Consider the following 133,518-nt stretch of genomic DNA (forward strand, 5'->3'; position numbering starts at 1 on the left):
ACATTAATTCTCAATGCTAACCTAGCAATCAACCGAATCGAACCAACTTACACCTAATCTAACTCAACTTAACTAACCAATCCAATTTAATTCAACCCAACCTAATCTAAATCAACCAATCTAACTTAACCTAACCAATCTAACTTAACCTAACCCAATCTAATTAACCCAACCTAACTAAACCAATCTAATCTTAACCTAATCTAACCTAATTTCCCAAGCAGTGTTAGGGTTTTTAATCATCAGATGAAATAAACTGAGAGGACTAATCTTGTGACCGGATGCAACAAGAACTGACTGTCTTAACTAAGTCAACTCAACATCCTTAAGAGTTGTCTTCAATTGACGTCTTAAAGCTGCGTCTTTTTGGTGTTGTATGATGATCGCTCCACTAGGATTTAATAATTTATATTATAATTGCAAAGTCATGGTTAGAAGGATACATACATACATACACACACACACACTCACACACACACACCTATATATATATATATATACATACATACATACATACATACACATACATACATACATACATACATACATATACATACATACATACATACATACATACATACATACACACACACACACACACACATACATACATACATACATACATACATACATACATACTCCCCACCAAATATCAACAAGTTCTCGCCAGAAGTTACAATTTCATTTAGGAAAGGAACGGAACCAGTGTTAAACAGAGGTGAACAGTGGTGAACAGTGCTTAAGTCAGTGAGAACAACTCAACAGTAACAGTCGTACCCAAGATAACCTTCACACAGTGAGGTCCCAGGTACCCAGTGATAACGGCCCGTGAGACCCAACAACAACCAGTGAGTGTTAATCCGTCTACGATAGGAAGGCCTAAGACCACACCCCACTCATATAACACCATCTGTGAGGGAATTACTACACCACATGTCCCTCATAACACCATCTGTGAGGGAATTACACACACCATGTCCCCATAACACCATCTGTGAGGGAATTACTACACCACGTGATGCCCCTCATAACACCATTCTGAGGGAATTCACACACCACGTGATGCCCCTCATAACACCATCTGTGAGAATTACTACACCACGTGATGCCCTCATAACACCATCTGTGAGGGAATTACTACACCACGTGAGGCCCCTCATAACACCATCTGTGAGGGAATTACTACACCACGAGGCCCTCATAACACCATCTGTGAGGGAATTACTACACCACGTGATGCCCCCATAACACCATCTGTGAGGGAATTACTACACACGTGATGCCCTCATAACACCATCTGTGAAGGAATTACTACACCACGTGAGGTCCCTCATAACACCATCTGTGAGGAATTACTACACCACGTCAGGCCCCCCATAACACCATCTGTGAGGTAATTACACCACGTGAAGTCCCCCATAACACCACCTGTGAGGGAATTACTACACCACGTGGTCCTCATAACATCATCTGCGAGGGAATTACTACACCACGTGAGGCCCCCTCATAACACCATCTGTAATTACACCACGTGAGGTCCCCATAACACCACCTGTGAGGAATTACTACACCACGTGGTCCTCATAACACCACCTGTGAGGGAACACATACCACGTGGTCCTCATAACATCATCTGCGAGGGAATTACTACTCCACGTCAGGTCCCTCATAACACTATCTGAGGAACTACTACACCACGTGAGGTCCCTCCTAGCACCATCTGAGGGAGTACTTACACTACGTGTTTGCTGTTCAACACGTACAATCCTACATTAATCTGTATGTTCACTGTATGTTCCTTTACCTTCTAATGAAGGCTTTTGTTAAACCACCAATGTATGTAATAAGTCATTTATGTCCAATGTATATTTTCAGCCTTCGGGCTGCAGAACTTTTCAATAAACCGTTTATTATTATTATTATTATTATTATTATTATTATTATTATTATTATTATTATTACATACATACATACATACATACATACATACATACATATGAAGATAAATAGTTAGAAAGATTTTTTGGGGTAGTTTGTTTGGTATCTCACTATAGGTCGATACCCTGAGTGTGTGAGTGAGTGAGGGAGGAAATGAACGAGAGAGAGAGAGAGAGAGAGTGGGGAGTGTGTGTAGGGGGTATGGAGAGAGAGAGAGAGAGAGAGAGAGAGAGTTGTTTATGAGGAGGAAATGAATGAGAGAGTGAGCGTGAGGGAGAGGGGGAGAGAGAGAGGAGAGAGAGAGAGAGAGAGGGAGGGAGGGAGGAGGTGTGCCCGTATAGTAAGTGTGGCTAACTGGGTATATGAGTCTGTTGGTGCTCTCACAAATGGTCGCAATCACCCGCCCAGCCACGCCCGCACCCACCCACTCCCACCCACCGAACCCCCACCCACTCACCCACCGAACCTTCACCCACTCACCCACCGAACCTTCACCCACTCACCACCGAACCTTCACCCACTCACCCACCGAACCTCACCCACTCACCACCGAACCTTCACCCATCACCCACCGAACCTTCCCACTCACCCCTACCCACCCCACTCACCCCACCCACCCACTCAACCCCTACCCACCACCCCCACCCACCCACTCACCTCACCCACCCACCCACTCACCTCCTACCTACCCACTCACCCGCCCAATGATGATGTTTCCATTACTATTTGTTATGTAAGTATTAGTAACTTATTAAGAAGTAAATTTCAATAGACACTTGCTGGGAATTAAAGTTTTAAAAAGAGTGCCTTCGAAATTTCAGTAGTTAGCCAGAAAAATCCGTTTTCTATGAGCGTGAAGAAACGGACGGAAATGTGTCGCGTAATATTTCAGAGTTGACAAACGGCTTCCTACGCCTGCCTCTTACCTTTCCCGACTCGCTCACTTGCATAATGACTTTATATCTGACCACGAGATTAACTTTTGCGATCTGTTAGTCGGTCAAGAAGAAAGAGAAATCCTCCACAACAGAGAGGGAGAGTATAGGCACCGTTAGAATAATCTCTCTTACGTTAATTTAATTTAATTTATTATGAAGCGTTGGAGTGTCTGTTTATTTATTTACATTCCGTTTGTTCATCTGTCTTTGTTTGCTCTCATGCCTTCCGCGCTCCTGGTTCTGCCGCCGCCTTCATGCTCTCCCGGGAGGTGTTAAGGGGAGGATAATTTATGAGAGGTTAAAAAAAAAAGGTGTCATACGCTCGCCATTGTTTAGGTGAGCGAGTAAACATCCCTGACGACTGACGTATAAATAATAAGAATAATAATACAAGTTGTGATGATAATAATAATAATATCTTAATGAATTAGTAATAGCTTCTCATAAGTCCGTCGTTCGTGAGTTAGTGAGTGAGCCGTCCGCGTCTTGGCCAACACTACGATGATGATTCTTCAGACGAGAGAAAGAAACAAGTTGAGATAGTTAGCCGCGTTCTCCCTCAACCAACAGGAACTCTCTGACGAAATTCATGACGCAGAGAGAGAAAGAGAGAGTGAGTGTCACCCCGTTTGCCAGACTGCCGAGTTTAATAAGCTCATTTGGGCAGAGAAGCTAAGATGAGATGTAGTGCACATCCGCCAGGGCAGCCAGAGAGCTTACTGTAGACGCGACACTTAGCTCAGGGAAGGCATCAGGAGGGAGGGGCCATTTCATATTATACTGAGTCATCGATCATTATACAGTTCTTCTCTTTTGTTATTGTATTTTCGTACCGGTTTATTAGTATTACTCCCCAGCTTATTTTACTTGACGATTAAGCACGCTAACCTAATCTAACTTAACCTAACTTAATCTAACCTAACCTAACTTAATCTAACCTAACCTAACCTAACCTAACCTAACCTAACCTAACCTACCCCCTCAGGTAACATTAGAGGTGTTTAATCATCAGGTGAAATAAGCTAGGGGGCTAATCTTCAGGTGGTACAGTTTTTTGGGGGTATTATTTTAATTTCTGGTTTATTCATTATCAATTCAGGTAAAAATCTGACTAAAACTGTGTATAGATAACCTTACCCATCCATCCATCCATCCATCCCTCCCCGACTCACTCACCTACCTACCCATCCATCCATCCCCCTACCCACTCACCTACCCATCCATCCCCCTACCCACTCACCTACCCATCCATCCCCCTACCCACTCACCTACCCATCCATCCCCCCTACCCACTCACCTACCCATCCATCCTCCTACCCACTCACCTACCCATCCATCCCCCTACCCCCATCCATCCCCCTACCCACTCACCAACCCATCCATCCATCCATCCATCCATCCCCCTACCCACTCACCTACCCACTGCCTAACCTAACCCACACTGCCTGCTTGCTTGACCTTTCGTGTTTTGTCGACGTATTTGTGGTTCAGTCACTCAGTCTCCCGGGTACAATGTCTTCACTACAACCACAATTACAACCACCAACCACAATTACAACCACCAACCACAATTACAACCACCAACCACAATTACAACCCCCAACCACAATTACAACCACCAACCACAATTACAACCCCCCAACCACAATTACAACCCCTCAACCACAACCACCCTTCACCACCATAAGTACCACCACCACCACCACAACAACAACAACAACTACCACCAACACAATTACACTCCACCACTATCACAACCACCCTTAACTGCCAGTACCACCACCATCAGGAGGAGGAATAGCGTCACTGAGTCGCCTGGCCAATTGACCTCACTTGACACTCAGAGATGACGTCACCACCACTGTATACATGAGTGTGTGGTGGATCTGGACCGCCCACTGGGAGCTTAACATGTGCTCCATCAACTGTATTAGTCACCCCCTTTCACCCATCCCCCTCTTAGTTTCCCTCCCCCCTCTTTATCCCTCTTCCTCCCCTCTTCCTTCTTTCCCTCATTTTCCTCTCTTTATCCTTCTTTCCTCCCCTCTTCCTTCCCTCTTCCTTTCTCTCATTTTCCTCTCTCTTATCCTCTCCGTCCTCCTTCCCTTCCCTCTTCCTTCACCCCCCCTATACACCTGGTGGGGTCCCCGGATAATTTTGTGGTCTTCTGAGTATTGCCTTGTGACTCAACCTATTATTATTATTATTATTATTAGTATCAGTCTTATTTCATTATTATTAGCAGTGGTATTATTGTTGTAGTTGTTATTATTGTTATTATTGTTGTTGTTGTTATTATTATATTCGTAGTTGTTGTTTATGAGTCGGCAGAAAAACAATGTCGGCTGTACGTGATGGAGTTAATATCAATGAATGCCGTCCATAGTCTTGAGAGTGAGACGTGTGTGTGTGATAATAATACTAGTAATAATAATAATAATAATAATAATAAACGGTCTATTAATAGAGTTGCAGCCGGTGTGTGTGTGTGTGTGTGTGAGAAAGTGACTCCAGGGCGTTTAATGAGTGTTCAGTGCTTTCAGGGACATGTTAGTGAGATAAGTGAAAGTAGCAAGTGGTGGAGAGGAGGGCAAGTGGTGGAGAGGAGAGCAAGTGGTGGAGAGGAGAGCAAGTGGTGGAGAGGAGGGCAAGTGGTGGAGAGGAGGGCAAGTGGTGGAGAGGAGGGCAGGAGTGTGGTGGAGGAGGGCAAGTGTGGTGGAAGGGAGGGCAAGTGGTGGAGAGGAGAGCAAGTGGTGGAGAGGAGGGCAAGTGGTGGAGAGGAGGGCAAGTGGTGGAGAGAGGAGTGGTGGAGAGGAGGGCAAGTGGTGGAGAGGAGGGCAAGTGGTGGAGAGAGAGCAAGTGGTGGAGAGAGAGCAAGTGGTGGAGAGAGAGCAAGTTGTAGAGGGCAAGTGGTGGAGAGAGAGCAAGTTGTAGAGGGCAAGTGGTGGAGAGGAGGGCAAGTGTGATGGATAGGTTGTAAGCAGGGTGGGACAGGGCAAGCAGTTATGTCAGTCAGTCAGTCGGTGAGTGAGTGAGTCCCTTAGCTTGTGTGTGTACCGTACTGTGTAAATAAGTTAGTGATAGTCTTGTGACATTATTTTCAGCTTAGTCACTTCTCTTAACCGTGAAGCTCAAACCAAATGAGGTAGCTCTCTTTATTGTTGATGACTTATATATTTACTAACTTAAAATACGTGTGTGTAAAGAGCTTAGTTGTTGGAGTGCAGTAATACAATGATGCTCTTTTGTTCTTGTTTTCATTCCTTGCCGTATTACAAGTCTTATTGTGTGGGGGTTACAGACACGTCCTAACGACAACAAATTAATATTCTACTGTTACGAGGAGCTAGGCCAGCTGTGCTTGAGTGTAGAGCACAGTGTCGGCTCAGTCTTAATGTGTCTGTTGTCATGGACATTTTTTCCCCGCTGGTTTCATGTACGTCTCCAATTGTTGTCTTTTAACACGAGGGAAAAAAAATGGTGATAGAGCGTATTATTTCATTTAAACCTTCGTCCACGCTGTATCTTGTGGGAGAACTTAAGACGTGATTCCCAAAAGTTAAGAAGAAAGTGTTTTTAGTATGTGATGTTATTTTCGTCCCCCAGCACGTGAGCGCCTGAACCTCCTCAATCCAGGATTTATCAACGAAAACACGAAAATTGCCGAGTGTCTGATAAAGACGCGTCACATGCCTGCGAGGCTGTACAAGCGTGTCAAGGAGCCTCGATCAAGTGCTAGATAAGGACGCCACGCATAAAAGACACAGCATAAAAATAAACCTCCCGACAGCATAATTTTGTAATCCCGCTCAGCCGTGCCAGCGGTCGGAGGGTAGCTCTCTTAACTCGCCTTCCACGCAATCTTCACCGCAAAATCTCTTTAAACCAAGGCCGCTGCGTCCTTTTGTTGCCTCCTTAAAGGATGAAATTATAATGTCCATGCATGAGTGCAATAATTTGCTCCCAACTGCACTCTTTTTTTTCTGGAGGGTGAGCGTGTGAGTGGGAGGTCACTCATGTCGCGTGAGGCAAGGTACACTAGGCCAGATTTTGTTTACCTTACCCAGTAGACGAAGGTACATGTCGCGTGAGGCAAGGTACACTAGGCCAGATTTTGTTTACCTTACCCAGTAGACGAAGGTACATGTCACGTGAGGCAAGGTACACTAGGCCAGATTTTGTTTACCTTACCCAGTAGACTAAGGTACATGTCGCGTGAGGCAAGGTACACTAGGCCAGATTTTGTTTACCTTACCCAGTAGACTAAGGTACATGTCGCGTCTTTCATTATATTTAGTTAAGATAAAGTGTTAGGTGAGGCAGTAACGTGTATTAGGTTAGGTTAGGTTAGGTTAGGTTAGGTTTGGTTTGGCTAGGTTAGGTTAGGTTAGGTTTGGCTAGGTTAGGTTAGGTTTAGTTAGGTTAGGTTATTAAACGAGGCAATAGGATAGAATATTAGTAATCTTTTAGGTGTTAATTATTGCGATAGATTAGGTACTGTTAAGTGTCAGGTGCTTGGATACATTAAAGAAAGCTAGGGTTAGGTTAGGTTAGATCCTGGATTAAGTTAAGTTAGGTTGTGAGTTTAAATTAGTTTTTGTGTGGTGAGGGTCAACCACAAGCCCATTTTACATACTATGGATTCAGTCAACCAATCACAGTATTTCAACCAATCCCAAATCATTTACCAACCCACCTAAAATAAATAATCCAAACACAGCAACCAGCAACCAACATCTCGACGAAACCCCAAAACCACCAATCAACCAGTTCCAACAGCCTCAACTAAACTCCACAACCAATTCCAACACAGCAACCAAACTCTACCCCAACTCTCCAACTCAACCAATCCCAATAGCCCTTCCCCCCTAACCCGTCTCAACCAAATTCCCCTTGTCAACCAATCCCAACAACCCTTCCCCCCCTAACCCGTCTAAACCAAATTCCCCTTGTCAACCAATCCCAACAGCCCCCTCCCCCCCTATACCCTGCCTCAACCAACCTCACCACAACACACACCAGCCTCAATCCCACCTCATCAAGCTATCCCCGCGGCGACAAGCAGGCCAACAGACAGAGGCCCCCATCACTCCTCATGTGTGGGCAGGGTTCCGTCAGCTGAGAGGCAACCTTGTGTACATCTTGATAACGAAACCCATTACACCTTATTAGCCTCAAGTGTAGCTAGACCGTCTACCCCGGAGGATTTTCTCGGCGTTGTTCACTCACTCACTCACTCGCTTGGCTCTGGCTTTTGGCTTGGCTCTCTTTTGTTGGTATTGTCTTTGCGTGTTGGTCTTTGGTTGGTATTGTCTTTGCGTGTGTTAGTCTCTTGTTGGAATTGTCTTGACGTGTTGCTCTTTTCATTTTATTCATAAACTTGAGATTTTTGTTTTATTTTGTAGTTAATGTCAGGATTTCATAACAATTTGGAGTGAATGGATGAAGAAGACGAGTGGGAGGGTGGGCGAGGAGGGTTCTGGGTTCCCGCCATTTTAGCAGCTTAGCGGGGATATGCTTCAGCGATGTGTAGACAAGACTGTATGGTTGATCTGTAGTGATGTGGCTGTTGGCAGTGTGTTTGGTTTATGCAGTTTTAGTTAGTTGGTGGTGTTTACATTTTGTGGCTTATACACGAAGCGGTCTTGTAAAACTTCTTCTTTATTCTTCTTCTTCTTCTTCTTCTTCTTCTTCTTCTTCTTCTTACTCCTCCTCCTGTTCTTCATTCTCCTCGTCATCCTCCTCCTTTTCCATTTCATTCGCCTCTTTCATCATCTTCTTTGCTTTCGTTTCTATAGGTTGAGAAACTTCTGATTATCTTTCTCCCCCCTTCTTTTCCCCCTCTCTTTCCCCCTCTCTTCTCCCCCCTATTTTCCCCTCTCTTCTCCCCCCTCTTCTCTCTGGCTGTTCCATCTGTAAAACTATTCGTACAGGACAAAAATATAATAAGTGTGAATATTAGTGACACGCAATAAGACCGTGGCTCAATTTCTTACATTCTCAGACCACAGAGAATTGAAATGTTCTTTTTTGTGTGTTTTGTTGTGTTGTTTTAAAGTTTTACATCTTTATTAATAATGGCTCAAATATTATTACTGTGTGTGTGTGTGTGTGTGTACAGGATAATGTTAACTCAGTTGGATCTCCTGACAATAATTTTCCTTGGTGCTCGGTGGTGTTTAGTGCGTAAGTAAAGGCCTTGTGACCACACGTTCCTTGGCGTCAGGTGGTGTTTTGGAGCGAGAGAGAGAGAGAGAGAGAGAGAGAGAGTAGGTCAGCTAGGGGAGATGACTTGGGTAGTGGGGCGGGTCAACAAACAATTGTTTCTGACGTGTTGAATCATGTTTTCTTAAGTTATGCTGTCCTAACCCCCGCCACCGTCCGTGTGTGGGGGTGGTGGTGGCCTCACGCCGTTGTAGCTGAAGGTTGACCGTGTTTGTTCAGTGATATAGCTTATTACACGATTTTTCTAGTTTTCAGCAGTTGGGTTTTATTATGTTTGCACAGTGGTGGTGGTAATGTTGGTTTATTTCCTGTGTTTGTAGATACTGTAATGGATGTTATTATGTGGCACTACAACAGGGAGTTATTGTGTTAAATGTGGAGGTAGAACACGTAGGTTAGGTTAGGTTATCGGGGTGCTTAACTAAATGTGATGCAGTCCTAATTTTGTAGCCAACCCAGCAACCCATTGACCAACCCGGTCAACCGACCCAACCCAACTCGACCCAACCCAACTCGACCCGAACCGAACCGGAGCCCAACCCGACAGGACCCAACCCAACTCGACCCGAACCGAACCCGACCCGACCCGAACCCAACCCAACCCGACAGGACCCAACCCAACCCATCACTGTGCCTTAGATTTGTCCCAGGAACACACCCATAGAATTATGAGACGTATTTCTGAAACACCCTATACTGTATATGTGGGTGGCTGGGGATGTCAAGCGATACTCTAACCTATTCCCTGTCCTTCGTTCGTATTGACGCTGTCCTTCGTTCGTACTGGCACTGTTGTTAGTGTACAGAACAATATACTAACTAACACAAGTGGAGAACATAAACCAGAACACGGGAGAAGAACTTATGATGACACACTGTATTGCTGAGGAGACCCATCATCTATGACCGGTCAAGTGGGCACACACACACACACACACACACACAGACACAGACACACACACTCACACACACACACACACACAGACACACACACTCACACACGCACACACTCATACCTTTGTGTTGGTGTAGATATACTTTTGTTTGTGTAGATTCCATATTTGCTACTGTGCTTTCACGTGTTATATTCCTCAGCGTCTTGTTCCGTAAGTACGCCATCATCTTCAAGACGTGTATTCAACATAACCATCTCGGTGTGGTATAATTAATGACCCCGTTATGTCAATAGAAATTCCTCTAAACCGGTTATGATAAATGTTGTAAAAAAAATTCTCACTCAATTGCTCTCCACGTTGTTGACATTATGCGCCTGACAGATGAAGTTGACGAAGTGTTTTTCTCATTGGTCAGTTTTATCTCACAAAAAATATTAAAATCAGAATATAATTAAAAAAATATCTTTATTATATGATTAGGATGGTTTTTTTTTTCGATTTCCCGGTAAAATAAAAAGAAAATAAATAAATATATACACCTCACATGGCATCCAGGCACTGTAATCCATCAACAATCCAGCACAAAGCAAACCCGTTCTTGGGTCCGCCGGTGACGTCACAGTAAATCTGGTGCGAAATTGGAAGGACTCCAGCTTTAACCGCCCTGTTACCCCACACAATGGCTCGACCAAATCCTTAGCTCTTTGAATCTTTTACTTTTTTATTGGCCGTAAAAATGTTGAGTAAAGTGAATAGCAACACACGCAGGAGGGTCAAGTCTTAGCGCGGTGTTGTGTGTGGTGGGGGGAGGAGGAGGCCGGGTGGAGGGAGAGGTCGTACAGCTCCTCAAGTTATTCTCGTCTCGGCTACAACAGAGGTTTTATGATCACTGATTGGTGAATCTTTGTGTTTTGTGTTGCGAAAGTGAGTGTTGGTGAAGGTGTTGCAACTATATTATGTGCGTTTTTAGGTTCACTGATTTAGAGAATTTACGGGTTTTGTGGTTGGTATTGTGAGTGCTGGGGGACGTTGTAAACAGGAGTGGAGTAATTAGCTTTTAAGTCAGTCTTTAGAGTAAATAAGTTTGGTAGAGGTGTTGTGAGGATGAAAGGTTGATTTATGTCCTCAGCCAATCATAAAGTTTGTCTTGTAGGTTCGTATCGTGATTGGCTTGTTAATAAGGAAGTTGTGACTGCATTTGATTTTTAACATTTGATTAGTGAATTTTCTGGGGGAGGGGTTGGCGTTACACCACACATGATGCCACACCACACTCCCACACACACTGCCACACACACACACACTACACACCACACATGATACCACACCACACTCCACACACACTGCACTACACACCACACCACACCACACCACACACCACACCACACACTACACACTACACCACACATCACACACTACACCACACACCACACTCCACACACACTGCACTACACACTACACTACACACTACACCACACACCACACACTACACCACACACCACACACACTACACCACACACTACACACCACACCACACCCCACCACTACACACCACACCACGAACGGGACTTAGAAATATTGGAACGAAACTTACATCACCATCCTACTAAAGCGTGGAGACAACACTATGATCACTATCTCGTCACCATATACTGGAGGGTGTCGTAGATGCCGAGTAATTAAATTTATAACATCGATTTACTCTTATCTATCTTCCCAGTATAAAGTGTTTGTGGCATCTCTCACGTGTAGTGCATAGTAGTGTTCCCCGACTGTAAGCTAATCACATATGAACCAAGATTAAGTGTGAGATATTGTAAAAAATGTCCGGGGAATTTTGTCATTAATTGTACACTCACTCGCCTGCATTTATACTTGATACATTGGCAGCAGTGTGTATGTATGTATGTATGTATGTATGTATGTATGTATGTATGTATTTATGTATGTATGTAAGGGGGGTGAAACAGACAAATACAGACAGAAACAAGAACAGACAATCAGAAACAGAGAGACATGCGTACAGACAAAGACACGAACAGACATACTGAAACACGGACAAACAGACACACATACGTACAGAGAGAGACACGGACAGAGTGAAACACGGACAGACAGACAGACAGACAGGCAGAGTTCTATAAAGCTATGAACAAGAGCATCTTAATAAACGCCCTCCACTCACTCCTTCCGCCAACACTAGACGGTTTTCTTCAGCACACACACACACACACACCACACACACACACACACACACACACACACACACACACACACACACACACACACACACACACACACACACACACACACACCACACACACACACACACACACACACACACCACACACACACACACACCACACACACACACACACACACACACACCCCACACACACACACACACACACACACCTACACCGTCTGGCTCTGTCACACGTACCGTATATGTCCGTACCCTACCCTTACCCTTACCCTCACCCCTGCCCCACCCCCCTGCACCCACACCCTCCTTACACCCTACCCCACACCCCTGCCCCACCCCCTGCACCTCTACCCTTACACCCCTACTCCCCTGCCCACCCCTACTCTACCCCTTACACCCGTACCCCAACACCCCTCTACACCTATACAGCCCCACCCTACACCCCTACCCAACACCCCCACCATACACACCTAGCCATACACCTCTACACCACTAGCCTGACACCCCTACCATACACCTTTTATTCTACACCCTACCTTACACCACTCTACCCTATCACCCTACTATACATTGCCATACCCTACCTCCTACCACCCACCCTGCTACCATACACCCTGCCATATACACCCCTACCCTACCCCTATACACCCCTGCCATACACCCCTACCATACACACTCACATACACCCCTTGGCCTCTAATTCCTGCCCATACTCACACACCTCCATACACCCTGCTATACACTCCCTGCTACCCCCCTGCTACCACACCCCTACCATACCCTACCCTACCATACACACCTGCCATACACCCCTACCATACACCCCTACCATACACCCCTTACCATACACCCTACTACACCCCACATACCCCTACCATACACCCTACCATACCACCTGCCATACACCCCTACCATACACCTCACCACCATACACCCCATACACCTGCCATACACCCTACTATACATTACCTGCTACCCTTGGGCTACACCCTACTACACACCCTCACCATACACCATATACCCCACCATACACCCTGCCTATACCCCCTACCATACACCCCTACACCCCTCACCATACACCATACACTAACATGCCATACCCTACCATACACACCTCTTTACCATACACCCTCTACATACACCCTACCACATACACCTCTACCATACACCCCTACTATACACCCCCTACACCCCACCATACACCCTACCATATACACCCCCTACACACACCTGCCCTATACACCCCCTACCATACACCCCTACCACCCTACACCCTACCATACACTCCTATACACACCCTGCCATACACCCTACCATACTATACCCCTGCCACACCCCTGCCATACACCCCTACCATACACACCTGCTTACACCCCTACCATCTCCATACACCTATACACCCTGTCCTACATACACCCTATACCCCACCTCCCCGGTACTATACACATACACATGCAGCTGCCACACCAGTGGCATGGGGGCTACCTATACACCTGCCATGCAAGTGAGCTGCCAGTTACTATACCAAGGCATACACTTGTCTCTACACACACTTGGCTCTATAACCTCTGGTGGTGAAAGGTAAGTGGTGGAGGAAGGTTAGTAGGAGGAAGGTTAGTGGTGGAGGAAGGTTAGTGGTGGAGGAAAGGTTGGAGGTGGAGGAAGGTTGGTGGAGGAAGTTAGTGGTGGAGGAAGGTTACAGGGAGGGGAAGGAAGGTTAGTGGTGGAGGAAGGTTAGTGGTGGAGGAAGGTTAGTGGGGGAGGAGGTTAGTGGTGGAGGTTCGTGGTGGAGGAAGGTTATGGTGGAGGAAGGTTCGTGGTGGAGGAAGGTTCGTGGTGGAGGAAGGTAGTTGTTAGTGGTGGAGGAAGGTTAGTGGTGGAGGAAGGTTCGTGGGAGGAAGGCTTAGTGGAGGAAGCTGCCCGTGGAGGAAGGTCTGTGGAGAAGCTCTGTGAGGAAGGTTAGTGGTGGAAGAGCCAGGTCATCCACACTCACACCCTTTCATCCACATCACCAATCCACTGTCATCCACACTACCACCCTGTCATCCACACCATACCAGTCATCCACACCTCAGCCACGTCATCTGACAACCAGCCTCGTCATCCACAATACCAGCCTCGTCATCCACACTACCACCCATCCACAATACCGTTTCTGTCATCCACACTCACTCACCCCACATCCACACACACCCCACGTCATCCACACTACTCATGTCATCCTCCACACTATCATGCACCTCATCCACGCCATATCATCCACCTCATCCTATTAAAAGGACAGCATAAAACAATGAAGAAAAAAATAATAACTAAGGACTTTGTGTGTTTCAGATTCAGAGACAAGTGGAAGTTAGAGGGTGAGGTTAAGTGGAGGGTAGGTGGGGTGTAGGGAGAAAGGTGGGGGAAGGAGGATGGTGTTGATAGGAAGGAGGGAGGAGGAGGGATGGGCATATAGAAGGGAGGGAGGAAGGAGAGAGGGAGGGTATAGTGGATATGAAAAGGGAGTTGAAGGAGGGAGGAAGGAGGAGAAGAAGAGGAGTGGAGGTGGAAGGGTTTAGTTGTCTCCTGGGTCTTGAGGGAAGGAGGGAGGGAGAGGAGGGGAAGTGGGTGCCATGGTGACCTTCAAACGACCCCATCAGAAGCGAGAGGCAGAAGGTCGTGGGGTGGTGATGACAGCGACCAGGGCACCAACACCACCAGCAGCAGGAGAGTCGGGCCCGGGTAGTAGGTCCTGACGCTCTCCCCGTGACCAGGATCAAAACAAATGGGGGCGAGTAATCTGATAGAACAATCTACATCCATTACTGGGGTGGTGTTGACGCTCCTGCTACTGCTCCTCCTCCTGCTGGTGCTGTTACTGTTTCTGTTACTTCTGCTGCTCCTGCTTGCTGTTGTTGTTGTTGTTCTTGCTTTTGTTGTTCCTGGCCCCTTATATTTACTGCTTCTGTTGCTGTTGTTGTTCGTGTTTCTGCTCTCCCCTGCTGCTGTTACTATTTCTGCTGTTCTCTGCTGCTATTACCGTTTCTGTCGTGTTGCTATTGTTTCATCTGTTGTTTTTGTTGCTCCTGTTGCTACCGTTATCTCACCTTCTGTTGGTGGTAGAAGCCCCGACAAGAATCTTGATGAAGGTGAGGGGCCGTTCTCTCTCTCTCTCTCTCTCTCTCTCTCTCTCTCTCTCTCTCTCTCTCTCTCTCTGCTGACACCTTTTAGTAGGATCAAGTAGGACGCATTATCCCTATGGTGTCTGTAAGGATGGGGGCGGATCACATGAAGATTAGCCCCCCCTAGCTTAATTAACTGCACATAACCTGACATCATTTAACCTAACCTAACTTAAGCCAACCAAATTTAATCTAACACTAACCAAAACTAACCTAACCTATCCTAACCCTTCCCTCAGATAGCAATAGGGTGTTTAATCATGAGGTGAGATAATCTAGGGTTAACTAATCATAAGGTAATCCAGGAGGGCTAATGAAAATAATTACCTGAGAGACGAGTCATGAGGCCGGTTACCAAAACATTTTCCCGTGATGGCTTGAGATTCTGTTTGGAGCGCCTAGATTGTATGTTTGTTTGTGTAAATATACTCGTTTCTCTGTTTGTTCTTTGTATTTTCATGTATGAGTGTTAATGTACAGTATATATAAAGCGGTGATATAGGTTGTATATATTGATTTGTTGAGGATAATAGTGTGAATTATCTGGTTATTGTTGTTATTGTTTTCCCTTTTGCTACTGTTAATTCATGTTTATGTTCCTGTTGTTATTGATGCTGCTAATCAGGTCTTATATTCGTGTTCCTGTTATTGTTGTTGTTATTACTGTTGTTTTTTGCTGTTGTTCCTACTGTTGAGTGTTGTTTGTGTTTCTGTTCTTCTAATTGTTGTTGTTGTTGTAGCCCCTATAGCCGTTGTTGGTCCTTCTAGTGTTGCTGTTATTACTGTTGACTGTTGCTGTTCATGTTATTCTTCTTGCCTCTGTTGTTCTTGTTGTGGCTAGTGTTTTTGTTTCGGATTTTCTCGTAGCTGTTGGTTTTTGTTGATGCTGTTATTGTTATTATGGTAGTAGCTTTGTTGTTGTTGATACTACTACTATTACTGTTATTATATTAATGTGTTAATATTACTGTGTGTATGGTAATACTGTTATTATAGTATTTACTGCTATTGTACTATTAGTCCTATTTTGTGTCTGCACAAGTATTTCAGTACCCCAACCTGAAACATGACTTGTGTGTGTGGTGAAAAGCCGTGAAACGTATTAAGTGTATAGCTGTATTACCCCAACACAGTATAATGGTATTGATGTCTTTATCAGTGTGTTGGTTAGGACCTTACCAACACTCACACATGATTAGGTACAGTCACTCAAAACTATCTGTACCGGGAGGGGCGATGAACTCCTGTTGTCTCGGTAGGGTTGTCAAAAGCCTTCGTCTGTTGTGTTATATTTTCTCAGGATAATTTGGTATAGATGTTTGTGAAAAGTGCGTAAATGAATATCTCGATTCCTTACCGCCTAACTGGCTAATAAGTGCCTGTGTTATTTTATTTTTATCTTATTACCTATTTTATCTACTGGCCACCCAAACTATAGGTGGCCATGCCGAGGGAAGGAGGCCATTGTAGGATCATCCCTCCATTGATCTTGAGAGTCTCGTCAGGGGATGGATATATTGAAGCCCGGTACTGATCTTGCTTGTAGTCTACCATAGGTCTACCGGCCTCCGTGTGAAGAAGTGTTACCTTATATTAGTCTTGGCGAGCTTGAGGTTGTGTCCCCTCGTGTTGGTGGCGCTCGACAAAACAAAAATTAGACCAGAGTTCATATTTTCCATTCCTTTGAAGATTCTGAATGGCTCCATGAAATCTGCCTTATTGTGTGTTGTCTGAAGGGTTGTTAGTCTTCAGGTCCTCAGTCTACTTGAATAGCTGAGATGATATAGTTAACCTCCACCTCACCCTGACTCTCACCCCTCACCTCCATCACACCTCTCACCCTGACCCACACCACCACCACCACACCCACTCACCACCACCACACCCCCTCACAACCACGCCCTCACCTCCACCACACCCCAACCACACCCCCACCCTCCACTGCACCCCCACCCCTCTTCACCACACCCCCACCCTGCGCCACACCCTTCACCCACCACACCCCCCCACCACACCCCTCACCCTCCACCACACCCCACCCCACCCCTCACCCTCCACCCCACACCCCTCACCCTCCACCACACCCTCACCCTCCACCACACCCCCACCTCCACCACACCTCCCCACCCCACCCCCTCACCTCCACCACACCCCCACCTCCACCACACCCCCCTCACCTCCACCACACCCCTCACCCCTCCACCACACCCCACACCCCCCACCCCTCACCCTCCACACCCCACCCTCCACCACACCCCCCACCCCCTCCACCACACCCCACCCCCACCACACCTCACACCTCCACCACACCCTCACCTCCACCACACCCCCACCTCACCCCACCCTCACCTCCACCACACTCCTCACCTCCACCACACCTCACCTCCACCACACCCCCACCCCACCTCACACACCTCCCTCACCTCCACCACACCTCACCCTCCTCCTGAGCACTTGTTGACGGCAGGATAGTTTAGTTAGTATTTTGCAGTGAGTGTTGTGAGGCTGCTGGTGGCGGCGGCGGGAGGTGATAATGTTTTTTACGGAGGTGAAAGGTGTTCAGAAAGTCTCTCTCTCTCTCTCTCCATATATATTTAGCTTTATACAACAGAGAGGCCATATATTCTCCATATATATTTAGCTTTTATACAATAACACAGGAGAGGCCATATTCTCTCTCTCTCTCTCGGTAACATAAGCTGTCGTGCCCCCTGCCTGGGGAACAATTATATTTAAAGTCCTTCTCTCCCCATGTTTGTTTTTTATAATCTTTTAATTTTAATTTCTACATGCCATTTCTGCTGTGTGTGTGTGTGTGTGTGTGTGTGTGTGTGTGTGGGTGGGGGACGGGTGTTTGGGTGTGTGTGTTTGAGTATAGGTGTGTGTGTTTGTGTGTGTGTGTCACAATGTGATGAGGGCGTGGAGCGGTGAGGGTGAGGAGCGGTGAGGGTGATGTGTGGTGAGGGTGGTCAGTACACAAGTGGTAATAACAGTGTTGTCTTGATGGTCATTGTGTGGATAATGTGTCCCCGACCCTTCCCTGGCTACCGTCCTGCCTGCTCTTGCTAGTCATCCTCTAACCCTTCACACACACACACACACACACCTGGTTGGCTCACTTTGGCAAGGACTCGAACATGGCTGCCAAAGTGGTTCGAAATCCACGAGTTGAACCCATGTCATCGGTTCACTCTTGCAGTTGACTAAATATATCGTCGTTGAAGAATACATTGAGACTGTGAAGTATAACTAATGATTTATTCTCACAGTTTATGAAGAAATTTACTGGCCATGTCATAGGGAATCTGGAGATATAAAACCGTCTTTAACTCACGGCTCACAGAAGGCGGCCGTGTTTGTGTGGTATAGCTGACCTGACCTGAGGAAGTATCGAACCACTCAGATAACTACACTGACCTTTATCAACATCATCCAAATGTGTTTTTTATTGTGTCTGTAATTTATTGACTTATCGACGTAGCTATGCCGTCAGTCCATAGCAACCGGTGACAGCTCAGACACATGCGGTTGCTAGGGTGGTTATGTGATGTAAAAAAAAAAAGACACTTATTTCCGTCACCTTATTGTTTGTGTGTGTGTAAGTGGGTTCTCTTAGCGGGTACAACACACTAGAATATTAAGCCTTCGGTAGTGTGGTGGGCAATACACTCGTTCGCCTTCATTTTTCAGACTGTAAGGCTTAGGTGCTCACCACAGGATGTTGACTGTGTGGGTGGTGTGGTGGGTGGTGGTGTGGTGGTGGGGTGGTGGTGTGGTGGTGTGGTGTGGTGTGTGTCTTCGTCTCTTGTTGTTTGTGCTGAACGGCGCCTCTACTGCCTCACTCACCTACTTTCCTCAATGTCTGCCTGCCACTTCCTCCCCTGCCCAATAGTCCTACTTCCTTAACTGCCAGCCTGTCACTTTCTGCCGTGTCAATAGTTCTTCCTACTTAACTATACTTACCTCCCTATCTACCTACTCAACGAGGTCACCCCTACAGCACCTGTCTCTTCTTGTTGACTCTGATTACTGAGTGTGAGTGTGTGTGTCACCATAATTTACCCATCCATCAACACCATAACATCATCACCAAATTTATCAATAATCCACCACAACAGCCATTGCTTATCCACCACCATCTAATCCTCACTCACCACCACCTCCTCACCACCACCACCACACCTCACCACCACCACCATCTCCCTCACCACCACCACCACCTCTTCCTCACCACCACCACCTCCTCACCACCACCACCACCTCACCACTACTCACCTCCCTCACCACCACCACCTGTCTTCCTGGCCTCACCCTCCCTGTAGTGAAACATCCTGTCGTGTCATCTGTCAACAACTTAATACAGAGGCGGTAAGTGAGGGAGGAGAGGGGGACGCCTTGTCAACCAGACCTTCACAGCTTAAAGATTATGTACCTTATGTCACCCCTTCAGTCCCTGCACATTATACACACACACCAGTTTATTTCACTTTAACCTAACCTCACCTAACTCATTCTATTCTAACCTAACCCTTACAGGTAGCGTTAGTGTGTTTAATCACCAGGTGAAATACGCTGAGGGTGTCTAAGCTTCACGTGATCCCTCATTCCGACTCCTGATTGGTTATACAAGGGTGGGGGCGGGGGTTAAGGTCGAGTCTCAGTGCAGTTCAGACGCCTTGTGTGTGTGTTGTGAGATAGGGTAATTGTTGGTTTGGTTTGATGTGGCGTGTGGTATATAGTTTATGGTGTGGTGTGGTGGTATGCAGGTCATGATGTGTTAGTGGTATGTAGGTTATGGTGTGGTAGTATACAGGGCATGGTGTGGGAGAGATACAGGCCTGGTGGTGTGTGGTAGTGTGTGTGTGGTAGTATACCCAGCCATGGTGTGTGGTAGTGTGTGTGTGTGTGTGTGTGTGTGTGTGTGTGTGTGTGTGTGTGTGTGTGGTAGTATAAGCAGGCTGTGGTGTGGTGCGTGGTTGTATGCAGGCTGCGGTGTAGTAGTGTGTGTGTGTGTGTGGTAGTGTGTGTGTAGTGTGTGTGTGTGTGTGGTAGTATACAGGTCATGGTGTGGTGCGTGGTTGTATGCTTGTTATGGTGTGGTAGTGTGTGTGTGGTTGTATGCAGGTCATGGTGTGGTAGTGTGTGTGTGGTTGTATGCAGGTCATGGTGTGGTAGTGTGTGTGTGGTTGTATGCAGGTCATGGTGTGGCACGCCAGTGTCTCGTGCCTACCATCATTCACCACACACTCGCCCCTACACTCACCCCATCTCTCACAAAATCCCAACATCACGCCAAGTGGTCCGTCCCTCCGCCACACATTATATAATCCACCCTCCTCATGTAGATCCCGCGTCATTAGAGTGTTTTATTCTGCCTGTGGTCAGTCGGGGGCCCCTTACTGCCCGCCCTGGATTGTGTGACGAGCGAGAGTCAGGAAGTAAAGGAGGGAGAATGAACAAGTGGTGGCGTCTCTCCCTCTGTGGTGACTCCCGCCAGTACCTCCTCGTCTGCCCGCCCACAATTTTGTCATCACGGGCGGCAATTATCTCATCTATGACGCCAGATTAGTGTTTCTCTTGCTGCTGCTGCTCAACTGTCAGCCTCACCACACGTGCTCTCCGCTGTGTGTAGTTTAACTCCGCCGCCGATGACGGTACGGAACAAAAAACATCACTTCATTTACTTTAAAATTTAAGTCTGGATCTGGGAGGTTCATTCATTAACTTATATTTTAACATAAACGTAGATTATTATTTTATGTCTGTGTCTGTCTGTCTGTCTGTCTGTCTGTCTGTCTGTGTCTGTCTGTTTGTGTCTGTCTATCTGTCTGTCCCCAAAATATTTTGAGAAGGCATTTATAATTTTTACTATGGTCGTGGATAGATGTAGTTGTGATGGTGGTGGTAGTACTGATGGTGGTGGTAGTACTGATGATGGTGGTGGTAGTACTGATGGTGGTGGTGGTGGTAGTATTGGTGGTGATGGTGGTGGTAGTGGTGGTGGTGTATGGTGGTAGTAGTGATGGTGATAGTAGTGGTGGTGAAGGTGGTAATACTGGTGGTGTATGGTGGTAATAGTGATGGTGATAGTAGTGGTGGTGAAGGTGGTAGTAGTGGTGGTAATGGTGGTAGTAGTGGTGGTGGCTGCAGGGTAACAACCAGTCATGTCATTTTTGCTAAGTTAAGGGAAATCTGACCCACTTGATAGCGTTAGAGAGACTTCCGGGCGGCCAGGGTGGTGTGGGCGTGTGAGGGGGAGGGGAACTAGGGTGGGTAGGGGACATCAGGGGGAAGGGAGAGAACAAGTGAGGGAGGGACACTGGTAATGTGACACCCCTTCTACATAGAGGGTGGTGGGCGGTCTTCAACACTGAGGGTGGTGGGCGGTCTTCAACACTGAGGGTGGTGGGCGGTCCTCAACACTGAGGGTGGTGGGGCGGCCCTCCAACTTTGAGGTGGTGGGAGGCCCTCAGCATTGAGGGTAGTGGGCGTCCTCAGCACTGAGGGCGGTGGGCGGCCCTCAGCACTGAGGGTGAGGTGGGCGGCCCTCAACACTGAGGGTGGTGGGCGGCCCTCAGCACTGAGGGTGGTGGGCGGCCCTCAACACTGAGGGTGGTGGTGACCCTCAGCACAGAAAGGTGGGCGGCCTCAACATAGGGTGGTGGGCGGCCCTCAATATAGAAAGGTGGTGGGCGGCCCACCAGCACAGAGAGGGCAGTGGGCGGCCCTCAACATAGAGGTGGGCGGCCCTCAGCACAGAGGTGGTGGGCGGCCCTCAACATAGGGTGGTGAGCGGCCCTCAACATGGGTGGTGAGCCTCAACATAGGAGTGGTGGGCGGCCCACTCAATATAGAGAGGTGGTGGGCGGCCCTCAGCACAGAGGCGGTGGGCGGCCCTCAACATAGGAGTGGGCGGCCCTCAACATAGGGTGGTGGGCGGCCCTCAACATAGGGTGGTGGGCGGCCCTCAACATAGGGTGGTGGGCGGCCCTCAACATAGGGTGGTGGGCGGCCGTAAGAATGGTGTAGGTCGGATATTCAGTTGACTGTGACTTATGTTGAGGAGCGTCTGGCCGAGATGCTCTCAAGTCGGATTTATTGCCGCGAACTACACCAATGATGATCCCTTCCTCGCCCCCCCTCCTTGTCTCCTCCCTCCTTACCTCATTCTCCCATCTACCTATGCTCCCTACCTCATCCTCCTTCCCTCCTTCTCCCTCCCTATCTTATTTACCTCCAACCTATACTCCCTACCTTCCACCCTCTAAATTTCTCTTTATCTATTCACACCCTCCTTCACCACTCTTCCTTCCTTCCTACCCCCTTCTTCCCTCCCCCCCTCCCTCCTTCTTTCTGTTTTCTCTTCCTCCTTCCTCTTATTCATACTCCCTCACTACTTCACTTCTTCCTCCTCTTCTCAATTCTTCACCCACCTAGCATTACTCCCTCATCTCTCCTTCCTCTTTGCCAATTCTCTCCTCTTGCCCTCCCTTCCTCTTGCTCTTCCCTCCTTCATCTTACCCTTCCTCCCTCCCTTCCTCCTCCTTCTTACCCCTCTTTCCCTCCTCTTACCCTTCCCTTTCCTTTTCTCTCCCTCTCTCCCTCTCCCTCCTCAGTTTCTCCTCCCTGCCCCCAGTTCCTCCCTGCCCCCTCCCCCCTTGTTGACATTATATATTTTATTACGTTACGTCTAGTATTTATTTTTAAAGCTCAGCTGTTTTTTGTGTTTTTATTTACCTTTTGTTGTGCTGTTTTGTTTTTAGCGTTTATCGTTTGTTTTGTGTTTCTTCTGGTTTTTTTCTCTGTCCTTCGTTTTTCCTTCTCTTGTTTTTGTCCTTTTTATTCTTCTTTGTTTCTGTTCTTTCTTTTCCCTTTTTACTTCGTTTTTCTCTTCTTTTTCTTCTTTTTCTCCTCTTCAATTTTTTCTTTTCAACCCTTTTTCCTTTAACTCTTTTTTAATTCTTTTTCTTTTAATTTTTCCTTTTTTCTTCCTTTTAATTGTTTACCCTTTTCACCTATTTTGATTGGTCTCCCTATTGATGACGTCTGTACTGAGGCTCTGATTGGTCTCCCTATTGATGACTTCTGTACTGAGGCTCTGATTGGTCTCTCTATTGATGACGTCTGTACTGAGGCTCTGATTGGTCTCCCTATTGATGACTTCTGTACTGAGGCTCTGATTGGTCTCTCTATTGATGACGTCTGTACTGAGGCTCTGATTGGTCTCGTTTATTAATAACGTCTGACCTGAGGCTGTGATTGGTCACTGTTGATGACATCTGTACTAATGCTGTGATTGGCTGACAGCTTGCAACATTCTGCTTGTAATAGATTGACTGATAATTTGCAACATCTACTTAGATTAGTTAATAACACGCAATAGTCAACCTAGATTCGTTTATAAATTACAATATTCATAGACCAATTAGTACTTTGCAACATTATGCTTTCATTGAACGATTGGAAATTTGCATTATTGTTTTTTTTCGCTGATTGATTGTGTGTGTGTGTGTGTGTGTGTGCGCGCGCGCGCGCTTTATACTTAAATTAATGGGTGTTTAATTCTAATAAATGTACTCTCTCTCTCTCTCTCTCTCTCTCTCTCTCTCTCTCTCTCTCTCTCAGGGGCGGGAGAGGCTGGTGTTAACGAGGGCTGACGGGGACAATAGTATAATGAAGGGTTTTTGCTGGGATTGAGTCACTCTGTTGGTTAAGACAGGCTGAGGTTAGGAGGCCGCCCTCACTAACCTTAACTAGGGTGTGTGAGGTTAGGTGGTCGTCTTCGCTAACCTTAACTAGGGTGTGTGAGGTTAGGAGGCCGCCCTCGCTAACCTTAACTAGGGTGTGTGAGGTTAGGAGGCCGCCCTCGCTAACCTTAACTAGGGTGTGTGAGGTTAGGTGGTCGTCCTCACTAACCTTAACTAGGGTGTGTGAGGTTAGGTGGTCGTCCTCGCTAACCTTAACTAGGGTGTGTGAGGTTAGGAGGCCGCCCTCACTAACCTTAACTAGGGTGTGTGAGGTTAGGTGGTCGTCCTCATAGGTTGTGTGTGAGGTTAGGTGGTCGTCTCCCGGTGTGTGAGGTTAGGTGGTCTCTCACTAACCTTAACTAGGTGTGTGAGAGGTGGTGTCGTGACCTTAACTAGGTGTGTGAGGTTAGGTGGCTTCACTAACCTTAACTAGGGTGTGTGAGGTTAGGTGGTCGTCCTCACTGACCTAACTAGGGTGTGTGAGGTTAGGTGGTCGTCCTCACTAACCTTAACTAGGGTGTGTGAGGTTAGGAGGCCGCCCTCACTAACCTTAACTAGGGTGTGTGAGGTTAGGTGGTCGTCCATGACCTTAACTAGGGTGTGGAGGTTAGGTGGTCGTCCTACTCACCTCTCAGGGTGTGTGGTTGGTGGTCGTCCTCGCTAACCTAACAGGTGTGTGAGGTTAGGTGGTCGTCCTCACTAACCTTAACTAGGGTGTGTGAGGTTAGGAGGCCGTCCTCACTAGGGGGTGTGAGGTTAGGAGGCCGTCTCGCTAACCTTAACTTGGGTGTGTGAGGTTAGGTGGTCAGTCCTCACTAACCTTAACTAGGGTGTGTGAGGTTGGGTGGTCGTCTCCTAACCTTAACTTGGGTGTGTGAGGTTAGGTGGTCGTCCGCTAACCTTAACTAGGGTGGGAGGTTAGGTGATCGTCCTCACCGCCGTAACTAGGGGTGAGGTGGGGTCGTCCTCGCTAACCTTAACTAGGGTGTGTGAGGTTAGGTGGTCGTCTCACTAACCTAACTTAGGGTGTGTGAGGTTAGGAGGCCGTCCTCACTAGCCTTAACTAGGGTGTGTGAGGTTAGGAGGCCGTCCTCACTAACCTTAACTAGGTGTGAGGTTAGGTGGAGGTTAGTGGTCGTCCTCACTAACCTTAACTAGGGGTGTGTGAGGTTAGGTGGTCGTCCTCGCTAACCTTAACTAGGGTGTGTGAGGGTTAGGTGATCGTCCTCACTAACCGTAACTAGGGTGTGAGGTTAGGTGGTCGTCCCGCTAACCTTAACTAGGGTGTGTGAGGTTAGGTGGTCGTCCTCGCTAACCTTAACTAGGGTGTGTGAGGTTAGGTGGTCGTCCTCACTAACCTTTCCTCCTAACTTAACTAGGGTGTGTGAGGTTAGGTGGTCGTCCTCACTAACCTTAACTAGGGTGTGTGAGGTTAGGTGGTCGTCCTCCTGACCTTAACTAGGGTGTGTGAGGTTGGTGGTCGTCCTCGCTGACCTTAACTAGGGTGTGAGGTTAGGTGGTCCGTCCTCCTAACCTTAACTAGGGTGTGTGAGGTTAGGTGGTCGTCCTCACTAACCTTACTAGTGTGTGAGGTTAGGAGGCCACCCTCACTAACCTTAACTAGGGTGTGTGAGGTTAGGTGGTCGTCCTCGCTAACCTTAACTAGGGTGTGTGAGGTTGGGTGGCCGTCCTCACTAACCCAACTTAGGGTGTGTGAGGTTAGGTGGGTCGTCCTCGCTAACCTTAATCTAGGGTGTGAGGTTAGGTGGTCGTCCTCACTAACCTTAACTAGGGTGTGTGAGGTTGGTGGTCGTCCTCGTGACCTTAACTAGGGTGTGTGAGGTTAGGTGGTCGTCCTCATGACATGTGTGGAGCTAGGTGGTGGTTAACTAGGGTGTGTGAGGTTAGGGTGGTCGTCCTCACTGACCTAACTAGGGTGTGTGAGGTTAGGTGGTCGTCCTCCTGACCTTAACTAGGGTGTGTGAGGTTAGGTGGTCGTCCTCGCTGACCTTAATCTTAGGGTGTGTGAGGTTAGGTGGTCGTCCTCACTAACCTTAACTAGGTGTGAGGTTAGGTGGTCGTCCTCGCTACCTTAACTAGGGTGTGTGAGGTTAGGTGGTCGTCTCGCTACCTTAACTAGGGTGTGTGAGGTTAGGTGGTCGTCCTCGCTGACCTTAACTAGGTGTGTGAGGTTAGGGTGGTCGTCCTCAAGTCCTTAACTAGGGTGTGTGAGGTTAGTGAGGGTGTGTGAGGTTAGGTGGCGTCCTCGCTGACCTTAACTAGGGTGTGTGGAGGTTAGGTGGTCGTCCTCACCTTAACTAGGTGTGTGAGGTTAGGTGGTCGCTCACTAACCTTAACTAGGGTGTATGAGGTTAGGTGGGTCGTCCTCGCTAACCTTAACTAGGTGTGTGAGGTTAGGTGGTCGTCCTCGCTAACCTTAACTAGGGTGTGTGAGGTTAGGTGGTCGTCCTCGCTAACCTTAACTAGGGTGTGTGAGGTTAGGTGGTCGTCCTCGCTAACCTTAACTAGGGTGTGTGAGGTTAGGTGGTCGTCCTCGCTAACCTTAACTAGGGTGTGTGAGGTTAGGTGGCTCCCCTCCTTCCCTCCCTCCCTCTCTGCCTCCTTCCTTTCCTCCCTTCCTTCTTTCCTCTTTTCCTCTCTTCATCTGTCCTTCCTTCCTTCTTCTTCCATCTCTTCCTCATTCATCACCACCTCCGTTATCCCCTTCGTTTATCTGGCAGAGGTGACTGCTGGAGGTGGTGGTGATGGCTATTATTTAAAAGGTGATTCTCCTAGTCAGGGCCAAACACCTCATGATGGCCGCCAGGGAGCGACATCACCTCAAAACAATCCAAAATATCCCATGACGAAGTTCCACAGATTTGAGTCGAATTTGAAGTATGTTGGTTATCCTGGGCTAAATAGCCTTACTGTTTACCTGCATTGTTGAACTACAGTGGACATTGTGTATCTACACCGTCTATGTACTGTACACTCACTCCAAAAAAAAGTATTTGACGATTTTGTATGAGACAACCGAGACAACAGGAGCCGCGGTGTTTATTTTGAAATTCATCCATCACTCTGTAAAGATACTTTTTGGAGCGAGTGGTTGCACTGTCTACCTGGGGTGTCTATACCTCTGTTGTGTATAATGAAATGCTAAACCGATTGTAAACTTGTACGTTAATATTACTGAATATCTATCTATCTATCTATCTCACTCAAGGACGACGTTTTATTAATCTTTCATATATAAAGGAATCTTAGACTTTCTTCATGTCAACCATCTGTCGTCCACTTGAGACTGATGGTATTGATATAGTGAACAGTATACCGTGACCTCCTCCCTCTAGTGTGATGTACGCGACGCCCTCAACAAGAGCGTCGTAAAGTTAGCGGGAGGCGCGGGGCGGCAGGGTGAGGCGCCCCTCTTGTTTATGAGCTCAATTTCCCGGAATCCTCGCTGCCTGCCACCTCCGTTTTCTATACTACCACTATATACTATTAATCCAGGGGTTAGAATCCAGCTTTTTTATTACGAGAGTCGCGTGGACATAAAGTAGTGGTGGTGGGGAGAGAACAAAGATGCTACATCGCCCTCCACCTCAACTGTCGACTATAGCTTCCTTTTTCATTGTATAAGTAACACGAGCTTCAGGCAGCCCACCGCCCACTCAAACACTCCTGAAAATTTGGTCCGTGATGCAAGACGTAATAAACATCCCTCGCTGGTAACCTGCCATGATAAACTGTTATATATTAATAAGGTTATAATTTACTATACTCTTCACTGGGTAAACCCTGTCATGTTCGGTCACCTCAATGCAACACCACTCTCACTTCAGATCCTAAATGGTATCGACCTCGTGGAACAGTAAAGTTATTTTAGTCGATTTTTTTAATGAAAGTCATCCAAATTCTTATAGCAATTGAGTTCAAGGTTTACTGATGTTTTTCTAGTGTGTGTGTGTGTGTGTGTGTGTGTGTTTATATCTTATCGGTAGAACTTAATAAAAACTGATAAACTAACTACCCACCCCCCCCTCCAAAACTGACTGTGTATTCCAGCAACAGGCCAGAACAGGGAGTGACCAAACAAGTGTTATTATCAAATATACTCACCGAGGTCTTCCCCTTGTCAGAGAGTTGAGATATTTGAAGTAGGAAGTTTTGAGCTGCTGGGTGTTATATGAGAGGGGCGGACACTGTGGCAGGGTGTACTACGGTGTTGCTCTGGGGTGTAGATGAATTTTGTTAGCCAGAGGTTCAGCTAAAAGACGGACACTGACAGGTAAAGGGGACTCATGGACCCCTCCAGACACCCTCGTAGGTCGGTGTTAGCTACGAGGTGATGACTACTGTACTGTATGGATGTAGCTCGATAAAATAGTGACTGTGGAAGGTTATAGGTTAGTTTGGGTTGGGTTGGGTTAGGTTGGGTTGGCTTGGGTTAGGTTGGGTTGGTTTTGGGTTGGTTTGGTTGGGTTGGGTTAGGTTGGGTTGGCTTGGGTTGGCTTGGGTTAGGTTGGGTTGGTTTGGGTTGGTTTGGGTTAGGTTGGGTTGGTTTGGGTTAGGTTGGGTTGGTTTGGGTTGGGTTAGGTTGGCTTGGGTAAAGTTTTAGTAAATTTCTGAGGTAATAGTGATGCTTATAGTGACGGTGGGATGATGGTAGTGTCACCTCTTGTGTTACAGTGAGCACGGACTGGCTTGTTACTGGGTGTTTTGTTACTGGTGGAGAAGGAAGCTGGTGGTGGTGGAGGTAGCTGATGGTGTAGATGGCTGGTGGAGGTGGTTGGTGGCGGAGGTGTTAGTGGTTATGGTGGAGGTGGGTGGCAGTGGTGGAGGAGACTGGTAGTGATGGTGGAGGTGGCTGGCAGTGGTGGAGGAGACTGGTAGTGATGGTGGAGGTGGCTGGCAGTGGTGGAGGAGACTGGTAGTGATGGTGGAAGTGGCTGGCGGAAGTGGCTGGTGGTGGTGGTGGTGGTAATGGTGGAGGTGGAGGTGGCTGGCAGTGGTGGAGGAGACTGGTAGTGATGGTGGAAGTGGCTGGCGGAAGTGGCTGGTGGTGGTGGTGGTGGTAATGGTGGAGGTGGCTGGCGGAAGTCGCTGGTAGTGGTGGAGGTGGCTGGTAGTGGTGGAGGTTATTGCGGGAGGTGAGGAGGAGATATCTTGGCCGTGAGGTTTATGTGACGGCGACCCCTGGCATAACTCTCTCTTCCTCCACCACATATTGCTGGACACTCGCCCCTTCCTCTCCCACCTCTACCTCTCACCTCTACCTCCTCACCTCCACCATATTGCTGGACACTCGCCCTTCTCTCCCACCTCTACCTCTCACCTCCTACCTCACCTCTACCTCACCTCACCTCCACCACATATTGTTGGACACTCGCCCCTTCCTCTCCCACCTCTACCTCACCTCACCTCCACCACATATTGCTGGACACTCGCCCCCCTTCCTCTCCCATCTCTACCTCTCACCTCTACCTCACCTGACCTCCTCACCTCCACCACATATTGCTGGACACTCGCCCCCTACCTAACCCCACCTCACCTCACCTCAGCTAGAATCTAACCATCAGCACCATGTTTGACTACAAGGTTTGAGTAGTATTTCATCTAACTCTCATACAGAACCACTCTTGGTATCCCAGTGTGTATGAGTGCAGACAACTATGCAAATTATCTTTTTGTTAAGTGTACAGTATATGATTTATTTATTACTATATATATTTTATGTGTTTGTTATTTATTTATTTTATTAATTTATAGATGTGGAATTTTGGTAAGTATTGATAAACTCAGGCTGTGTTTATTCGGTGTTAATTGTATTTTCTCTTCTTTGACAGGTACAGTGCCCTGGTCTCGTTGTTCTTACAGTTACAGTACCCAGGTCTCGTTGTTCTTACAGGTACAGTGACCTGGTCTCGTTGTTCTTACAGGTACAGTACCCAGGTCCTGTTGTTCTTACAGGTACAATGCCTAGGTCTCGTTTTTCTTACAGGTACAGTGCCCATGTCTCGTTGTTCTTACAGGTACAGTGCTCTGGTCTCGTTTTTCTTACAGGTACAGTGCCCTGGTCTCGTTGTTCTTACAGGTACAGTACCCAGGTCCTGTTGTTCTTACAGGTACAATGCCCATGTCTCGTTGTTCTTAAAGGTACAGTGCCCTGGTCTCGTTGTTCGTACAATTCGAAATCACCCCGAGGAACTTAAATTGCTCAATGATTCCCAACATGGCTTCACAAGTGGGCGTTCATGTCTGACTAATCTATTAACATTCTTTTCAACTGTGTTCGAACTAGTGGTTTACATCGACTTTAGCAAAACCTTCGACTGAGTCCCCCGCGAAAGGCTAATACGGAAAGTTGAGGCTCATGGAATTGGAGGAGATATTCTAAATTGGATTACGGCGTGGTTACAGGACAGGAAACAAGAGTCCGCATTAATAGCACTAAATCCGATTAGGGTAACGTCACTAGTGGAGTACCCCAAAGGCTCGTTACTTGGACCTTTACTATTTATTATATACATTAACGACATAGATATAGGTTTAAACATAAGTAAATTTGCTGATGACACTAAAATAGGGCGTGTAATTAAATCTGACGAAAACTCCGCGAAACTACAGAAAGATCTAAACTTTTTTTTTTTTTTTGCATGGAATGAAAAATGGCAGATGAAATTTAATGTGGAAAAATATGAAGTACTTAACCTAGGAGATGTAAACAGAGAAACCAGATATCCGATGAACAACGTTGTTATAGAGAAATCCGACTGTGGGAAAGATTTGTAGGGAATGATAAGTAGGAATCTTAAACCAAGACAACAATGCGTATTTGCTCGAAACAGTGCTAACAAAGTACTTGGGTTCATACAAAGGAATGCTAGTTGCAAGACTAGCGAGGTTATCCTAAAACTATATCTTGCACTTGTGAGACCTCACTTGGATTACTCAAATCAATTCTGGTCTCTGTATTACAGAATGGATATAGAATCCTTGGAAAGAATTCAGAGGAGGATGACAAGACTAATCCCGGGCATTAGGAACCTTTAGTACAGAGATAAGTTAAAGCATCTTAATTTGCACTCCCTCGAGAGACGTAGAGTGAGGGGCGATATGATAGAGGTGTATAAATGGAAGACAGGGCTAAACAAAGGTGATATAACAAAGGTACTCAAACTATCCAACCAGGGGCGAACTCGTAGCAATGGCTTTGAATTAGACAAATTTAGATTTATGCGCGAGATTGGTAAACACTGGTTTGGAAATAGAGTAGTGGACGACTGGAACAAGTTACCAAACATCATCATTAACTCGAATACGCTGGATAGCTTCAAACATAGGTTGAATGGATATATGAGTTTAGGTTTAGGAGGGAGATAGGAAGGAACTGGTTCACAAATAGGGTGGTGGACGAGTGGAACAAGCTTAGCAACTATGTAGTAAGTGCTGGAACGCTGGAAAGTTTCAAAAGGAGACTGGATAGATTCATGGATGATAGAGAGTGGTAGTAACTCTCGACAGGAGCTGCCATGCACAGGCCAACCGGCCTATTGCAGACTCCTTATGTTCTTATGAGCAATAGGGGCTGGGTGTAAATGGGACTGCCCAGTATGGGCCAATAGGCTCGCTGCAGTTTCCTCCATTCTTAAGTTCACTGTGTTCGAGTCTTCTTGTTTTTATTCGTTGTGTTATTTATTGATGGTCATGAGTTGAATTATTGGTCATGTTAGGTCAGATTAAGTCACTTGTTTCATCTTCAGAGAAATGTTAGATTAGGTTTAGTGAGGTAGGGTTGGGTTTACACCTGCATCGCATTACCCCCCAAAAAATTACTGTAATGATTAAACACCCAATTATTCCACTCAACCTAACCAAAACCTAATCTAACTCAACCTAACCTAACCTGACCTAATCTTCAGGTGATATGATTTTTTTTAATACCATGATTATTGAATTGAAATTTAGGGCAAATAATTTTCTGAAAACATAATTTCTAAGATAAACAAAAGTCAGAAATCACGTTATTGTACAGTATTCAGTGTTTGTGTTGCGTGTGTGAGAGTCTCCCCTCCTCTCTTACCTGTTTCTTCATGGGAGACTGAAGAAGAGAATCTGTAGTGTTTGGTACTCTCAGTATGTACAGTATGACCCATCTCTTCAATTACATTTTTTTCACTTTACCTTTGTGATTTTCTCCATTTATTTATTTGTTATTTTATTTATTTATTTATTTATATATATATTTTATTTGTTTATTTATTGTTACCCATTATTATAAATGGTTAGGTTTAAACCTCCTTGACAGCTGAGGATGACAGGACTCACCCTACATAATCGTCTCATTGGTCCTCTTTTGAGAACTGATGGTGTTGTCATACCCAAAAGTAGCTGAGTGTTGGGGATTTTAATTATGTGAGACATTTAGCCAAGTTAACGGATATTTATTTCGTTAGTATACTGTATTGTAAACACCACAGTTGTACACTTAATGTTTCGTAACAACTTGGGGACTCTCTCTAATGCTTTCAGTAGTTTCCGTCGTGGTAATAATTTCACGTTTGCTCGTTTTTTTGATGGTCTTGATTTATTAACTTATTTTCTCGCTATTTAAGCAGTGTTTTAGGCAACGCTTCTTGTACCAGAGTTTATAAATGAAAGGTAAAAAAAAATATTGTTACTTTATTTTTCTCTCCTTGATAATGACGTCAGGACGTGATGACGAGCGTGTGGTGTTTCCCTCCCCTTGTGTACCGCCGCAACAGGTGACTGAGTTACGGCGGTATACAGATAGTGACGGGGAACAACGATACGTGCAGGAATATAGATTTATAGCAGTGCCATAAACGCCCAGATAGAAAATCCCTCATAAAGTATCAATGTTGTGGTCGGCACTCGCACACACGACACATAAACATATGTCTCGCTGTCATGTATGATTTCAGTGTTCAATATTCATGTGTGTCGCATCGAATGGAAATCCTCGTAGTGAGAATCCCGACCTGTACATGTTTTTACTTTTGAGTTCATACAGTTTTGATCTTGAGATGGGCAGCGTCTATTGTTTGCCATAATTTTTAGTGTAATAAATATGTAGTCCTGTAGTTATTACATGATATTAACGGTGCTAAAGGTGAAGGAAGGGCGAGACAAGAGTAAGTGTGTCCTCTTTATGCACAGTAACATATGAGGGCCATTACTTGTGACACCCGGACCTCATTATATCATAGTTAGGTATCAGTCTCAGGTAACTATACACTGTTAACGGGGACGCATCACGGCTAGCAGCCCTGTTATGGGAGGTGCTCAGCCTCGCACAGCCCCATGTGCTATCATGCCATAGGGGATAGTTTTACGTAGTCGTCTAGTGGGCAAAACAAACTTACAGTCGGTGGAGGGGAAGCACCCTCGTGCCCCGAGACTTTTATATGCACCAGGACCATTATGTCACAATATTTCAACGCGATTTGGCCAATGGTCTGTGAAAAGTGCAATACTGACCACTTGTGAACGATAAAACTGGTCTCAGGAGAGAGGGCAATTGGATGGAAGGGTTTCCGAGAGTAAATAGGTGACCATTATTGATATTGTGGGTGATGCAGGGAGGTGAGGGCGGCGAGGGAAGGGGAGGATGGTGTATTCCCACACACCCCACGTCTTACCCGGGTAAACCCTGGAGTATGGACACTAAACACACTGTATTACGGATTTTTCTTTATCTCACGGAAGTTTAGGCACGGATTCTCAAACATTTATACGTCGTTTATGTCCGGACTTGAAGATGGGATAGCACGCGTAGTTCGGGTTATTACGCGTAGTTAGAGCTCATTACAGTACCGACGCCATTTTAACTTTACTATGGTATCTTTGCTTCTCTCGACCAATTAGATACACTTTTGCTCACACACTTCTCGTGAAAAATATTACGTGAAAGTATCTGAACATTCTCATCAAAGTTAGAAGAAAAATGGCATAAGATAAATACAATTGTCTGCCTTTTAGTACACCACCTACTACACACGCCCACACCCACCTGCACACGCCCACACCCACCTGCATACGCCCACACCCACCTGCATACCCCCACACCCACCCCAACACTTCTTATATATTATTAACTTAAAGAGAACACTATCCTTCGAGGCTTCAAGAACCCACCACTAGGTCTTAACTTACGTCAGTCTCAAATATCTTCACACTCGTATGAAGGAATTTAATTATGTTAGAAAAATCCTTCATCCAGCTTTGTGTCGAAGTCCGAGTCAGGCCACACGGTAATAACGGGTGCGGCCACAGGAGTAACATGTGCGGCCACAGGAGTGGCCACACGGTAATAACGGGTGCGGCCACAGGAGTAACAGGAGTGGCCACACGGTAATAACGGGTGCAGCCACAGGAGTAACAGGTGCAGCCACAGGAGTAACAGGTGCGGCCACAGGAGTAGCATGTTGCGGCCACAGGAGTGACAGGAGTGGCCACAGGGATAACAGGTGCGGCCACAGGAGTAACATGTTGCGGCCACAGGGATAACAGGTGCAGCCACAGGAGTAACATGTTGCGGCCACAGGAGTAACATGTTGCGGCCACAGGAGTAACAGGTGCAGCCACAGGGAGTAACATGTTGCGGCCACAGGAGTAACAGGGGTGGCCACAGGGATAACAGGTGCGCCACAGGAGTAACATGTTGCGGCCACAGGAGTAACAGGTGCAGCCACAGGAGTAACATGTTGCGCCACAGGAGTAACAGGAGTGGCCACAGGGATAACAGGTGCGGCCACAGGAGTAACATGTTGCGGCCACAGGAGTAACAGGTGCGGCCCCAGGAGTAACATGTTGCGGCCACAGGAGTAACAGGAGTGGCCACAGGGATAACAGGTGCGGCCACAGGGGTAACAGGTGTGGCCACAGGGTAACAGGTGTGGCCACAGGGGTAACATGTGCGGCCACAAGGGTAACCGGTGCAGTCATAGGGGTAACATGTGGCGGCCATAGGAGTTACAGGTGCGGCCACAGAGTAACAGGTGCGGCCACACGAGTAAAATGTTGCGGCCACAGGAGTAAACTGTTACGGCCACAGGTGCGGCCACAGGGGTAGCAAGTACGGCCACAGTGGTGGCAGGGGCAGCCACAGCATTGGCAGGTGCGGCCACAGGGGTGGAAGGTGCGGCCACAGTGGTGGCAGGGGCAGCCATAGCGGTGGCAGGTGCGGCCACATGGGTGGCAGGGGCGGCCACAGGGGTGGCAGGTGCAGCCACAGTGGTGGCAGATGCGGCCACAGGGGTGGCAGGGGCGGCCACAGGGTTGACAGGGGCTACAAGAGTATCGATGACCGCCAGTGATCCAGCTTGAAAGATTTACTTGGCGTCAGGCGGTCTCTCTCTCAGGTTACCACACTGTAATAGTGTACTACTGTCCCCTTCACTAGTGCGTTTACAGGAGCTCGTCCGGTTTTGTGCAGTGTGGCAGCCCAGTGTTTGTTTACATTCGACAGAAGGAAACTAACAATAGTAAACATACTATAGAATCAAATTAAAACAAGTATTGAAACAAATATCTTAATGTAATGATTTAGGGAACGAAGGGGACTGTACCTCACCTCGCATGTGTACCTTACCTCTCATGTGTACCTCGCTGCCCATGTGTGTACCTTACCTTCCATGTGTGTACCTTACCCCCTGTGTACCTCACCTCCCATGTGTACCTCACCTCCCATGTGTACCTCACCTCCCATGTGTACCTCACCTCTCATGTGTACCTCACCGCCCATGTGTAACTCACCTCCCATGTGCACCTCACCTCCCATGTGTAACCTCACCCCCCATGTATACATGTGTATCTCACTTTACACATGCACATGTGCACCTTGACTTATATATGCACATGTGCACCTGTGCTCCCATATGTACCTCAACTCCCATGTGCACCTGTACACCTCAACTACTATATGCACATGTGCACCTCAACTCCTATAGGCACATGTGCACCTCAACTACTATATGTACATGTGCACCTCAACTCCTGTAGGCACATGTGCACCTCAACTACTATATGCGCATGTGCACCTCGACTCCTATAGGCACATGTGCACCTCAACTACTATACGTATATGTGCACCTCTGTTCCCATGTGCACATCAACTCCTATATGCACGTGCACCTCAACTACTATATGTATATGTGCACCTCTTAACTCCTAAATGCACATGTGCACACCAGCTCCCATTTGCACCTCTGTTCACATATGCACCTCAACTCCTATATGCACATGTGCACCTCTACTCCCATGTGCACCTCTGCTCCCACAAGTGCAGGCACATACTCTTGGTATTCCAGCTACATGTATACCTTATATCCTAAATATCATTGTACACTTTGTGTCTATATTAGAATGTTTCTCCCTATGTGTACACTATATGTACATACTATTGTGTGCCTCGGCTCTCATGTGTGCAGGTGGTGCACCATGACCAACCATATGTCTGTGGTTTAAGCTTGTTAACACTCGTGTCTTCATATTGTTTAATGTATACAGTGTACATAATGCAGAATCATTTGGTGTGTTTTGTACACATAAATCATGAGCAACAGGACCTGTTAAGATGGTGGTCCCTTAGAGCTGGGGTTCATTTGACTAGTCATCCTATAATGTTGGATATGGACAGTGACCAAACTTTGTGAAATGTATTAAAGAAATATTGTATGTAAGTGCAGGAGATTCCTAAATTCAGTCCAGTATTACAACTGGGTCTACTGTAATTTGACAGTACTGTAGCATAATATAACTACAGTATTGCATAAGTGTAATACAGTAATCATTCCTTCCTTTACATTTTTTAAATAAAGTTTTGTCACTTTTTTGTCACTCCTCCCACTGTGATACTGTACTGTACGGGGTAACAAACATATTAATAGATTACGTTGGAGTGTACTGTACACTGGTGTCTAGTTCAAATGGGACCCATTAATAATGGGCACCATTTGTACTGAGTTCCAATCCTCATGATATAAGGTTAGCTTTGGGTTTTTTGGATTGATACACATTTGAGCCACAACTAATGTGGACATGGTCAAGAGCTGACACCTGTAGACATATATACAGTGTGTGTGTGCATTTGGTGTAATGTTTGTACTATATATTCATTATATGTTTGTACGGTATTGTATAAAAGCATATTGCCAGCTAAAAAGTCTGTTTCAGCAGAGTGCAGTTTAATTTCCTCAAAAGTTTTGTCTTTAATTAGGAAATCTGATAATTAGTATTTAAAGCCACACTTGTGTACCAAACTTTAATCAACAATAATAGTACAACAAAGTATCCCATATTCCACAAGTCACATGCATCATATACCGGGTACAGGCATTCTTTAGTTTCAAATGGTTCAACATTTTAGGCAAAGATTTATATATTCTGCATATTTCTCAATTAAGATCTGACAGTGGAGATAGATTGACACAGTAATTGACAAAGGTTAAAGAAAGTGTTAAAAAGACCATAATGAGGTAAAGTAGAAAATATGAGAGTGAGGAGGAGCAGCTCTAGGGTAGGGAGATATGTGCTATGATACATACAGTACAGGTCAGCCCTGATTTATGAAAAAAAAAGACATTCTTTCAATTTACCAACAAAAAAATTATTTTTTTTTTCACAGCATCATAATATACTAAGGTTGTGACACAGGTATCTTGGGCTTCCTGTGCTGAACCTGGTCACTTTGTAAAGATAAACTAAAAAAAAAACATATACTGTACTGTAGTACTGTTTTGTATTAAGCATACCCCAGTACAGTATTATCATGTAAAATTTGAGAAAACAAAATACTTTAATTTTTTTTTTACTTCCACATATAGTATACATGAGAGCGCATGATAAGAAATTGGTAAACACGCAATTAGCTGAGTGACAATGGTGGTGGAGAAAAATTTACAGTACTGTACCTGTACTCATCTTTAGTTAGTTTGAGGAGAAAGTTAGTACAGTATATGATAATTGTACGACAGTGATGACACATTGAAAGCTTAGTTGTGAACTTAATAACATTGTTTGTGAGTGTTAAAGAATAGTAACATAAATTAACAAAATATTTGTGAGTGTTAAAGAATACCCGTAGTAACATAATTAACAAAATAAATAGATATACTTTACTTAGGAAAAATATGAAAACACCCTCAAAAAATCATAATCTTGGGGTTTTCATTCATAAATCAAAGCATAGCACCAAAATAAATAAATTCTAATTTTTGTAAACCAAATTAAGAAACAAGTCTTGTAAAAATTGTGTTTAGTACAGGTGTTTAGTGGTTTAAAGTTCAATATGGGAGCTCAAGGAGGGTGTAGATTTGGAAGCCTGTTTGTTTTATTTTTCTTGAATTCTGTACCACACACACTGCTGGTCCTATGCATTCACCGACCAGCAAGGCAGCATCTAGCTCCTAGAATTAAAGGATGACAATTAAGCACTTGGTGTAGATGAGTTAAATATAATTCATTGTCATCTTTCCTAAAACTAAATCCATTAACTGATCAATTTTGAGTTATAAGATATGTAAGCTACAGTATATGTAATTTCATTATTTAACATTAAATTATTAAAGTTATAGACAAATGAAAAGTTTGTCTGTACTCACCTCTTGTTGATTAGAGGAAAATACACTCTGTAGTAGCTTTTCAATGGTTCTTTGGTAAAGCTGTAGGATTAACAAAATGCTTTAGTAAATGAATAAAGACCGTTATAAGCAGGACCGGATTTAGACATGGTGAGGCCCCAAGCTATGGGAAGCTGTAGAGGCCCTATTTGGCAAGTGTTAACAGAGAATAAGACTATGTAACAACTGAACTTGGCAAGAATGCCGCCAAGATGCATAACTATGTTTTAGGCCCGTAACTAGGGGGCCCAGTCTTCAAAAGGGCCTGCAATTTTTTATTAAACAGGGGGGTGGGGGACTGACAATTCTTCTCAGTCTGCCTATAGATGTATAGCATAATTAGCTGCATGTTAATTAGGTTAAATCATTACTTAAATATAAATTATGATAAAACTGTAACAAATGAAAAAAATTGAAATTTTGAGAGGCCCCTTCAGACTGTGAGGCCCTAAGCTGTAGCTTGTTTAACTTATGCCTAAATCCAGCCCTGGTTATAAGAGTCAAGAAGAAAATTTTAATTTGAAATAACTACAATATATTGGGGAGGAACTTCTGTAATTGGAAGAAACATAGATGAAGATTATTAACAAAAAGTGTTTTTTCATCATGTGTTTTACCCTTGATCAGTACTGTACAACTCAGAGCCTCTTGATGCAAGTACACTCGCACCAAAAAGTATCGGTGCAGGGTGAGATCGACAAGTTCCGAAACGATACGTATACACTGTGATATGTCGGGAAGGTTGGAAAGTGTATCCTCATAAACCCCCCCCCCCCCTCCACTAGGTGTTGCCATATGGCTGACAATCAGGGCTGCCAACATACGGCTGGAACAACTCGCCTTTCCCAATACCTATCGTCCCTGGTCTCAAATTGTTCACACTACAGTATGCACCGATATTTTTTGTTGCGAGTGTACATATACTGTACAATATAGAGCAATAAACCAGATATATTATCAATTAGTAGTGACCCTGGCCCTGTAACCCTCTAGGGCCTTCTAATACATGTACAGTCCTCCCAAAAAATTGTATCATTAGCCATAGGGTTGATGTGAGTTGAGGCTTTCCGAGCAATGTTACTCGACTGTTTCTGTCGGTTGGTACTTCTACATCCACGAGCTTTAAGGATGAATGAGTATACTGTGAGGCTTCAGATCATATACTACATAACTTGGAGTGGATGTCATAAATGAATACCAATGTCATGCCAGAAATTAATGAGATCTCATGTCAAATGGGGAGACATCGCGAGAGGTGCTATCATTACCCTTCACAACGAGGGTATAATATATGTAACACTGAGATAGCACGGGAAACCGGGGTGAGCGAACCCACAGTATCACGATAGGTTAGGCACCATGAAACAACTGGTGCCACACTGAAACTTACAATAGGTGGATGGGGGTTCTATTGCCTGCAATTCTTTTGATTTGAAACCTTATTTCAGCGTTAAATCAATGCAATTTACATATGAGTAACATGGCAGATACCATGTTGATAGATATATTGTATATTGCTGTAGCTGTTCACTGTAATATCAAGTACTATTTGCTAGTCACTCTCCATTAATCAGACATATTGTGAACAACATGAGAAGGCAGATTGTGAAACTCAGTATGAATGAAACTCCATTAGTACAATGATGTAATGGTGAAAAGTCCATTTTGAGGTCTGTCTCAAATATAATTTATGATGTTCCAAAACATTCTATTTAATGTATATTTCAGTGTTATTGTAATCATCAGTCAGTGACCTGTTTATATATGCCTTGCTTCTACCTAGCACAATACATACATTAATATTACTTAATGAATTTCTTGTTACATTAAAGTGTCTATAGTACTGTATGCCAACTTATGATGATGCACTGGGAATCATTTCAAAGTATTTTGTCTAGCATTTCAAATTGTAGCGATGGAAAATCTAATGATACTTTTTGGGGGGCCTGTACAGTCTCGTTCAAGATTCTTCGAACACTGCTGGAGACGGCTAGCAACTCAAGGCCGTTTGTTTACTATAATACATAGTGTAATATAATACGAAACAACAAAGCCCAACCATTAATTAAGCAACGGGGAACTAAGTAACCAATCACCGATAACCTTTTATATTCATTCATATTTTTTTACAACATACTATAGTAAACTAACGGCCTTAAGTAGCCAGCGGTCTCCAGCAGTGTTCGAAGAATCTTGAACGAGACTGTACATACCAACATAAATACTATGGTATACAGTACATACCTGAATCTTCACTTCTATAAATCGAAGTTTTAAGCCATACATGAGCCACACTTCTAGGTTGTATCCTGTTCCAGGAACAGTGGATTTTTGTCCACATGCTGAACAGTCTACTGAACCATCTTGAATCTCCACAACTTTATCACTCTTGCAACTGCTACAGGTTGGCCAGTGATGGGCACTTTCTTCTTCTACTCTCATTATAGTACCTAGAAATTAATATATATAACTTGTAAGTTGTGTGAACAATGTTATTACAAATATTTCAGTCATCATACAGCTATGACTTAAGAATATATGATCCAACGGCAAACCTTATATAGTACAGTACTGTACAATATTCCTTGTATATCATAGAATATATAATCCAATGGCAAACCTTATATAGTACAGTACTGTACAATATTCCTTGAATATCATAAGATATAACTAAGAGGATATGAAGATGGTCCCTTCCCAGGTTAGTTGGTGTTGATTGTATGTAGAAGTTTGCGTGCTTTATTGGGCTAATGAAATATATATATAATATTATTATTATTATTATTTTTTTTTTATTATTATTATTATTTTTTTTTATGATATGAAGATATGCATTATAGTTTTCAACACAAACAACTTGTATGTTTTTACCCAACAAAAAACCAAGTAAACAAAATAAATGTTATAAAACAATGTTTATTTTATTTTTAAGCTCTACTTAATGAAATCAGAAACTGAACGAGTAATGAAAAAGCTGATAAATTGAAAAAAACAGACGAGTATATTGGAAATTAAAAAAAAAATTCACTTTCTTTTTAATTTGTCATTACTGTAATTTTATTTAAATTTATTTAATTAATTTATTTATTATATTATTCCATTGGTTAGTTAGTAGGTAGTGTCTACTGTAGGTTTGTTATGGTGGTTTTAGAAAGTTGCCAGCATATATGGTTTGGCTGCAAGTGATTTTAAAATAAAAAATCCATATCCAGCAGTTCACACACAAACAACAGTAACAAGTTTAAATAAGAGAAATATTGAAAACTAAACAAATAAACAATTTGTAAGAACTAACAAATACTTTATAAACAATTTTACAGATGAACACTACAGTATATTGCAGATTGTAGGACAGGAGTGTGTGAGAGGGACAACAGGAGAAAACTTAAAGGGAAAGTGCACAGTACATTCTGGGGTGACTGTTGGGAGACTAACACTGAAGTGCACTCAAGCCTCATGTTGGGAAAGCTTGCCATATACAGTATCTAATCAGTGATGGATTACCATGCGAGAGATTGATTCAAGGAGTGACTTACCAAATCTCTGGCATCAATTGGAATTACAGTACTGTACTGTACTCGAGTTTTGGTTATTTTTTTTCTCTTAAGTGACGCAAATATGTAACAGTGCCAATTGGGGAAGATTATGATCGAATCATGATTTCATCAGGGTGCACAAGAGTGTTAAGGGTGGGAGCAGAGTGAACTTGACAGCCTGATAGATAGAAGATGACTGATAGTGGGTGTAGAGTTACTAGCAAACTTAAAGAGGAAAAGTAAGAGCAGAGAAACATGGTACAGTAATACAGAGTAATTAGAAATAGCATTAAATGTAGGATTAGTGTGGAGTTTGATTTTGTGTGGTAGATCAATAGGTGGGAAAGTTGTACAGGTTGGACCCCGCTAATCCGGGACCCAATAGTCCGGTAGCTATGGTGGTTCAGGATAGTGTCATGGCTCATTTTTAGTGGCTGTTGCCACTATTTTACCTTTACATACTTATAATTTACCACTAAATATGCCTCCTAAGAGACCAGCAAGCAGTGGAAGTGGTTGTAATGCCGTGAAACATAAGCATGTGACATTAACTATTTTAGAAAAGATTATCTGTACTGAAGAAATTAGACAGTAATGGTACATTTTATGCATAATTTTGCCTTTTTTAACTTCGGCTTCGATGGTTTGGAATTTTTGCTGATCCGTAACCGGTCTGATCCCAAGCTTCCCGAATTAGCGAAGGCCAACCTGTACTATTTTCAAATTTGCATACAGAAAGGGATCCTTCACTAGAAGGAGGTTATAGAAACACCTTTGTGACACCATTATAGTACTGTACTGACCTCGTGGCTGAAGCCAGGTGGTTTGTTTAGATTTGCTAAACATAAAATGAAGGTTACAACGGACGGTACTGACCTGAGACAACAGCGAGATCATCACATTGGGTGTTAGATGACAGTGGGTTAACGATTTTGAGTAAGGTAGCCAGAGTAATACTCATCTTACTCTCCTGGTGCTGTATCAAGCTGTACTCGTCCACAATTACATTTCCTGTACATCAATTTTTATTTTTTAAATGAATGAAAAATTTTACTTCCAATGAAACACACTTTATACTCATAGAATCATTCATTTAACCACCGCATTCTTTTACTCTAATCATACTAATGACAACATACTATTTCTCACTCTTAAAACAAGATGGCTCAAGTTGAATCTTTTCTTAATTCTTGGTCACTGTATACTGTACTGTATATATATCTACATTCTTGAATCTAAAAACCAACATATATGTCTACAACAAAATAACAATGTTAGTTTATCACAATGCAGAGTTTTATTCATGTACTTTTCCTGCCTTCCAAAGGTCAGGTAACCTAGGCAACAAGAGTTATCAGTAATCTAGGTAATAACTTTCTTACATGAATGACAGTGCCAGTCCAGTGAAAAATTTTGTCCATGGAGTAATGTGGAAAAACTTAAAAGGTAAAAGATTGACATTTTCCAATACCCCAGTACTGTACTCTATATTCTGTTGAGTTCTCTTGATGTATTTTTTCTTTTTCAAAGGAGGATATTACATAAGCAGAGAACATAGTTATTTTTATGTATACTGTACAGGATCCTTATATTTACTCTACTATAATTCTAAAGAAATCAGTGCAGTAAAGTATACAGTAAACCATTCATTAATATCGTTCCTATTTTCACAGATTTTACATAACATGTCACACACCTCTACACCTAAATTTTTTTAAATAAATCATGTCTGCTCGAGTTATTGCTAGGCATTAGCATATCTAGGTAAAAGCTAGGCGTCGCATTCTGGATTTAACAAAAATAGCCAATTAAAAATAAGATATATATATATATTTTTTTTTCAGAACCAGTATCTATTAAGTTCTGATAAAGGTTTGTAAACTGTCCACCCACATTGTGCTGCAATTGAAATTTATCTCGGCACCCCTGAGTTGCTGTGTACTTGTATTGTTAGTCTCAATTACTTAAAACAATGGTTTCAAACCTGACCAGCCAATTACATCCAAGTCTAGATTAAGAGGAAGCAATCTACCTATACCAGTGATAAAAATGTCTAAATTCTTTGAGTTAAAAAGGCAGGACCAATGAATCATCGATTTACACGACACTTGACGAAGCATCCAGCTGTGTTTTTTATCTATGATGTAACCGAGTTTAATATGTACAGCACAACAGTGAGTGAGGCTGAGTTATGTTCATCCATCATTCTAGACCTTTGTGTAATTTATTTAAAAAGTGCCATATTAGGAGGCTCTGAGACTAAAGGAACACATCCAACAATTTTTCATAATAGGTTAAGTTCAATTTGTGTGAATGTGACATATCTACACAGGTTCTCTAAGACTCCAACCCTCACATAAATAAGAGGGTTTGGTATAAAAAAGTGTTTATAAAATGAGCAAAGAGAGGGAAATAATATAGATTCCTCTGAAATTATATTAAATGATCCCGTCATCACACAAGTAAGAGTGTGATTAGCAGCAAGTGGAGAGTCTCAATATGCTCCTGACTGAACCTACCAACATCATGAAAGGACTTACAAAAAAGAAAGAAAAAACTTTGACCTCATATCCAGTTAAAGACAAAGACTCACCATTCCATATTAGAGCATCCCTCACAAGAGCACTCTGCATCACAGTGCCACTCTCTGATATGCCCTGTGGAAGAGCAGTGTCGTCCCCCACTATTACCTTCCCCACCACAGTTTCTTCTTTATCAGTATTATCTTCAGCAACTTCTTTCTTCTCGTGCTCCGACTTTTCCCCCTTTTCTTTCTTGCTTTCGTGGGTTTGGAAATGTGGTATCACTTCAGTTTTTATGGACTGGTCAATAACATAAAGAAAAGAATCGACTTTGTAAAGGATGTGAAGACTCAAGTTGCCACGTTGGCCATCACAAGGAACCTGTAAAAATTCCATTATTCTTACTATAAATTGCTGACAATTCTTAACCACCAAAAATTATGATAACTCCCAGTTTGAAATTATTTATTATTCCAGGGTACATAAAATATCAGTTACTAACTTGGATATGCACCATATCTAATTGGAGTACAGTACTAGACAATACTGTACTGTACAGTATGTACAAGAACTTTGGTTCAATGCATACCCTGCCTACAATAAACCACCATTAACTTGGATTTCTATAATTTTAAATCTCCAGTCTCTACCTAACCTATTTATACACCAAAGAAGAAAACAAAATCCAGTCTTCTTTGTCAGTTCATACCAACACAAAATGGTCTATTAGGACCCAATTAAAAAAAAATGGAAAATGACAAGATAAAATAAAACTGGACTGGGGTCATATTTTCACAAGTTTGTATGATGAATGTCCATCATAAGTGAAAATGTAACAGTGCACCTGATTGGCTGATATAAAAAAGATAAAGTATACCATAGTATTAAAATTATATTGATCCTCTACCTTAATTAAATAGGAATGTTAGAAGATGAAATTACGATAATTATCATTTTTTTCTCGGAGAAACTCTATACGGTACAGTATGTATATCTCCCAACAGCTACAATCTGAATATATCTATTTAAGCTAGAATTTGAGTATAATTTCTATGTGTTTTGGACATTATAATATATTTCAGTTTAAATCAACCAGTTACCTGTCATTCTTACATCCTCAGTTATGAAGAATATTCATCATACAGTAACCTCCCCATTAGCTGCAACAATTAATGCAGAGCGTTTCTGCGTTTGAGAGATTTCAGGGCATTGACAAAATTTTCTTATCCCCTTAAAAAATTGCACATCTACAAAATTTTCCAAGGCACTGGTGAATGTTTGTGTGTTGGACTGCAGTCAGATAGAAACAGAACTGTATTTATTTATAAAAACACTACTGTACTGTATGTGTAAACTATAGTGAAAATAAACAAAATATAAGTAATAATAATAATAATAATAATAATAATAATAATAATAATAATAATAATAATAATAATAATGGTTGCCCCTCATGTACAAGGATGGCTGGACCTAGGGGTGAATTTGTTCAAAATGTAGAAGCTGTCGCCAACACAACAACCACACCTGAGTTAACGAGCTGCATGACCCAGTGTCAAGGAATAATCCGAGAAGACCGGACAACTCGCCAACTGCACTGGCTAACCATTACCCCGGAACATGATCCACAAATCGATTAACATCCAGGTTCCCAATTACTGCTGAGTGATATGATGATACAGGATGGCCACCTTTGTCCTATACCATCTCCTGTAGCAGATGTTCCTGACTGCACATGCACTGAATACTGTACATACACCCTCTACACACTAGGTTACAGTGGAAATACATGGTCTACTCTGCTATGTACAGTACTGTACATTATATGTAACTGTTATCACTTTTTATGCCTTAGCACTGCTTTAACAGTAATCTTGGCTGATTATATGCTGGTACAATACTGTACCCTTTACAACTTAGATGGTATGTGAAAATAGCAATAAGCAAGTGAACAAGCTTGTACAATGGCAGCAGACAATGAACTAAGAGTGAAGAGATAGGCTGTGAGATACATCAGGCAATCATAGGCATCCCATGCAGTCACATAACAGCAGTGTTCAATTGTAGACATATTGGTGCATAATGCAATCCCTCGGAAATTTGTTCAAATGCCCAGAATGGAGATATTTTCCCAAAATTTCTCACCAACCCCACCCCCCCAAAAAATAAGGTATTGAAAAGTTCCAGTTTAACAGGAAGATTACTAATGTTCGAGACTCCAGACCTCAGTTTACTCAGCAACCAACACAACCACAAGCCACAACATCACATGCTCACTGATAACACCACCATGACCCAAGTGCCACTGTGATTTGTCAACAGCTGTTCTGGTCATATGACAGTCCAGGCATGAATATTATAAGCATACTTTAGCTTACTTCTTTTTTTTTTCATACCACTTCAGTGTGCCTTATTTTTTCTGTTCTGCTCCAAACTCACTCCTTCAAGCACCTGTATCCAGTATAACCCCATTATATCTCTTTTCATTCTATATATGGAAAACTGTTACCCACATCAATGGCATAGCGTGGTCTTATTACAAAGTGGAGGGGGGGGGGGCAATGGAGGGGTTATAAACTGGACTGGACAGGACAGTGGTTTACATCATGAAATACTCAAAATATAAAAATATAAATTTGTAATAAAAAGGAATACAGTATTGATTTAGTTATTTACTATTAGGTTAGGCAGAAGCAAAATACAGTATAGGGATCATAGAAATTAGACTACAATACTGTACTGTATTATGTAAGTTTATTTAAAACAATAACCATGCACTGCTGTTTCATAATTCAGCGTGCATATTCCTGTTCAATGCTCAGAATAGCCAAGTTTGAGAGACATTCTTCTGACATGGAAGGCTGGAGATAAGATTTGATTAGTTTCATCCAACAAAATGATCTTTCACCACCAATACAGTATTTGAAGCAAGAATAGTCAGAAAAAGTCGTATAAGTATCACTTTATTGAGAAATGCATGGAACAAAAGCCTTGCATGTAAAATTTTTAGTAATTCTTCCTCTGTTTTAGGGGTTTCCTTGTCAGTTAACTCACTGCTCTAATTTGTATAAAGTGATGTCATTATTTTGTATTCTTGAATACAGGCTTCCTGATAACAAATGTCATCTTTGTATATTTCACACAACCTTTGTAATTGTGTGAGTGCATTTTGTCTAACTTATAATATGATGGTAAAATACAACTATAATTTACCGCTGTATCATGGAAGCTGTTAAAGCACTCCGAGACCTGTGTACATACAGCGTCAGGTACCTTGTAAAAGACGTTCACTTTGAAATCATACTTTCCATCTATGATAGGACCATCTGCTGCTGACTTGTCAGGTATTCGTTATTATTTTTTATTCATTTCTTCTGATAGTCATGAGTTTTTATTTCCCATTCCCTACCTTCTATTTTCCACATCGCACTTATGTGTCAAAAAATTTATCAACCCTTAATTTTGAAACATTTACAAATGTTGTTTTTACAAGTTGAGATGCACTGAGTTCTCTTGAAAGTTATTTCTGACAAGCCAAGGTCTTTACATATGTCTGAATATGCATGAAGCTGGAATATGCTTACTGTGAAGAAATAATATAGGTATACCTTCTAATGTGCCAAAGAAAGTAACTGCTTCAGTACATTTAGTACACGAGTCATTTAGGCAGATACTTAAATTGTCAGCACAATTATGTACAAAAAATTCAAGTGGACTCTACTCTAGTTTTCCAACTGAACCAGATATTTTTCCAGATCAGTGGTGGCTGTCACCCCCCCCCCTTGCCCAAGCTATGCCTTTGATCCCCATCTGCTATTCAAAGTTTATTCATAAATGTTGCTAAAGAAATAGGATACGGAGTGTATTCAGTATTTTCTGTATAAATACAGATATGTATACTGTACTCATCAAAACAAACTCACCTGCAGTGCCTCCTGTAATGACCAATAGGGTAGTGTAATTGGGATAACCACTTCATACCCACTATGCAACAGTTCAGTGAATCCTAAAGAGACAGTAAATGCATAGCAATACGTTTGAGTAGGGCAAGAAGCTTTGTCTTGCAGAAGCGGGTAGATGAGCTTATTACTGCGTACTTCTGCCTGGTAGGCTGTGTGTAGTGATGATATCAGAGAGAACAAACCAGGATTTCTGAAAGTAATGAGGTATGGGAGGAGTCATCATACAAACCTAATACAGGAATACCTCACTATTCACAACCCTGATATCCACAAATGATATTTTAACATCCTTATTTGATATTTACAAAGCATACCCCACTTATTTGTAAATGAAAAATTACAATAACCTACAGTAATATTTCAAACCGGGAGGGTTAGCCGCAGCTCTCACATTCCGACATACAGCCTGTTTCACACACGAGTGGTTTTAATCTGCACAGTTAGCAATTAATAAAGTTCAATGGGACAGAGAACGTGCTCGATACGATCACCCCATGCCTTTCACCTGTACTTCCAAACCACGGTGTGAAAAAATGCTTTGTATGACAAGTATGTTTTTCCCGCGTATCAGTTGTGGTGCATCTATGGAAGGGGCTGGAAGTGCTTGTGATTATTTTTGTCAGATGCAGGTGAACTGAAGCGTGAAAAACATGCCCGTGTGAACACATGCCTTCTCCCATGCAGGGCAAAAACGCTTGTGTGAAGTTAGGCCTAACTAAGTAAAGCCCAACATAATGAACATTTATGTGTGAACTAGGCAGATCGCAAACCACCATCGCTACATCACCTTACCCCTCCCCTACTGGGCCAACCTTTGAGTTGCTTTTGTTATTTTTTAACTTCTAATTTTGAGTAGATATATGTACTTTTATTCAATTTCTATTACTCTGTTACATGCGCACACAATTGTTCATACAGAATGTGCCAAAAAAATACAAAATAAATAAATAAAAAAATAATCATAAGGTTAAAAACATAAAGATAACCATTTCTTATGTCTAAAGTAGTTAGGGCGCAATCGTTGGAGGATGCAGCATGAGGGTGATGGTGGCCACAGGAGTAGAGTGAGGGGGTGCAGCAAGAGGTTGGTGTGACTTAGTGGTGACTAGTGGTCACAAGAGTGTGGTGGTGGTGGGTAGTGTGAGGTAATGGTGGCTGGTTGTCACGTGAGTGTGGTGGTGGGTTGTTGGTGGTGAGTGTAATTGGTGTTGTTGGTGGTGGTGGTTGTTATTGTTATTTTTAACTTAAATTTTAGGGTAGATATACTTTTTGTTTTTTTTTACTATTATATGTACACACAATTTTCATACAGAATGTGCAAAAAAAGAAAAAGAAGAAAGAAACGATTATCATAAGGTCATAAAGATAATGAACATTTCTTGCAACTGTTGGCTGGAGTCGCCTGGAATGTGTGAGGGGGGAGCGGTGGTGGAGATCTCCACCACTCCAGTCTCCCGTGTGTAGTGAAACTATTGCCAACTGGCAATGTGGTATTTTTTATTTATTAGTATAATATTTATTTATTTCTCACATTTACTGGTACTACAGTATACATGCAACCCTTGTTCCTAATAACCTTGGATAATGAGGAGTATGTATAAAAAAATATGTTGTGAAAGTTGTCGGCTGGGAGTGCATCCCCCTATTTACATTAATTCTTATGGGGAAAATTGCCCAACATTTGCAGTTTCATTAAATGCAATGACTATTTGGAATGCATCCCTTGTGATAACCAGGGTATTCCTGTATTGGTTACTGTTAAGTTCAAGACATTAACATAAGACCTACAACATAGCTTTCCATCAATCTTCCTGTATCTATAAATACATTACCTTTTGATTATTGACTCAGAGAGCATTTACCAATCAATATAAAGGGTCAGCCAAATTGGTCTAGCATGACTTAGTGAGATACTTCTATACTATATGGCTCCATTAACAATAATACTGTACTACCAAGCACACTAGGAGCAGAAGGAAGGTAGATAGAGGTGCTTAATAAAGAAAAGCTTCTAATCAAAGGCCAATTTATTGTTTACTCAAAGTGTTACGTCACTACCACTACAGATCAACTTACTGAGTATTGGTAAGGCGCTGATGTACTGAAACGTGTGTCAATGTATGTGTGTCACCTTCTCCTTCCAGTAAACCAGTCAACTTATTGGCCAGGGGACGGTTGGGGATCTTTACTGTGCAGAACATTCCAGCAGCATCTTGACCCACTAACTCCCAATCTGTTATTTCACCTTCAGTTCCTCTAAGTTAATAGAAAAGGAAAAGTTAAGGTAAATATGAGTCTGAAACAAATGGGTACAGTTCATGCACATACACAGCTACTTAAGTGATATTCATAATTGTAATTATTGTTTTTCATTAATTTATCACAAGATGAACAAAACCATATTAGTTTCCTTTTAATGTATCATTTTCTGGAACACAGCTACTGTACCATGGTTTAATTCTGCTTTACTGCAAATCTGTACATATACTGCCATGTCACTTTAAAGATGATGATGCCTCATTAGTTCACTTACCTGTTTTATTAATTTCAACTGAGATGAAGAACAGAAACTATGAATGAGTATTTCTGTTCAGGAGTGACATTAGGATATACTGTAGATAGATTAATAAACACAGAAGGATATTGGAATAAACAAAGATAGTTTCAGTATTGAGAATAAATTTTGCATGAGATCACAAGCAGAAACAACTCTTAGATTACTGTATATTGTAAAGTGATATCTTAGATATTGGCTTTCTTTGGAATACCCTGTATTTGGTTTCAGATAAGAAACAAGAATTCTGGAATTTATGGAAGAATAAGAAAGATGTAAATTACCTGTGACTTACGATGCGGTGAACTCGTATAGTAATGGTGACGGGCACATCTGAAATCCCGGCACATATTTCGATAGCCTCCAAAATTGTCCAGGTAGGATGAACTCTAGTCTTCAAAAATAATAAAAAATCAGTGTAAGTACCTCTTATTCTGTATTCACAATATATACAGTATCTGTATATTCAACATTTAGTATATCTTCAGTTTTAAACAAGACATAGTATTTCTAGCATTCAGAAAATGTTGGGTGTGCAGAGCAGCAACACACGACGGACGAAGAGAGAGAGGGGACTTACCTTCACCACCTTGGCCAGCCATACTCCACACCACACCTGTCAACATCACCTTCAACTTCCTTAATCACTTGCTCTTTATCCCCCCCCCTCTCTGTTTCACTACATCTCTACTTTATTTAGCTTGATCAGCACCGAGTTCTTGATGCTGCCATATACATGTACAGTACTGTAGTCACATTTATTTCAGTAATAAATAATACATGCAGGTGCTCCTCTACTTATGAATGGGTTACATTCCTGAAGCTTGTTCGTAAGCCCAACTTTACTCGTGTAAATACCTGTACTGAACATATTGTAAAAAAAATAGAAAATAAATAAAAATAAAGGGTGTATAGTACAGTGCACTTATACCCCAATAATAAATACTGTACAGCACACTGATATAGGAAATGTAATGGTATACAGGGTATTAGTTTTTTCCTTATGACTGCTTTATTTGTGGTCTTATTTTATATACATTATACAGCCTTTTTTCCTTTCACAGCTGCTCAGTAACTGATCTATATTTGTGTTTTACAATACTGTACTGTGCTGTACTGTATGTGCACTGATGCTCTTTTCTAATACAGGCATTCCCTGATGTCCTGAAAACCCTTTGTAAATTAATTTTTTGTAAACTGGATCACACTTTTCCATCGGCTGACATTATAAAAGTTGAGATACAGGTACGTGCCTATGAAAATAAGTACACTGCCCAAAATGGCTTAAAATGCTAAAAAAAAACATGTTTTTAATGAAAATTTTGGGTGAACACATTTATTATGAGCCAATAATAATAATTACCGGTAAGTGATGTGCATGTTGTGGAGCACATGTAAGTTACAGTACAGGTATGGGATCATTTATCCAGCATGCTTGGAAACTGGGGGTAGCCAGATAGGTTTTTTTTATAGAATTTGAAGTGCTAGGCCTAAAATTTACAGTAAACCCTCTGTAACTGGCTGTGGAGCCAATGTTCAGATCACTAGAGTCACCCCTAAAAATAGCTTTAACTGTACACTGTAACATTAACTTTATACCCCGAGTTTTTTTTTTTTTTCATTTTCTGTATGTAAGATGGAGTGTGTATGTACAGTAACTGTAAAAAAGAAAATGAAGAAAATTACATATATGGTATCTACCCTAATTACAAGTTGAAAAATAACCATAACATAACAAAGAGCTCATACGTGGGGGAAAGGCTGGAAATAGCCCCGCTCGGAATGGGAATTACTTTTGGGGCTCATTTTAAATAATTTGTTCCAGAACAGAACATAGCCAGGTTTTGGAGTGTTCTGGAATGCGGATAAACTGTCCCATACCTGTACTGTACTGAGAAACTGCTCGATGCAGCTGGACCTTTGTAAATAGGGGACTGCCTGTAATTGTACAAATTACACATACATATTGCCCATTGGGGAATTATTATTCTAATTTCTAATTCTTTTCAAATGTAGAATCAGGGGTAATGGCAACAACAGTGCACTACTCTTCCAAATGAATAGCTGTAGCAGTAGCACCACTACACTTTGGCCCAAACAGCAGTAGCACTGCTATTTTTAAGAAGTTGCACTCATAACACTGTATATAAGTGATATACTGTACACTTAATATTGTTTGAGTACTATACTGTACTGGCATACTGTTGAACCAACTACAAGAAGAACTAGAAAGGTCCTAGAGTATAAACTCAAATACAATAAACCATTGTTATTTGCGGGGGTTAGGTTCCAAGGAATGGCACAAATAGGCAAAACTGCGAAAAGAAACTTATGCTACCTTAGTGCACTACTGTATACCTGTACCAAACAACTGACCAGCTGCAGCAGCACTCATCCCCTCTTTTAACTTATCTGATAATTCAACTTTCTTTGTCAGGGTCATCACTGACTTCTGCCTTTTACATTTCACTCCACAAGTGTCACTTGCATTGATACCAGGCAGTCATTTAGGGGCCATTTCACAAAGAAACATTAAAGTTTTGAGAGCACAACATGAGATGCTACGTCACAGGCAATGGTTGACTGCAAACAGAGGAAGGGGAGACGCTGCGGGTGCGTGGGGTGACTTGTTGCGCTGCAGGAAAAGGCTCACAAGCTAGCCACCATCTGCTTACCACGAATCGTCGAACTAGAGAATCATAAACCCGTAAATGGCAAGGGTCTACTGTACTGTAATAGGTAAGACCTGAGAAGCGTTTTTCAATGGGAAATAGAATGTGGAGGATAGAAGTGAGGTATGAGTGTAGGAACGGGTGTAAAGTTTAGTGAATGTAAATTTATCCTCGCCTAAAATAATGGATGCACTGATGGACTTTATATAGCACTGCGGTTATCTGAATATTAAACTTCAATTAAAAAACAAATGAAAATTTTTCTAGATAATACTTTACCATTATTGTTGGGTTTTATGAACATGGACCTACAAAGAAGTCAACAATCTAAGTTATTTAAAAGACTGTATTCAGCACCTGATTTGATACAGTATGGAGGGGAAAATACTGTTGGCTAAACAAACTGACACAATGAAAGAAATCATTTATAGAGGAGCTGTCTTGGTCAGTTAGTTAGGATTTAAGAATACTATTGTGATGATTACCTTTCGTTTAGCTCCTTCTGGTGTGTCCTTAACATCAGTGAAACTTGTGTGAAGACTGCGCAATAACTTAATATTTACTCTTGGAGCACGTATACGAGCAGCTGCATAAAGATGAGTTTTACACATAGATGGTAACACAGCTGTGTCTGGAAAATCATTATGCAAGTCATAAAATTAGAAGAGAGAACCATACCTGAGAACATATTGAAGCCAAAATGTAACTGTAATCTTAATCTACTTCTGTGGTAACTCACTAGTAGGTGGTATAGTCTTATTTTAATGTTTCAGCCACCCTTCAGTATCAACTAATATAAATACTTATGGTGAAGTTTTAACCACTTGCTTACATTGGTGGTAAACAATTTGAAGCTAAAAGATTGAGGATTGTCTACAACATACACAAGGAAGAGGGAAGATGGAACAAAACAAAGAAAACAAAGACACTAAAATACATATTAATGTTTGTAAAAAGACCAATGAAAAAAAGAACAATGTGGAGATAAAGAATATGTGGCAGAACAACATGTAGTGTTGAGGTATGACAGACAAGGAGAGGTCCACTTAGGCTATATTGTACAGTACTACTACAGGTATTAATAACACTTGAATTATATTTAAGTGTATACTACTTGTACTGTACATGAATATGCAATGACCATTATACGATGGGGGTTAGAGACCTCAAAAGGCCATGGATAAGTGATCAACCGTATACTAATAACTTATGGGGGAAAATTGGTTTCGTTCCTGAGCCCCTGAAGAGACCAAACAAGTTTTATACCCTGCTGCTATACTGATTAAATAATGTTTAAATAACTCAAATAATTTATAAATGACATGAAATCAATAAATTTATTCAAAATAAAGATTCTTTTTCATTTACCTTACATTATATGTATGTGTACAGCACAGTAGTAAGTTGTGATCTCCCAGCTGTCACTACAAATTATTTTTGATAGACATACCTGTAGTTACTTTATTTTACTTCTTTAAATGCACGCACAATCTTTCATACAGAATTTGCAAAAGAAATAAAGTAAGAAAAGGAATTATTATAATAAGGTGAGAAACAAAGAAAATAAACATTTTTATGTCCCTGTGAGTTAGTGTTGATTATGGGAGCAGGTGGGGGGTGAGTGTTGGTCAAGCTGTGAACCTAGTAATCGTTATTTTTCAACTTGCAATTTCGGGTAGATATACATAATTTTAATTTTTTTATACTGTATGTACTCTGTTACATGTACACACAATCATTCATACAGAATGTGCAAGAAATTTATTTTTCTCATAAGGTAACAAATATAAAGGAATTAAACATTTATTATGTGTAGGAGCAAACACAGAACGAGGAAGGGAGCAGTGTTCCCACGGCTCCGCTGTCTCGTGTACAGTGACAAGATTGCTAAATGGCAATGCAGTATTTTTTTTTATGTATTATAATTATTTTCATTTATTCCTCACATTTACTTGTACAGTATATATTATTGTATGTAAAAAAAATAACTTCTCCCACATGCAAACCATCCTCTGGGCGACATGACAAAGCCCAACTGCTTAGCCTGGCAGTCACCGGGGACAGGTAAAACCTGCCACGCATCCCGCATCTGTTGCACGTGTTACACCATTCTGAGACTGCATTAACATATCTTGGAATATTGTGAGTTATTTCACATAATTTTTTCATGGCAACAACAATGCAGGAAAAGCATTCAGGTAGCAACTGTCATAAAACAGATGTTTAGCCATCGCATAGTGGTAAATAGTGTTAATTTTTTAACTTTGTAAAACTGATCTAGCATACACTGTATAGATCCATTGTATAACCAACATTGCCTGTACTGAAGAGTGCTACTGTCTGAGATGAGTTAGAGCAATGTTGGATTTTTTTTTCAATTACTGAATTATTTCACATAATGCTACAACAGAAATTCCTAAGATACTCAAGCCTCAAGTGTTATTTTGACACTTGGCAGTGAGACATTATTTCACCTAAGACTAGAGTTGTGTTTATAAAACATATATGCCCATACTGAAATGAACACAACTTGATAATAGTGTACTGTACAGTGCTGTACAGTACCATCAAATAGTTCCAGAATCCACCTAAAGAATATTTCACTGATACAGTATATACTGGATTTCTTTTGTGCAATCCTGAGACCAATTTTAAGGACAGAAACATGATTGGATGGACAGGAGTCTTTTCAATATGCCCACTGTATACACTATGAGACATAAGAAAGGTTTAGTATACTGTACTGTGTGACCAAGCAGATCTATGTCCAGAACTTAAAAGAAGTGTTGATATACTGTACAGTAAAGACTACACCCACCTTTAGTACATGAGCAGGTCCAAGTGGTGAGGACACGCTTCCACTTGGTTCCTGACTTGTTTGTGGATGGCAGCAAGCTCTTTGTGCCTCTTTTGTTTTCTTCATTTTTAAAGCTGTATAAATCTTTCATCTCTTGCTTCTTATTTATCATAAGTTGATCCTCCTGCATGATGAAGTGAGATGTAAAGAGTACCGGGGTGCTGTGGGACTGAAGACCTAAAGTATGCCTGAAGGATATGTGATATACTGTATATTAGCATTGAGATCACTAAGATCTACAGTGACAAATATCTCGCATGCATTTTAAACAAATCCTCTTACTAAACAGTGGAGAACAACACTTATGTCAACAGAAATACTGTGGAGACTCCAACATCAAAATGTTTAGACAGTGTCTGTGGCTAAGTGTTTAAAATTTTTGCACCTTGGAATGGTGATTTTAAACATTTGGAGAAAGAATGGGCACACTCCATACCCATTTTAAATATGGTGGGCTACAACATCATTCCTTATACAGCAATTGCAAAGTAAAAAATTATTGGCACACTATATTCTTAGGTCACCAGTTTTAAGGAGTCCAACCACAGTTCTAAAGTTTACTATGTGTGAGGTTTACTATACAGTACTCACCCCGAAAGGATTCTCCCTCATACAATAGGGAGAAAAAAGGGCTCTTACCTCCTTCAAGTTACCATAATGTGAAAATTTTGCAATTCTACATTTAGGAATTAAATTACAAAACCTAGTCTGCAGTTAGTCCTAGAAAAACTTGTATAAACAGTACTCTCATCTGCTCGCACATCATTGGTTAGTGAAGCATGTAGGATCTTACATCACAGCGATGCATGAGCTTAGTCGACTCACGTGCAGGGTTGAGAGTGAAGTTTAGAGATCTACAAAGAAGCTATTTTGTCTAATTTTGCTGCTGTTATAAGTAATTTGTTTAGTCCCAAGTTTATACTACTGTACTGTACTGTAGTGTATTAACCCAACTGACATAGATGACTAACATTGAAAAAAGAAACTTTTAAGAAACTGGGACTACAGGTCCTCCTCCACTTACAAATGAGTTACATTCCTGAGGCTTGTTTGTAAGTCCAACTTTACTCCTGTAGATACCAAACATAATGTAAAAAAATTAAAAGATTATGGATATTTAGTACAGCTATACCCTTTAATACAGCCTTAAAACCTGGCTCACTTTTCTCCTCTTTGGTAGTGTTTGTTCTATCTGGAATTTTCTTCAAAATAATCCAGTCTCATCCACATAAAACCTGTTCTGTCAGGTAACCCCCCACAGTGATGATGTTTGTATCTCTGAAAGTTTGTAAGTTGAACATTCTTAAGTAAAGGAGCACCTGTATATTGAATTTTGATCATTCTGTCAAGTAATTTTCACTTACATACTTTAGGGTCAGTTATTAAACAATAAGTTTTCAAAATACATACCACGGACAATAAACTTTAACCTCATCATTGACACGTAGGGCGATGGTCAATTTTTGCTCTTGTAAAGAAAAATATACTAAATATTTTCCTTTGGATCCATTTTCTCCCTCTTCATGCTTCCCTTCTTTATTATTTTCCATTTTTATACCTTTCTGAAATATTTCAGGTGTACAGAAGATGACCTTACACAGAGCTGCATTACTTGGGACACCAACTTTTAGAATCTTCAGACACATATATTTCCTTGGTAAGAATGAAGCACCGAGTGATGATTTTGGACTTTCTATAAGAACATTTTCCAAATTTTTAACCACTGAGGATGAGAAAATTTTATGAGAACTGTGTGTGGAACATTCTCCTCCAGGACCAGGAGAAGAAAGTTTGAATACTTTTAAATCAGTTTGTAATTTGTTTTTTAAAGATGGAGTCTTCTGACAATGCAAACTTGTGAGGGACATCTGGTGGATCCATATGTTAACACTGGACTGCCTTGACTGTATTAGACAACGCGTTCTCCATCCATGGCCATCCCTGTGGAAATATAGTAATGTTATTTATGCAGTTACAGCTTACAGTTCCCTTAGTGCAGGGGCTTACAAATCCAGGGTTGTAAGTTTCATCATAAAGGGTCACATATAGCTCATGGAGTGGCCTGAGCCTTTGCAATGGTCACAAGTAATTTTTTATTTTATTTTTTAGGCCAAGTGTTAAGTGAGAACAAAAGAGTAGCAGCTGATGTCTCGTTAAGACGGGACCATAAATTATAGTCAGGGGAGTGATAGTCACTTTTCTTAGGTCAAGTCATGGGAAAACAAGGGTGGGTCATGTAAAATCTGAATAGGTCAGTGGATTTACATAGGGTACAGTTGCAGAAATGTGTTCTTACACCCCGTGTGGTAACTTGTGTCACAAACATCTATGTCGCAATAGTAGTACAGTACCGCTGTTTATGAATGAATGAGTATTGGTCATGTAACAAAGGACGTGATTCATTCAGAGATACTACGACTGCAACATTGCCATTTGGAGACATGGGTTACCACAGGAGGTGTAGAAACACAATGTGACCCCGGATTTGATCTGATGACATATTTGGCAGCTTAAGTCCCACATTCATGCCATTTAATAGAACTTCAGGTTGACACAAGGCAACGATGAATTTTGACGTCTATGATGGCATTGCAAAGTTTGGATTTGCTTATCAGAGACAAACAACTGTTAAAAATGAAAGTATCAAGGTGCTTGTACAATTTGGAACCACCTGTATCTGTGAAGCACCTTTCTCTTCAATGGTATATAGTACAGTATGCTTTGGTCCTTAACCACATAAACCCCCAGGTACAGAAAATTAATCAAATGATCATATACAGTAGCTAAAAAAAAAAGTATCTGTGCATACTCTGTGTGAAACAATATGAGACCATGGACAATAGGTATTGGGATATATGTGTATTATCTCCTTATACTATGTGTTTGTAATCACTTAACCGTTTATTTTACTCCTATGTGCCAACTCACCCCGTGTTGGATACTTGAATGGCGGTGGGTGAAGACACGCATACCAACCCTCCCGAAACATCACAAGTTGTACATATAATTTCAGAAGTCATTGGACCCACCCTGTCATGTGTCAGTTATGGTACTTATAATAAAATTGGATAATAAAGAGTTACAACTTGTTTTACACAGTTAAGTAAATGTATATAAAGGCAATGACCATTATAAGATGGGGTTAAGGACCTCAAAAAGCCATTGTTAAGTGATCGATCATATACTGATGGTAATAATTTATGGGGGAAAATAGGTTCCGTTCCTGAGCCCCTGAAGAACCCAAATAAGTTTTATATCCTGCTGCTATAATGATTAATTAATGTCTAAGTGACTCATTTACCATAAATTAATGAACGTGTGTGTGTGTGTGAGGACTTGGCAGGGCACCAAGTTAATGTTGTTGTCGCTACATCAAGAGTTATATCAGATTCCGTTAAATCGAGAGTAGAGGTATGCAGTACTGTAATATGATTTTAATATACTTCTTTGGTTTCTTTTTTGCTGATTCCACTGCCCCTTCAGTGTCCTCTTTACTTGAGGGTTTTTCTGGTGTGTGTTGAAGAGTTCTGAGCCAAGCAGAACCAGTCTTCAGGACTTCCTGCTGCTCTTTAGTTGATGGAGGCGGTGATGGAGCTGACCCACATGAGATGCTTGGATTATCACTTTCCTGGGTAAATGTAAATTATCTCTATTTAGTTATGGATAATGATATTAGTGCTGATATACAGGTACAATACATGTGTGTGTGTGTGTATATTTAATAAGAGAATTAAACAAAAATAGAAAATGTGTACTTAATCTGCTATGCCCATAATAACAAACATATATTTATAATTGATATTTAAGAATGTAACTCCAATATTACCCAAGTCAGCCTCATGTGAAACAGCTGTAAAGTAAAGTAAGTTACCTTCTCTTAGGGGGGAGGATAGTTTATGGAACACTAAAGAGCTGGTAGAGGGGAGGGGGGGAGGGGGGAATACTGTACTAATATAACATTAACAGGACAGAGCAAAAAGATGAAATCAATATTTCAATGGCAAATACATAAGTTTGTTCAATGCTGTACTGGATAAGATTAGAGTACTTAAATGTCAGTTGATTCATATGTAGTAGTGCAGCATACAGTACAGGTATTGTGCTTCAAATACTGTAATATAATGTTTATCTTACACAAAAATGAGTGTTACAACTCCTAAGTTACTTACCAAAGAAGGCGTCCCATTATGGGAAGGAGTGTCTTTCAACGGTGAAGAAATACTGTCAATCTCTACGTCAGACTGACTATCAGCCACTTTAGTCACTGGATTACCATTCTGTGAACTGTTGTGTTCAATGCAATTCTTATCACCACCACATGTTTCTTCCTTATGTTGGAGAAAATAATTTTTAAAAAATGAGGATCTAGAAGTTCTTTCTCCAAGATTGTGATCTTGTAAATTCCTTCTCATATTCCAGTGATCTCTTTCTTCAGCCTTACAGGTTTTGAAGTTGTTGGACTTATTGTCTACGTCAAGGTTTGTTTTCCTTTTCATAAAGTTATTTTCAGCATCTTTTTTCTGAGATTCATTATACACACATGATGACTCTTTAACAGTGGTACTACATTCTTTCTCCTCTACTTTAGCTTTTTCTTTACTGAGTCTTTCTTTCTGTCTTTCCGGAGTGTATCCCCTACTGAGCTTTCTCCTTTTGAGTATTGACTTTGCATTCTCATCTGTGATAGAAGCTTTTACACTGGGTGTCTCAGCCACATCTTGAGTTATTTCACTCTGTGATTTTAAATTTCCAGCACCATCATGTAATTGTTTAGATGTAAAATTAATACCTGTACTGAGGTTTATGTCAAAACATTTAAATTTGTATACAGTTCTTTGCTTATATTGTGATCCAAGAATGGGGGAAGTTGGCTCTATGTTGTTTATGTCATTACCTGGGGATTTTGTTGGTGAAGAATATTCATACAACTGTCTTTTAGGTTTAATTTTCCTGCGTGAACCTATGATTGGTGACACTGTGAGGTCTTTCTCAAAACATATTTTCCTGTCATATCTAACTTTTTTAGGAGTCTCCAAAGTGCTTGAAGGCAAGTGTTGCTCACCAGAGTTGGCAAAATTTTTTGTTACTGGTGTTTGTAATAAATCTAATCTTTTGGAATCCAGTTTTAACCTTCCAGTTGATTCTGAAGAATTTCTGTGACAGGGCCCTTCATTAAACACACTGTCTATCTGACTCTTAATGTTTAATGATTCAGCATTCCTCTTTTCCAATTTCTTTGGAAAATCTAATGATGGTGTTTTGTTTTTTGATAAATTAATGAGTTTTACCCCAGTTAGAGAAGTAATTTTAGAGGATTTTGGGTCAAATTCTTCATCACTGCTTGACCATTCAATGGACACCTCAGGTGATAAAAAGTCCTTGAGGCTGGCCTCCCTCTCATTCCAACCCTGAAATTATGAAGAACTGTAAATATTTTGAAAATATTATTTAACAAAAAAACTGATAATATATAGTACTGTATACAACAAATATTTACTCATTATATTACAGTTGTTAGATACTAAGAATGACATAAAAAGAGAGAGGGGTGTATACTGCTATTGATTTAACCCATCTTTGTTAAGTGGGAATATGTTACCCAGAGACAAAGTATACTGTACATATATCTCATACAATCTTGTCTTGAAAACAAACGAGTCTACTCATCACATAGATCAATAAACTCCAGGTGACTGTTTAGTTATAACTTATAATGGCAGGGAATAAGCTTACTTCCTCCTTACAATATATGACACAATAATGTCTATGGTGTTGAAGAAAAAATTAGTGTCTTTAAAAGCTGTGATATCAGACATGAACACCATAAATGTGAGAAGGAAGGAACGGAACTATGAAAAATAGAATTTTATCTGGCCACTTCCCTAATTATCTGTCTAGCTAAATGTCACTGTCTTCTTGTCCATGTACCATACAAGACCTACATAAAGTACAGTACTGTATAATTAGAGAGAATATTCAGAACAGTACGGTAATAAAGATAAATTCTTGCTTTAACATTATCTATCCCTTCCATAACCTGAGGTCAGCCAACACCCTGCCTACTTAAATGAGTGGTCAGGGTAGAAAATCTAAAGCCTACAGACAAGGTGGAAAGAAGCCAGCAAGCCAAGTGATTATACAGTACAGGTACCACTCTACCTATTATTAATAGAGTGTATCTGATGCCAAACTCCCTCTGGAAGTTTCCTTTCCAGGCTTGAGAGTGAAAGGAAATCTGAAGAAAAAAAAAAAAAAATATAAGTGATACCCCCGTTAGCCGGAACAATTGGTGCAGAGCATTTCCAGGAATAAGAGATTTCCGGGTAACAAGACAACTCTCAAAGCCGGAAAAAAATCTCTCATACCCGGAATTTTCCTGGTAACGGAAAAATTGTCTCAGAATTTCCAGAAAATGCGCCTCATTATCATCTCTCAAACCCGGAAAAATCTCCATCCCTGCAATTTTCCGGGTATCAGGAATTTTTTTTCAGAATTTTCCGGAAATGTGCCCCTCAGAAAATTTCAATTCCACCTATCGGAGAGTTCCGGGTTTGAGGGATTCCGGCTAAGGGAGATATTACTTGTATGTGTATCCATGAAACACCAATATTTTTAACTGTGTAAAGCCAGGATTCCATTCACGTGGCAGCGGCAAAAATATATTATTTTGAAATGTGCACGGTGTTTCCATTGGCAAGGTTGTGTTAGCGGTAGCGTAAGCGTTATGCATTTGCAGCACATGTCAATCGCTCCCTGTAGCAATTGAATTTGAAAACACAACCGCATGGAAAAGGACGCCGGAATCCCACATTGTGATGTCACTATCCGTGTTTGCTCTCCTCACCCAGCAAAATTCCTTAAGGAAAAAAAGACTTTTTTTTTGTAAAAAACAGTTTTTTGTGATATAGTCCAGAATGCGAAGTCTAGCTTTATATCTAGGCATGTAAATGCCTAGCATTGACCCAAGGCCTGTTTGGATCATCCTTACACTCAATGTTCTCCATCAGCTATGTGGGAGTCAACAGCAGCCTGTTTCCACTCATAGTAACCAACACTTTTGCCCCAGGTGGAAGAGGTTGCCAAAATGGGGACAGGATGAAGTCAGTCTCAACAGGTTCTCCCTGCTCTAGTGACTGAACACTATGATTAGTGCCAACTTAAGGGGATTTTATTTTTGGTACAGTATTTATACATCTTAACACGGTGAGGAAATCGAGTGACTTATTTTGATTATTTCTCTCGGATATTGTGTTTGAGGCAATTTTTTATACGGTCTGGTCAAGAATGGTGACCACGGCTCGTCTAGGAGACTGAGAAGTTGATTTCACTCAGAATATATCCCAACCTATTTTTGTAATGCATTTATATAATACATTTAAAAACCTAGCAAGTGTTATTTCATAACTTAACTCATTAAGCATCAATCGTTATTTATCATTTTACGAGATCCATACATTTTTGACACAAGTGTTCTAAAATGAAGGTTCATTGAAACAATAAAAGGAAGACTAATTTTTGTGTCGCTTAATATTTATCTACGGTTCCTATTGTTTCCTGTTTATAAGCATGACTCACCTTATACATATTGCAAGTTGCTGCCTTGTGCAAATGACTTCGCTGTTCCTGCAGTTTCACCAAAACCTCCTCATCAACCAGAGAAAGAACATACAGTATGCAAACTGCTGTCTGTTCAGATGAAAATATTCTTTGAATTTTTCTTCATCCAAGCTTACATCTTTTACCAGAGTATTGTAGGCTCCATATTTGGTCTGATTCAGCAGCAATCTATGAACCCACCATCTATGTTTCCTTGTCTCTCCCTCCCTTGATTTACACATGATCTTATACAAACCCATGATGTTTAATAGCAAATCATCCTGTTCATATAAGGCTCGTAGCTTCGATGCACTAGGAGCCATCTTTCCTGCCCTATTCCTGCTAACAGACAGTTGCATGCAAATGGAAACAAAGGTGTCCATTTTTCAGGGCAATTTAGCGCAAACGCATCCCACAAATGCATACCACAGACACATATATGGAATCCTAGCTTAAGATCATGTTTCTATACCACCCAACAATTTTCCCAAATAACTTCATAAAATGGCCTGATGGTCATTTGGGGCAGTACTGTACAGTAGGGTGTGTCAATTTAGGGGGTGAACTGGCTAAATTGAAAATCGAGTAATTTGGTAGCAATTTATTGTAGTCTTTAAGCATGCAAAACAATATTCTGGCATAAATTTTTTTTTATAATAAGTCCTACCTACATCAAATGGATTTTTAAATGTACATATTTGTGAATTTATAACATAACCAGCGTTTGCACACATGTTACTGTTTCAAGTTTCAAATTATTATATTTTATTATCCGTAGTCTATTTGAAAGTAACCAATGCCTTCATACTCTCTTTGCTTTGGTTTCTTGTCATCAGTAGTCTGCTTGCTATTTGTGCTTTGATGTAACCTTCTCGCCTCTCGTGGCTGTAAACATGGCCCGCTGCTTCTGTGACCATTTTCACACATCTCTCCACACTTTGAGTGTGGGAAGGCCACTTCGGCACCTGCATTGGAGTCTCTTTAAGGTTTCTCAATTCTTGGCTAGTTAGACTTGTTGTCAATGGTGGCTCTAAGACTTCCAAACTCAAGTCAACCAATTCTGACAATTTGGTGGCATTGACGTTTATTGGGGGAACTTTTCTTGAATGAAACGAACAGTCTCCCAACTGGTCGTCATCTATTAGCGTTCCTCTAATCTTTAGAATGACTTCTACAGCCTCGGTTCGGAGATTGGTACATTGACTGCAAAGCATTGCTTGCAAAACTGCTTCTGATCGAGCATACCAAGCGGACCTTCTTGCCACAGGTAACACGATGTCCCTCACTACCTTCCTCTGTGTTCTTACTAGCTGCAATTGAAACAAAAGGTGATTGGGCCCATCCACCCACATAGGATTAAGTTTCACACTAAACCACTGGGGAAGATAAACTCCAATAATAAATTCAACAATTAACCTCAAATTCTTCAGCACTTTGCCCTTCAATTCGTGTTTGGAAATCCAAATCCTGCAGAAACGAAGAGCTGTAGTTAACCAACGGCTGTGACTGACAGGTCCAATCTCCAAGAGAGCCAATGACTGAGGCACTTCTCCTGATCTTATTGCTTGGGCAATACGATAAGCATAGGATTGATCTGTGCTGAGATCTTTGATGACTCCTTCAGACAACGCCGGAAGGGGAGGGCCAACTTCGACCTTTGGAAAGGTTGTATTTATTTCTAGTTGTGTTGCTTCATCCAGCATGATGCCAAGGGGACCTGACCACTTGTTGTTGCTCTTTGTAGGACCATCAAGTTCCTGGATGAGATGACGAAGAGGTAGCTCGCCTGTATGTAAATCACATACAATCCAAACAAGTCTTCTTCCTAGTTTTTTCTCTAAATGCGTCATTACACCCCCCTGCCATCCGGTGTTCACTGCAGTTGAATCTCCACCAACAGCCTGCAGTGAACTGCCAAGTCCTCTCTCCTGAACCCAACATAAAATATGATCAGCAATGACCTCTGCATGTTTCTTCCCTTCTACTTCAGTTTCGGGAGCAAAGTGAAACAAAAACCGACCACCAGGCTCAGAACAGACAGAGTAGTGTTCTTCTTTGATGAGACCTGGAAACTTTCTGTTCACTCCCTCTACTTCTAGCAAAACTTTTGTGTCATCTATTCTTCCATCAAACAAAAGACAGGAGAGCCCTCCCTCGCTTAAATCTTTTTCATGCTGATCAGATATTTCCTTCATTATTTTTTCTTGTGCTCTTCTAATTTTATTATGATCTATCACCAAAGATACATCCTCTCGGCTGATGAGGCCTGCATCTATCCAAGCGGCAGTTGCAATTTCTGCAGCCTCACGAAGTCCAGCATGGTGGCGAATACTAGCTAAAGCAATGTTTGAAATATTTCTTGTGTTGTATTTCATTTTCTTTGGTAAAGGTTCAGATGGCTCTTTGGAACTATCATCTGATGTTGCTTCCTGTTCATCAGAAGAACTATCAAAGAAGTGATAAACATCTTGACACAGCTCTTCCTCTCTTTGGATGGCTTCTTCACTCTTCATTTTCTTCTTTTGTTCCCTCTCTCGGATTTGTTCTCTCTTCTTGGCATTAGCAATCTGCTTCTTTGTTTCTGAATAATCTATTGAACCCATTTGCATACTTCCTTGGCCTTCTGCCTTTGTCCTCTGTGCCTTTATAAATTCAAGCTCTAAAACAGGGATCTTCTTTTCACGAGGACAACCACAATCAATGTGGGAATTATTTTCTCTCTTACCTGAGTGAGAACAGTTGGATTCAGAACATAATTGTATGGAGCACTTGCAGGTCAAAATGTCAAACAGAGTATCAAGTGTGTGCAGAAATTCATTTTTCCTGGCCAAGTTTCCTTTACCAAGTGATGTTTCAACTGCTTTGTGCCATAATTTCGTTAGTTTTAGCTCAATAGTTCGACACTGATTAATCACAGGTGGTTTGAATAGTGCATTAGCTTTTGTCCATTGATGCAGAAGAGGGACTATCATGTCATTTATGAGTTCTTTATCTGTATAGTTCCTTCTGTCCTTTGCATTTTTTTCTCGAAGGAGTAACCCTAATCTTAGCATGTCTCTCACTGTTGGAAGTTCTGATACAGGAAGCTCCTTCCCTTTACCAACTAGCAGGCTCAAGTGGGTTGACAACTGACTTCTTGTCTTCAATTTTGACATCTTCACACTATCTGACAAATAGAAAAATATTTCAATGTTTCATAATTCAATTGTTGTTTCAAAAAATATCAATTTGTTTATCAAAAATGCTGTAACAGAAATAACATAATAATTTCTTAGAACATAATGTTTTATACAATGATATAAGTAACTGCGACAATCAATATGCCCTACTTACAATAATTAAAATGTAGAATTCGTCTGGTAGAGTAGGTGCAAGTGCAATGAGAGCAAACCACCGTCTATGATATCTAGAAGGAGAGTGAGCCGGGCGCCTTATCCTCACGCTTGGTACAAGTCAAAACAAGAATTAAACTGTCCCACACGGAGAGCCTGTTCATGTTCATGTTCTGACATGCATATTGTACACAAGCTATAGAACCATAAAATACTCCATAATCCATATGCTTACATGAGATTAGTTAATATCAAGTGAATAATTCTAATCAAGTCTCATTAATTTGTTGAAATACTGATATTTGAAACTTTAAGGTATAATTGATGTAGGTGAGGGTTATTTCAATTCATTTTTGTTTGCTAATCTCAAGTTTAGACATAAAGAGGCACAATATTTTGACTACCAAATTTGATTTTTAACATGTTGACAAAATTGACACACCCTACTGTACAGTATACATAAACCATACTGAATACTAAGCTGTCAGTACACACAGGCAGTATGACAGGCACTGCACCTGATCATTTTGACTTCCCAACCAAAAAATTATCTTATCATTCACAACTAAGTGGATCAGGATAGGAGGTGAGTGTTGTATCCACACACCTGTTGATATCATTAGAAGAATTTTAGAAAATCTTTTACAAAAATGCAACTGCTTACCCGCCATGGGTCCTCACTTTCTTTCTTCCTTGCTGATCTCATGGTGACAGCTTCAACCTAACCATTACTGCCTCATCTACTTGAGGAACTTGCTTTATCATTCTGTAAGATTAAAAAGTTACATTTCTTAATATACTGATATTGTACATTATTGTACATAAAATCAAGAATACAGTATGTACTTTGTATAAGTTCATATTATGCATAAGTACAACAATATTTCAGTGAACATAGAGCCAAGGCCTCCATTAAAAAAGTACAGTACTAAAATTTTTTTTCGATATAACCATAGCATTCTGAAGTCCCTAACTACTGTAGGTCAATGGCTGCTAAAATTCAATCGAATTTGAGATTTTTTTATGATCTTTCTCCCAACTTTCTTCAAAATTAGTTTTCCAAACAAAGAACCTATCACTTATAATACCAGTGTCTAAAGAGAGACCAATACTGTATAGCTTTCTACAAAAATTGGAAGTGAGTACTGTACTGTACTATATTTGCAATCAATGGTGCAGATATTGTACTGGCTTTAAATACCACTAATCACTGGACATTCAAACCTTTGAGTTTAGTAATGGACAAGTTGACGGTTCTGGGCAAACACAAGAAATACACTCTGCCACGTTCATAGAGTGATACGGTATATATAATTTGTAATAAAGGTTTAAAGTCCTGCTATGATAGTAGAGATAAGTTTATTTCTCTAGAAACAGGCCGCCATTTGCAATGACGTTACTACTGTAGTTTCAAACTCATCGCTGCAGTCAGAGGTAGTAGAAGGGATGGCCTCTTCAGACCCCATATATCACGTTCAGGTAAGTTTTAAGGGTGTATTTTTATGGTCTACGCCATGGACATTTCGTAAGTGAAAAATGTGCCGTGAAGAGCAGCTTCAAACATAGTTTAGATGGATATATCAGCGATAGGGGTTGGGTGTAAATGGGACTGCCCACTATGGGTCAATAGGCCCGCTGCAGTTTCCTCCATTCTATGTTCTTTTAGACATACAAAATGCCCATGTTCACACCAGCTCAGCTGTCATGTGTTCTTACCTGGTAGACTTTCTTTTTTTTTTCAGTGCATTTACAGAGTATATCAGTATAAGATGGAGATACGAGTAAATTTAGAAGTAATGACATTGTCTGGACTTTGTTTTGAGAAAGCCTGGTGCTAGTTAGCAAGACAACATAGTGCTGTTATTGTTTTGATGATTCACTAATGAACCACTAAGATATATCATCATTTATATTAATTAATGGGTAAAATTTTACTTTAACTACCATTAGTATTTGGATGCTTACTGTAGATTCGAGATAGTCTATATTGGGTAAATTTTAAGTTTGGGTCATCCCTGTACTTAGACATGCAGACTTATATTTTTTTCTGATGGTTTGCAATGTGTTACGAACAATTTAGACGTTCATTTCTATCGGAAATCACTAGTTTTCAGTTACTACCGCCCTTACTGATGTATGTTAAGCTAACCTTATAACTCATCATACCCTAACCTAACCTAACATATCTGTATTTTCTTATGCAATCAAAAAAATTTTTTTGCTTCAGAAATCCTGTAGAGATAATGTGTCTTATTGTTTAAAGTACTTAATCAAATACTGTAGTTAGAATCTTAAGGTTCCCCAGATGACCAAAACCAAAATAAAACCAATATTGTTTGGAATGTTTATACAGTACTATGAAATTTGTTGTATGGGCAGCTAATATCCATTGGATTAGTTCATGTGCTTAGTAATATTTATAGTGTATATTCAAAATAGTATTACTGTTGCACAGTAAAGCACATTTAATTATCTAATAATATTTATTTACAGAGCCAATCAGCCGAGAAGGTTGGACAACTATAGCTGGCTGCCTCTCGCTGGGAAGCTCGCCCCAACCAGTGACATCACAACCAATCACAGAGCTTTTCACAGTCACGTGACTTTTTAGCAACTTTAACCCTTATTTTTGACACTTTTTGGCACAATTTAATTAAAAATATCATTACCAAAGTGAATTTAAGCATTTTCTTTACCCATTAACCTGCCCTCTTATGAAAAAATTCCAACCGTCAACTCGTCCATTGTGAGTACTGTATTGTATTTGGCACATGAACTTTATGACATGTTTGGGTAAATAATCAGGTGCCTGCTCATTCTACTTTCAACAGAGGTCAGGATAGCTTTTGGGTGCAAATACGTATGTAGTGTCTGCTCCAATAAGTTAAACTACCAAAACTAACCCAAACTAATGTAGACTGACGTCAATCCTAGAATGGGTAGGTTTGGTTCGTTCGTCTTATCTGTGACAAATCATGTACGTAATGTAAAGTAAATACATGGTGGTGCCGGGGGCTAACACTTCAAAATAAGATTCGTGTTCAAGACAAAAAAATAAAATAAAAATAAATAAATCGTCCTAAAAACTACGAGTTACAGTTCCTCCAATTGTTTGAAGATCTTACTCTCGGGCAGTGGTCACCAACCAGGCCCAAGATCATTTCCCAAGCCAATGTGAAAGGCAAGGTCTACCACTTACAACAATGAGGGTACAAAAAAAAAAAAAGAAGCCTAACTAGATCCAACTTTGTCTTCTCTTCAAGTTCAAGTGCATTAAATTCCACTTTTCAAATTTATATCACCAAGTAAACATCATTACTTGTGCCCAGTTTCACTATTCAATTTGGACATAAACTGAAATATATTTTCCATTTGTAGCAAAACTCAAAATATTTTGTACAAGAAATAAAATTATTTTAACACAATTTTACATTCGTTAGGAGACCTCACCAACCTAACCAAAGAAACCTACCTAACCTTACCTAACTTCATAGCTGGGGGGCATATTGAGCAGAAAGGTATTACTGTATTGATGAATTTACCAATGATGATTTATCATAGAAAACGAATTTGAAAATACTGCAGTTTCACATAGTGGACATTGTCGTAGTTATGGCCAATGTGTTAAAAGTGCTTCTTTAAAAGTTCAACCTAACCTAACCTTAACCGGGTAATATTGACGACTATACCGCAAACATCAAAACAAATAAGTCGGCGGTATAGTCATCAATATTAGCCAAAAGAAAGAACTTACTGTAATATGGTATAATTTTATGCTTTTAAAGGAGGTGAGGGCAACCACCCAGACAGTGCGGCACACTGGCGTTGATCAAAACATCAATATGTTTGCCTAAGTGCCTAATTATCTACGAAACTCATCATTTACCTAAGAAATGATTATCATATCAGAACTCACTGTTGAAAATATAGTAAGAAAATAAAATGGTAAATATTTACTTTAGGACATGAGTCCCTAGGGGTTGACCATTATGTTTTTCCAGTGTATTTTGGTGTGTTTTAAACGAATCTGACCTTTATTTTTGGCGGAAATTTATCGTTTTTGCCCCCCCCCCAACAATAATGGGGGAGAGCCTGGGAGAAAACGAGTCATCTAACCTAACCTAACAAAACCTAACCTAACCCATAGCCGGACCCCCGGTAGGCCAAGGTTAAACTAACCTAAATGTTCCAGTAGTTAAAAACTTTGGGGCACGTCATGTCCTCAAGTAAAATAATACCTGGCTGGTTAGTCCTCAATATTAGCCTCATGGTTAATGTCATGACATGAATATGGCCCTACAGTATTACCTAATCTAAGAAAAAAGTTTGTTGCCTGTCACAGGTCGGTGTTCCAGTATAAAAAATAACTATTCAGTCTGTATCATAATTAAACCATGTTCAAAAACCCAATTGGGTTATTTCAGCAAAAAAATAAAAAAAATATAATCTGCAGTGGCTATATGAGGTGCCCGAAGATTTATTTACCAGTGTACAACATATCTATTAAACTGTCATAAACTGCTGGTTAAGTCTGGCGATATATCATATTTAATATAACCTCAGTAATTATCATAATCCCGTATACCTTTTATTAAACAGAAGAGTTCAGAGAGTGTTGTTTCTTTCTCGTGTTAGCGGTAAACTTAAGAGTGGTGCCAGAGAGTGTTGTTCCTTCACACTATGTAAAGCAAAATTAATGAAAGCAGTTTATATCTATTATTTATAAATCTAATTCAGAAATGATTTTTGTTGTAGAAAATGTATTAACAAATTAAGTTGAAGTAATATATATAAACTCCTCTATATATTTCATTTGTTGGAAACTAATGGTGTTGTTGTTTAGTGAATGAATACAGTGACATCTTGCGGGCAGGTGAAGAACTAGGAGGTCAGGGCCGTTCCAGAAAACAAATTAGAAATTATTAAAAACAATTAAAAACTAATCAAATTATTTATTCGTTTTGCCAAATTTAAGTTATATATAAGTATACGATACATATTAGATGGCTTACCAAAATAAAATAAAGAAGTAAATACACCTACAGGACACAAGTTTTCAGTATTGGCCCCGAGTCATTTCCGTGGAGTGTGTGTCTGGTGTACCTGAGCCACACCTGCCTTCACCTGTGTTGTTTACCCTTCAGGATAACTTAATTCTACCTTTTAACATAATTTTGAATCTTCAGGTAAAACGTGATGTATTTATTATGTAGTCACCACTTGTAGTCTGTTTGATATTATTTCTGTTTGTTGTGACGCATTCAAATCACTCGAATCTTGACCCTACGGGAATGACATACCAAATTAATTGGAAAAATAATGTTATATGTATTTGATTTTGGTAGTACTTTACCTTTCTTATTCATCTAAACTACCTAGTGTAGAAATTCGAAAATTTTCCTGTCTTGGGAATACCCACATCCTCCACCCTAGTTAAGTGTGCACCTTTTGTCATTTTAATAAATATCGTCTTTTGAGTTACACTTTTTTGTGTTGTTGCACTTGTTGCCACAAACCGAAGCAAGGTTAGGTTAGGAATTGCATGGTGGCAACAAATGCAATTTTACTTTTTCTTAATAAAAAGCAGTTGTCAGACTGGGTAAATAGAAAAAAAAACACAAATAACTTATGGAATTGACCTAGGATTTGGAGATACTATTTGCATAGAACTGAAAACAAAAATGGAAGAGAGAATGAACAGAACAGTTAATTTGCATTCTCGACCAATATGGCGCTCGAGTTGAGCAATGTGTTTTTCCTATAGTTAGACAAGTTTAAGACACTTCTATGACATTTCCCACGCAAATGACCTAAAATGACCTAACCTGGGCTCCTGTGTATTTAAGTAATAAACTCCCAATTAAACAATCTACCGTACATTTTTCCCACCACTTATCAGCTAACTAGCTGTTCAAATGATTGGTCTATCCAGTGCTAATACAAGAGGAAACTGGAGTCTGGGACCTGTGATGTATGGTAGGGTCACACTGGATAACACCTCTCACATGTGTCCGGGCTCATATTGGTGAGAGATACTGTACATTCATTACCGCTGTACCACCACACTTTAATTTATCTTCACCCCTTTGTCCTTCCACTCGCAGGATGAATATGATGGTGCACAATAAACTAGCCACTGTGCCAAAGTTCAATTCCAATTCATTGCTCGTCACCACTGATTATATTTAGTGGAGCTGCTCTTGATTATATTTATACAGGTGTTCCTAACCTTCAGTATGTGGCGTGTGTGTGTTAATTTCTTACTTTACTGTATTAATACTGGTAATGTTGCTTAATTCAGGACTGATCTTTTGAGAACATCACCATCAAACACACTGTTAGGTTCACTCTTAGTGTCAAGTTTTACATTGCATTTAGACCTGATAGTAACCTCTTAAGTATGGTGACTTAACCCCCTGAATACAAAGTCATCAAGCGCAAGAGAATCAGTCATCACATTAAAAAGGTTGAGACATCACATTCTAGGTGTTAATTCATCGCATTTAGGGAGCAGAAGCATCATACTACTGTCATTCGTTGTACTCTTGGGGGCTGTCATCATACTCTACAGTACTGTGTATAGAGGGGCATTATAACCAACAGAAGTTTGATAGATACTGTATTAGTTGATGGATCTAAAATACAGTACTGTACAGTAATGGCTCACAGGATGTTTTGGTTTGTTTCCGATACATTTACCAAGATATGAAAAATGGATCCCACCTTAGGAGTTTTATTCTTGTGGAGTAATATCAAGAGCATAAGTTTATAGAATAAAGGTCATAAAGAATAATTCTTTTGAAGTCCGTTTTGGAAAAAAATATTTATAAGTGGCAAAATATACATTGACCAGTGTTAGCCTGGGTTAAATTTGTAAACTATTTCAACAGTATTAAGGTCATTTTTATGGAAATTTATACTTCAGTACTACTGTAGTTATTTATATATTTTGCTCAATATTAAAACTGTATCATACAGTACTTGAAGCTGTTTAAAATGCGTAATTTAATGTTTTTATGGAGAATATTTAAACTTGTTAATAAGCTACCATATATCATAAAAAAAAAATTATGATTTTAGTATCCTATAATACAGTTTATTGTACAGTACTGTGTGCAGAACACATCCAGGCTAGGTACATTTAAAAAAAAAACATGGAATGAGCTGAGAAGCGCCTTGGTATAAGCTGTGTGGAATTGATAAAAATTTTACACAAATATTTCATAATAAGACAATGAGCCATTTTCTCAGTCATTCTAATGATGTGTACGACTGGTGTGAGAAGCCTTGGAAATGCATTTAATAAACCCATTCAAGTGTGGGAGCTGGCTCCCACACTTGTTCATCTAGCTTCTGAACGACTGAAATTGTCAAAACCTAAATCCATGGTGACAGATCCTGAATTTAACTTTTACAGTTACTGCTTCAGTCAGTCTTACAAACCCCCGTTTATCTTTTTAAAGTTATCATCAAAATCATCCAAATTAATTATAATCCTATTATTTGTGTTCAGATACCTTTTGAATTTGTATACAGGTACAGTACATTGTAGCATTTACAAAAGCATGTTTTGCTTTTTTATATACTGTACAGTACTGAAGTATGCACTGTACTGTAGTACAGTACAGTATTATTGCAGCTAATGATCTGTACTGTAGACTGATACTGTAATTTCTGTAACTTTTTTGAGTTACTGTATCTTGTACTTCTTTAGTTCTTTTATAGTACAGTAGGCATATTTTTATAGTTAGGCCCTTGAAATATTTTGCTAGAAAATACAGTACTTTTTTATTTTGCATGAATATTTTATTTTTATTTTTTGCTACAATGATGACTGCTCTTGTGTGTATACAGCCGTCAGTGGTTCTCCAGACACTTGGCTCAGCACACCTCAACACTGTGCATTATGTCGCAGCACAGATTGGAAGTGAACTACTTGGGGGAACCTGTCCCCCATGCCAGATTGTAATTAAAATCTCACTGTCTTGGCTAATCCAGCATTTTTTCTGTTTTGCTTTGCATGATGCTCCATGGCTTTGCAAATTTTAATTATTATGCTTTCTAAATTTTAATATGGTAATTAATGTTGGCAGCTAATTATTTGGCTTTTGCCTCTTTTTTTATTGTACTGTATTGTTCATTTAATTTTAATTACTGTAGCCAGGTTATAAACTACAGTACAGTATGTGGAGGGATAGAATCAGAGGATCTTACTGGGTGTTCAATACATTAGATAATACAACCTATTGAGTATAATTGCCATAGGTACAGTAAACTGATGTACATTTACATTAATTGTTGATAGTAGTGATCTTCAATATTTTTGTTATATGTACTGTAAAGGTAGTACCTGAAACAAAAAACACAAGGTTGCATTAACATTTTGATTACTGTACATCAATAAACTTGTTCTTATTCTCATCTGTGGGGTTGAGTTAAGTATTGAACACTCTGTACATTACGTATACAGTACAATAATGTGTTATTTAACATTAGACATAAGAAAATAACCACAAAAAGTGAAGCTATTTGAAGAATATGACTTTCTTGTTTGTTTTGTGAAACATTTACCACTAATACATTATTTAATATGTAAAATCTGTAAACTCTTGAAAGGGTTAGTGATGAAATGAAAATAAGTTTGGTGTTGGATGAAAATATCTGTTTATGTCAGAAACTTGTACAGTAGATACGTAAAATAATGGGTAAGGTAAGTAAAATAATCTGTACAGTGATATAATATTTCTTCACACCTTTTATTGTTCATTATGTGCTCTGTTATGGTTGATGATGGACATTCTGGAATCCTTGAGGGGATTTAAAAGCCAGCTATAGTATCTGGAACTGGGCTGCGCACTGGAAGTAAATATAAGTTGTTTTAGTGGTTACTTGTTCTATTTTTTTATAAAATCTAGTTCACCCCTCCACTCCACAGTGGCTTTTTTGTACAAGTTGATACTTCAAGGCCTTTTACCTTGGGGATTGCTTCCCTCAGGAGGTAGCTGTCTTAGGGATACAGTACTGACCGCTGTTTATTTTCTCCATCAGTTATAACAAGATGTTTGTTAACGTGCACTTGTAGTGTGAATTTCCTTCCAAGGATTCTCTTCTAATTGGAACATAGTACAGTACAGTACTGTACAGGTTCAACCAGATTAGTGAAGGCTTTAAATTTATTATCCCTAATGGTTGGAAGGTTTCTAATTTAGACATGGTTGTCCCTGAAAGGAGAAAAATTTATTATTACTTTAAGGACTTACCCGGTAATTGGTTACAGTATGAAGTGGAATTAACTTGGAGCAAGAACGTTGTCTTCTGGTTGTTAAGTTGGGTTGAGTCTTTTGGAACCAGCCTTCAACACTTATTACAGTAGTTGGATCACACTCTGGTGGGATTACGTGGCTAAAATATTTAATGTAACGTAATTCAACTTTGAGGCCAAGTAATTTTACCCAAGGATTTTCCATGTTAAAAAATCTGATGGGGGTCGGGAAGTAATACTGAATCCTGCATAAGTAAATGGTGGAATTCCTGGTGATAGTTTAGGGTTCAGCAGGTGAATTGGAGCTTGAAAAGAATACTTTGAAAGACCTTGGTTAACCAAATGTTGCTCTCTGGGATGCTTTATTCAAAAGTATTAAGAGTTTTCCAACTTGTTCTAGTGCTTCCTTGAAGGTTGAAAGTGGCTCTGAGAAGGATAATCTAATGTTCTCATTTATTAATTTTTAGTTCACAGGCACACGGTTCAGGACCATAGGCCTAGGAATTCAATCCTTAGAGTTGCTGGTTATACAGAGTTGTTTGATCACTACTCAGTTATGAAGTAGGATCTTGGTGTCACTTTGTCATGGCATGTTAACACTGTATCATGTCATTTTAATCCTCTTCATCCTTATCATCATTCATCACTTTTTTAGTGATTGTACATATTCTTTTTTTATTATTAATTTACTAACATTTACTAGCTATTATTTAGTACTTAAGTAGGACATTTAGAATTTGTTAGCAGTGCTTTAATCTTCAAGCATCTTTAACAGAAGGTATTCAGTGTTATCATGGAGAATTTGTTACAGTTAGAATAATGTAGCACACTGTACAGTAGTCCAATATTAACTGTTAATTTGAGAGAGTTAATACATAGATTATTGCAGCTGTGGACTGAAAATAATACTGTAGCACATGAAATATAGTTGCCACTGTAGGGTCATAATTTGCTGCCTTGTGTTTTTTAGAATGCCTCGCTTATCAATAGCTGGCAGTATAGGTGGATTATCAACAACCTCACGGTTATCAAGGGTCTCCCATGCAACAACTATTCGGTCAGTGGCAACCCTCACTGAAACACTCCATACCAAAACTGGCCTATCTATTCCCATTCTCCCTAATGCTTTCATCACCAATGTTCAGCGTGGGTCTCTCATCGCTGCCACATATTCAATTGTAAGTAATAATGTAAATTGTTTATTTAATCTAATGTCTGGCAGGAACAGGATTGTCAACATTATTTTGTTATATGAATTGAATAATTAATTTTTTAAGTTAAAATTGTTTAGGAAGATGTCTCGTTCATTATACAATTCTTGAACTGAATATTGTTATTAAAGATTTAATTATCAGATCATCTTACTTCGTAGATTTCTAGTTACAGTGTGACTGTAATGTTAGGTAATCAGAGTCGTTAAAAATATTGGTTTTATTTATTATGTTACAACTTGTTTTTGTTTTGCCTTTTTTTCAGTGTCTTGTAAATATTAACCACAAGTGAGATACCTGGTACAGTACATTATGTGTATTATTTGGTATTCACAGATTCAAGGATTGTTTGCTATTGTGACTGGTGTGTTTGACATCTATGCCTTGTCCCTTGCTGCCCCAGGTTCCAGTCATTATGGCTTTTATCTCTTCTCATATGACTTTGTTTACTCTGGCAGTCCACATGGTAAGATAATGAATTTTTTTTTATTTATTATTGATTGGGTGATTTCTATATTTTCACTTGGTTCAATACCTGTACATCATTTTCCATTAAAGAACTATACACCAAGTACAGTATAGTACAGTATATCCTTCCAGAATGTTTAACAAATGCAAACACAGCATTCTTTCCTACTTTCACATTTTCTATACCTGTAATGTACTGTAGTGAACAGTCATACCGGTATACCACACACATGCAGCCTTACACCTGGCTTCAGTTGGAAACCTTTTTCTGTAGCTAAGATCATATTTTTTGGTAGCCTGAAAAGTAATTCTGTGATCTTACTTAATTTTAGCAATACCTGTACAGTGCTGTGTCTTTACTGGGTGACCCGTGAGGACCATATAGCCACAAGTTGTAAACCATAGTACAGTATAGACCTTTTACATCTTAGACTGACTCATGAATTAGCTTCTCCATCACAACTAAATCTTAAATGGGTGATCCACTTTCATTGCAATAGTTTTGGGATGATTTTCTTTCCATGTTTACTCTTTTGGAAGCAAATCCCACAAATGCTTCTTTATCAAAGTCAATGCGAGCACCTTCAGAGTCTTGTAACATTCTCACATAACTTTGTCTAGTTTCTAAAGTTTTAAATAATTAAACACTTTGTCTACTCATGCATGGCCTTACTTCTTTCACAATCAGAATAAGACTAAGACAGATCATTTTTCTTTTATAAAATATCACTCGGTTAACTTTACAATACTGTCCTGTATTAAACTCGTGAAATATTTGCCCTGGGTGTACAGGTACCAAGCTTGAGCTATTGTATAATGCTTCCCTATTGTTCACTACTGAGCTCCTTCCTCTTTCTCTTCTCAGTGTCTGTCAAGGAACTTACTGAAGCAGTGATAGTGCTTTTCTTCATCTCTGAAATAAATTATCCAAATAACAAAGATATACTGCAATTCAAAGGGTAGGGCCAGTGTGTAGATAACTTGTACAGTATTGTTCACTGGTTTAAATGGAACCATCTAGATAAAAACAAAGGCCCTCTGGTGGGTGACTCATGCAGTACCACATTCAGGAAGTAGGTGTACCTGTGCTTTTCAGAACAGGACTTTTATTGAATGAAACAGACTGGTCGCTAAGAGTTTCTGGCCAGTAGGTATCTGGATACTGTACCACATTGTTGACAGTAATAACTGGATTGCTTTAAATAATCATGTGATTAGTCAGCTGATTACTGAACCATTTTTTTTTCCTTCTTTTTTCTTTCCCAGTTCGGTATTCGTTGATGTTGTTTGGTGGTGTCACAGCCTTTGGGGGACTGTGTATGATCTTGACCAGTGTTATGCTGTTACAAGGACTCCGTAAGGTAGGATTGTTTATCATGATGTTTATGCTGGTGAAAACAAAAGAGTGCTATTCTGTATTTATAAAAAATGAACATCACATAACTAGCAAAAGTCCCAGACTAGAGAATACTGTACTGTACTGTATTCTTTCAGTCTTACATGGATGCCTCCAGATAAAAAAAATGGAGTGTTTCATAAATACCATAAGTAAATAAGGCACATTGAAAATATTATTTGTTTGATGACATAACTTCCCCCAAAATATTAATTTGTGTGAGCTTGTGTTATGCTAAAAAGAGATAATCCTACAATTAAACCTTAATCTACCTCTACTGTACATTTTTACCTGTGAGGATTTCAAGGTCTGTCTTCTATTTGTTGCACTGTCCACATGTCCAGACCATGTTGCTACACTTCATCTATAAATATCTTTAAAGTCTTCTTCATATACAGTATATAGACTCATCTTAACTTAGGGAAGTTTTAATTTCACATTACTTTTACATTTATCCTCTTCACCACTGATCGGCTCGTTAGCCGCTTGGGCGGTCGGTCACATCTCTGATACGCACTGTTGGCAGGTACTGGGCATGCACTGGCTCCTGAATATATTGGAACCTGCTCCAATGTTGGTCAAGTCTGGCCTTGAATGAGCTCGCACATGGTACCATCACAACTTTATCTGGCAGATTGTTCCAAGAGTTCACAATTCTCACTCCAAAAAAGTTTGCCCTCACAGTTTTCCAGACTTGTGGCTTCTTCAACCTTGAGCTGTGACCCCTTGCGGGGCAGCTCCAAGTATGTACATTTGACCGATTGGTGCCCTCTGAGATGTTTATACACTTCGATTAGGTTGTCCCTCACTCGTCTGTAGTACAAGCTAGGTAGTTGGAGGCGCTCCAATGTCTCTGGGAAATGAGATTTTGTAGAGTAGGCACCAGTCTGGTGGTTCCTTTGGACATTTAATGACAGTCTCTAGCATACCTCGGGACCAGATGGGGAAGCACCTCGTTCTTGAAGATCGTGACAAGCTACGGACCATCCAGATATCTTATAAGACCTACTAGTTTCATTGCTTGATTCACCTTCATCTCACAATGGCCTGAAAACTTAAGTTCATTGTCGACATACACACCCAGGTCCTTTTCACATTCGGTGTCAATTAATGCAATCTCTTTATCCTGTTGGGACATGTGATATGCCTCCTTACTGTTGGTGCATCCCAGGTGCATCCTTTTGCACTTTGTGACATTGACTCTTAGCAGCCATTTCCTCGACCATTCTTGAAGCTCATAGAGATCTTTCTGCAGCTCCCTAATTAACTTGGCATTGTCTACAAACATTTGTATGAAGGAGTGTATAGCTTCTGGCATGTCATTAATGATGCAGACAAACAACAACTGGCCCAATATACTGCCCTGTGGTACCCCACTAGTCACAGGTACAAGTGACGACTTTGTACTTTTTTTTTTATGGGATTAACCCACCAGGGCACAGGTCAATGACCCACACCATAGGGCCCGGGGGCGAAAATATAATAATAATAATAATAATAAAATTATAAATAAAAATAATTTTTAATAAAAATTATAAAAAATATTAAATAAAAATATATAATAATGATAATAATAATAATATAGGTCCACAAATTAATAAAAAAATTAATAGTGAGAAATGATATATTCATGTTATGTTGTCAATAGTAAGAGAAACAATTGAGACCCTGCAATTGTGTGTAAATGAGGCAGAAGTCAGATCAGCAACATGGGACTTCGTCACAATTTTTGTGATGCCATATGGCAGCAGGGTCTACCATTAGACAATACATTATGCTTCCAATATCTTCCCAGGCGGTAGTACCACGCTGTTTGCGGTCATGCAGAAAGTCTATCCACGCTAGGACACTTTCCTGAATCCTGTACCCTTCCAGTTTGATTCTCAGCCTTTCATGGGGTACGCTGTCAAAACCCTTGGCAAAATCTAGGTATATATTGTCGATATTTCTGCCTTGTTCTAGAATTTGAGTCCAAACATCTAGAACCTTGAGTAATTGTGTTAAGCAGAACCTTCCTGGCATAACCATGTTGGCAATCCTTTACAAGGTTGTTTCGTAGTAGATGTTCCATCATGACATCTCTTACAATGCTCTCCAGTACTTTGTTTACTATGTTGGTCAGGCTCACTGGTCTATAATTATTTGTGGAGTGACGGTCACCCTTCTTGAATATAGGACCCGCATAAGCCATTTTCCAGTCATCAGGGACCTTTTACTATGGCTTAGAACAGCCACACCTTCATGCTGGCTTCAAATTAATACTGTACCACTTTTTTTTTCTCTCGGATGTTCTCAAGACGCCTCTCAACTCCTCGACATACAGTACAGTAAATGTACACAGTATCTGCAAAATATCTAATCATGTATCCTCTCACTAGGAAATGGAAATGCGTTTGGAGCCGTGGATTTGGTGTATGGCGATCTTCACCATCTGGCGTTCACTTATCATCATCTACGCATCAATTGTCAATGATCTGGTGTTTAGCTACCACATTCTCATGTGCCTGTTTTGGATAATTTTCATCCTGGGCAATGTGTATGCTTGGTTGGTGGTGCATTCCTTCTACCATGAGTTGTGTGAAGTCACCAGACTTGAGGATGTTGCTCGAGTAAAGGTAAGACAAAACAAACTCAGCTTTTCACTTTTGTTTTTTTAATTGAAATGTAACTTATGCATGTCATCTTCTTTAGTAAATTGATTGAAAGCACATTACTGTACTGTTTTCTCTTGTAACTCTTCATCATTTTATGCCCTTAAAATTGCTCACAATATGATGGTACAGTCTCTTTCAAGATTCTTCGAACACTGCTGAAGACAGCTGGCAACTCAAGGCCGTTTGTTTACTATAGTACGTAGTGTAATATAATACGAAACAACAAAACCCAACCATTAAATTAAGCAACAGGGAACTAAGTAACCAATCACCGATGACTTTTACATTTATTCATAATTTTTACTACTTATTATAGTAAACAAACGGCCTTGAGTTACCAGCTGTCTACAGCAGTGTTCAAAGAATCTTGAACGAGACTGTACAACATTGTGTGTCCAGCTGTTCATCCATATTTCCATTCTTTTTGCATTAATTCAAAAACTTTATTTTCCTTTGGAAGTATCCACTCATATTTTCTGTAAATAAACTGTGCCTCCAAATCTTATACTGTATGCATAATTATGTATTTTTCTTTAATTATAAATTGTAATGAAAAATATAATAGACAGCCTGTATAGTTTTCTGTCAATGTGTATCCAGTACATCAACTTCCACTGTAAGTGAAATGGTCATGCTGATGAGTAATTATTTCTGATTTTTTGAAAAGAGAACCCCAGCAACATGTGTCCCATGCTTACTTTTGCATACAGTGTTAGTAAAGGTGCTCTTTATTAGAATGTTATCAGTGCACTATGGTGATTTTATTAAGCATGAAGCATGGAAGATACTGTACTGTCACATTGTGAATTTCTTATGGGATTGGAGCTTCACATTTATCATTTACTTAAAACTGGGACTTTTAAAGCTTTGCACATTTTTACTATGTTATGTGTGTTGTGTTGCTTGTTATGTGTGGGAATTTTAAGACAATGGAATATTGTATGTCATAATTAAATTTGAATGAAGCAACTCTGTGTAGCCAACAAGTCTACAGGTTAACAAGCCAGACCCCAGGGCTCCAACTTGGAATTGTGATCTAAAAACTATTAATAACAAAATTCTATTATCCTTTACCATCATAATAATATCCCAAATGAAACATAAGGTACAGAGACATCATAACATAGAATACTGAAAATGTTGCTGTCAACCATAATCAGTACCACCCAGATCTGTTCATAGGTTTGCTAAATAAGCAATAAAAGCTTCCTGTCTGTAAAAACAACTCTAGATTACAGTCACACTTTGAACTGAGCAAACAAGCTACTCCTCTTACCTGGCAGACAGCTAAGTGTTTTGGTGTTGTTAGACACATACTGTAGGTGTGCAAGTGTGTCTGTCTGTGGCTGGCTAGCTAGTGAGGTAATTATAGGTAAGCCCAATGGTCTATGTAGGTCATCTGGCCTTGGCCATGTAAGAGTTTTGGTTTGGAATTCCAACAAACTTCTCTGTCAGTTGTTTATACCGAGAATCTCACCTTGGGGTTATCAAATCAGCATGTACTGTATATGGTCTTTAGGCCTTACTTCATGCTCCACAAGAAGATTTGAAAGCCAGCTGGTCAGAACTAATCAAATAGAACATTACCTTTCAGTCTCTTGTATTGAAGTATTTTCCACAGGAGTTCATCCTTGAGTGGAATTGTTCATGATACCAATGTCATCCAGTGTTTGTTTTCCCAGGGAGAACTTGTTGGGTGTAGCTGCTTTGGTAATAGTGATGTCAGGGCAGAAACCTCCAAATGGTGATAGCTGGATAATGGTTTAATTTTTATACTGTATGTGGTTCAATTGAGGGGAGATGAGATCTTTTGGACAATGTATAAATAAGATGAGGCTGGCATCCTTCAGAGAAGACACTACCATATTATGTCTTCACCTCATGGGACTACATGGTCAGGGGAAGCATAAGGTGTGTTTCTTTTTTGCTTCCCTCCAAAACAAGATTAAATTCAGTTTTATAGGATTTTTTCATTGGAGGTCTGGGGTTTCAACCCATAGAACTGCTGTCTGTGCAAAGTTATTCAAACCAGATTATTATGAAAAGGGATTTGATGCTGAGCTTTCATTTATGATCCATATCTGTCTAAAAATGAATGAATGAGTGTCCCTTCCTGGAAGGGAAATTTAAACTATTTACTCAATTGGTGACCTTCCTGTAAATCTCACTGAGTTATGATTCCTTATTACAGGCTGTACTGTACTTTGAAATTATAGTAATGCCGATGATAGTTCTTTAGTTCTTGACGGTATCTTTTCATATTTCTCACAGATATATGTGATTTCTCTTAACAACAAAATTGGAATGATGTTTAATATATTATTGTCATAGTATTTTTTATTTATTAATTTTATTAATAATATTTGAGTGGCAAATTGGATTAATGTATGTTGGTGTTACGAATATTGTACAGTAAATTTTCTATCATAGTGTAATTATTAATCTGAAATGTGTTTTGAGGAATCATGATCTCAGTAGACAATGTATTTCACTAATAATATATCTAGCACTGCCTTAATCTTACTGCACCCTTTACAGATGGACACAATGAGCACCATGGGGTACAGCTCACGCCCCACCACTCCAGGGGCACGTTCTACTATTTCCACACAGATGGATTATAAAGTCTAGAGGCTGACATACTTAACTTCATAGTTTTAGCCATTTGGGCCTAGTACTTATTCTGTGTAACCCTTTAATGATTAAATATTTGATGGATTATTTCACTCACTTTATATACTTTACTGTTGCTAAATCAATGTCATATTTGGTTTGCATGACGGAAGTCTTTGGTGTGATGGTAGCTCCTCACTTAAAAATGTTGGCAATAATATGAGATTAATGATGCATTTTCCTTACCATAGAAGAATGCATCTACGACTGGCTTCCTGTAGAGACTATTGCACTTTTTTTGGAATATTGAACAACTCTGTTAGTGCTATACTGTACTGTAATAATTTTTACACAGGCAACTTTAAGGCAATTCTTTTAGAAACAGTATTTAGTTTTAAGTCAAGCATTCAGCAGTTTATCTTTTATTATTTGTCTACTAACACAAGTTGACATTTATTTTTATCTGTAATATATATTTTAATATAAGCACCCACAATTGAAGAGAAATATGTTAGATTAGAAAAAAATTGTCTTTGAATATGTTGCAAATTTGCGCAACTTGTTTTGTGAAAAGTTTAAAGATCATAGAGAAATGCTTGTCAGTGTGTTGGAGAGTTTTGTGGAATATTAGTTAACATTTGTCTAGTATTGGTATTTAGTGTGGAGCGGCAGTTCTTGCTCGGGATAAGATATTTTCATGTGTTCCATACAAGTTCAGTATTGTTAGTGTTGGTCTTGTAAAGATTTATGAATCTCCATTGATTTAGTTGAAGGAATGAATTGAATCTCCCTGATGAATAATAAGATATTATAATGTTCATCATCCATGGATATTCCTATATTTCAGATGGAGACAATGAGCTCATTCACAGCCTCGCGACCCACTACACCGGGTGCAAGGTCTGATGCATCTGCTAAAATGATCGGTTAAGCATTAAAGTGCGGCAGGATCTAACTTTGGTCTCAGCTAAGAACATGGATTAATGCTAAAGATATTTATTTTCAAAGTTGCTATTAACAGCAAAAGCAGATTTGAAAATAAGTGGAATCTCTTTAATGTGACTGTTTTAAATTCATGATATGGATAATATCTGAAATGTCAAGATATACATACACATTAATCTAACAAAATATGGAATTGGAACTAAAATGTCTGAAAAATTCTACATATCTAAAATATTTGATCTAATTTGCAATAGTATCATCTTAATCATATATTTTATGTATAACAAAGTGTTGCAGTGGTTACACAATAGCTTAAGTTACATCAGCTTTGGGGTGAAAATTTTGGCTGACTCATTCAGAGAATTTTGACACCCCTTTAGCACAAAGTCATCAGATCAAAGAGATTCTGCTATCTGAAATAGTAGATTAAATGATACTTACTTATAACATAAATAACTCTATGCTCATTCTTAAACACTAACATAATGAAGGCATTCTTTTGTATACTGTATCAGTAAAGACAATTCTTCACTTGCAGCACTTCTCTAATTAATACAATGTTACTAACAAAGCCAATTCCAGTAACACATGGGTGAGATTAGCATTATAAAAAGTCCAAATACCTCCCCTCATAAGTTTAGCATGTCTTTGTCACTTCCACAACAACCAGTACAATATTCCCAGAAGTCTTAGCATGTAAGGCATCCCAGAGCTTACCAGTACCTGTATCTTAATAATACACTATGACCACCTCCCAGAGACAACTTCACATTCCCAGCTGTGTGTTACTGTAGTGAGTACATGTATTAAAATTTATGCATGCAAAACATTAAATGTACTGTACATGAGCCAACTATGGATTTGTGGTATTTAGCATTGCATTTAAAAATCACTAGCTACTGCCTGGTACTGGAGGAAAGGGGAGAATTGGGCTAAGCTGGTACAGTATTTGAAGGGTTAAATGTACCTCGTTATGTAGTTCTCCTTTTTGTGGTTTTTAGTTTTGTCTTTTCCTGCACTCCTTGGCACATGTCTGCTGTCATAAAGTGTGTGTCACCAAAGCTTTGTTCTTGTTACCTGCTTGGTGTACTCTTAACTGTGTTCATAGACCTCTTAGTAATGTTGTTCTCCTTCAGCAATGGGTTTAACTTTGGCTGCTGTGACTAACCCTGGTCCAGGTGTTATAAGAATTGATAGTATCCACTTTGGCTTTTACCTTAACCAAAATATTGGTTCATTATTTTTTTTTTATTCTGCTGAAGTACATACATACATACATACATATATACTTAAATTGATATTTACATTTTTATATGCTATATATATTCACGCAGTCAGCTATATGAATTTTCTGCAGTTTTATATCATTCAAATAAGTTGTGTAGTATTTTATTATCATGTAAGTGATGTATATAAAAGTATGCTGTGTTTGTATATATGACCTCTTGGTATTTCTACACAAACTGCATCAAGCATTTTAACATGATTCTTGTTAAGTCTCCCACAGCTAAAGGGTTTTGAGAGAAACTTTACCTGGTGTGTGTGTGTAACTATAATGTATACATTAGTACAGCACAGTATATATGAGGATAATAATGATAATATAATGTTTGTACTCTCCTAATTGTAAAACTTTTATAATCTCAACAATACATATTAGTCTAATTTAGGTAAAATGACATTTATATTGTCATTCTTATTTTCCAGAAAACTTGTCTTCCATTTGCCTAATCATAATTATCACATGAATGGAAGTAATCTATGTGTTTGTATATGTATGAAGGTTTCTCTCTCTTTCACTAGTTGTATATTGGTTAGATCCACAGTATGAGAGGACAGTATCTCCAGTTAAACTAATTCTATTTGCTTTACCAGTTTAGTGAGTGTCTTGTTTTATATGTGGATGGCCTTTGATAATTTGGAGATAATAAGCACCTCCTGTTACTCACTGACTGAAACTACAGTATTTATACATCCAATGGAATGGGGAGATTGCATTAGCAATGCAGCTTCGTCTGTAGATAAATATTTGTTGTTCTAACTTACTAGTTTATGTAGTAATAAATAATTTTAACTGGTTTTACCAACTGTGTAAAGAAACTATTGGCCCTCAGGCTTGACCTACATCAGCCAGAGATTTTGTATTCCATTTTTTCTTTGTTTTTCTGGAGGTGTTAAGAACTTTTTCTGTTATCTCTCCCCTTCTTGATTTTCAGTTGTACAGTACAGTACTGTACAGTGTTTGCTAGTGTAGGCCATACAGTTGAGAGAGAGAGAAAGGTTCTCACATTTCTTGTCATGAAATATATCACAGTTCTTAAAAGGTTTTGTAACCTTTCCCTATACTGTACAGTATTGTGAAAAAATTCAGTGGACAATGTGTCAAAAAAAAATTTCAAGAAAACAATTTATAGTACAGTACTGTAATCAAACCTTTTTTTTTTATATTTGCAGTTTATTGTGTGTTATACATGCATACTGTACAAGCATATTTAATATATTTTGATGTTTAGCATGTAAATTCTTTAAGAGATTTACAGGTAGTTTTTATTTGATTGACACTGAGAGAGAGGGTGTTCAACATTAGTTATCATTGTTTTGCCTGTAACTACATTTGTGAATCCATCCACAGTCTTTCCATTTGTGGTATCCAGTGATCATCTGTACAGCCCTCCATGTCCCGGTTGTTACTTGATTTTTAAAATTATTTGATCCAGTAATGAAAAGAAATACGTGTCTACCTATATGTTAACGTCATCCAAAGTGATATAAGAGTTTTTGAGGGATTTCTGGGTACAGTGTTGAAGTAAGCATGTACAGTACTATACTGTAGTATGTTTTTTACTTACACATTACAGTAATGGATGATCCCTCAGTGGAATTGAAGGATTTTTCTTTTATGGTGAATGATCCTGATTTTTTCCTTTGGGTATCATTTTTGTATTCTGTTAAGATTTTATAATTACTGGTACTGCAATTTGAAATTTATGCTGAAGCTTTTGATTGAGAAAGACAGTACTTAGTGATTGATTTTGGATGACTGAAATATGGATAAAATACTGTATACTAAAATCCATCCCTTTTTAAAAACTAGTAACTGTACAGCTAGTTTTGTTTTGTTTTTTCTTTTTTTATGTACCAGATTTTGTAATCAAACATGATCACACACTCATGAAATTATTGTCCATGTAAAGAAACTTTCTTTACACATACTGTATTATAGTACAGTACATGCAAACACACACAGAGTGAGTGTTTATATAAAAAGAATGTGTAGGTACAAAAATACACACTCATATGCTTAATTCCATTACTGTACAGTATTTACACAAATACCTGTATACTGTACTTCTCTATTTTTATTTTATTATTTTTTTTTGGGGGGGGGTTCTTATTTATAACCAGTGATGATTGTATGCACAAATAAATACCTTGTTTACTTTTTCAGGTATACAGTATACATTTTAGTGTTGTAGTTTGTAAGGGACCCATAAGTACAGTATGTGGTATGACTCATATTACTTCATTTCTCATGTACATCCACAATGGAAACTTCATATGTACAGTACTTACGTTATAATTGTTGTGAAATCTGTACAAAATGTGTGCTACTGTAATTGTATCTCAAAACTATCCGTCCAAATTTAATGAAAACAGCCCTTGCTGTGTTCAGTGTCCATAGTCAAAAATGGCTTTATATATTTTTTGTATACAGTACTGTATACAGTATTTTAATAAATATTCATGTTGAAAAATTATATGGATTCATCATTGAAACATTACGGTAAACTTGATTTTTTCTTTCTTGCCAGGAAGTTATGGGGAAAACTGTTGTATTGATAGAAGTAAGTTAAAAGTAATACAGTAGTCTCTCCACTATCAACCAACCTACTGTCTGTAGGTGTCATACACCAAAATATAACGGATTGATGAATGAAATACTTGTTAGGACCGATGAGAAGAGACACTTGAGCATGAACCTCTCCCATCCCCTTGGTTACTTTATTGGTAAGAAAATTTTAAAGATTGAAGCTAGGAATCTCATTTTATGGCAACCGCTAGGTCGGCGTTAAAGCTCTTTTTTGCTAACTCTTAACCTACTGATCTGGCTGGCCAGAGCAATCTTCCACTGGAACACATTAAGCCCCCTGGACAAGGCAGGCTCTTGTCAGTGAGAGTTCTAGTGAGACATCTGCAGTAGTAGTAAGTTGCCTCTTTCCTGTGACCATTAAATGAGAATTCTACTTCAATCATTTGTTGCAGAAGTAGAAACTTTACCTTAGGTAATCATTTTCATTATTTTCTCGGATATGGTGAGTAGTACAGAGGGTATATTCTTTGTGGCTAAGGATTTCATAATGGAATTAATAATAAGTATGCATATAATTATGACATAACATGAGAATTTAAACTGTTTTAGGTACTGTAACTGATATCAACAGATGAATACTTATTTATTATACAGTATTTACATGAATATTATGCGATGAAGGTTTTTTGCTAAACATCTATTTCAACATCCCAGTCACTCTTGATGAGGTCAGTGGCTTTTTCCGCAATCATGATGGTTGGAATGTTGGTACTGCCAGAAACAATGACTGGCATGATGGAGGTGTCCACCACTCGCAGACCAGACACTCTGTAGACCCTAGGATGATACAGCTCATTTTAGATTACCACCACTGGTAAGACATCATTGCTCTAGGATAAGAAAGGCCATTTTGATCAACGCCTTAAATACTGAAAAGTTTTAAGGTAATAAAAATTATGTAATTTCATTAATATTCCCCAAAACTGTATATCCTTGAGATGCTGTATAACAGGTCATGTAAGAATGCCATCACCTGAAAAGGGTTGTTTACAAAGAGTTATGTAGTTCCACAAGATAGTTTGCTACTCATAATGATGATCAGGACAGAATGGTGTATGCTAATTTGAGAAATTAAACTTCAAATGGAAAATGGCTGAGAGAGCTACAGTCAAAGGGAGCACATTATCAGTTGCAAGGATGGCCACAATAATGGGTGGTAAGGTTAGATGTAAAGGAATGCATCTTAGCCATACTAAAGGTGTACTGTACCATATACCCCAGCACAATGGAAATACTGTACCGGCCCAATCCAAACTGCATGTAACAAAGATCTGGGTATTTATGTTGATAATAGAACTGAAATTCTCCGATTGTTGTGACAGTAAATGAATCTTGCGATAATCACTCTTCAAAGGATTTGTCTTCCTACATGGAATAATATAATTCTACTTATTGAGACAAACTTCAGTGTTTACAGCTGCCCAGTTTATATTATAGGGGAGCAAGAGAGGAATTAACTGAGGTGTATAAATATTTTGATTGGTGCTGTTGTACTCGGCCAAATGTACAAATCTGAAATTGGTTGATGAACATTACTGTATGTGACAGTTTTAATTTAAAAAAGCTACATCACAGAAATCTGTCGGAGCTAATTCCTTTGGGATAAGAACTGTTAATTTATAAAATAATCTACCAAAGAATGTTGTGGTAGCACCAAATGTGACATTTTCTTTTAAGTTCAGATACACTCAAGAGCCTGTTTAAGTCCAATGGTGTAAAACTGAGAAGCTACTGTCTAACTGTACTGTACTGTATTGTACTGTACCTGAAGCACTTGGATTATTAACTGTATACCATGTTTTTGTTAAAGGCTGCTCTCTCTTTCTAAGAATTTTTTGCGTGATTTTGATGTTTATAGTTGATAAATAAGGTAGATGGATATCTCACCTGAGCCTATCATCCACTACAGCAAGAGGGTCAGTGGTTGGACCCATCTTGCAAGTGCCAGCAGGGTGCCAGTATGAAGAGGCCATATGTTGCACATAGCAGATGAAATACTTGTTTCTGTGTGCAACCGATTCACATCCAGGTACTGCCTGGGATTGGACATGAGGAACAAATCACGAATACAATATAATCTAAATATACTGTACATATATACAGTATATCTTAATCTATATGGTCTTATACACAGGAATGAAAACTTAATTTTTTTTATTTTTGTTCTTCCTGTTAGATAATCAAAAGATTATATAATACAGTAAAATGTTAATGAAAATAAGAGAAGAGGTAATGAATTTTTGGGGGGAATTTACCAAGATCAATATTTAACTTGAATAATTGGTTAAGTTTCATACAAACTGTAAATGTTGAGATGGAACCTTACTTTATTGTAAAAAGTGGCTCCTTGACTCTTGAGGGCCGAAGTCTCTCCCAGTTGTAAGGCGAATCTTACACCTATAAAGGAAAGAAAGTTGATGAGTGATATTCCTTGTAACGGATCGACAAGCTTGTGAACCTTACAGTGATGTAAAAAGTATGAAATGTCAGAAATTATTCCACCCTCACCCATACTAAAACTATCTTCTCATTGTCCATTGCAAAGGAAATGTAGGCTTTATGGGGTATAAGAGGTCTGCTTTCCAATGATATCAATTGTGTTCCTAAAATTCCAAGTTATGTCCTAATGTATTTAGCTTTTTAAGAAGTAAGAGGGTAAATTTGACCTCCATCTGATTCGTCCAGTGAAATCCAACAAACAACAACTGTCTGAGTAATGCCAAACTTGATATACCATGGGGGTCTGTGATTATGAACATCCCCATATACTCATAGAAAAGCTGCTCAATATCTGACTGAAATGAAATTCAGGTTTTAGGGGTGCTGACAGGTCTAGTGTTAGAAAGAATCATTTCTAATCTTAATGCTCCATTTTTCTTAACCCCAAATTTTATGAAGAAAAAATGGTCATCATGAACAACAGTGTCTGTTGCAAAACTGTCTCCCTCTCTTTCCACCCAGAGATCAACCCTCTAGATTCACTGGTCATGTTGATATCTATGTAACACTGCTTATTGTCTACAATGGGATCTCATCACTATAGTATTATCTTTTTGTCTGACTCAACTTATCTTTCACTCACTTGCAACAAGTAGTTTAGAGTAACTAACTCCTCTCATGTCTTTTAACTAAATGTATTTACAGTAATTTGTTTATATCAATCATCTACTGTATTGTCAACCAAGTGCTGTACTGGCATTACTATGATAGCTTCATATTTCTTGTTACTTAGACTTCAAGTCTGCTGGATACCAAGGCAATGTATAAACCGGTTACATCGGAGAAACGTTTATATTAACCGGAATACAAGGCAATCACTCATCATGGTTGGGATACAAGTGTGCATTGCCTCACTAACCTCCAATAACAAGAACAAAATACTGTATACAAATCTCACCTTTGGCCAGTGTTAGCAGATCTTCCTTGTCACTGAGGAACTTGGGATCAATGACAGGTTTGTCTTTGGGGTTGCTTGACTTGAGAGTGATTGTCCCACGGCTCTTAGGGCGCAGGAGGGACACCATTAGAGTGAAGCCCGTTTGACCAAATATTTGTGAGTAATAGCTCAAATATTTCTGTGAAGACAACATTTTTTAGATGTAAGTTAAAACTATAAAGTACATCGCTTTGTATGAAATTGTTTTAAATAGTGTACTTTACGAGTACAGTGAGTGGTGCTTAGTTTTATCCACTAAAGAAGGAAAGTACCACAATACTGTACTGTACCTTATTTTATATTTCATTTATGTTCTACTTCAGAATAGTTGGTGATTACATATGGAATAGAGAGTTAAGAGCCTAAGATGAAATATGAGAGGGATGATGTGTTAGTTGATCAGGTAACCCTAAAGAAATACTGCACTCTACATTTACTACCATGGTGGTAAATATCAACACTAGAGAGAAAAAAAACTTACCATTTGATCCATTCCATAAATGTAAGGGATAAAGAGTCCATGATCACCATGGAAGGAGGTGGGGGAGAGGTAGAGCTGTATATCTGGGTATTGTGGGTCGCCTCCTCCCATCACCTTGACCCAGGCACTGCCATAGTCCCCCATGGGTGCTGAGTAAGGCCCTGTGGTTCATAATGATTACACTCTTAACTATCAGGAATTCATCAGACTCTTTAACTACATACAGGGTGGTTCACATTATTTGAACCACACAGGAAATAAGAGAATTTTCAAAACAATAAATTCATCAAATCTCTCATTTCCTTATCCTCCGTCACCTAACCCTGTTTGGTTCCATTTATACTATATTAAACTCCCTGTACATGAAGAACAACCATAAACCTCATTCAGGAGATGGCTTACAAATTTATATCAAAGTCAAACAAGAGAGATATTTAATTTTTGAGATCTGATTATTATTTAACACGAGTAAACCTACTGACTGAGAAGTTAGTAAGCCAATATAAATTAATTTGGACAACCCTGTATTTTGAAGCATGATGAATTCCAAAACTTTAGCTAAATAAAACACATAAGTAACAACACACCATTATAGAGTATAAACCCAAGCCTTACAATCAATTACCCTTTGTCTGTGCCTTAAGTGTATTTAATTAATTTATAAAGTGAACAAGCTGATACACACATGTCCACATTAAACAGTGAACAAGGAAATTTAGTATAAGTGACCTTTGACCAATGGCATTCATATGTTGCTAAAGTCTACACATCTACATAGAACAGTACCTATTATAGCTCAGTATCCATTCATCTAGTCTCAAGGGACATAGAAATTTACCTTCTTTGTACATGACATAATCGTCCAGGGCACTGGTGTCGAAGAGTGAAGCCAAGGAGGCAGTGTTAGGGATAGTCCAGGTGAGACCGTACACACCCAGGTGGTCCTGCAGGTTCTGGCCCACACCCGGAACATCAGCCACCACCTCCATCTGCACCACATCTACTGTTACTTTACATACTGTACTTATTATTATTGTATAGTTATATATCATTCACTTTATCAGCTTACTAGTCATTCATTTTATTTTTGTCGCCATCTGTTACCTTCCTTACCTGGATTTGATTTAGTTGTCTAGTACTGTACTGTAATTCTTTACTTTCCTAGTACAGTACCTATATTACTTTTATTTACCCAGTGTTATTTAAGATGTCTAGTGTTACATTACCTCCCAATCATTATTTAGGTTACCTTTTTTACTTGATCTTTTCTCCACTCATCCAGGTTTCCTTCATTCATTCAGCATTATTCTATTCATCCAAGTTAGTTTATTCGTCAGTTTTATATCACATTGTTTTGAATACTGTCAGAATACCTGTGAAAGGGATGCAAAACTCCATTGGGGTACAAGAGCAACACTGAATTCACACCTTGAAGACCCACATTTAGAACTGATATTTACAAGGGTGTTCTCTGATCTGGTGTCTTCATGATTACCTATTATATCGTCATAAGATCCCAGACTTATTTAACATATTAGATGTCAACCTTAAATGCTGTAGGTGCATGGAATAATGGATTACCTTCAAAGTTGTTTCCTGCATAATCCTTTAACTGGGAATGAAAAATTATCTTTATAAAGTCATTTAATATTTGCCCTGCATCTTAAGCTTGTAGTACTGTTTCTGTATCAAGCCAACTCTCATTATTGAACAAGGTGGCTATTGTTAAGCCTCCTTTCATATTATGTTATCCTTATAAAGCTCCTGATATTCCTCCACACAAGTCTACTTCCTCAGTTTACCATTCTTCTTCATAATTAGTCATACCTCTTGCTATTCCATGTACAGTATCTCTTGCACAGATATTTAGTCATCCATTCCTTATTCATCCTTTATCCATTGCATCCATATACAGTTCTTTACTTTTCATTCTATATCTGTTTCTCCAATTTTCCCATATCTGTTCACTCTGTATAGCATCGCTCCTTTATCAATTTTCTCAGGTAAAAATCACCTCAAAATTTGGTAATATGCAGCATGGATTTTAGAGGACTAACCTGATGGCTGTATAGCTGCTCACTGGGGCCAACACCAGATAACATGAGTAACTTTGGGGAGGCAAGCGCCCCAGCACACACTATCACCTCCTTCTTTGCACCTACTTCAAACACCTGGGAGAGAGACAGCAGATATAGTGGTTTAATTTTGTTTTTATCAAGGGGCAGGGAACCTAGTGATATGGATTACTCTTTTAAGGAGAAAAATACATGTATTTATATTTTTAAAAATTACCCAAATTGTAAATCAGTGCAGGTAACAAATACATTATGTGTACCGTATGTTTATCGAACAGTACGTCCCTACCTGTACAGTACAGGTATCCCCCGATCTACAATCTCCTTATCTACAATATTCCACTTTAACGATGGCGATGTATTAAGACCACCCCCCCCCTATTTATGATGTAAATAATCCACATGAACGATAGTCATTTTCTCTCAATGCATTTGTCAGCTGCCAAGCGGCCCTCTGGTGCACTATAGTCCAGCACATTGTTCCGTGGTGATCGTATCTGCCCATGATAGTGTAGCTCAAAGATTATTGGTCAGTATCAGTGATTTTTTTATTTATTTATTTACTTTTTTTATTTTATTCTTCAGTGAGACGACATCACTAATGTTTACATTGTACTCTGTTTTGGTGACTGTGAAATTATTTTTGCTATGATTTTTGTGACTATAAAGTGCTTTACTTCTGTTGTTATGAACATGGTGTAAGCAGTGTCGGTGGCTATGATTGTTTTTACATTATCATTGGTGTTTTTGTTTTCCCAATACAATTACAGGACATTACTAATGTTCAGATTATACTTAGTTCTTCTGATTGTGATAAGTGCTTTCACTCTCTTTTTGTGACTGAAGTGAGCAGTGTAACTTTGAAAATGGTTAACAAGTGTGTTGCTGTGAGTCCTGCTTCTGGGGAGGCCAAGGCACCGAGGAAAACTGTCTCTCTGAAGGTGAAGCTTGACATTATGAAGCAGCAAGAGAGAAGTGAAGGAGTGTGCTATATTGCTCGCACTCTTGGCCTAGTCCAGCCTCGAAGTGGACATGTGATAACAACCAGGCTTGTTCATAGTGATGTGGTGAGTTGTTTAATAGTGTTTTAGTGATAGTGTAGGAATTTTATTTTCGGTGATACATGTGGGTGTCGGACTGGCTGGGAATGTATTCCATTGAACCTCATGTTATAATGATCCCAATCTATGAACGTAACCCCCATCCAGGGCCGGATTAAGCTTAAGAGGGGCCTGAGGCACAGATCAACTTGGGCCCCTCTACCCTCAAGGTATACAGTACAGTATATATATAGCAAGAACAAAATATACCAAAATTTATCAATGATTTCATCAATACAGTATTAAGCTTCTGCAAAATAACACATTCAATGTTCATAAGAGACAGAAAATTGAGACGTTGCTAGGACATCGTTGAACGAAGTTCATGTTTTATGCGCTTCAACTTCGAGAATGTTTGGATTTGGGGGCCCCTTAGAGTCGGGGGGCCTAAGGCCAGTGCCTCATGTTTAATCCGGCACTGCCCCCATCGTAGATCAGGGGATACCTTACTGTACTTTTATGAGATTTATAGCACACAATAGTGTCAATAGGGTTGTCTACATTAATTATAGGGCAATTCAGTACAGTACACATTTGAGATTGTTTATCAGATTTCATCATACATCCAATAATATTAGTTTTTAGTGGACTGATAGAGTATTCTGAACTTAAAATGAGCCTCAGCCTTTTAATAAAATACACTACACAATAAAGTATCAATTATTCAGTAGCCAGTGGGATAAGACAATTGTTTATAGAAATTTTGTATAGATTTAAAAACAAGGATTGCCTTAAATGAAAAAAATAGCACTGCATATAATATTTAGTAATATGTGAGGTAAACGTAAAGACACCAAAAACCTTAAAAAATAATAAAATAAGCAGTTTGTTGAATCACAGCCTATATTGGGGAATTTAAACAATTTTAGATAAAAGCATTCAACCTTTCTTACACAGAATGAACAACAGTTCAAGCAAATTTGACACTTAAACTACAAGCGATAAATTATTTGAGGTCATGGGTCACCTAGAGGTCAACTTACTTCCCCACACACTAAAGTCAACTCACCTCTCCCTCATATTCAAAGACCACACCTTTAGCCTTTTTATCGTCGTCAAATTCAATCTGCAGAAAATAAGAGATTTTTTAATTTTTTGCATTGTTTTAGTTCCTTATTCTCCAAACTAATATCTTTTATGTCACCTTCTGAGAATTGACAGGGAAAACTTTGCTTCTCTGATCTCGCTTATACTGTATAACTTAGTGATTCAGTAGTGTGAATTTACTATATACTACTAATACACTGAGAAACACAAGTACTGTATAAGTTTTGTACTATGGGGTGTAGAGGCGTGTCTATATGGTGGTACTGTAGGGTGTAGAGGCGTGTCTATATGGTGGTACTGTAGGGTGTAGAGGCGTGTCTATATGGTGGTACTGTAGGGTGTAGAGGCGTGTCTATATGGTGGTACTATGGGGTGTAGAGGCGTGTCTATGGTGGTACTGTGGGGTGTGGGGTGTGTCTATATGGTGGTACTGGGGTGTGGGGGTGTGTGTCTATATGGGTGGTACTGTGGGGTGTGGGGTGCCATCTGCTGGTGGTACTGTAGGGTGTAGAGGCGTGTCTGTATGTGGTGGTGCTGTGGGGGTGTGGGGTGTGTCTATATGGTGGTACTGTGGGATCAGCCAGAGGCGTGTGTGTCTATATGGTGGTACTATGGGGTGTAGAGGTGTGTCTATATGGTGGTACTGGCAAGATTGTGGGGTGTGTCTATATGGTGGTACTGTAGGGTGTGGGGTGTGTCTATGGGTGGTACTGTAGGGGTGTGGGGGTGTGTCTATATGGGTGGTACTGTAGGGTGTAGAGGTGATGGTCTATATGTGGTGGTACTGTAGGGGTGTGGGGGTGTGTCTATATGGTGGTACTGTAGGGGTGTAGAGCGTGTCTATATGGTGGTACTGTGGGGTGTAGGGTGTGTCTATATGGTGGTACTGTAGGGTGTGAGGTGTGTCTATATGGTGGGCACTGTAGGGTGTGGGGAGTGTGTGTGTCTATATGGTGGTACTGTAGGGTGTAGAGGTGTGTCTATATGGTGTGGTACTGTAGGGTGTAGGGTGTGTCTGTGGTGGTGCTGTAGGGGTGTGGGGGTGTGTCTATATGGGTGGTACTGTGAGGGTGTGGGGTGTGTGTCTATATGGTGGTACCACTTGTGGGGTGTAGAGGTGTGTGTCTATGTGGTGGTACTACTTGGGGTGTAGAGGTGTGTCTATATGGTGGTGGGGTGTAGAGGCGTGTCTATATGGTGTTACTGTAGGGGTGTGGGGTGTGTCTATGTAATTGGTGTAGGGTGGGGATGTGTCTATATGGTGGTGCTGTGGGGTGTAGGGCGTGTCTCTTAGTGTGGTACTAGGGTGTGGGGTGTGTCTATATGGTGGTACTGTAGGGTGTGGGGTGTGTGTCTATATGTGTGCTGGGGTGTAGAGTGACTGCTCTATATGGGTGTGGTACTGTAGGGGTGGGGTGTGTCTATATATGGTGGTACTGTGGGGTGTAGGGGTGTGTCTATATGGTGTGGTACTGTGGGGTTGTGGGGTGTGTGTCTATATGTTGGTACTGTAGAGATTGTGAGGTGTGTCTATATGGTGTGGTACTGTAGGGGTGTAGAGGTGTGTCTATATGTTGGTACTGTAGGGTGTAGGGAGTGTGTCTATGGTGGTACTATGGGGGTGTGGGGTGTGTGTCTCACTATGGTGGTACTGTAGGGGTGTAGGGGTGTGTCTATATGGTGGTACTGTAGGGTGTGGGGGTGTGTCTATGGTGGTACTATGGGGTGTGGGAATTGTGTCTATATGGTGGTACTGGGGTGTAGAGGCGTGTCTATATGGTGGTACTGGGGTGTGGTTGTCTGTAATAAGGTGGTACTGTAGGGTGTAGAGGCGTGTCTATAGGTGGCACATAGGGTGTAAGGGTGTGTCTATATGGTGGTACTGTAGAGGGTGTAGAGGGTGTGTCTATATGGTGGTGCTGTAGGGTGTGGGGTGTGTCTATGGTGTGGTACTGTGGGGTGTGGGGTGTGTCTATATGGTGGTGCTGTGGGGTGTGGGGTGTGTCTATATGGTGGTGCTGTGGGGTGTGGGGTGTGTCTATATGGTGGTGCTGTGGGGTGTGGGGTGTCTATATATGGTGGTACTGTAGGGTGTGGGGTGTGTCTATATGGTGGTACTGTGGGTGTAGAGGTGTGTCTATATGGTGGTACTGTAGGGGTGTGAGATGTGTCTATATGGTGGTACTGTAGGGGTGTAGGGGTGTGTCTATATGGTGGTACTGTGGGTGTAGGGTGTGTCTATAATTGGTACTATGGGGTGTAGAGGTGTGTCTATGGTGGTACTATGGGGTGTAGAGGCGTGTCACCATGGTGGTACTGTAGGGTGCAGTGTGTCTATATGGTGGTACTATGGGGTGTACAGTGTGTGTCTATATGGTGGTACTATAGGTGTAAGCGTGTCTATATGGTGTTGGTACTATGGGGTGTAGAGGTGTGTCTATATGGTGGTACTGTAGGGTGTGGGGAATTGTGTCTATATGGTGGTACTGTAGGGTGTAGAGGTGTGTCTATATGGTGTGGTACTGTGGGGTGTAGAGGTGTCTATATGGTGGTACTGTGGGGTGTAGGGCGTGTCTATATGGGTGGTACTGTGGGGTGTAGGGGTGTGTCTATGGTGGTGCTGTGGGGTGTGGGGTTGTGTCTATATGGTGGTGCTGTGTGGGGTGTGAGGAATTGTGTCTGCTCTTGGTGGGTACTGTGGGGTGTGGATGTGTCTGCCTATGGGTGGGGTGTGGGGATATATATGTGTGGGGTGTGAGGTGTGTCTATATGGTGGTACTGTAGGGTGTGGGGTGTGTCTATGTGGTGGTACTGTAGATGTAGGGTGTGTCTGCTGGTGGTACACTGTAGGGGTGTAGGGGTGTGTCTCACGGGTGGTGCTGTGGGGTGTGAGGTGTGTCTATATGTGGGTATGAGGGGCGTGTCTATGGTGGTGCTGTGGGGTGTGGGGTGTGTCTATGGTGGTGCTGTAGGGGTGTGGGGGTGTGTCTATGTGGTGGTGCTGTGGGGTGTGGGGTGTGTCACTGGTGGTGCTGTGGGGTGTGGGGTGTGTCTATAGTTGGTACTGTAGGGTGTAGAGGTGTGTGGTTGGTGCTGTAGGGGTTGTGGTGTCTCTGTGGTGTGCTGGGGTGTGGGGAGTGTGTCTATATGGTGGTGCTGTGGGGTGTAGAGACCATCTATGGTGGTGCTGTAGGGTGTAGAAGTGTGTCTATATGGTGGTACTGGGGTGTGGGGTGTGTCTATATGGTGGTGCTGTAGAGTTGACAGGGTGTGTCTCACTTTCTTCGTTGGTTGCTGTGCTTGTGAGATGTCAGAGGGTGTGTGATACTATCTGGTGGTACTGTGGGGTGTGAGGTGTGTCCTGTGGTGGGGTACTCTTGGGGTGTGGGGTGTGTCCTATGTGGGTGGTTTATGAGAGTAGGGAGTGTGTCTATATGGTGGTACTGTAGGGTGTAAGTGTATCTATATGAATTTGGTACTGTAGGGTGTAGAGGGATGTCTATATGGGGCCTGGTACTCTTAGGTATAGGGCGTGTCTCTATGGTGGTACTGTAGGGTGTAGAGGCGTGTCTATATGGTGGGCACCTGTAGGGTGTGTCTATATGGTGGTGTTACTGTAGGGTGTAGGGGGTGTGTCTATATGGTGGTGCTGTAGGGGTGTGGGGTGTGTCTGCCATTTGGTGCTGTAGGGGTGTGGGGTGTGTCTATATGGTGGGCTGGGGTGTGGGTGTGTCTATATGGTGGTGGTACTGTAGGGTGTAGAGGGGTCTATGGTGCTGGGGTGTGTGTCTGTGGTGCCTTGGGGTGTGGGGAGATGACCATCCTTGGACAGTGCTGTAGGGTGTAGAGGCGTGTCTATATGGTGGTACTGGGGTGTGGGGTGTGTCTATATGGTACCATAGGGTGTAGGGGTCTGTCTATATGTGGTGCTGTAGGGGTGTAGAGGTGTGTGTCTATATATGGTGGTGCGAGGGTGTAGAGGTGTGTCTATGGTGCTATGGGGTGTAGAGGTGTGTCTATATGGTGGTACTGTAGGGTGTGGGGAATTGTGTGTCTATATGGTGGTACTGTGGGGTGTAGAGGTGTGTCTATGGTGGTACTATGGGGTGTAGAGGTGTGTCTATATGGGTAGTGCACTGTAGGGGTGTGGTGTGTCTATATGGTGGTACTGTAGGGTGTGGTGTGTCTATATATGGGTGAACTGTAGGGTGTAAATTGTGTGTCTATATGGTGGTACTGTAGGGGTGTAGGGGTGTGTCTATGGTGGTACTGTAGGGTGTAGAGGTGTGTCTATATAAGGTAGTACTGTGGGGTGTGCAGTGTGTGTACATGGTTTTCTTAGGGTGTGGGTGTGTCCTATATGGTGGTACTGTGGGGTGTGAGGTGTCTATATGGTGGTACTACATGGGAATGCTGGGGTGTGCATCCTCCATAGAGTATTTTCCTTGGGGTGTGAGGTGTGTCCTATATGGTGGTACTGTGGGTGTGGTGCATGTGGTACTGTAGGGTGTAGGGTGTCTATATGGTGGTACTGTGGTGTAGAGGCGTGTCTATATGGTGGTACTGTAGGGTGTGGGGAATTGTGTCTATATGGTGGTGCTGTAGGGGTGTAGAAGTTGTGTCTATATGGTGTGGTACTGTGGGGTGCATGGGGTATATCTCCTCCATGGTGTACTGTCAGGGTGTAGAGGTGTGTCTATATGTGGTGGTACTATTGGGTGTAGGGACGTGTCTATATGGTGGTGTGCTGTAGGGGTGTGGGGGGGGGGGGGGGGGGGGGGGGGGGGGGGGGGGGGGGGGGGGGGGTCTGTATAGTCTGGTACTGTAGGGTGTAGAGGTGTGTCTATATATGTGGTGGTACTGTAGGGTGTAGAGGTGTGTCTATATGGTGGTACTGTAGGGTGTGGTGTGTCTATATGGTGGTACTGTAGGGTGTAGAGGTGTGTCTATATGGTGGTGCTGTAGGGTGTAGAGGTGTGTCTATATGGTGGGCACGTGGGGTGTGGGGAATTGTGTGTCTATGTGTTGGTACTGTGGGGTGTAAGTTGTGTCTATATGGTGGCACAGAGGGTGTAGAGGTGTGTCTATATGGTGGTACAGGGTGGGGTGTGTCTATATGGTGGTACTGTGGGGTGTGGGGTGTGTCTGTATATGGTGGTACTGTGCAGGGTGTAGAGGTGTGTCTATATGGTGGTACTATGGGTGTAGGGGTGTGTCTATATGGGTGGTACTGTAAATTATGGGATGTGTCTATATGGGTAATTGCATGGGGTGTAGAGGTGTGTCTATATGGTGGTACTATAGGTGTAGAAGCGTGTCTATATAATTGTGGCCTGCTGTATGTGGGGTGTAGAGGTGTGTCTATATGGTGGTGCTGTAGGAGTGTGAGAGTGTGTCTATATGGTGGGCACTGTGGGGTGTGGGGCGTGTCTATGGTGGTACTGTGGGTGTAGGGCGTGTCTATATGGTGGTACTGTGAGGTGTGGGGTGTGTCTATATGGTGGTACTGTAGGGGTGTGGGGTGTGTCTATATATGGTTGGTACTGTGGGGTGTGGGGTGTGTCTATATGGGTGGTACTGTAGGGTGTAGAGTGTGTCTATGGTGCTACATGGGGTGTAGAAGTGTGTCTATATGGTGGTTTTGCTTAGGGTGTAGAGGTGTGTCTATATGGTGGTACTGTAGGGTGTGGGGGCGTGTCCTATATGTGTGGGCACTGTGGTGCATGTGGTGTGCTCTATATGGTGGTACTGTAGGGTGTGGGGTGTGTCTATATGGTGGTACTGTAGGGGTGTAGAGTGTGTGTCTATATGGTGGTACTGTGGGGTGTAGAGGTGTGTCTATATGGTGGTACTGTAGGGTGTAAGTGTGTCTATATATATGGTGTTACTGTGGGGTGTAGAGGTGTGTCTATATGGTGGTACTGTAGGGTGTAGAGGTGTGTCTATATGGTGGTACTGTAGGGGTGTAGAGGCGTGTCTATATGGTGGTACTGTGGGGTGTGGGGTGTGTCTATATGGTGGTGCTGTGGGGTGTAGGGGTGTGTCTATGGTGGTGCTGTGGGTGTGGGGTGTGTCTATATGGTGGTACTGTGGGGTGTGGGGGTGTGTCTATATGGTGGTACTGTGGGGTGTGGGGTGTGTCTATATGTAATTTGGTACTGCTGGGGTGTGGGGTGTGTCTATATGGTACTGTAGGGTGGTGAGGTGTGTCTATATATGGTGGTACTATGGGGTGTAGGGGCACGATGTCTGTGTGGTGGTACTGTGGGGTGTAGAGGCGTGTCTATATGGTGGTACTGTAGGGGTGTGAGGTGTGTCTATATGGTGGTACTGTAGGGTGTAGAGGTGTGTCTATATGGGTGGTACTGTGGGGTGTGTAGAGGTGTGTCTATATGGTGGTATTTTCCTTGGGTGTAGAGGCGTGTCTATATGGTGGTACTGTAGGGTGTGAGGTGTGTCTATGTGGTGTGGTACTGCTTAGGGTGCTAGAGGTGTGTCTATATGGTGGTACCTTATCAAGGGTGTAGGGGTGTGTCTATATGGTGGTACTGTAGGGTGTAGAGGTGTGTCTATATGGTGGTACTGTAGGGTGTAGAGAGTGTCTATATGGTGGTGCACTGTAGGGGTGTAGGGGCGTGTCTATATGGTGGTACTGTAGGGTGTGGGGCGTGTCTATATGGTGGTACTGTAGGGGTGTGAGGTGTGTCTATATGGTGGTACTGTAGAGTTGTGAGGTGTGTCTATGGTGGTACTGTAGGGGTGTAGGGGTGTGTCTATATGGTGGTACTGTAGGGTGTAGGGGTGTGTCTATATGGTGGTACTGTGAGAGATTGGCAGGGTATGTCTATCTGTAGTGCTGTAGGGTGTAGAGGTGTGTCTATATATGGTGGTACTGTAGGGTGTAGAGGTGTGTCTGTGGTGGTACTGTAGGGTGTAGAGGAGTGTGTGTGTGTGTGTGTCTACCGCCACCATGATGGCACTAAGGTGGTGTGGTGGTGTGAGTCTACCTTGATGACGTAAGCACCATGCAGGATGTGGAGGTTGTCCCAGGCAGCAGCGGGTCTTAGGTAAGCCTCGGCAGTTGAAGATCGTAAACCGTTCCTTATATTGTAGTATGGCTCTGAAAACCCTACAAGAAGATGGGGCGTATTATTTTGATTAAAGAAGGGGAAATAAGATATGCGTTCTCTTGTATTTTATCATAATTAACCTCCCCTTGAAGCACCTACAGTATTTTTTATAGCAGTTTTTTTTATACCTTTCCCCTTGCTTTCTATACAGATTTAATTATATGCTTTGAACAAATGTATCGGTCACATGCCATCATTAGGTGTCTTGCAATAAAAAAGCGGAACTAAACAGAACATTTGTCTACATAAGTCGTAATAAAATTAATCAGATTTCAAAGATAATCCTTACGAAATTTTGTAGATTTTAGGTGATACAGTAAAATCATATACAATTCATCGTGTTTAGGTAAGTGTTTAATTATATGCGACTGGTATGAAATTACGAATCCAGGTAAAAAAGTCACAGGAAAAAGTCAGAAAAAAGTCAAATTTTGCTAGGAAAAAAGTCAGGAAAAATAGTCACATTTCCTTTTAACACCATAGATACTGTAGAGTATCTGTCTCTTACATTAGATCAGTTTAAATCAAATATTACTGATATCACTGATGTCAATATCTGAAAACCGAACCTAACCACTAACCTTGTTGTCAGTTAATAGCGACTTAAATACATTTATACTTTAATTAGTATTTCTATGGTATTAAAATGTGACTTTTCTGACTTTTTTCCTAGCCAAATTTTGACTTTTTCTGACTTTTTCCTAGCAATTTGACTTTTTCCTGTGACTTTATTACCGTTAATTTACTGTATATAAAAAGGAAAAAGACGGCTACTCAATTCAGAGACTATAATAATAAATGGCCGTTTCTCCCGTTCTAATTAAAATACTATAGAATTCCTATTATAATATTAATTTTGAAATAACACTGTAATTTGCGTAGTCGTTACTAACTGTCTAACCTGCCAGACAACTGAACTGGAAGTGCAACTCACAATTCACTTGTTTATTTTACATAACAGTAAAGTTACTCCCACGAACCTGATAATTATGAGAACAGTACTTAAGGAAATTCTAACTAATGGATCAATCATCACGAAAATCAATATGTTTTGTTAAGTCTTTGTAATATTTTAAAATAACTATTAGCATTGTATAAACCTGTTGACGGGGGTTACTGGCTGAGCAAGAATCTGGGGCAAACTAACCTAAATATACCGTTGTTGTATCGCAGTAACTACATTAGGATAGGGTAGGTTCTTTTAATATATATTTTTTTTAATTCCACATTTTCCTTTTGCTCCGTCGGTATTGTCAAAGTGTTATTCTGCATTGTAATATCCCAGCTGATCCCCTAGTGAGGATTGGCAACGCTAAATGGTAAACGCTGGTGTGTAGCCAACCGTACTTCTTCCTCGCACCTACATACGGGGCCTTAGCTAAAAGAGAATGGTTATGACAATTACTAACTAAGAGGTCGCTTCGTGATGAATTTAGACTCTTAATGGAGAGGATACTCCATTTGTTTAGTTAATTAGGTAGTTGTTATTTGTTTATTATTCATTAAGGTTAGGTTGGGTTAAAATTCATTTCCACGGAATGTGAATACAGTATTAACTGGTAAGAGGAGGAAAGCAAACTCCAGAAAAAATGCCTGTATTATTATCATTGTATTGAATCTTTTTCTAATATGAATATTTGAACAACATTTATTTTGACATACATACGAGCACCAATGCTTTTCATCTGAACGGGCGAAATAAAAATAGTTTTTCTCGCCCGTGTCGATGATTAATGTAGAAACAGGCTGGTATGACGTCATCAAAGGCTGTATGACGTCAGAGAAGACCGTCAAAACGGGCTATTGTGAACGGGCTTAAGTGTTTAGTGTTCTGCATATACACTGGTGTTAGGCCCTAAGGATTCACTTTCATTTAAGAAGTCCAAGGTCTTTTTGCCCTTGCACAGCTGCTAGAGTTTTGTAACAACTTGTTTGGTCTATAATAGATGCTCGATTCTTGCTTAAGTTGTATGATTTTCCGCAACTAATCATACAGGGCGTATATGAACAAACACTTTGTCTTATTTGTTTTTTTGTTGTTCGGAATGATTCATGATTTACCCAAGTGCTCCGGTCTAACCGGTATGTTCGGGTCGTACGTAACCAGTACGGGCGGGTCTTACCGCAAAGCTCCAGTCTTACCTAATTTTCCTTCAACCATCTGGAGCGGGAGAGTATTATAGGATGCGTGTCCCTCCGTAATATTTCTCTGTAGTGGTACAGTTGTGGAAATGTGTGCCTATCCCCCTGTGGTAATCCGTCTCTAAACGGCCAACCTATATAACCTATAAACTTATCCACTGATCACGTACGTCGTTACACGATAATACCCATTCATTCATGAACAGTGATACTACTACAGCAGCGGTGCCGTATGGAGACACGGGTTACCACGGGGGCGTAGAAACATTCCCGCAACTGTACAGGAGTAACTACAGAATGTGATCCGGGCATTACCTACCTATATGTGGTGTAAGGCAGATGCCGTATTCGTAAGTCCTTGGGTGTGTGGTATTTATACAAGAGTAATTTGTGCCTGTGTGCATTACCCTTGTTCGTGTTTGACTCACTAATGTGACTTCACCCAACTTTTCAGGTCGCACAAAATTTGTCTAATCGAACCTTGTTTGACTCTTGTTTTATCAACTGGTCGAGCCTTACTTATTACGTGTTGGCATTACATTCCAACTTCTTTTAATTTACCTCATTGCTGTTCGTCTTACCTAGTTGCTCTGGTCCGTTATAATCGATGATCTTGTAGCCTAGTTCTTGTCCCGCTGCGAGGAAGGCTTGGGACAGGTTGCCGGGGTTAGCCTTGGTACTCACCGCCATGGGGCCTCCTCGACCGTGGTAAAGCTCTGCAGTTAAGACAAAATTATTTAATAATGTGCCTATGTTCTTTATGTGTGATGTGTGGATGTTTGTATTTAGAACATTGGGACTAAGTTTATATTTGTCAAGTTTTGAAACATCTAATCTTAAAACACTCCATTCACAGACAAGGAAGTGTTTAATATGTGAAATTTTATCGAGAGGAAGAATGTGTATAATGTTATTTACCTTGATCATGACCTTTAACCTGAATTAACTAAAATATACAAATGCTGCAAGTTTGTGATTGAGTGTGAGAGCTCCAAGTGTTGGGCAGAGGAGACACTTGACAAAGCTTAAACAAATTTGACTGAAAATTAGAGGTGAACAAAACTTACAGACCAGACAGGTCATTTGACGGATTTTAGCTAAATAAATTATTTTTCTTTTGTAACAGTGGGGCTAATCTGGGGAGTGTAATAATAACCAGTGTTTTCGAAAGATCTCAAAGTTCACCTTCAAGTGCCTTCAGGGTTCACACGCCGACCACAACCCGACGAGGTTTACCACAAACTCGCTTTAAACTGTATGAGCAAACCGAGAATTGAAGCACCACTTTCACTACATGGTTTGGTTGCACTGGCGCGTGACAGCCTGCCGACGCGACTAAAAACTTGCTGTTATTGGGAACGAGACTTGTTTGTTTTTTATTTTTTGTTTCGTGTGATATTGAATGCCTCGATATAGTTAGGATATTCTTCTTAGGCTGCTAGTTGATACCAAGATGCCTTTCGTCTACACTTACTGTATTTCTTCCACCGAGTGTTTTTATTGTTTGATCATGAGTACGTGTCTGGTGTTGACCTTTTTTATGTGTGTTTCTGGAACAATTTTATCATAAAGACACTGTGAAACTTTGGACACATCACTCACTTTCTTATATGGTCACCAAGGAAGTTCTCCGCCTTCCTGAAGTAGAAGAGGACACTGCTGTAGTCCCAATCCTCGTTACCAAGTTCAGCCCAGTGGTCATAGTCCCGCCTGTTGCCACGGACGTACAGCATCCGCCGTGGTCGACCCCCCGCCCAACACCCGCGCGTGGGGGATGATCGCACGCTGATGAATGTAGTGGAGAACAGGTTTAAAGGTTGAGCAGTGATGACGTGTTTGTTAACTCTTCACCCAAAAAAACTGATGTTTATGATAGTATGAGTCAGTCCTTTGAGGGCTTCTTGACTAAACGATTAACTGTGCATGTACTGATGGAAGTTTTTAACGCAGCAAACAGTTCTTAGTTATTTATTCATGTCCTTTAATCTATCAACTCCTTTTGTCAAATCAGTACCTTAAGATGATTGGGCTGAACATAATGAAACACAGGAACGGTTCAGCAGTTACAGATTTTTAGCTAATTTGGTTACGAAGGTCAGCAGGTCACCATAACTTACTCTCAATATATCACGGAAATATCTTGTCCAATTAGTTACAGTACTTGACGTTACCAAGATCAAAGCTGTATACTTTGGTAAGTGGCAGTACACAATTCAGTATTCAAGCCTGATCATATATAATAATTCAGAAATATCCAATAAACTGCTTGAGTTAAGGCGAGTATCGTCAACAGTCTGTTATATCAAGTGTCTTAGTCGGCTGTCTGTCTGTTGGGGCCCCTGTCTCACCCTCTGCCAGGTGTCTGTCGCTCTGGTGTGACTTGTGGTGTCTTAGTAGGTCATTCATCTCAAGGTCGTCCGGCATAAATGAATGTTTTTGTTACAATGGCGTTTTTGGTAGTTTTATCTTTATTTCTTGCTTTTATGTACAGCTTATTGTGTGTGTGTGTGTGTGTGTGCGGTCAAGTCACATCAGTTCAGACAGTCAGTACCTGGCCTTCGAAGTTCTTGAGGCCGTGATACTGACGCTCTGTGACATAATCCCAGTTGTTGTTGCCACGGACGTAGCCGAAGGAGGCGAGGCCGGGTACGTAGGTCTCCGGGGGTGGGGGAGCTCCAGCCTCAAGCACCAGCACCTTCCACCAGCTCACTTCAGCCAGCCGCGACGCCACCACACTGCCAGCTGACCCCGCGCCCACTGCCGGGAAAAACGGAGACGATTACACTGCATTCTCGGTTTTATAGTTTCGATGTCAATAATTTTTTATGAGGTTCATGTTTTCTTGTTGATAGTTTATTTTGATTTTTATTAAATTTAGAAAACCCAATTTGCACAACGGTTTAAAAAGGTTCAGTATATAGTCTGATGTCTCGAAGTTTGGTGTGTAAATGCCAACTGGTCAGTCTCGGTGTTTTGGAAATGTTTCATGCATTCCCTATCTATCAGTGTAGATTGTTTTTGTTATAGGTGGGAAAGGATGTTATTGATCGCACTCACACACTTAACGTTATACGTTAACTTTGAGTGTCTTCAGAGGCTGATAGTTTAGATATTTTACATGTCAATCCAATTTTAAGTTATGTGGATCACTTTAATGTACCTCACTGCCTTTATCACTCATGCCACTTTGTGTCTATCATCTTGTTTTATAAATTTAAACTAACTTCACACACACTCAGGTACGACTACTTAGAGAATATCCAGTAGGAGCTCTTGCCACATGTTCTGATGAAACCAGTTGATCTTGTAGGACTTAATGATGAGGTGGGTGTTGGACGTAGGCTTGTCGCCGTCAGAGGAGTTACATCACAGCTGTATAAAAGTCTTGATAGTGACTTGAGAGACAAAATTACGTTACCTTTGATAGTGATGAAATACTGTATGAGTTACCTTTTTTCTAAGTAAAATGTCCACCCATGCGTTCTGTTATTAGTTGATTGCCATAGGAATCATTTAAACTGCTTCACCACTTAATATTATCTTTGTTATCCTGGATACTTAAATATTACCGCATTTAATATGGTAATTACGTGCTTTATTTATTGCGCTCTGACCCAGTGATAAAGCCTCATCTAATGTTTACGTACTCTGGAGACGCCATAGTCCCAGTTGCCGCCACATCGACTCTACGTACTTCCCAGTGATATTTGTAATTTGTTCATACATAATAAAAATAAACGAGAATTTTTAAAAATGACTTACGTTTTACCTTTTTTAATGCGTCATCTTTTTATCATTTATTGTTTATATTGTTTCTTAATGTATCATCTATATGACAATATGAATATGTAGTCATACGTATATCTATGATTTTCAACCAATCACAGTCACTGATTCATAAGGACGAGATATTGGCTGGTTTGAGTAAGGCTGGAGAAGACAATCATGTATACTGTGGTCTCGAGTTGGACCTTGAATTCGAGTAAGGTTTTAGAGATGGTGATTCTCGGTGTTTCTCAGGAGGTGTGTTTACATGCGTCTCCTGGGGTTACCTGGACCTCCTAGGATCACCTGTACCTCCTGGGGTCACCTGCATCTCCTAGGGTCACCTGCATCTCCTGGGGTCACCTGCAGGTAGACAGTATATATTACACATGAGTCACGATAATACACGTGTTTTAGTAATGTAAACAAAGAATGAATAAACGTGTCCGATTTGTTTGTAATTAAGGATACAAAAATAACAGAGTTGGTGGATGATTTGTTTGTAGTTATGGTTGTAACTTATTGGATATTAGTTCAAATATGATGATTTACAAGGTTTCATTTTTATGTCGTTTACTATTCATAACCGCAGTAAACTATACCCAAAATATGTAAGGTTAGGTTAGGTTGGAAGTCATGTTATTCATTTGTTGTATTATGATTACAGTATCATCCTTTAGACAGACCAGTTTAGTAGAAGCGACCTTAGGAGTAAAGGGAAGGTCAGTGTGGTAGGGATCTATAGAATTATAGGCGTAGCAAAAACAGTGTTCGGGTGGGGGAGCAGTGTGTGTGTGTCAAGTTTTTGCGCTAAAGAACACCCGTGCAAAGTTTATTAGAGGAGAACTTGTTTGTGTTAGTTATGAATTGAACAAAAACATATGATAGTGTAGAAAAATAAATAATATGGTAAGTATTAATGTGGAATAAATGTGAAACTGTTGATTACTATCCAGAGTGTGCGTTTTATGGAGGGTGAGTGAAATAGCGTTTAAGGGTTTTTTGTGGAAGAGGGAAACTGGTTCAGGGTGAAAGTGGGACTAGGTTGAGGATGTGTACTGTCATCATCGTCGCTTGGTATTTTCACACATATTGGGTATTGTAGTGCACCTGAGTCATGGCGGGGATTAGAGAATGAGACGGGAGGTGAAGTACTTAGGTGACGCTCCTCTAGTGGGGTTAAGGGTTAATTAAGCATACCAGATTCTGGTTTCAGATTGTTCCCCCCCAAATACACACACAGGGCTAGTTTATTGGGCACCCCTTACATCTTGTGTAAGGCGGAACGCAGAAGTAGGGAAGCGGAATTCCAAGTACGAGTTTAACCGATGAATATTAATATATATTTTATTGAGATAAATAACTTTATGTCAGATCACTAAAGATTCATTTGAAAAGATGAATAACTTGTTATCTGTTTCTTTATTGAAGGTGTAGTGGTGACCGCCGCCACTAGGGAGACTCATCTATCATCTCTGCTGGTACAGTAGACGTACAGTAAGTGTTGAATCATTACGTATTTATAAATTATTCGAACCAATGATTAAATGTGGTGTAAGAGATATAAGTGCTTGAGTTAAGAAAGTAAAATAAATTAGGTTTGAACTTAATGCAATAAAATGACACGTTCAACTGATAGTAAAATTATATATAGGAAAATAATGTGATAATGACATGTGAGGTGGAGTTTGTTACCACTGCCTATGAAGTGAAGCAACTGTGAAGATAATGTGTACAAGATAAAACGGGTTGAAGTGAGTGTCAACATGACGCAACAGACCCAGTAGTGGCTCACGGCAGCTGGCCATTTCACTCCATTCTACATACCTGTAATTTTACTCATCAACGGGGGAGGGGTGAGAGGACGCACCTGTTTCTGGTAGTCTCATTCAATCCTTGTATCACCTGGAGATTATCCCCCTAGTTTATTTCACCTTAAGATTACCCACCCTAACGTTAATCCGATCTAACTGAACGTACTATAATCCCCCCCCCCCCAGGTAGAATTAGGGTGTTTACTCATCAGGTGAAGTAAGCTAGGGGGCTAATCTTCAGGTGATCCCCATCTTGGAGCCCCAGTGACGTCCATAGATATCATCCACGTACTATACTGTATTAACTGCACTGAAACATTGTAAGATGTATGCACGCGTCTTCACTAAGGGGGGGGGGGGAACTTGACCGCCTGAGGACGATTAATTTCCAGGTGTGGCGTACAACTTGTGGTCTAGACACTCTCTGGTTAGGTTACGTTATGTAGGTTAATAAGTCGGAGGTTAGGTTAGGTTTGTGAGAGTTAGATTTTAAGCTTACAGTGGTAGGTGTGGGACATGGTGTTACAAGTAATTAAGGATATGTAGATATTAATCCCATAGTGGTCCAGTGGATAACTTGGTGACCTGGGTTCGATTTCCGGCACCCAGAGGTGAAAATTGTTTACTCACTCACTCATTCACTCACAGGTAATCATCAAGACACAATGACTACTGACAAAGGTGGTTAATAAGGGTATGACGTAACACACTATATGAAAGTTGTTGTCATTAAGCAAGATTCGGTTCACTTACTGCACGTAGTCAGATCAGGTCAGCCCCCCCACCATCACCCCCTCCGGCATCTACATATTACAGACTGCTATTTGCTCTCATAGATCCTGCTGACGTTTTTGAAGTCTTCGAGGTAGTAGATAATGACGAAAATTGCGATGTTATTTACTTAGACTTTAGCAAAGCATTTGACAGAGTACCGCATCAGAGGCTTCTGAGAAAAATTAAGGCTCATGGTATCGAGGGAAAGTTTTAAATTGGATAAAATCATGGCTCACGAACGCAGAGGGTCAGCGTAGATGGTGTTAAATCTGAGTGGGGCCGTGTAACCAGTGGGGTTCCCCAGGGGTCAGTACTAGGTCCACTCTTGTTCATAATCTACATAAACGATCTAGATACTGGGATCAGCTGTGACGCAAGTTTGCGGATGACACCAAAATAGGGCGGCAGATTAATTCAGGGCAGGATGCAAATGCATTACAGGAGGATCTAAATAAACTGCAGGGGTGGTCTGAAAAATGGCAAATGAAATTCAACACCAGCAAGTGCAGCGTACTTAATATTGGAAGAACAAATACTGACAATGTGTACAGCCTTAACAACATCAACCTAGAAGTCGACTTGTGAAAGAGACCTAGGGTACTTAAAGCCGGACCTACGGCCTAGAAAACAGTGCGTTAATGTTCGAAATAAGGCAAACAGAGTATTGGGTTTTATATCTAGAAGTGTAAGTAATAAGAGTGCAGAGGTCTTATTGCAACTATATCTTGCGCTAGTCAGGCCGCACCTCGATTATGCGGTTCAGTTCTGGTGCCCTTTTATAGAATGGATATCAATTCACTAGAGTCGGTGCAGCGAAGAATGACGAAAATGATTCGGGACTTAGAAACCTTCCATATCAGGATAGGTTAAAGAAACTTAACTTGCATTCCTAGAAAGACGAAGAGTGCGGAGATATGATAGAAGTATTTAAGTGGGTGAAAGGAATCAATAAAGGGATATAGATAAAGTTCTTATAATATCCGAGCAGGATAGGACTCGGGCAACAGTTTAAGTTGGATAAGTTTAGGTTTAGGAGGAGATAGGCAGGAACTGGTTCACAAATAGGGTGGTGGACGAGTGGAACAAGCTTAGCAACTGTGTAGTAAGTGCTGGATCTCTGGAAAGTTTCAAAAGGAGGCTAGACAGATTCATGGATGATAGAGAGTGGTAGTAACTCTCGACAGGAGCTGCCATGCACAGGCCAACCGGCCTATTGCAGACTCCTTATTTTCTTATGTTCTAACTCCATTAAAAACTTGTAGCCTCTTGTAGCATTCACACAATCTCTGCTTTTACCTCCTCAAAAAACTAGTCCTGTATAATCTGTCATCAGGAAATATTTGATAAAAAACTACTTTTTTGGGGGGCGACTCGTGTAGGACAATTGTTATACACTTCTTCAGCCAAAATAAGCATTACTCTATGTAGAGTTGTTTTAATATATTCATGAGAGTAAAACCCGAGTATTGGTATAAGAAAAATATATTCCTATAACACCAACAACGTAAACATCACTAAAGGATTTAACTAACATAACCTAACCTAACATTAAAATGAACACACTTGGGATCACATAAAGAATATCCACCCCACCTTATTTCAACCTAAAGATTAACCTAACCTAACCTAACCTGACATGACCTAACCTAACCTGAACCTAACCTAATCTCATCCCTAAATAGTGTTCGAGTGGTTATGACACCGGGATATTTCTCATTCTGGACCATAATATTTCTCACTCAGACCATAATGTTTCTCACGCTTAGACCACAATGTTTCTCATTCTTAGGCCATAATATTTCTCCTCTTAGACCATAATATTTCTCACTCTTAAGCCATAATATTTCTCACTCTTAGACCATAATATTTCTCATTCTGGACCATAATATTTCTCACTCAGACCATAATATTTCTCACGCTTAGACCACAATATTTCTCATTCTGGACCATAATATTTCTCACTCTTAGACCATAATGTTTCTCACTCTTAGGCCATAACATTTCTCACTCTTAGACCATAATGTTTCTCACTCTTCACCATAATATTTCTCACTCTTCACCATAATATTTCTCACTCTTAGACCGTAATATTTCTCACTCTTAGACCATAATATTTCTCAGTCTTTACCATACTATTTCTCACTCCTTACTATAATATTTCTCACTCTTAGACCATAATGTTTCTCACTCTTAGACCGTAATATTTCTCACGCTTTACCATAATATTTCTCACTCTTAGACCATAATATTTTTCACTCTTCACCATAATATGTCTCACTCTTCACCATAATCTTTCTCACTCATAGACCATAATATTTCTCACTCTTATACCATAATATTTCTCACTTCACCATAATATTTCTCACTCTGGACCATAATCTTTCTCACTCTTCACCATAATATTTCTCACTCTTCACCGTAATATTTCTCACTCTTAGACCGTAATATTTCTCACTCTTCACCGTAATATTTCTCACAGCTGACCACCATATTAAAACCCCCCGCGTCCATTTTTCTTGTGATGGTGAAAGCAAAAGGGGGTCAAACAAGCAGCATTTTCACATCGCCATAAACGAACAATGTCTTACACCACCTGTGCATAACCCCCCAAAAAATAATGATAATAAAGCAAAAAGATTAGAAGACTCGCCTAGTTTTTGTATTGTCTGGGAAGTGTGTACGAAGATGGTAACAACATGAGGCTATTTATCGAGTGTTTTAGGTGTGGGGGGGGGAAGGGGTGTGTGTGTGTGTGTGTGGATGTGGTGGTAGTGGGGGTATGTGCGTGTGGATGTGTTCGTGTGTGTGGGGAAGGGGTGTTTGTTTGTGTGTGTGTGTGTGTGGATGTGGTAATAGTAGTGGGTATGTGTGTGTGTGTGTGTGTGGATATGTTCATGTATGTGTGTGTGTGTGTGTGTGGATATGTTCATGTATGTGTGTGTGTGTGTGATAATGTATGTGTTTATGTATGTTTGTACCCGTAAAGACACACATTACATGAACTTTACCAAGAGACACATCCATTTAATTACCAGTATACCTACAGTACATAAGGGTGTCTGTAACCTCACTCGTTCATTGAGGTAATTAAGTTCTTCAGTCATTCTCGCAATAATATTTTTCGACTGACTCATCCATAACAAAGCAATGAAGAAACTGTGCACTATTTTTGTTTTCAGCCTGGCATTACTCGGCACATAGTTATAACTGCTGCTGCTTCGCTACACTTTCACTTGGGATGGACAAACTGGTGTGAGAAAGTTACGTGAAAAAAATAAAGTAGAATTTACTCTCTCATCATTGAAATTAATTATCACAGAGATTTGTAGTTTGTGTCAAATCGCATCTTATTCTTCCGTGAGAAACATGTGGAGTTTGTGTTGACGATCCATAGATTCTTAGGCGTGTTTTAAGTCATGTTTCCTTTCTATCGTTAAGGTCAGAGTATTATTGTGAACGGGTTACTTCAAACCCTCGTAGAGAAAGTTCTTAGGGTGTAAACAAGTTGGTGTGGTTGTTCAGGATAGGTCAGAGGTTATTGAGGATGGTAGGTCACGGTGTCAGGTTATGGCGATGGTAGGTCACGGTGTCAGGTTATGGCGATGGTAGGTCACGGTGTCAGGTCATGATGGTAGGTCACGGTGTCAGGTCATGATGGTAGGTCAAGGTCAGGTCATGGGGATGGTAGGTCAGGTCATGGGGATGGTAGGTCACGGTGTCAGGTCATGATGGTAGGTCAGGTGTCAGGTCGATGGTAGGTCACGGTGTCAGGTCATGATGGTAGGTCACGGTGTCAGGTCATGATGGTAGGTCACAGTGTCAGGTCATGGGAATGGTAGGTCACGGTGTCAGGTCATGATGGTAGGTCACGGTGTCAGGTCATGGGGATGGTAGGTCACGGTGTCAGGTCATGATGGTAGGTCACGGTGTCAGGTCATGGGGATGGTATCAAGAGTAGGTTTCTTGGGTCCTTGGGTCCTTGTGAGTCATTGGGTCCTTGGGTCCTTGACTACTTGGGTCCTTGTGTCCTTGGGTTCTTGGGTCCTTGTATCCTTGACTTCTTGGGGTCCTTGTGTCCTTGGGTGGGTGAGTTGTTTGTTTTGTAGGCGACCTTGAGGCACTGATGGTGTTTTGTTGTTTGTTTTATGCATTCTGTGTTTGTATTATAAGGAGTGGTTGAGCGTGAGGCGTGGCGTGTGTCTCATCTTTAACATTCACCCATAACACCACATTACAAAGGCCACCAACTTCATTCTGGTGTCTGCTGAGAGTATCCACGCTTATGACCCACACAACAGTCCTGACCCTATATCATATTTCAGCAGTTTTTTTTCTCAAATTGAAGTTAATGTCCCTTTTTTTTATTAAGTCTTTTAGATTATTAAATGTTGTTTTTGTTTGACTTATTTGATTTATATCCCCACATCATAGGTAATGTTACTGCCCCAATACACAATATTTTCCCTCCAAGATCTGATGACGAGACGTGACACAACAATAAAGTATTCCAAAATAAACTACTAAATATTAATTAGTGACGTGTGACATATTGCAAAGAGCTTACTGAGGCATTGGAGAAGATGAAAGCTACTGTTTTCTTGACGAAGCAGCACAATTAAGGAGATAAGAACAAAAGAACTAGAACTAAAATCTTGAGTGACTCGCTAGATGTTGTGTTCAGAGAGAGATCAACTTGCTCCTCAGATTACAAGGCAGAGACATGATGAGTCACGTAAAGATTTCTGTAGGTTAAGAAAGACAGTACAGAGAACTATTAACTGATGTAAGAGGGGGGGGGGATGTAGAGGGGTGCTGTGTTCAGAGTCGGGAGGAAGATGAGGGTTTAACGTGTGGCTCATAGATCCCGCGTTGTTTTCCCCTCACGCTACATATGCCATCCATTCATGACTGTGGTGTGGTGTGGTGGATTTATTTGTTGCAAAGGACACATATTATCCCTCATAATGCCAAACATGTGAATTTATATAATGTCAACAACAACAGCCGACACATAGTAACATTGTAACACTTACTGCTTTATACAAGGGTAGACACAGAGTACACCCGCCAATACACAGGGCACCGTAGTCTGACCATGTCTACACTATTGACTGTAGCAGCCAGTACACACCACCGCACTGTAAAGTTCACTATACTCACCGGTAAACAGGTCACCACTGTATACATCCACAAGCACACACACCATACCACAGTAGCTACACCCACCAGTATGTAGTCTGCCGCAGTTTATAGGTAACCACGGTACACCTATCATTACACAGTACACAGGCCTCTACACCCACCAGTAGAGAACAATTGAGTCACGTATATCTTGGTAGCTGTTGTCTAGTGTATGGACCTACTTAGGCCATATACAGTATATATAAACATACACACAACACCTCGCAGTACACACACACACACACACACATCACTACACTTCACCTCACAGTATACAAGTACAGTACACCCACCGGTTCATTACACCCAGCAGTACACAGGTCGCAACACCATGTGGAGGTCAGCACCGCACACCGGGTGAGGTTAGAGACGAGACTGGTACCTGGAGCATGTGGCCTCTTACTTCACACTAGGGTCAGCCCCGCCCCGCCCCGCCCCGTCCCGCCCCGCCCCTCCCCGCCCTACCTGCCTGCTTTAACTTTGACTATCACCTTTCTTCCACTGTCACCTGCCACCACCGCCACCACCTCGACTACCACCCCCTGCCACCACCACTGCCATCATCGCCTGCACTTGCTACCATCACTGACTGTCACCATCACTATCTTCACCTCTATCATCACTGTCACCACCGCCATCACTGCCACCACCACCATCATCACTGCTACCACCACTATTAACCTCAACAGAGCCACTACCACCATCCCAACCACAATCCATATACCCTAGAGAATTGTTATAATATTAGTGTATGTTTATGATATTGGTTAGGTTAGGTTAGATTAGACCATGTTATGTTAGGCTTAGGTTAGATTAGACTAGGTCAGCTTAGATTAGACCATGTTAGGTTAGCGTTAGGGTGTTTAATCTTCAGGTGAAATAAGCTGGGGGCCTAATCTTCATATGATCCATTTTCACATTTTCTCAATTTAAAAATAAAATAATAATAGTTGAATCTTAAAGGAATCCCGGACCTTGACTGCTGTACGAGTGTTTTTTTTTTTTTTTAGGTCTCGGGTAATTCTTTGTGTCTAGTCATTGTGCTTTTCCTTCTCTCACTAGATATTCGTTTCAGTGTAAAAAGCTTTTATCTTTCCTCAGCGGAGAGAAAAAGAGAGAGAGAGAGAGAGGGGGAGGGAATTTTGGGGTAGTGGTAGTGGTGGTGGTGGTTATGCTGGTAGTAGCGGTAATGGTGGTTATGATGGTGGTAGTGGTTATGGTGATAGTAGTGGTTATAGTATTGGTTATGGTGGTAGTAGCGGTAATGGTGGTAGTGGTTATGGTGATAGTAGTGGTTATAGTATTGGTTATGGTGGTAGAATCATCAGTCCCACGACTCAACAAGAGTGACCGAGAACTCAAAAGTTAATGAGTCACGCTGAGTCAACACTAAAGATTATGACTATGAAATATTATTATCACCGAGTGTTTATTGCCCACAAAAGTTATTCTCACTAGTTCATTTTAGTTTGAATTATATATCAAGGTTTGTGTTTATTATTATCATTAACACTAGAATTATTTATTATTATTATCATCATCATCATCATTTACACTAGAATTATTATTTATTATTATTGTTATTATTATTATTATCATCACTTTAGTCATGATGGTGAAAATAGGGTGATGAAAATTTTGTATATCACCTGAAGAATCTCCGCCCCAGCTTATTTCACCTTAAGATTAGCCACCCTAGCACTATTTGGGGGGATGAGGTTAGGTTAGGTTAGTGTGGTTAATCTTTAGGTGAAATATGCTTGAGTAGAGATTCTGTACGTTTACTAAAGTTTTGAGTGTATGTATGAGTACAGATGGGTCACGTACAGATGAGGCCCCCAGCTTATTCACCAGATGATTAAATATGGCACCTTAACGCTACCTGGGGGTGATAAGGTTAGGTTAGATTAGGTCAGGTAAGATTAGGTCAGGTCAGGTAAGATTAGGTCAGGTCAGGTAAGATTAGGTCAGGTCAGGTAAGATTAGGTCAGGTCAGGTAAGATTAGGTCAGGTCAGGTAAGATTAGGTCAGGTCAGGTAAGATTAGGTCAGGTCAGGTAAGATTAGGTCAGGTAAGGTTAGGTTTGGTTAAGTTAGGTTTTTGATGGGGAATAACCTACCCAGGCACAGGTCATCGACACACAACGGGGTCTGGGGGGAGGAAAATGAGAATCTAAAAAAGAAAAAACAAAAATAGAGGAGAAAAGGAGTTCAGTATGTTGATGTAGAGAACGAAGATGGCGGAGAACCAGCTTTATGAAGTGAGACAGATTGTATGAGTATGGAAACACAGAAGAAGGCAGAGCATTCCACAGTTTGGCTCTGTGAGGAAAGAACAATGTAGTATAAACCTTACTCCTCCCCGGTACGTTTAGGTAAGGTTAGAATAGGTTAGGTTAGGTTAGATCACAAGAGATTAATTTAGGGTAAGTAAGATTAGATTAGGTTAGGTTAGGTTAGGTTAGATCACAAGAGTATAATTTAGGTTAGGTTAGGTTTGGTTAGATCACAAGAGATTAATTTAGGTTAGGTTAGGTTAGCGTTAGGGTTTTTAATCATCAGGTGAAATAAGCGGGGGGTTGCCTGCTTCCCGTAATGTTGAGGTGTTCAGAGTAAATAAACAGACATTGATGCTCTCGTCCACACCGACCCGAGTAAGTGGCTGAGTTATATTGTCTCCTGCACACAAGATCGCTTTCTCCAGGTAAAAGTTCACTTGTGTTATAACATTCAGTTTCCCCGAGAGAGAGAGAGGGGGGGTTGCCTAAGAGAGAGTTGGGGAGAGTGTATGTGTGTGTGTGTGAGTATGAGAGAGAGAGAAAGAAATAGGAGAGAAAGAAGAGGAGAAAGTATGAGAGATAGGAGAGGAGAGAGTATGAGAGATAGAGAGAGAGAGAGAGAGAGGAGACAGGAGACAGTATGAGAGAGAGGGGGAGAGTATGAGAGAGAGAGACGGGGGGAGGGGAGAGGAGAGAGAAAGAAAGGAGAGAGAGAAAGAAAGAAGAGAGAGAGAAAGAAAGAAAGAGGAGAGATGTGAGAGAGAGGGGGAGGGGAGAGTATGAGTGTAGAACAAGCGATATATAACCTCCGTCAACAATTGATCTGACAGTGAAGTATTTATCTTGTATCACTTAATGTAAAGTTATGTTAGTGAACAGTGAGTCATGAGACGCCAACTATTATAGGAGTTACTGTTGTCTTGTGCTGAGATAACTTTGGCCGTGTTAGAGGTGAAAAAATAACCTAATTTAGAAGTTAAGAATATTATAAGTCGGAAAATGTCATTGGTTTAAATATATACTGTACTGCATGTTACGGTAACTAGGGATGATCGTCCCATGGAATATTAAAACACAACTGTTGTTTTTCTCAATAGGGATAACTTTTGTATTTATGTCGCTCAATTAAATCATTCGTGTGTCATTATGGCGGCATTTACCACCATAACCGAACCAAAGTACTGTACAGTGTTAAGTTAGTAATGATGTTCTTCATTGCAGGTTTGGGTTCAAATTCAAATGTATTTACTCATTTATCTGTATTTCAATGCACCAGCACAAGTTTCTTGTCTGCTTTCTTCCTAACATCATCTCACAAGGTCATTGGACACTGATCTGTTCCAAGAACGTCGACCACGACTGAAAGGATCCTTCCCTGCATTTGATGAATTTTAAATATTTGCCTTTACATTTAAACGCAGCTGTGTTTGATAGATTTTTAATTTACATTTGTAATTAAATGCACAAGCCTGCATTTGAATTCAAAGAATGCTTCAAAGTTAGTTTGTATTAAAAATGTGTACACGTATGTATAATGTACACAAGAGATTATCGCTATTTCACACACACACAACACCAGGATGATGGGGACCATCACACTGCACTGATAACATCCAGCCCGGAATTTAAAAAACAAGAAAAAAAAGAAAAAAAGTGGCTGGTGTGCAAGCAGGTGAAGTCTCAGGTCAGGTTTCTAAGAGAAGCCCCGTCACGCCACACAGTCTGAACCTCCCTCACACACTCGCTTATCTATGGTATTTGGCAGTTTGGTTGGTTGATGCCATGAGCATGACTCCTCACGTGTAAAGAAAGTGTTATATTTACGGACTGTCACAGTCTAGTGTCAAGGATGTGCGGTACAAAGATGAGAATATAACCATCTACCGTTCACAACACTGGTCCCACTATTGACTTGTGTTTAGATTGTGTACCATATGATCTTGCCGCCACTTTTACCGTTGTTATTATATACATGGTCAGTGATGGAGGGAGGAAAAACCGGTCGCACATAATGAATACAATCCCCTCCCCGTCTCTCACTCTCACTCTCCGGCACCATCGATAAAACTTCAGAGAAAGTGAAGGATGTTAACTTTGGTTGTGTTAAGATGTTCTCGTATATACGTCGCCTAGCAACTGATTATAAATCGAGTATTTGGTTAAGGTGAACCAGTACAGAGAAAAGATTATTACAAGTCTCGCCATGACATTGACATTTTCAGCGTCATAGCCACAGGTTCACTGGCCACTCGCATGAAATCATCCATGACTTGTCCAGGTGAACGTGTCAATCTGTCAAGCATGAAAACTGCATGTAAAACAGAGGACTTGTCGTGCTGCTACTGTTACTGCGTCCGTACATGTTGCACGCTTGAAGGACTACAATGTGCGGGAGGGGTGGTACATGTCCGCCTCGGCATGTAGTCGAGTTAACTCCTAGGTTTAACACCCTGTGTGGTGCTTCTCAAACGTCACAGTGTGGGATGGTCTCCGCGGTGTAGGAGGCGATTTGACACTTGTTCAAGTTTGTCTTATGAGAATATCCTTGTATGTTTTCATTCGCTTACCAGCAATATGTTTGCCAATTTTTTACTATAGAGAATCTGCTTCTCTCCTCTTCCTCGACATAACTAAACATACAAAACAAAACAAAAAAACACAATTGAAACACACACACACTGACGTTTAAGTGAACAACAACCACCCCAAAATAACTCAAATAAAACCGACTGTCGGCATATAAATCTAGAGACCCTCTCCTTAATATATAAAAGACCCTCTCAAGTGTCAGTAAACGAGGTCACTATAATGGCCAGTGCCGTCAACGTGTCCGAGAGGTAAGGCTGGCCAACAAAGGAGCGGCTGGTGGAGAACGCAGACTACAGCGGCTTAAAACAAACAGTTAGTCGCCGGAGCGTGAGTGTGGCCGTGACAGACTGTCCGTTCCTCCTCCCATGCCTCTCCTAGCCAGCCTGTCTCCCCCTTCTAGTCAACCTGTCCGGGGCCTAGCCAGCCTGTCCATCCCTTCTAGTCAGCCTGTTTGCCCCTCCTAGCCAGCCTGTCCATCCCTTCTAGCCAGCCTGCCCACCCCTCCTAGCCAGCCTGTCCACCCCTCCTAGCCAGCCTGTCCGCCCCTCCTAGCCAGCCTGTCCACCCCTCCTAGCCAGCCTGTCCATCCCTCCTAGCCAGACTGTCCATCCCTCCTGTAGGGGCGTGACATCGCTATCACCTATTATAGGGGATCTACTTCCTATAACTTTTCTTTACTCTCTCTCTCTCTACTCCAACAATTACAGTATTACCCTCCTACCCGTTTTTTTTTAACGCGTTTCCACGTTTACGCGGTACCCTGCCAGACCCGGAATGCTCACTTTATGCAGTGCATGTACTCTTTTATGCGGAGAGCGGCTGGCGGTCATCTCGCGCCGCGCCATTTTTGGATTCAAACCTCCCGCCATCTCTCCCGCCATGTTGGGTAAGCGGCGTGAGTAGGTTGCGCAGTGTATGTCTTTGTTGCGTTATCGGTGACGTCATATGACGTATCGGACTGTGATTGGGCCAAGCATCCTTACCTCCCTCCTCCGCTAGCTGTGATTGGTTTATTGTAATATGACGTGCCCCGCCGCGGGAGCGTTGAAGCCCGTTGACCTACCTGCGTCAGTTACACCCCTCCCAGCTACACCGTGTATATCGGTATCTATTGTTCCATAAGAATGGCTGCCACCGGACCACCACCACCACCACAAAGAAACCTTGCATTACCTGGACCCAGCCGCCCTAAGCCAAAGAAGATACGACGTGCCCTAAAATGCGAAATTAAATGCAAGATCATCCAAGAGTTGGAGAAAGGAACAAGACAGGTTGATTTGGCGCGCCAGCATGGTGTGAACGAATCTACGATCCGGACAATCAAGAAGGATGCAGCCAAGATAAAAGAACACATGAACATCACAAAGTCTACAGGTGCTTCTATGATCAAGTATTGCCACAACCAGGTGCTTCTCAAGACGGAGAAATTACTTGTGAGCTACTTGATTCGTCAGGCAAGACAGAACATGGCGGTGGACACGCTCTCAGTTAAGGAGTACGCACGTGAACTGTACGCAGCAGTGTCACATAAGATGGGAATTGCAGAGCCCATACCCTTCAATGCTTCCTCTGGGTGGTTGCAGAGGTTTAAGAAGAGGAACAAGATCACCAACATTAACATTTGTGGTGAAGAAGCGAGTGCTGACCGTGTTGCGGCTAGGGATTTTCCTCCGTTTTTACGTGAGATTATGGAGGAAGGACAGTACACCGACGTCCAGGTGTTCAACATGGACGAATCCGGTCTGTTTTGGAAAAAGCTACCTTCCAAGACCTTCGTTGTCAAGACTGCCAGCAAGTGTCGGGGCCGGAAGTTGCAGAAGGAGCGCATCACCGTCCTGTTTACCACCAATGCCTCCGGTACCTGTAAGCTCAAGTTATCGGTGATCCACACAGCACGCAAGCCGCAAGAACCTGGACATGACCAAGCTAAATGTCCACTGGCTGACCGCACGTAAGGCGTGGATGTTCTCTACTCTGTCCCTCTCCTGGTTTGATGACTGTTTCGTTCCCGACGTGAAGAAATTCTGTGAGCAACAGAATGTTCCATTCAAGATTTTGTTGCTGCTTGACAACGCACCAGGACACTCGCCCCTACTGTTGGATCGTCACCCCAACGTAAAAGTGGTCTTCCTTCCTCCCAACACTACGTCATTAATCCAGCCCATGGACCAAGAATTAATCTGCAATGTGAAAGCTGCATTCTCTGCAAAGAAGTTTCAGCTCCTGAACGACTATACCAACACCAAGGATGAGTTGCGTAACCTGGGTGACACCGATAGCAAGAGCGAAGAGGACGAGGAACAACAGTTGGCAGATCAAGAAGTACTTGTGAAACACTTTTGGAGAAAATTCAATGTCAAGAAAGCTGTGGACTTCTTGGTGGAGGCATGGGACCAGCCGTCTGTAGCAACGGTTCATCACGCATGGAGACATGTGTTGCAAGGTATCCCAGGTGGGAGGCAGAGTCAATCTGTGACTGGTGAGGTTCAGTCTGTTGCAGTAGCAGTGGACCTTGCCTGAGAAGCTGCGCAGAGTGTTTCAGCTAAAGGCTTCTCCGAGACCACCAACGACGACATTATGGAGGTGATAAGGGATCCTGATGTGACTGCCGACGAGATGTTAGAAGATGATGACGTCGGTGAAGAGGCAGGTGGTGCGTCATCCCAAGAAGAACACAAGTTAACACATGGTAATGTTAGGGGTGCCATCGAGTGTGTAGAGAAACTGAAGCTCCTCCTTTCCGACGACCCTGACGATAACCGGTATGAAGTCTTCACTACCCAGCTGTTGCAGATTATGGACCCCTACATCAAGGTGTACCACGACAACATCAACACTAGCCGTCAACAAAGCATTACCGAGTTCTTCGCCCACAACCCACCACAGTCAGCCCAAGACAGTGATAGTGACAGAGACAGTGATGGTGACTTTGAGGGATTTGTCAGGGAGGCCCTGATAAGTGTGGATGAGTGATGATGACTCACCTGAGGGCCAGTAGCCTGCCCTCTGCCTCGGAACCAGTCTCCATTCCCGCACGCCGACACATCTCTTCTACTAACGTAAGTGTTAAACCTAACCTTGATTTTTTCTAACCTAACCTACAGTATATTATTCTCTTATTGATTGTTCTCTTCTATATTATGTGTGTGTGCATACCATCATAAAGTTAAGATGTTATTTTTACTAAAACGTACGTATTGTGTCGGGAAAAAGTGGAGTTTGGGGGTCGGCCCAGTCTCTATTTCAATTAATCCCATATGTTCTGTTGTTCACTTTACGCATTTCCTGCTTTACGCGGGCCTCCGTGGGTTCAATTGACCGCGTAAAGCGAGGTTTCACTGTACTGTACTTTCTGACTTAACTTCTGACCTGAGGTAGTATGGCTCGAGGGTACGACACGTGGGTAAAGGTAATAATGGTACCAAGATATATAGAGAAAATAAAGGTGGTCACTGTAGGAAAATAATACCCTTAACATACAATAAAAATGGTTTATTAAAATAATGCTAGACCTTTTGACTACTGCCAGTAACACATTAGTGCCAATATCCACTCCATGGCAATACTAAGACACTTCTCAACACTGTGCACTACATATTTCACAATCACCCGTACTTGGTGTACCCGTGAAAAACATAGACACTGTAAATATACATAGAGTACACTTGGGATCCAACAATAACACAGCGAACCTGAGAGATTGTTCTCGTTGACAGCAACAGTAAGGAGGCGTATATGTCCCAACGGGATGAAGAAACTGCACTATTTGAGACTGAATGTGAGAAGGACCTATGTGTGTATGTTGACAATGAGCTGAAGCTCTCGGGCCATTGCGAGAAGAAGGTAAATCAGGCAAATAAATTATTGGGTCTTGTAAGTAGGTCGTTCAGATATCTAAACAGTCCGTCCCTCGTAACGATCTTCAAGGGTGAAGTGCTTCCCCATCTGGAGTACTGTCACCCCGTCTGGTCCCCAAGATATACTAGGGACTGTCAGTTGGTTGAAGTTGAAAATGTTCAAAAGAGGGCCACCAGACTGGTGCCTGCACTTTGGCACCTCAACTACCCTGAGAGATTGGAGTGCTTGAACTTGCCTAGCTTATACTACAGATGGGCAAGGGGCGACCTAACTGAGGTGTATATGCATTTCAAGGGGCACTACTCAGTCGAGTGTCCTTACTTGGAGCTGGCGGACGCTCGCCCCACAAGGGGTCACAGCTCAAGATTGAAGAAGCCGCAAGTCCAGAAAACTGTGAGGGCAAACTTTTTCGGAGTGAGAGTTGTGAACTCTTGGAACAATCTACCAGAAAGTGTTGTGGCGGCACCAAGTGTGAGCTCTTTCAAGACCAGACTTGATCAACACTGGGGCAGGTTCAGGCACATTCAGGAGCTGGTGCATGCCCAGTACTTGCCAACAGTGCGTAACAGAGACGTGACCGGTTCGCCCAAGCGGCTGTCCTTTCCTCCTAGCCAGACTGTCCTTCACTCTTTGCCCGTCTGTCCATCCCTCTTCTCATGCCTCTTCTAGCCAGACTCTGTTCATCCTAGCCAGTCTGTCTGTCCATCCTAGCCAGACTGTCTGTCCATCCCTTCTAAGCAGACTGTCCATCCGTTCTAGCCAGACTGTCCATCCCTTCTAGCCAGCCTGACATTCCCCTCCTAGCTAATCTGTCCACCCCTCCTCTCATGTATCTCCTAGCCACTGTCTGTTCCTCCTAGTCACAGCCTGTCCGTTCATTCTCTCATGCCTCTCCTAGCCAGCCTGTCATTCCCCACCTAGCCAATCTGTCCATTCCTCCTCTCATGCCTGTCCTAGCCAGCCTCTCATTCCACTCCTAGCCAGCCTGTCCCCTCGCATGCTTCTCGTAGCCAGCCCATCCATCATTACTATCCTTAGGCCTCCCATCACATCCTTTCTTAGATATCTCATTCAGCCTCTGACAGCAACCACCCCCCTGTCATGTAGTGTGCATACAAGCTAAATCAATAATAGTAGTAGTAATAATAATAATATGCCTCAACCTGTATCCTTACTTTACTACTATTTACTTTTATCCTCTTCACCACTGATTGGCTCAATAGCTGCTTGGGCGGGCGGTCGGTCACGTCTCTTTTATGCACAGTTGGAAAGTACTGGGCATGCACTGGCTCCTGAATACATTGGAACCTGCTCCAGTGTTGGTTAAGTCTGGTCTTGAAAGAGCTCACACTCGGTGCCGTCACAACATTCTTTGACAGATTGTTCCAAGAGTTCACAATTCTCACACCGAAAAAGTTTGCCCTCACAGTTTTCTGGACTCTTTAACCTTGAGCTGTGACCCCTTGTGAGGTGGACATCCACCAGCTCCAGATATGTACATTCGACAGAGTAGTTGCAGGCTCACAAATCTCTCTGGGTTATTCATGAAATTTTATAATAAAAACTAAAATTATACTCCAATATATACATATCCTGAAAGAATAACCATTCTTTAAAATTTAAAATTAATGTAGCTTTACCTTCAGTACAGTATTACCAACACATGCCAGCCTAATTCCTCTGGGTTGCCATATGTTCACCATCCCTGACCTAGGGTAACATAGATGACCTAAGACAGGGAAATCCTCAAAATCAGTTGGGTCTTGGTGTCCCAGATTTGAGGGTTTCTTTCTGTAATATGATAAGGATGTGTGTAGGTGAGGAAGATTAACATGTAACAATTTGTGCTGTTTATTATAAACGTTTATTGCCTTTTATTAAAGAAAATGTTATTAAAACAAAATTGGCTTTCATCTGTATCACTTGTAAACTTAACAAGACGTTTGTGTTCAATCCATGTGTTCAACAGCTTTTCCATTGGTTCTGTATTCAGAGAGGTTGAACAACTAATCTTCAGTGGACTTAATGGAGTAACACTCTTAAAGCTAGCTTTTATTTTGTCAGCATTAGCACAAACAGTTCTATACATTGCTTCAATAAGGCTTAGTGCTAGTAGAGTATCTTTCAGACATTCACTATTTACAGATCTTTCAAAAACTTTCAGAAACACTTTTTGTGTAAAGGCACTGCTCTCTCTAGCTTTTGTTTTTACTCATGATTATTAAGGGATAATGCAGATTTATCAGGATAAACATATCACTTTGATAAACAAACAAGATGAGAATTGCATGGTCTGAGAGAATGAATGTTGCCCATCGAGGGATATCCTGTGTGGCATGTTGCAGCTGGCTTCTCAGAGACCAGTTCTCAACCATGGTGATCACGTTAAAACAAAAACAAAAATCATATAAAGTGAATTGTTCATATATTGTCAAATTGTTTTGTAGCAAAATTTGTGTAAATCAAAGAGTTACTGTATTAATAAGGCTTTAAAAACACTACTCTTCTGGTAAACCAATATACTGTAAAACTTTTCATTGTTCACATGTCAGTATATAACATGTTATCTACAGATTGCAAATTAACATTCCAATTATTTTCCTTTGCCTTTTTCTTTAGTTTCAATATGTCTTTGTATGGAATGTCCCAGTGGAATAAATTACCAATCACTTCCAACTTTGGGCAGTTTTTAAGAAAGCAGTCGACACTCTTCATGGTCATGGAATAGTGAAAGTTGCCACGAAACTCTTTCACACATGCCTGGAAAACAACCAGTCTTCTAAGTGAAGATATAATGGCAGTAACAACTGTATCATTGAGGATTTTGATCACACTAACCGTGAAATCATTTAAAAAAATTTCCTTATCTTCTAATAATATGTGAGTGAGAACATGGGTACCCCGGATCAATGCTGTAAATGGTTCAGGGTCTATGTGAGTCATCTCTTGTAACTTGATACACCTCAAAGCTGGGAAAGAGATAAAATCCCGTGATTTCTTGTGCCTATGGAGGGAACCCGAGAGGAGAAACAAAATACCTAGGTTGGGTGCTTGTTGAGAGAATGCTGCCAGTTTTGTAACATCCCACTTGCAGTTACTCTTGAAATGTGTTATTTGGGTAAAATTGGTCCCAAGTTCAATTTCAGTATCATCTGGTGTTACTATTTCAAGGTTCTTTAGTCCAGGAAAATTGGATAATATTCTGAGGCCTTCTCGCTGCTTCCTTTGCATTATTTTAGCACTCGTCACCTTTGGGAAGACACGCTTTAAATCATCACAGACATCTTCTAAGCCAATGTCTCTTGCACGGGATTCATCAATATTAATGAGCTTGAGAGGTTTCTGCTTGTAGTCTTTTTCTTCAAGCAGTGCCTGAAATGTTCCTGTTGTACATACATTAATCACCTCTTTTAGACGAGGTAAATAACACAAGAGCTTGGCTGTGCATTTCTCTAAAATTCTCTGCATTGTTACTGAAGGCATAACCATTGTCTGCATTTTAGGGCATCCAACTGGCCTTCCACGGTAGGAGGATGGTGTATATTTCTTATGACTATATAAAGAGCTTAAACTACTAATTAAGTCAGCTTCAAAATGTACATTATATTTACTTCTATCTGTTGTGTCCACATACAAACTTAAATGCTCTAGAAGTGGACAATTACATCCTATTGTCCAGATCAGCTTCCCTGTTGAAACATGGTCAACATTGATATGGACCAGTTGGTGGAAGTAAGAAGCAGATGCAACCAAACCCTGACATACTTCCCGGCTGTGCTCAAATATTAAGTCCTTCCACATGGACTCTACTGCTGTTACATTAACTTTCTTTGATTTTATTCCTTTAACAAACTCAGAGCCATCCCCCTTGACTTTGCCCCATGTGTGCAAAATTGTGCGAGCCCGATCCACCCAACAGCTTTCCATTGCATACAGTTCACCACAGTCTAAGCTTGTTACATAGCCAACCAATAAACATTTTAAATAAATTTTAATGATCTGATTCATATGACTAGTTCCTGCTATTACATCATATGATTTGAATTTAAACTCTATATCAGTTATCAAAGTATTTTCATCAAACTCTGGAGAAACCATTGCAGTAAAAATATCATCTACCAGTTGTTGCCGATAACAACTGGGAAGTTTGGGGAAGAGGTATGAGCGCATCTCTTCCATAAGGTGAAGACTATCTTTTTCACAGAGCATTGTAATGGCGTCGTTTTGAATTCTACCAACTAATAGATCTTCAGGTGTATTCTTGTATCCTTTCTTGCCCAAAACATAAAAGGCTCGAAGAAGTGACTTTTCCAGCACTCGTAGACTTAGGGAAGTCAGGCTGCCGCACTGGCGGAGCCGAGGGAGCTTGGGAGGGGGCATCACTGACCAGCACAAAGCTTCATTACCAGTCTGAAAATTAAAAAGTTCCATTATTATCTTATATATAAAATTAAAAAGGCCCAATTAAAAAATAAAATAAAATCCTATTTCATATACGTACTTTATAAATCAGGTGACTCCTGTACAGGTTTAACAATCCAGAGTTCCCAAGAACCATAACATGCAATGGGCCTAAATTCCTTAAGAGCGAGTAATAAAAGATGGTACAGTAGGGTCGTGATATATCGCGAGAGAGGGTCCAACGATGTTCGCTATATACTGTACTAAATTGTGATATATAATTACATGTAATCAATGGGGGAAAATAGGGTTAGGTTTTGGAGGCCAATAAAAGTGACTAAGCTCGACTTAACGAGTTCATTTTCTTTCTAACTAAGACACCAATGAACACTAGACTCGGAAACAGCAGGCTATTTCAATATCAATATTAAGGAACACCAGACTCGGCAGCTGATGCACCATCCTGGGAACACCAGACGCCACACTGCCACCCCCACTTGACAATCCCACACCTACATAAACGAACACCAAAAATATTAGTAACAGTATTAAATCTTGTTCCATTAAGCTTTCCATTCTCTTCATTTCACTTTTCACATCACTAGCAACCCATTTACACTCACCGTAGAAGTCATAATCTGTAGCAGAGTCGGCTGCTTTCTCGTCACTCACTCAAAAAGACTGAGCGGGCGAGCGTGAATGCATGAGTGAGTGACCACGGTGGCGCCTCTGGTGAGAAAATAACGCATTTGTTTGCCACGGCGGTACAATTGAAATATTTTCTGCCCGATTTCCCTCGCGAAATAAAAAAAATTATTGCTATATACAGTATAGGAAAATTTTGATAATTTTGGTAGCCACGATATAAAAAAATCGTTATATAAAGTCGCGATATATCCCGACCCTACTGTACCATAGTTTCCGTTTAGGCCAAGAACTAATGACCGCACTCTTAAAACAAATGGGAAGTATCAAATGCACCCCTTGGGCAAAATCTGTATTTATCAACATAATTAGATGGGAAGGGTTTGTGTTGTACCATACACATACTTCCTCTACTGTACAGGTAATCCCCACTTAAACATTGAGAGGAGTTCCTAAAAAGTCTCGTACCGTGCAAATTCACCTCAACATAAGTTCATTATTATATTACCTTGAGTCTTAACAACTACTGTACTTCCTGTATGTAGGAGCTGGTTGGGGGGGGGGGGCCTACGCTTTGGTTAGCTTACAT

At 40.9% G+C, this 133,518-nt stretch overlaps 5 protein-coding genes across 7 annotated transcripts; 1 reads left to right on the top strand and 4 right to left on the bottom strand.

Moving 5' to 3' along the window:
• Positions 1–35,084: 35,084 nt before the first annotated feature.
• Positions 35,085–35,923, bottom strand: LOC121877613 (merozoite surface protein CMZ-8-like). The gene is made up of 2 exons (XM_042383417.1): positions 35,899–35,923; positions 35,085–35,431 (listed from the first exon to the last, which is right to left on the bottom strand). The coding sequence occupies exons 1-2, from the start codon at positions 35,921–35,923 to the stop codon at positions 35,085–35,087; spliced, it is 372 nt and encodes a 123-aa protein (XP_042239351.1).
• A 1,468-nt stretch (positions 35,924–37,391) lies between these two features.
• On the bottom strand, positions 37,392–72,510 carry LOC121877615. The gene is made up of 15 exons (XM_042383419.1): positions 72,379–72,510; positions 68,458–68,559; positions 61,035–62,273; positions 60,309–60,493; positions 58,276–58,806; positions 56,827–57,053; positions 54,494–54,639; positions 51,621–51,730; positions 50,859–51,038; positions 48,744–48,972; positions 44,892–45,201; positions 43,175–43,309; positions 41,007–41,212; positions 38,745–38,804; positions 37,392–38,549 (listed from the first exon to the last, which is right to left on the bottom strand). The coding sequence occupies exons 2-15, from the start codon at positions 68,497–68,499 to the stop codon at positions 38,427–38,429; spliced, it is 3,723 nt and encodes a 1,240-aa protein (XP_042239353.1). The 5' UTR covers positions 68,500–68,559; positions 72,379–72,510; the 3' UTR covers positions 37,392–38,426.
• A 331-nt stretch (positions 72,511–72,841) lies between these two features.
• Positions 72,842–90,100, top strand: LOC121877593. Of its 3 annotated transcripts, none has more exons than XM_042383387.1 (7): positions 72,842–72,979; positions 75,648–75,758; positions 78,026–78,233; positions 78,603–78,732; positions 80,001–80,095; positions 82,509–82,745; positions 85,323–90,100. In XM_042383387.1, exons 2-7 carry the CDS (start codon positions 75,700–75,702, stop codon positions 85,413–85,415), a joined length of 822 nt encoding a protein of 273 aa, XP_042239321.1. In that variant the 5' UTR covers positions 72,842–72,979; positions 75,648–75,699; the 3' UTR covers positions 85,416–90,100. The 3 variants fall into 3 exon arrangements, with proteins under 3 accessions (XP_042239321.1, XP_042239322.1, XP_042239324.1); XM_042383388.1 differs by having other exon boundaries at positions 86,245–90,100; XM_042383390.1 differs by lacking the exon at positions 75,648–75,758 and having other exon boundaries at positions 72,848–72,979.
• Positions 90,101–90,779: 679 nt separating this feature from the next.
• On the bottom strand, positions 90,780–110,391 carry LOC121877614 (glucose dehydrogenase [FAD, quinone]-like; the record flags this gene model as incomplete). Its single annotated transcript, XM_042383418.1, has 14 exons — positions 90,780–90,990; positions 92,101–92,249; positions 92,540–92,610; positions 93,611–93,788; positions 94,131–94,291; positions 94,969–95,119; positions 96,188–96,301; positions 98,315–98,371; positions 105,360–105,481; positions 108,206–108,340; positions 108,861–108,877; positions 109,227–109,469; positions 109,692–109,813; positions 110,176–110,391. Coding segments are annotated over 14 exons (1,884 nt in total), but the record flags the coding sequence as incomplete, so codon positions are not given.
• A 19,351-nt stretch (positions 110,392–129,742) lies between these two features.
• LOC121877602 lies at positions 129,743–132,295 on the bottom strand (the record flags this gene model as incomplete). The annotated part of the gene is given in 1 exon segment (XM_042383405.1): positions 129,743–132,295. A coding segment is annotated over 1 exon segment (1,839 nt). The 3' UTR covers positions 129,743–130,424.
• Between the last annotated feature and the right edge of the window lie 1,223 nt (positions 132,296–133,518).

This window comes from Homarus americanus, unplaced genomic scaffold (genome assembly GCF_018991925.1).
Source record: "Homarus americanus isolate GMGI-L3 unplaced genomic scaffold, GMGI_Hamer_2.0 scaffold54332, whole genome shotgun sequence".
Lineage (NCBI taxonomy): Eukaryota > Metazoa > Arthropoda > Malacostraca > Decapoda > Nephropidae > Homarus > Homarus americanus.

What these genes read in the sequence shown, in the direction of transcription:
- LOC121877613 (XM_042383417.1), bottom strand. Translation starts at nt 35,923, where the DNA reads ATGGGAGGTGAGGTGCACATGGGAG. An exon ending in AGGTGAGGTGCACATGGGAG is followed by an intron (nt 35,432 to 35,898) that starts GTGAGTTACACA and finishes ATACTCTTGTAG; the next exon opens with CCCCTGTCAACCCTGTGGCC.
- LOC121877615 (XM_042383419.1), bottom strand. Translation starts at nt 68,499, where the DNA reads ATGAGATCAGCAAGGAAGAAAGAAAGTGAGGACCCATGGCGG. An exon ending in GTTAAAGTTTATTGTCCGTG is followed by an intron (nt 57,054 to 58,275) that starts GTATGTATTTTG and finishes CATATCCTTCAG; the next exon opens with GCATACTTTAGGTCTTCAGT. An exon ending in TTTCCTCTAATCAACAAGAG is followed by an intron (nt 38,550 to 38,744) that starts GTGAGTACAGAC and finishes CTTTAATTCTAG; the next exon opens with GAGCTAGATGCTGCCTTGCT.
- LOC121877593 (XM_042383387.1), top strand. Translation starts at nt 75,700, where the DNA reads ATGTCGCAGCACAGATTGGAAGTGAACTACTTGGGGGAACCTGTCCCC. An exon ending in CCTGTCCCCCATGCCAGATT is followed by an intron (nt 75,759 to 78,025) that starts GTAATTAAAATC and finishes TGTGTTTTTTAG; the next exon opens with AATGCCTCGCTTATCAATAG. An exon ending in TTACTCTGGCAGTCCACATG is followed by an intron (nt 78,733 to 80,000) that starts GTAAGATAATGA and finishes TTTCTTTCCCAG; the next exon opens with TTCGGTATTCGTTGATGTTG.